Source organism: Martes martes (genome assembly GCF_963455335.1).
Source record: "Martes martes genome assembly, chromosome: 16".
NCBI classification, from domain to species: Eukaryota; Metazoa; Chordata; class Mammalia; order Carnivora; family Mustelidae; genus Martes; species Martes martes.
The window spans coordinates 16,376,739-16,519,174 of record NC_137904.1 but is presented as its reverse complement, the minus strand read 5'-3'; the positions used below and the strand labels follow the sequence as shown (position 1 = coordinate 16,519,174).

The 142,436-nt window shown below is 42.2% G+C and overlaps 5 protein-coding genes across 10 annotated transcripts in view; all 5 read right to left on the bottom strand.

Moving 5' to 3' along the window:
• LOC308357123 (myosin-13) overlaps positions 1–926 on the bottom strand; it is a gene marked incomplete at both ends in the record, with an annotated part of 46,812 nt that extends 45,886 nt beyond the window's left edge. The window contains one exon of the mRNA XM_080826608.1: positions 723–926. Within this exon, the coding sequence (XP_080682734.1) occupies positions 723–926 (204 nt within the window). The remainder of the gene's footprint in view (positions 1–722) is intronic.
• Positions 927–21,647: 20,721 nt separating this feature from the next.
• Positions 21,648–49,504, bottom strand: LOC308357773 (myosin-8-like; the record flags this gene model as incomplete). 2 transcript variants are annotated; one of them, XM_080827542.1, is made up of 38 exons in its annotated part: positions 21,648–21,920; positions 23,189–23,284; positions 23,858–23,962; positions 24,151–24,321; positions 24,412–24,537; positions 25,521–25,724; positions 26,394–26,702; positions 28,032–28,156; positions 28,255–28,420; positions 28,504–28,687; positions 29,786–29,982; positions 30,107–30,225; positions 30,582–30,708; positions 31,130–31,519; positions 31,608–31,698; positions 31,780–31,925; positions 32,006–32,182; positions 32,276–32,518; positions 35,128–35,383; positions 36,834–36,970; positions 37,067–37,190; positions 37,543–37,660; positions 37,743–37,830; positions 39,436–39,503; positions 39,614–39,923; positions 41,192–41,362; positions 42,472–42,621; positions 42,711–42,829; positions 44,018–44,156; positions 44,346–44,449; positions 44,538–44,636; positions 45,508–45,571; positions 45,700–45,792; positions 45,877–45,991; positions 46,088–46,115; positions 48,313–48,469; positions 48,555–48,698; positions 49,295–49,504. In XM_080827542.1, 38 exons carry the CDS (start codon positions 49,502–49,504, stop codon positions 21,771–21,773), a joined length of 5,820 nt encoding a protein of 1,939 aa, XP_080683668.1. In that variant the 3' UTR covers positions 21,648–21,770. The 2 variants fall into 2 exon arrangements, with proteins under 2 accessions (XP_080683668.1, XP_080683669.1); XM_080827543.1 differs by having other exon boundaries at positions 39,605–39,923; positions 49,295–49,480.
• Positions 49,505–73,564: 24,060 nt separating this feature from the next.
• LOC308357774 (myosin-4) lies at positions 73,565–97,882 on the bottom strand (the record flags this gene model as incomplete). Of its 3 annotated transcripts, none has more annotated exons than XM_080827544.1 (38): positions 73,565–73,826; positions 74,827–74,922; positions 75,027–75,131; positions 75,218–75,388; positions 75,479–75,604; positions 77,659–77,862; positions 78,617–78,925; positions 79,583–79,707; positions 79,809–79,974; positions 80,054–80,237; positions 81,751–81,947; positions 82,071–82,189; positions 82,644–82,770; positions 83,996–84,385; positions 84,483–84,573; positions 84,830–84,975; positions 85,201–85,377; positions 85,672–85,914; positions 87,030–87,285; positions 87,413–87,549; positions 87,640–87,763; positions 88,074–88,191; positions 88,281–88,368; positions 88,753–88,823; positions 89,618–89,930; positions 91,427–91,597; positions 91,710–91,859; positions 91,961–92,079; positions 92,665–92,803; positions 94,526–94,629; positions 94,756–94,854; positions 94,999–95,062; positions 95,215–95,307; positions 95,800–95,914; positions 96,007–96,034; positions 96,917–97,073; positions 97,448–97,591; positions 97,679–97,882. In XM_080827544.1, 38 exons carry the CDS (start codon positions 97,880–97,882, stop codon positions 73,674–73,676), a joined length of 5,823 nt encoding a protein of 1,940 aa, XP_080683670.1. In that variant the 3' UTR covers positions 73,565–73,673. The 3 variants fall into 3 exon arrangements, with proteins under 3 accessions (XP_080683670.1, XP_080683671.1, XP_080683672.1); XM_080827545.1 differs by having other exon boundaries at positions 89,621–89,930; XM_080827546.1 differs by having other exon boundaries at positions 89,633–89,930.
• Positions 97,883–110,910: 13,028 nt separating this feature from the next.
• Positions 110,911–136,287, bottom strand: LOC308357772 (myosin-1). Of its 2 annotated transcripts, XM_080827540.1 has the most exons (40): positions 136,084–136,287; positions 135,806–135,836; positions 133,855–134,091; positions 133,620–133,763; positions 133,344–133,500; positions 132,202–132,229; positions 131,352–131,466; positions 131,175–131,267; positions 130,977–131,040; positions 130,205–130,303; positions 130,009–130,112; positions 129,720–129,858; positions 129,422–129,540; positions 129,182–129,331; positions 128,897–129,067; positions 127,805–128,114; positions 127,638–127,708; positions 126,391–126,478; positions 126,191–126,308; positions 125,774–125,897; positions 125,549–125,685; positions 125,201–125,456; positions 122,789–123,031; positions 122,519–122,695; positions 121,557–121,702; positions 121,387–121,477; positions 120,911–121,300; positions 120,186–120,312; positions 118,455–118,573; positions 118,114–118,310; positions 116,654–116,837; positions 116,213–116,378; positions 115,999–116,123; positions 115,277–115,585; positions 114,987–115,190; positions 114,547–114,672; positions 114,286–114,456; positions 113,916–114,020; positions 113,700–113,795; positions 110,911–111,887 (listed from the first exon to the last, which is right to left on the bottom strand). In XM_080827540.1, the coding sequence occupies exons 3-40, from the start codon at positions 134,056–134,058 to the stop codon at positions 111,735–111,737; spliced, it is 5,820 nt and encodes a 1,939-aa protein (XP_080683666.1). In that variant the 5' UTR covers positions 134,059–134,091; positions 135,806–135,836; positions 136,084–136,287; the 3' UTR covers positions 110,911–111,734. The 2 variants fall into 2 exon arrangements, with proteins under 2 accessions (XP_080683666.1, XP_080683667.1); XM_080827541.1 differs by lacking the exon at positions 136,084–136,287 and having other exon boundaries at positions 135,806–136,071.
• A 2,363-nt stretch (positions 136,288–138,650) lies between these two features.
• Positions 138,651–142,436, bottom strand: part of LOC308357770 (myosin-2) — a 26,130-nt gene continuing 22,344 nt past the window's right edge. For both annotated transcript variants that reach the window (XM_080827522.1, XM_080827523.1), the window contains exons 36-40: positions 141,948–142,073; positions 141,687–141,857; positions 141,499–141,603; positions 141,286–141,381; positions 138,651–139,018 (exon numbers count right to left, since the gene is read on the bottom strand). In XM_080827522.1, coding sequence (XP_080683648.1) covers positions 138,866–139,018; positions 141,286–141,381; positions 141,499–141,603; positions 141,687–141,857; positions 141,948–142,073 — 651 coding nt within the window. In that variant the 3' untranslated portion in view covers positions 138,651–138,865. The remainder of the gene's footprint in view (positions 139,019–141,285; positions 141,382–141,498; positions 141,604–141,686; positions 141,858–141,947; positions 142,074–142,436) is intronic.

Below are 142,436 nucleotides of genomic sequence, written 5' to 3'. Positions count from 1 at the left end.
TGGTGAGATCCTCAGTGTGGTACTGTGTAAGGTCCTGAAAATGAGACACAACCATGGGAGGGGATCCAGAGAAGGACTGAAGAAAATTTATTTCCCTCCCAGTGAAAAGAGGCTGACATTAGAGGTTAAGTTCTGTAAACAAACAAGCAATAAAAGAAATATCTGCTTTGTATGCCTGAGTTTGTGAACTGAGAGTCATACCTTCCAGGCATATCTTGATTCCTACACTAGGTGGTAAACTGTGGGAGGGCAGGTGCTGAGATTTGCTTGCATTACAAAGGGATGGACGCTAGATGTGGTGGGTGTCCAGCAAATGTTGAATTGAACGATGCACGGTGATTCTCGACATTAAGCTAGCCATCACTTTCAGTGCTTGATCTGGAAGTCACTTTGCAGCCTAAGGAGGTATATTTGCAGGGCCCACCCAGCAGTGTTCAGCACCAATCTCTCCCTTAAAGGGTCCAAACTCTGCCACCCTCAACTTCCCCTTTCTCCAAAGCAGACATCACAAAAACTCTCAAAGCCCAAGTGGAAAAGTGAAAAAAGTGGAGTGAAGGTGTTTGGAATATGAGCTTTCACTGGTGACTTCGCTAAGGAATAGGTAAGTGTATGTAATGTTCTATCTTCAGATTCTTATGGACCCGCATGGGATTTCTAATATCCCTGTCCAAAGGCGAGTGAGGATGCCCAATTGATTGAGGACATCTGAGATCTATACTTACCCTGTCGTCCAGGGTCTTGACCGTGACTTTGTCATTCTCCCTGCTCTGGATCATACCTTTCACGTACATTTCCTTATCATCCACGGCAAAGCAGGCTTTCTTAGAATCAAATGGGCGGTTTTGTGCCTCGATTCTCTCCTTCTCTGGCTTCCGCAGGTAGGGAGCTGCTTCTCCAAAAATGGCCATTTCTGCATCAGAGCTCATGACTGCAGGGGGCTCTAGGAAGACCACAGAGATGGCTGAGTCTGGAGCTTGCAAAGATTCCTGAATGGGAAGAGCACCACCCTGTTATTTCCATGCAGACAGCGTGCCCAATCAAAAGTTCCTGGGACTCATTTAGGTCCTGGGGAACCCAAAACCAGGGCTGGGGACTTAGATAGGGCAAGTGGGAGTGAGCTAAAGGAGAGACCGTACTCTCAGAAAAACATTTGAGGAGGTATTTTCACCCCTGATTGCTGATTTGGGGCGCTACCTGTTAGTTCAGTCCCACGCATGGAAGGAAGTCTGAACCAACTAGAATGAGCCTAATAAAGGTAAGTCCTGTGAAGAGGGATTTGGGAAATACTCCCTTAATTACACATCATGTTTAAGACCCATGATGTCAGTGTCATCCCCAAATCTTAAGGGCATCTGGAAAGAATTATTGGAATGTTGATAATTCCTAGTAGAAATCTCAGACGGCCCAATGTCACTCTCTCTCCAAGTCACCCCCCTTTTCTTGGGCCCTTCTCTGGTTTCCCCTGCTTAGAAGCCAGAAAAATCCGGTTTTAAAGCTCCAGCGCTGACCTCGGTCAAACCACTTAGCTTCTCTGGGCCCCTGTGTATTTCTTTTCTTTTCTTTTCTTTTTTTTGGGGGGGGGGCCCTGTGTATTTCCACTTAAAATGAGGTAGCAAGTTGAGCTCATTTCTAAGGCCCCTGCATGTGGCGTGGTTCTCAGATTCCTTTTCTGCTTCTGCATCTGATTGTCCAGCGCGCTCTGGATTCTGACCCCTGGACCCCTCCACTTCTTCTCCCCACATGGCTTTCCTTCCCTTGTCCTCCCCTTCCCCTTCCCACTCGTTCTCCTGTAACTGATTATAGAGTGAAGTCACGCACACCTATCCCCATAGCTTTCTTAAGAAAAGTGCATATTTTTTTAATAAGGCTTTTTACGTTTCCCATTAAAAGTCAGAGAATTGAACATTTTATGGTTCTCCCTTGGAAGCCAGACTCCCCAGATCCCCCATTATGAAATCGCCCTCCATTTGGTAACTTGTTTTATTATTCCTTCCCGCTGCTGTGGGGTTTTACTCTTACAGAAAGAGAAGCATCTGCTTCTCTCTGGACATTATTCGGCTCAGTTACATTTTACTTGTACTTTGGCCACTGTTTCTGCTGAACCGTGGTGGTTAGAGTTTTATAGGAGACTGGAAGTCAGTAGTGCTCCCAGAAAGAGGGCCCCTGGCCTGTGGGCATTGTGCTGGTTCAGACTTCATTTGTTCCTGACTAGTGAATCAAGACAAATTTGGGCAGGGGCGCCTGGGTGGCTCAGTCGGTTAAGCGTCTGCCTTTGGCTCAGGTCGTGATTCCTCAGTCTCACGGGAGGAGACCTTGGTGGGTAGCCTGCTTCTCCCTCCCACTTGTGCTCTCTCTTGCCCCCTCTCTCTCTCTCAAATAAATAAAGAAAATATTAAAAAAAAAAAGAATTCATGCACATAGCTTTGCCATTTCCTTACAGTGGTCCCCAGGGTTGTTGTGGCTTAAGTGATCTTTCCAATAGCTGTGTTTTTCCAATTTGTGTTCTCAGAACCCCTTCACACTCTCAAAAATAATTGAGAACCCAGCAAGCTTTGGTTTATGTTGGCCATACCTACTGATATTGATCATATTACAAATTATATTACATGTTAATATACCTAACATTTTTATGAAAATGACTATATTTTGCAAAATGAAAATAAATTAGTAGGAAGAGTAGCATTATTTCTCATTTTTATGACTTTCTTCTTTATTTTTAAAAATAGATTTTATCTATTTATTTGAGAGAGAGAGAGAGAAAGAGTGAGAGAGCATGAGTGGGGGGTGGGATGGGGGCAGGGAGAAGGGGCTCTCCGTGGAGCAGGGAGCCCAATGTGGGGTTCGATCCCAGGACCCCAGGATCATGACCTGATCTGAAGGTGGACGCTTAAATGACTGAACCACCCAGGCGCCCCTTTAGAACTTTCTTTAATGCCTACTGAATAAAAGACAGCTGGATTTTCATGTCTGTTTCTGTATTCAGTCTGTTACAGACAATCTGCCCTTACATAATTATATAATTCAGAAGTAAGTTATATACAGTTTAATAATAAGGAAGTAATTTGGAAGAGGAAAAAGTATTTTCATAGTCTTTTCCTTTTCTTCTTAAACATTTATGTATACATGTATATATGTGTGTGTATGTGTATATATATATTTATTTATTTATTTAAGATTTTATTTATTTATTTGACAGATAGCACAAGCTGGGGGAGCAGCAGGCAGAGAGAGAGGGAGAACCAGGCTCCTTACTGAGCAGGGAACCCAGATTTGGGGCTCCATCCCAGGACCCTGAGATCATGACCCGAGCTGAAGGCAGATGGTTAACCGACAGACCCACCCAGGCGCCCCTCAGTAAAAATTTTTAAATAAAATGAAACTTTTTTCAGGGCCAGTGTATAGCAATGACAATGACTCTAAGTGTGGTTTGGTGCCATGCCTTCATTTGTAATAAGGCAGGAAGTTTTATCTGCCTTTGCTTTTGCATCATCAGGTTAACACAATGAGAAAAGGCAAATGGCATCTAGGTCTTATAATGAAAATTGTTTGGTTCTCATGTTCCTCCTGCGAAGTTCTTAGGGATCTCCAAAGATCTCCTCTTGCAAATGTCTGGATTATGAGGGAATCTTGTCGGGTTGCTGGTTTATGACCGCACATGAGTCAGCCTAACTTAGCATGAAGCATGGTACCCAAAACGTTGGAAAATGGTCCACATTCAAATCATCTGCAACAGAATCTCTGGGGCTGGGACTGGGGAACCCGAGTTTTTCCCAAGGGCCTCAAAACCAGTGATGTGTGGGAATCGCTAGCCTAAGGCACTATTTTGCTTCCCCAAAGCCATGGCATGGTCCCGTTGCTCATACACAAAATGACTTCGGGCAACTATTTCTTAATTTTAATAATGATGTGCTCATTAAATCTATGATTTCATCAAAATCTAATTGTCATCAATTGTAAGAGATATTATTTGAGTTTCAGAAACGAAGGAAAAAATGCATCTGATGACAGTTCTCCTTTCACTGATTACAAGATGCTCTTCAAGTTCAGAGATAAGATTTTGTGAAAAATGGGAAGAAAATGAAAATTGATCAAGTAGGGTAATGTGTGTTGTATCCGTTCAGGCTGGTGGTGTGCAGCAGTGTTTCTCACATTTCAGTGTGCCTACGAGTCCCACTGGGCGTCTTGCTGAAATGCGTGTTGTGATTCAGCAGGTCTGGGGTGGGGTTGAAATTCTGAATACCTAACACATTTCTCAGTGGATGGTCCACATTTTCACAGCAAGCCTACAGAGTGGGGTGACTTTCAAAAACAAATCTAAAGAGGGGCTCCTGGGTGGCTCAGTCGGTTAAGCGTCTGACTCCTGATCTCAGCTCCGGTCTTGATCTCAGGGTCCTAAGTTCAAGCCCTGCGTCGGGCTCCACGCTGGGCGGGGAGCCTACTCCGAAAAGAAAAAAGCACAAAAACAAATCTAAGGGGAAAAAGGAATCAGTGTAAAAGAAAATATTAATTGACAGGACTGGTATTAAATGGGTGCCACAAAACGTGTGATGTAGCATAAGAACAAAGCCCGAAGTTGGGGGGAAACCATAATGGCTCATGGTCATCTCTGAGAAATAAGACCTCTGTCCTGTGGGTTTCAAGTCACGACCAGTTTGGAGGTGCAGCCTTCTCCTTTTGGCCACTACTCTAACCAGGACTCAGAACCCAGTGTCTCCTAATGTTACGACCTAGGTGAGGCACGAGTCATGTCCGCAATATTCCCGCAGAGGAGTTATCCCGCCTATCTGAAGATCTTCACGGACAGACAACTCTTTTCTTTTAGGGCAGTTTTCACAGGCTGAAGATTCTTCTTGCATTAACCTAAAATCTGGCTTCCTGTAACCTCAGGACAATCGATCCTCATTCTGGCTCACCGTAAAGGCAGAAGGAGTTCAGCCCTACTTCCCATGAGACCGCCCTACACCCACGTGTTGGCTGCTCCGTGTTCTCCTTCACTCTGTCTTCTCCATGTGACACAACTTTATCCTCTCCATGCAACACAGCCCCAGCTGTATCTTCATCTGCTTCTTCCGTGACATGCTTCTGAATCTCCTTTACTTTCATGGTGACCCCACTCCTGTTAATCTCTCGAAGTGTGACATCCAAACCACATGTCGCCCTCCAGCAGCCTGTGCCCTCACCTCTCTTGACCCAGGTGTAATGCCTGAGGTGGTGACTGCCTTGGCAGTGCCATCACCCTGCTGACTCATCGCTCACTGTCAAGCCAAACCCCTCAATCGTCTGTCTGCGTGTGGTTGCTAAGTCAAATCTTCTCGCCATATTTTCGCACCTGTGCTCTGGGACCCAACGATAAAACCATCCATTCCTGGCTGGTAAGCTTAGCCTTGTTAGGTCTGATCCAACTCTCTAGGCGTGACTCATGGTGCTCTGGGACTCTACCCTCCCAAAGTCCCCTAATTAGGTCCTTCTCTGTTCCCAAAGCTCGACCTGCTTATATCCCTGCAGAGCTGTGTCCCTTCAACTACCAACTCTGTTCCTGTCTTTTGGGGGCTCCTCCTTGAGACAGCCGTCCCAGCCCACCTAATCTCCGTTTGCCACCTGAGTGTTCCCCCTTTCTCTGCTGCTCTGGACTTTCATCCCTCCCCTGGGAATTTCCCAGCCACTGTATCTTGTCAGCAATCATGGGGTCATGACTCAATCGTACTTTGTTTTCCTGGGTCCTGATTCATCTAGAATGGTCTCTAATAAACACAAAATTTGCAGGACGGGTGACAAGGAATGGGTTTTTTATTATGACCCTGAGTATAGGTTTGAATTGGTCTCTCTTGATTCTCCCAGTGTTATTTGTGAGTAAAGGCACAGGTGGGTGGATTTAGGGGTGTAGACGCAGCTCAAGGAGTAGCAAAGTTAGCCCGTGGATGAAAACTAAGTCATGACAGTATAAACATTAGGTTCTGGGCCAACTGACTATAGTGACCTGGAGCTTGCATGTCAAAAATCTGCATCATATTTTATGCCTCTTTGTATAATAAGCAAATTTGGGGAATGATTATTCTTTTGATAGAACCTCCATATTTTGAAATCTGGCTTTTGGAATACTTAAGTAATTGGTTTCAGTTTCCTCCACTTTCAGCTTCTTATGAATGCGGGAAGAATGAACATCCATAAAACAGTGTTCACTAATTTTAATTATTGCATCCTCCGTCTGGTTGAAATTAACTCTTACCTTCTTGGTTTCCGAAGTGACGTCCTTCAGGAACAAAGTGTCTTCTCGGGGGTTAGTTCAGAAACCAAAAGGAAACAAAAACAAAGACCAGATGAACTACAAGGAATTTAAATAAATATAGAAATTGTGTTTGTTCCAAGTTCTGCTTTTAAATAGGTACACAGTAGTTGTGGCGTGGAATTGCATTTGTCATTTCCCCCCTTTGCTTAAATGATGACTCCTTAAGTGATTGGTTAATTACAACATATGATTAACACTTTCTTTTTTTAAAGTATGTTCTGGGGTGCCTGGGTGTCTCAGTGGGTTAAAGCCTCTGCCTTCGGCTCAGGTCATGATCCCAGGGTCCTGGGATCGAGCCCCGCATCGGGCTCTCTGCTCAGCAGGGAGCCTGCTTCCCCCTCTCTCTGCCTGCCTCTCTGCCTACTTGTGATCTCTGTCTGTCAAATGAATAAATAAAAATCTTTAAAAAAAAAAAAAAGTATGTTCTGTGTGTGCAAAGTGCCACATCAGCTCCCTAAGGAGGTACAGAGAAGAAAAAAGACAGTCTCTACCCTACATGAATGCAAAATTTAGTAAGGGCTAAGAGAAATGCTCAAATTAATCTTCAAACGATGAAGAGTAACACCAGTTCTCTAAGACCCTAAGTGAAATGTTATGGGGACTTAGAGGATGCTTCCGGCTGAGAGTAGGGGGCTGTGAGTGGTCAGGAAAAAAAGAAAGGAGGGAGGGGGAATGATCCAAATTGTAACTCGGATGCTTGGAGTCAGTGGCTGAATTCTTTTAGCAGTAAGAGAAAGTGGTGAATTATATGAAAGGCTCCTTTAAAGGATCTAGGAAGGGCATCCCTTAAATATCCTAAATTCTCCTAGAGAAGATGAAGGTACATAGGGCAGCTGAAAATTCATCTAGGACTAAAACACCTCTGATTGCAGGAGTTTATAACCTACGTGATAATCTCCAGGAGCTGTGAGAGTCAGAAACATTTCAACATCAAATTTAACTTAAAGAGACTTCCTGCTTATTACACAGTACTTTGGTAGTAGAAACAGGGGGGCATGTCATGAAATACCATTTGGACAGGAAGAGACATTTCAACACTTGGCTTACTATTTTGGTTGCCCCTTCCTTCTTTCTCTTATGAGTCTCTGCTAATCTCTAGCTAGCCCCTAAAAGTCTTCCCAAATTTTTCAAGAAAGAACGAATTGGTTACGTATTATATCCTGAATCCTTAGCTCCAAAGAAGTAAGACTTGGACCCAGAATCTCAGTTTCTTAATACCGGCTCTACTAAGAAGCTCTTGTAATTTCTTTGTACTTTGGTTTCTTTTGTAAAATGGGACAGACGGACCAGAAAAAACCTCCAAGATTCCTTTTAGCCCTGTGAATGTATGATGGAAAGCACTCTGGTAGAGATGGGGGCAGAGAGTGAAAATGTCACAAGCCTCCCAATCCTGGAGCCCCTCTGCGACCCCTGCTGGGTCAGACATGACCCAGCCCACAGTCCGCAAAGGATGCCATGGAACACCAGTCTGGAAACCAGCCAATCATGACTAGGCTATGGTACATCCTAGGACGGATCAAATCCTTGGGAGAAATTCTTCCTGTAGTCATCTCCCAGAAATCCTGACATGGGAACAAAATTTTCAGTACCCATAAAAATTTCAAATAATAGTTCAAAGCAATCACAGAAGAGAATATCACAAATTAACAGGGGTTTAGGGACGCCTGGGTGGCTCAGTTGGTTTAACGTCTGCCTTCGGCTCAGGTCACAATCCCAGGGTCCTGGGATGTGGCCCCACGTTGGGTTCCCTGCTCGGCAGGGAGCCTGCTTCTCCCTCTGCCTTTTGCTTTCCCTACTTGTGCTCTCTCCCTCTCTCTGACCAATAAATAAATAAAATCTTTAAAAACAAAACCAAATTAACGTGTTTATTTGCCAACTCCAAGGTAGAACCCTGACCTAAAAAATCGGGGGTGGGGGGAGCTAGCATTATATTCCATTTTATTCTACAAGTCATTATTATTATTATTAATATTTGGTCTCTTAATGGCTTATATTCTTGTCTTTTTACTCCTTGTAAAAGCTTCTTGAAAGGCAATAACCTGTCTTGCCATCTCGTCACCCATCTTGCCCTTAACACCAGCCCTTACACCTAGTAGGTCTTCAATAAAGACTACTGTATGGCCATCCTCCTTGACCAGTAACCTGATCAGATTTAATCACAGCGGCATGGAGCAAACAAGTGGGCACTTGTGGGTACTTACCTTGAGATGCTGCGGCGAAGCAGTTTCAAGAGTGCGGGCCCCCAGCTCTCTTTATACTCCCAAATCTGCCAGCCCAGCACTCTAACTTGGCTATGTTTGGGGGATCACCGTTTACTTGTGAGATGTAAATGCGTCGTAGCCCTGATCTCTCTCTCTCTTGTTAAATTACTTGGATAAATGACCAGCGGAGGCTGCATAATGCCAAGTCAGCTGCGTAGGGATTTTGACGTTGGACACAGATCTTTGAGACTTAGAGAGTCCTAGGGGCTGAGTGCACTGGGGCAGAGTGTGCTGAGAAGGTCAGCGAAGGGCAGGACCACAGGATTATTGTCAAGCAATGGGCGATCGATAGCACGGACTGTAAATCCATCTCAACCATCTAGCATGGATGTGAGGAGGTGTGTGCCTCTTCTCAGAAGTTTCTGGAAAATTTAAGATGGACCATTGAACCCATCCAGTGTTCGTTATTTATTTATTAGTTAAAAAAGTGCACTGTTGAAGGAAAGCTTTCTAAAACGTATTACATACCATCTTGTGTTTTTAAATATGTATCTGCAATAGAATTTAACTTTTTCTGGCTCACTCAGGTGTCTGGGAGATGATGGAATGCAGTCATCTGGGATATTGTTTTTTTTTTGGGGGGGGGGTATGTTTTTCCCTGTGCTGATTTTTTCTAGATTGTTACGGATTGTGCTTATCTTTTAGTTTTTTATTTCTTCACCTCCATGACCAGGCTCTCAGGTGTGGTTAGAATGCTTGCCTCTACCAACCTGAGTCTGCCTTTTCCAATCTAACGGGGAAACAGATTACAAAGGTCATTCCGAGCTAGCTAAAAAGCATCAGGGAGCTCCAAGTGGAGTTCTGGAGTTCTGATGAAAATATATGGTCTTTGTGACAACTTTTGTGGTTGCCTGGGGAATTTTTTTGGTTTCGTTTTGTTTTTTGCTAAAACATAAGTGACGGTCGAATATGTAGGAACCTTCCAGCAGTCGACGCGATACAGAGTGATCTGTTTCCATTGTCTGTGAGCAACGTTTGCTGAATCGAGATTCTAATTCAGTCCTCCTGTGGGTAGTCTCGTGCGTGGGGAACTGCCTAAGGACAGTCCTCATGAGTTGGGATAAAATGGAGGGTAGAGGGGTGCCTGGGTGGGTTAAAGCCTCTGCCTTCGGCTCAGGCCATGATCCCAGGGTTCTGGGATGGAGCCGCACATTGGGCTCTCTGCTCCACGGGGAGCCTGCTTCCTCCTCTCTCTCTCTCTCTGCCTGCCTCTCTGCCTACTTGTGATCTCTGTCTGTCAAGTAAATAAATACAATCTTTAAAAAAAAGAATGGAGGGTAGAGGAGGAACAGACAGGAATAGGACCTCCACGTGGTGTTTTCCGGAGCGGGCTTGACAGAGTGCTGGTTTTGAGGGAAGCTGTGAGGTAAACAGTCCGGGAGTTAACTGAGTTTAGGAAATGTGGCAAACCCTGTAGCCTGCCTCAGAGCTTCGCCACAAATATGCACATATTCAGGGATCAGAGGCTTCTCTCTGTGAAGAAAGAGGAGTATCTTTGGTACCTGGGATCTGGTGGGGGGTGGCCATCTTGGTCTGGGCTTCCGAAAACAAAGGTGGGGGTAGGGGGTGCGGGGGGAGGGGGGGCTGAAGGCTGTAATCCACGTGGAGGGTGTCTCTGTTCCTTAGCAGCATTTGGCTCAGAAGAAAACAGCAGAGCCATCAGGCATAAACACAGCTGCCTTTATTCGAGGGACAGCCTTTTGTCTGTAGCAGATGCTCAGTCAATGTTCCAGTGAATAAATGAATCAAGAGGATTCATGGGGAATCTGTGAGGCGAGAAGAAGGGAAATGAAGTCAGGTTCAATCTGACTTCATCGTCGTGGCTTATGCTCCTTAAGAACTCACCACACGCCAGGCTTGAACCATATTGGCCCACTAAACCTCATCACCGTTCCTTTTGAGAGGTAAGTGGTAATGTTTTTCTACCAACTTTTTCCAGGGAAGGAAATTGGGCTACTGACAATGGAAGTGGCCTCCCTAAGGCTACACAGCTAGGAAAGTGGCAGGAATGGAATTCGAACCTTCTCTGGCTTGAGAGCCACAAGGTCATTGCCCCAGAGGAGCTGATAAGGACATGGGGATGGAGCACGTGGACAGGAAAGTCTAAAGCCACTTTTCCAAGGTCAAGCTAAGTGCCCAAATGAGTGGAATGTGCCGTGGATTAGAGGTAGGTATAGGGCACTTGAAACCCCTCAAGCATGTTGTATAGGCAAAGTCGGATCTTGATCCAGGGATACTGTTTTGGAGGAGGAAGAGATCCGGAGGGGAGTAGGAACGGCGGAGATAATCATGATCTTCTTGTAGTACTTCACACAGCACTTGTGTATGTTTCATTATGTTTAATTTTCTCTGTAAGCCTGAGGGGCTCATAGTATTCATATTCAGATTATTATTATTTCCATTTTCCAAAAGGGGAAACTGAGGCCAAATGGGGGTCAAGTGACTGGTCAAAAGGTCCCACAGCTGGTGGGCAATAGAGTCAGAACTGAAATCCAGGGTTTCTGATTCCAAAGACTTGCTTTCTCCTTTATTCTGTGCTCTCTCTCTCTCTCTCTTTTTTCGAAGCTTTATTTATTTATTTGAGAGAGAGAGAGAGTGAGAGAGCAAGAGAGCATGAGCACAAGTAGGGGAGGGGAGGGAGAGAGAGAATCTCAGGCAGTGGAGCCTGACTTGGGGCTTGATCCTATGACCCTGAGATCATGACCTGAGCCGAAGTCAAGAGTTGGATGCTTAATCGACAGAGCCACCCAGGCACCCCTATTCTGTATCTTGTCTTAAAGAAGAGGGACTATTCCATGGGTGAGAGGAATAGGGAGGAGGTTCTAGGCTTTGGGATCATGGCTTTGAAACAAGACTGCCCTGGGTGTGTTTCAGGAGGGCTGGTCGGGCAAGCCTGGAACAGAGGGTTGGGGTGGGCTCATGGGTAGTGTGGAAGTAGAGACCAGACGAGTGAGCGGGGCTCGTCTGTGAAGAGCTTCCAAGGGCCTGTGAAGGAGTCAGGACATTGTTCTGCGATCCCTGGGGAAACTCCTGAGGTTCTAAGTAGAAAAATGAGCGTATATATATATTTGAAGATGATTCTAGAACTGATGGTAGGGTTTAATGGACAGGGGAGAATGCGGGGAAGCCTAGAACCATTTAGCAACTATTTAAAAAACCTTCTTGTAAAACTTGCTGAAATGATTACACAGGCTAATCAGAGCCCACGGGGCAGGTGGGCAGTTAGAGAATTAGAATTATCCCCTAGATGCCCTTACGGACTCCAATCTGTGTGAAAACTCTTGGCAGCCCTGGAGGGCTGGCTGTCACAGGGGTTGTGCCTTGTTGTCTCTGAGTCCATCAGATTCAAGGAGAAGAATATTATGTGGATCAAAGTGTTTCTGCCTCACTGGTCCATGTAGGCATAGCAAGAAGAGAAAACTTTTAAACCCTGAAGGGGGAAAGACCCCTGTGAGTTGTAGACTTATTTTTTGAGGTCCTAACCCCACATTATATCAATATATTATAATCTACTTGCATTGAATACAAAAAATAATCATGCTGTCAAATGAAGAGGGCCTTGATTCTTTAAGAGAATTGAGATATAAAAGGAAAGAGTAGGGGAACCTGGGTGGCTCAGTCGGTTAAGCGTCTGACTGTTGATTTCAGCTCAGGCCTTGATCTCAGGGTTGTGAGTTCAAGCTCCACATTGGGCTCCATATTGGTTGTGGTGCCTACTTAAAAAAAAAAAATTAATGAGAGGAAAGAGAAAATGCAAGGAAGACCCTGGAGGCACAATCCATAGGACTTTGATGACTGCCGGGTTTGAGGAGGGTGGAGGGACCTTGCCTATCTTTCTTCTGGCCCTCATTTCAGCCTAGGAATCTAGGATTCCAGTCCAGAGGTAATACAGAAAAGGGAAAAGATGAGTTTAGATTTTTGCCATTTTGAGGTTGAGATGACAGGAGGGAGAGACAAGTGTTCAAAGATGAAAGAAGTCAAGGTTGAAGATGTAGGTCTATGGGGATGGGGGCAGTGGCAGGGGGCTGTCACCTGTATGGAGTGACCCTTGAACTCATTAAGGAAGTTGAGCTCCCAGAGGAAGGCTGTATGTTTAGGAGGTGGGAGGAGGGAATGAAGACAGGAAGAGTGGGGAGGAAAGGTTATTCTTTAGATAAGCAAATACCTGAGTGAGGTCTTGTTGGAGCCAAAAGAGCCAATGGGTCCATATTTTACTTCTGCCGTTTATTGACTATGGCAAATCACTTTACCTCTTTTAGCAACGATGTAGATGCAAAAGCTTGCAGATAATTCTGTTTCTGCCCAAGCAATGAGGATGGTGTGGATAATCAAACGAAATATTGTCATCTCTATCTAGACATGGCTGTCTCTGCATGCAGTCTGTTTCCAGCCCATGCCAAACCTTGTGTCTCCATCTGTGTCCTCCTTGGCATAGACCAAAGCATATAATCCGTTACCACCAAAAACCCAAGTGAGCAATGTGGACTTTACTGAAGATATTGTAGTGGAGGCATGGGAGGGTTATATTGCCACCCTAGATTTAAGTATTCAAAGTGTGCATCAGAAATGTCACTCTAGGGATGCCTAGGTGGTTCAGTCAAGCGTCTGCATTTGGCTCAGGTCATGGTCCCAGGGTCCTGGGATGGAGCCCTGCGTTGGGCTCCCTGCTTGGTGGAGAGCCTGCTTCTCCCTCTCCCTGGGCTACTCCCCATGCTTGTGCTCTCTCTTTTTCTCTTTTTCAAAGAAATAACTAAAATCTTAAGAAAAAAAAAAAAAGAAGAGTAATGTCACTCTACAAAGTCCATTTTCCTTCCCACAGATGCTGGCGGTTTATTTGTTTTCTTCCCCGGGGGTGTCTCCGCCTCTGCTGGTACTCAGCTGTTCCTCTGTTCTGAGAGCCTTTTAGCTCTGCCATAGACATGCTTTCCCATCCTCTTCATCTGGTTACTCAACAACATAAATGTCCTTAAATAAAGAAGACCACTTTTGGCCTTCCCAAGTTTGGTGACCACCTACATTTATACTCATATGCTTCTTGGGGGAATCTTATCTTTATCCCACTGCTATCCCCCATAGAGCATAGCTCACACACCACACCGTCCTCCCATCTCTCCCACATCAAAGATGGGCTCCGTGAAGGAGGGCTTTCTCCATTCTTGTTACAAAATCAGTGTGTCAGCTTGAAAGCCAAGGGAGACTTATTATTCGTGTCCAAAGAAGGCAAAGGAGGTGATATTTTCAAGAGAGAGGAACTCACGGAGAGCACTGCCGAGAAGCCAGAGAAAAACAAGACCCAAAAAAGGGCACTGGGTTGGTCAGGGAGGTGATCTTGACATTCATAGCAGCAGGATGGTGGGGGTGGAAGCTTTGAAGGCCAGGGATTAAGGAGTCAGCAGGTGTTAAGGAGGAGGAAAAAGTTTTCCTGGTTTTCCTAGGAGCAAATCTCTCCACCAATCACTACACGAGGTGCAGTCAGAGGAACTGTAAATTTGGATGGTGCAAGAAGGAGAGAGAGAGCAGTAGCAGGGCCAAAGAGAGAGGACGAGGAAACAAGTGTGACGAAGGTCATTCCTCAGAGGGCTACTTGAGAAGAAAGGGCAATTAATTGTGCTGATGGTGGGATCATACCTTACCCCTCACAGCTATGTAAGAGCTTATGTAACAGATGAAATTTCAAAAAGCAGCAGGAAGTTCCTTGGCCAGGAACAGAAATTTCTGGGTGAATGTCGTAAGACAGGTACATTCATGAATGACACTACTGCCTATCTGAATTGCTTGAGCAAAGATTTGGGTGAGAAAATTAGATTCCAGAACCAGAGGGGACCTGGAATATTATCTAATCCAACTCTGACCTTACAGAATCAGAAACTGAGGCTCTGGGCAAAGTACCTAGTTAGCGGTAAAGGTAGAAACAGACACCCCCACCCCATTTCCCTTGCCTTTCTACTCCCAAACCCAAGAGACCTAGGTCAAAACTTTTTTATATGTAACATACACTCTTCTTCAGTGCTGGCATCTATACATGGAAATTTTGCAAAGCACAGTTGATAGGGGATTAACAACAGAATCATTTAAATAGGTTCTCTTTAAATCTCAATGAGGAAAATAAATAAAATCTTTAAAAGGGGGGGGGCACCTGGGTGGCTCAGTCATTAAACATCTGCCTTCAGCTCAGGTCATGATCTCAGGGACCTTGGATTGAGCCCTGCATTGGACTCTCTGTTCAGGGGGAGACTTGCTTCTCCCTCTCCCACTCCCCGTGCTTGTGTTCCTTCTTTTGCTGTTTCTCTCTCTCTGTTAAATAAATAAAAATCTTTAAAAAAAATCTCAACAAGGAGATAGATTGATCAGCTTTACAAGTGGGAAAACTGAAGCTTGGCAAGGTTAAGGGACTAGTCAAACAGCTAGTCAGTGGCAGAGTGGGAACTAGGACAAATATCTCTGTCTCCAAGTCCAGTTTGTCTTTTCAGCACAAGACAGCTGCTTCTGGCTTCGGAAGAGTCTGTAAGACACTAACGCTCTCAGAATTATACACGCTTCTCAGTATTACACACAAGCCAGGCACTCTTCTCTGAAACAACACAGAGAGATTGCGGGGATGGTCTGGGAACACTGTGTTAGATGAAGAAATCCTACCAGCGAGGTCTGTTCAGTAAACTGGAGACTTCCCTGCCTGGCCTCAAAACCTGGATCGGTGCCTGCGAGTGTTAGGGTCTCCTGTCATTTGCCTGTCATTTTTGTCCATTAGTTGTGTTTTGGTTAGTCTGGTTGCTCAAAGCCTCATTAGAATGAGGAAAAGCATGACCACTTACTTTCAATTGTTACTCTCAGGGTCTTAAATGATGTATCTTAAAATGTATACTTTTTTTTTTTTTGGTGGACATAGCCAAAATATGTATTTATATGGTTGAAATCTGCATGTAATGCAAGATTAAGAACTAAGATTAATGTAAGAACTAAGAGCGGACTTTGAGAGTCAGGATAGAGTTTCAAATCCTGACTTCATCATTTAAACTCTGTGAATTTTGGCAAGCTAGTTAACTTTTCTGAGCATGTTCCTTGGGGGTGACAAGAACACATAACTCACGGGGTTCCTGTGGCAGTTGAGTTAATGGGTATTTGGTAGGGTATGCCGTCATGGAAGTAAGGCGATGGTTTGGGAAAGGGAAATGTAGGTAGGGCCATGTCACTGGGACAGCCTGAGATTTAGAAACTCAGAAACTTTCTCTGGAGCTTTCTATCAGTGCCAGAGGGCCCTGGAAGCCAGGAAAAGGTCTTTGTTGTTAATTCATGTCTTTTATGTTGCTATTTGGTGAAGCTTGTCAGCTGACCACAGGCTGACCACTGTCCATCCAGTCCTCCCATCCTACCCACTGCGTTTGGCCAAATTCCTGTTCAGATGGCTCAGAACACTCTCAAGTCAACAGCAACCCCCCCCCCCCAACACATAGTCACACACCACAATAAAACAAAACAAGAAAGATGGAGCCTGGACACTGGAAAGTAGGGTGAGCCACCATCTTAGTTGGCATGGGATCAAAGAGGTTCCTGAGACTTTAAGTTTTAAAATCAATATAACCCAGGTAAGTTCATCACCCTATCTGGAAGGTTTTTGGGGCATGAGGGTGAAGCCCTCAAACCTGGCTCAGAAGGGGCTACATGGGACCAGCTTGAGATCTCCCACCAAGCCAGGAGGGTGACAAAATTCATACCCGGAACTGTTAATTTTGAGGCTATGATGCACAGAACCAGCAACATAGGGGGCATGCACTCATTCAATCGGTTATTCACAGAACATTCATAGAGCATCTACTATGTGCTAGATTTTAGGTGCTGGGGGAACAAAACAGGCAAAGCCTCTACCTTTACGGAGATTCTATTCGAGTGTGTGAAAAAGCAGGTTAAGGATATAGTGGCTGTGTGGGGTCTAAACATTGATCCGGGAAGGTTTCTCTGAAGGGGTGATATCTGAGCAGACACCTGTTGCAGTGAAGGAGCAAACCATGAGAACGTCAAAGGGAGGCTCTATTGCAGGCGGAGGAAACAGAAATAAAGGCTCTGGGAGGTGAGCGTGCCTGTGCAGGAAGGGAAGAAAGGCCAAAAGGGCAGGGGCGAAGGGAGCCAGCCATTGAGGGAATGAAGTGGCAGAGGTGGCCAGGGGCCAGGTGGCTTAGAGCCCTGCAAGCCAAGGTGAGGACTTCGGGTTTTAAACATCAGCTGTTATCATAACGGCAGTTTATTCTTCTTTATTGTGTTCCGAGTGTTGGCCCTATGAGCATCTCTGCTTCATTCTGCCCAACAGAAAAGAATTCGGCTCATGAAAACGCTGTGGCAGGTATTGGGGATAAAAAGCTGGTTTTTAGTTTATAATTTAGTTGGTGGCTGGGGTGGAGGGGATGGAGGGGCCGCCGCTCTGAAAACGTGGGAAAACACACCTACCCTGGGCTCTGAGGGACACGTTGCTCTATTAGAAAGAAACAGTGTTTCCATGCCCAGAGAGGGGAGGGGTCACTTCCGGTGTGCCCCCAGAGCATCATGGGAGGAGTCAGGGGGTGGGGAAAAAAGACCGGAAGTGGCCCGTCGCCACGGTTGGGACCCAGTGGGAGGCGCTGACGAGACTTGGCGGGTAAGTGTGCGTGTGTGTCGGGGTTTGTGAGGCGGGTGGGGTTTGCGCCTTTGCGTCCCCAGGACCTATTCGACCTGTTTGCGCTGGAGGTGACAGAGAATAGCCCCTAGAGGCAGTGTGGCAGGGAGGGGACGGAAGTGGGGCTGGGGAGCGCATTTGAAGGCGGGGCCAGAGGAATGATTCTGGAAACTTCTCGAGCCACCAAATTGCACATGGCGTGTGGGGAAATCGAGCAGAGCCGTGTACTGCGGCGTGCCTCATCCTGTTTGGGTTCCACTCTGTGGGTGCCAGCGGCGTCATTTCTCCGAGTCCTGAGAAAGAGTTAAGGTTCTGTTGCTCAAAGGCACCGCCCTTCCCCCATTCCCATCCGCGCTCTTCACGCCTCCTCTCCTGGCTCGAGACCTTGGGCTTCGAACCTGTGAACCTAGGACCTCCGTCGCCGGAGAGAGCGCCTCGAACCCTAGTTTCTGGGAGAGGGGGTGGGAACACAGCCTGTCCTCCTAGGAAGGCTGGGCTGCTGTAAGCCACGAGAAGCCCTTTCCCGGGGGCTTTCCCCAACGAGGGATTGTTTTTCCTAATTTCTCACCTTCCCCACCGGACAGGCTTTGTTTCTCCTTGTGGGCTCCGGAAGCAGCGTCTTGGTGGCGGCCCTGGGAACCAGGAGGGAGGGATCGGGCTGGCAAATTCCAGCCTTAAGTAAGGTTCTTGCCATCAGCTGCCCACGGCTGGTTCTTGGGCTTCCCACTTAGGAAAATGGGACCCGTGAAGGCCGCCGTGAAGGTGGCCGGGGACACTGGTATGTGTAACACGGGCCCAAACCCCAGCCACGGCCAGGAGGCAGAATTTGGGTTTGCTCCCTGACAGCTGCTGTGTTGGCTCTGGAATGTTAATCCCCGCCCGCCCCGCTGAAAGGTTGCATGAAGGGCAGAGGCTTTTAGCAGGCTGTGCTGATGGGCTCGTCCATCAAATGACCCTCTCCCGCTTCACCTTTCTGCAGTCGGTTATATCCACGTCTTTGATGAGAAGTGGGTGTGAAATGTCCCCGAGGAACGGGTCATTTTTATTTTTTCTTTAAAAAAATAATATATATGTGCCTTTAAAACAATTCCAAAGCCGGAGCTCCTGGCTGGCTCAGTCTTTAGAGCGTGGGACTCCTGGTCCTCAGGGTCGTGAATTCGAGCCTCACCTTGGGTGTAGAGATTGCTTAAATCAGTACACTTAAAAAAATTCTCCTGGGGCGCCTGGGTGGCTCAGTGGGTTAAAGCCTCTGCCTTTGGCTCAGGGTCCTGGGATTGAGCACCACATCAGCTCTCTGCTCAGCAGGGAGCCTGCTTCCTCCTCTCTCTCTGCCTGCCTCTCTGCCTACTTGTGATCTCTATCTGTCAAATAAATAAATAAAATCTTTTTAAAAAATTATCCTAAAAAAATTCTCCACAACTAGTGTTTACGTTATAGAGAGACTGAAACGTAGAATCAAACCGCAAAGGAAAATTTTAAATCTCTCCTAAAATTTTAGCATAGAGTTTATCTAAATTTTGGGGTAAATTCTTTTGCATTCCCCCCACCATGTTTGTAAACATAGACACAACTTTTATTTTTTTAAAAGATTTTATTTATTTGACAGACAAGAGATCACAAACAGGCAGAGAGGCAGGCAGAGAGAGGAAGGGAACCAAGCTCCCCACTGAGCAGAGAGCCCGATGCGGCTGGACCCCAGGACCCTGGGATCATGACCGGAGTGGAAGGCAGAGGCTTTAACCCACTGAGCCACCCAGGCGCCCCTAGACACAACTTTTTAAACCAAGTTTTTAAATCCATACACAGCAGGGATATCAGCCAATAGACAGGATTTTGTGTCCTGCCTTTAAAATTTAAGAGATAATGAAAAGTTTCTTATGGTATTAACCCTTCTTCCACATCATGATTTTTTTTTTAAAGAATTTATTTACTTGGGGGGGGGAGGGAGGGAGGGAGGGAGTGGGAGAGGGGAAGGAAGGGTCAGAGGGACAGAGTGTCTCAGGCAGACAAGTGAGGAACTGGAAATGATAATGACCCAGTACGTGCTCCACAAGAATGAGTTCAGTGTCAAAGGATTAGGAAGGCCCTTAAAAATATTGATGAAGCCATCATACAATTCTGCATAAAAGGACATTCTTGGGGCACCTGGGTGGCTCAGTGGGTTAAGCCTCTGCCTTCAGCTCTGGTCATGATCTCAGGGTCCTGGGATAGAACCCCGAGCCTGGCTTTCTGCTCGGCAGGGGGTTGGCTTCCCCCTCCCCCTCTGCCTGCCTCTCTGCCTGCTTGTGCTCTCTCTCTCTGTCAAATAAATAAATAAAACCTTTTTTTTTTTTTAAAGGGCATTCTTTGTGACTGTATTGTAAAAATTGAAGATAAGGGATGTCACAGCATGTAAGACTGTTTATTACAGTTGGGCTACTGTAAATAATGGTGCAGTGAACATGGGTTGGGAGGGTGTGCATGTATCTTTTCAACTTAGTGTTTTCAATTTTTTTCAGGTAAATACTCAGAAGTGGAATTGCTGGATTGTAGGGTAGTTCTATTTACAAATACTTGAGGAAACTCTGTACTATTTTCCATGGTGGCTGCACCAGTTTGGATTCCCGCTTACCAGTACACGAGGGCTCCCTTTTTTCCCCACATCCTCGCCAACACTCGTTGTTTCTTGCTTGTCCTTCTGTCAGGTATGAGGTGGTGAAATGCTTATTTAAATCTTTTGTCTCTTTAGAAATTGGGTGATCCGTTTTCTTACTGAGTTTTTAGACTTTTTCCAATCTTCTTGATACTAGTCCCTTATCAGGGATGTAACTTGCAAATACTTTCAGTCTGTGGCTTGTCTTTTCATCATCTTTAACAGTGTTTTCAAAGAGTAGCAATTATATTATGATGAAATCCAATTTATCAGTTTTTTCTTCCTTGGCCTTGTGCTTTTTGTGTTGTAGCTAAGAAATCTTTGCCAAAACCAGAGTCACAAAGATTTACTCTCATGTTTACTCCCAGAAGTTTTCGTAATTGGTGTAGTTTTGGTTTTCTCATTGATTAAAAATTTTCTTTAACAAAATTTATTTTATCTATTTTGAATTTTTTTTCATTTTAAAATTTTGTTAGTAATCTTAGATTTGAGATCATGGGCCGTACAGGTTATACTGTAAAGGCTGAAGCTGACAGTGTTGGGACCTGGGGGAGCGTAGATGCTGGAAGAGGGACAGGAGCCCATAAAATACAGTCTTTGCCTAGGTCACTGTTTTTGCTCTACTGACTTCCCTTTTTCTGGAGACCAAACTCCTAACGTTTGCGCGGTACCGTTTCTTTCTTGTTTTATCCTTTGTCCCTCATTTCTTAAGTTTTTTTTTCCCCCTCTGTCTTTCTCTTTGACTTTCTCATTCGCTTGGTCAGAAAGTCCTTGTGTGCTGCCTTCCTAATTCATCTAGTATCCTGCACTCTCATCATTTCCCAAGGCTGTTTTTCCAGTCTGAGCCCCTGTCATTTGTTATCTTTTATTTTACTGTAGGCTCCCAGCTGGTCTCCCAGTTTCCATCTTTGCCGCCTGCAGTCTTTTTCTCAACACAGCAGCCAGAGTAATTTTTTAAAAATGTGTGCTAGTATGTCTTCTCTACTTTAAACTCTCCGCAGCTTTGACATCTCACTGTAAAGACTGTGAAGGCTGTGGAGAGGCCCTCAGACCTTACGTGACTGGGCCCCTGGTTCCTCTCTTATGTTATAACTCTATCTTGCTCGTTCTCCTCCAGCCCCTGAGACATGTCAACTTGCCCCCACCTCAGGGCCTGTGCATTTTCTGTTTTTCCCTCAGCCTGGAAGTATTCTGACCTCGCGTACTCACTTGGCTTATTCTCTTGGTTCCTGCAGGTCTCTGCTCAAATGTCTTTTTTTTTTTTTAAGATTTTAATTATTTGAGAGATAGCGTGCCTGCATGTGCCTGAGCGGGACAGAGGGAGAGGGAGATGCAGACTCCCCACAGGGAGCCCAGCCCTGCTTCTTTATTTCCCATGAGCACTTATCATCTGACATGTTACATGCTTTCTTATTCGTTGGTTGCCTTTCTGCCCTTGTAGAATGTAGGTTTCCAGCGGGCAGGAACTCTCTTTGCTCACTGATATCCCCACAGAGCATAGTACAGTGCCTGGCACAGAGTAGATGCTCAGTAACTACTTGTGGAGTGGATCAATGAAGGGGTCCTGTCTGGAGAAGGAGACTTAGGAAGTGTTTTCCTTAGTGACTTATAACAATCTAGAGACATTTAATAAAATCAAGTCCAGCAAAAGATATTTGTATGTGTGTTTGTGTGTGTGTTGCGGGGGTGTGTTAGGGGTGGGAAAGGCGATGCTGGGTGGTGATGGAGGTACAAAATACTGAATGCTCTGCAAGGCCATATATAGTATTAAAAAACAGGTGAGAACTCTATTTGAGAGTAAATAAGTTTGTAAATGAAAAAAATGAGTATGAGTTTGCTTGAGTTTTTATTTACTCAACATTAAGAGAAAAATGAGCATCATAAGTGGCCCAGAATAGCACATTTTGTGCATTTCTTCAGCCTCTTGGCAGCATCAGGCAGATGTGTTCACTCTGCACTGACTTTCGTGTGGACCTCCCGGCTCTTCGCCCGCAGCTTGTTGACCTGGGACTCGGCAATGTCAGCCCGCTCCTCAGCCTCCTCCAGCTCGTGCTGGAGCTTGCGGAATTTAGCAAGGTTGGTGTTGGATTGTTCCTCCTGAGAGGAAAGATAAAATTGTGAGAATTAGACTTTGTGATTCTCACTGCACTTGTCACCAAATAGGATTATTTCCTCAACTCAGATATGTCCTTCTTATGGCCTGTTTGGCATGTCTGACTTCAAATCTGGACAGAACTTGTCACTTCAGTTGTGTATTTTTTTCACTCTAAAGAATGAAAGAAGAAACACTTTTGAAGTGGAAGGACAGCCTTAGTGTGTCAAAGCCGTATGTCCGTGAAATCCATTTCTGCTGCATGGACCGGGTAGAAAGAAGGAAGAGAGCCATGTGCCCTGACAGAGTTTAGTAAGTAAATGCAAGGTCAAGTTTCAACTTTGAGACAACCTCACTTAGCAATTTTTTGTCATATATTTTGACTCTGGTATACAGAGAAAGGGAAAAAGTGGGAAAAATGGGTCTGAGAAGATGTGTGCATCTGTTGGTTTTACTTATTACCACTTGAGCTCCTCCCTTCCTTCTTCCCTCTCCTAACTTCCTGTCTACTTCCAACCTACCACATTGTGTCTGGAAGAATGGGGAACATCAGGAAAAGTGAGGCTGGAGAATCTTCTAGCATGTTCTTATTTGCTATAGTACATGTGGAGAGATGAGCCCCTGATGATACCGGTCGTGTCAGGAACGAGTCAGCTGGGGTAAAGATTTATGTTTGGCTCTTGAGAACACTTGGTCTTGTTCATTTCTAGAGAGGAGTATTTATCGTGGACTACAGTTGTGATGATGCAGTCTTTGCCGCTATCAAGGTGGGTTATTTGGAACTTTGTTTTATCCCCCCAACTCTTACAAAATGCCCAATAATAAAAATATCTCCTCTTAAAGTCCTATTCTGTAATCAGGATTTGGGGGTAAGTTCATGTTTATAATCTCTCATACAATATGAGTGGTATATTAATTGAATTTAAATTCAAAACAAAACAATTAAAAATATGAGTGGCATATTCTGACTTTGCTTGTTTTCTCATTGACACATTCTTTTTTTTTTTAAATTTTTTAAAAGATTTTTTATTTACCTATTTGACAGAGAGATCACAAGTAGGCAGAGAGGCAGGCAGAGAGAGAGGAGGAAGCAGGCTCCCCGCTGAGCAGAGAGCCTGACGCGGGGCCCGATCCCAGGACGCTGGGACCATGACCCGAGCCGAAGGCAGAGGCTTAAACCACTGAGCCGCCCAGGCGCCCCGACACATTCTCTTAATATACTTTCCACCCCAAAAGTAGTTTTCTTCTCCCTCAAGGGCTTAAAGGTACTCACAGCCTCCTCAGCTTGTCTCTTGTATGATTTCACCTTCGCTTGTAATTTATCTACCAAGTCCTGCAGCCTGAGAACATTCTTGCGGTCTTCCTCAGTCTGGCGGTGTGAAAGAACAGTCTGCATTCAGTACAATGGAATGAGCCACTTACAGGCGATAAAATCATACCACTTTGGTGTGATGGCAGGTGGACCTCGGGTAAACTTGGTCAACCTGCGCCTTCCTCTGTAGTATTAACAGTAGCCATTCTTTCTAAATGTCCACACTGTGCAGGCACTGTGTTAGGGAATTCTGCACATCTTCTCTGAATCTCGCCTCCCTACTCTGAAGAGTACATGCTGTTACTCTCTTTTATAGGGAATGAAACTAAGGTTTAATTGTTAAGCAACTTACCCAAGTTCAAAAATTAAGAGGGGCCAAATTAGGACTAATGTCCTGTTCATCTGGATTTAAAACCTGTATCGTTTTCTCTGATACACAATTTTCTAAAGTCTTCCATGCCTCTCCTAGCTTAGAAAAGGGTCTGAGACAAGCATTTTTATCCTTTGCCCCTTTATTTATATATTGAGTTCAGGTGGATTTGTTTGTGAGCACCACATAAATAGTTAAACAGATTGTCAGTTTCCCTTTGGGCAGGAAGTCTGGATGTTCTAGAAAGTTTTTCCCTTTACCTGGTAGGTGAGTTCCTTTACTCTTCTCTCATGTTTCCGCAAACCTTTAACAGCCTCAGCATTACGTTTCTGCTCATTTTCAACCTCTCCTTCAAGCTCACGTACCTACAACCAAGAAAGATACGTATATAGCCAGTCTTAGGGGATATTAATTAGCTCACAACCTGCTGAAGATATTTTGGCTGAATGCCTTCAGCCTCAGGACAATGATGGGCTTTAATATATAGGGAGAGAGAAAAAGAGAGGGAGTGTCCTTTTCCCCCTCCCAGATTCAGAGAGATTGTGAGACCCACCCTGGCCTCCAGTTTCTGGATCTGCTTCTTCCCGCCCTTCAGGGCCAGCTGCTCAGCCTCGTCCAGACGGTGCTGCAGGTCCTTCACCGTCTGCTCCAAGTTCTTCTTCATGCGCTCCAGGTGGGCGCTGGTGTCCTGCTCCTTCTTCAGCTCCTCGGCCATCATGGCCGCCTATTTAGTAAATGCATTGAGACAATAAGGAAACCTAGTAATGGCAGGTAACACACGTGTGTCAGTAAAACCCATGCTGAGCTTGCTCACATCAGTGATGGCCTTCTTGGCCTTCTCTTCTGCATTGCGTGATTCTTGAATGACTTCTTCCACTTCACTCTGGAGTTGTGAAACGTCATTTTCCAATTTCTTCTTGGTGTTGATCAGGCTGGTGTTCTGTTAAAAGTAATCAATGGAAAGTTGTAAGACTTGCTGTTTGCCAATGTGGGATTTTACAGACGTCTTACTGGTTGGCTTGTGCGGCGGACCTGACAGCAACAGTTTACTCAACTTTAAATATTTGTTCAGTGCAAAATATTAATCATTTGAAAGATTGGAACAGCCCCTCCCACTACCCCACTGTCTATCTAATTTATGCATGAGGACTTTTGAGATTTAAGAATGCCTATATTAATTAATTGCTCTTTCAATTATATTTCAATCAGACATTACTAGTGTTCTATCCTCAAAAGGTTGGAAATAGCAGAAAATAATTGATTTTTTTGTGAGTGCCTGGCATTGGGAGTTTTTCAGTTGGGAAAGGATCTATTCTCTGATAACTTTCATCGTTTGCTCCCTGGGGGAATACTGAGTTAGTCTTAGGAAAATATTTTATTAAAATTTTAACCCAGTGCTTCTCAAAGGGAATCAGCACTGCCTCAGTGTGTATTTGGAAACATTTGGAGGTAGGTGTTTTTGCTTGTTAAAATGACCACCCGATGCTACTGCATTTAATGTCCAGACAAATCAGCAATGCCCTGCAGGAGTCCCGTACAGTAAACACAACAGCACTAAATGCAGAAGGACTCCTGACGAGAAACACTAGGTGGCACATTTTTGGATTCCGGAGTTAACAAATCATCTTTATTCAAGTTTATTCTAAATCATGGTTTTCAAGATCTAAGAGTCAAAACTCTAAAGATTTTTTAAATAAAACTCTCCTTTTAGAGATTAGAAAATCTTAAAAAAGACATATAGGAACACACACCAAAAAATCGCCTATAGTCCCACCATTCCAAGATAACTGCAGTTAATATTTTAGAGCTTATCCCCCATCCTTTTTTATATACATATATTTATAAAAATGGAGCATTTTCCTACTGTAATTCTGATCCATCACTCAAAAGTACACCAGCATTTGCCTGATGTGGAGGTCTTACCTGGGTGTGCAGGAGCTGGACGCGCTCACTGGCATCCAGGAGCTCCTGTTCTGCGATTTTCCTGCTCCTCTCCGTCTGCTCCAGAGTGGCCCGCAGCTCCTCGATCTCGGCCTGCAGCAGGTTGGCTCTGCGCTCCACCATGGCCAGCTGCTCCTTCAGGTCCTCCTGGCCCCTCAGGGCGTCATCCAGGTGCAGCTGGGTGTCCTGTTAAGTTAAAAAAAAAAAAAGCCTTAGATACTCTGAAGGGGATGAGAACATCCCAGGAGGTGAACTGGCAGAATGTACTGGTGCCAAGAGCAGGAAGTGACAGGCCTGTCATTTGAGTGTGAAAATGGTGATGTCACTAGCTTAGGTGAATGAGAATGATCAGGAGACAGAGTCTCATTCTATTTATGCCATTAACTGGTTATTTTTTCATGTGTGAATAACTAATGTCTGTCACTTACAGAGTATTTTCCATATGCTCTCCCTAGTACTTGACATCTGTTATCTCATTTGATTCTCGCAGGAACCCTATGAAGTGGGTAGTTTCATTCTTATTTTGTAGAAGCAGCAGCAGAAGTTCTGAGAGGTTAAATCGTTGGCTTAAAATCAGGCAACTAGTAAGTAACACAACTAAGGCTCAGCCTCAGGCTTATTGGTACCAAAGTCTTGTACTCTCTCCCATCTCAAAGCTTATCTCTGGGCTTCTGTTTGTTCTTTTATATAGCATTTCTGTAAAAATATATTCTGTGCATATTTAGCTGTCTCCATACTGTGATCGGTATAATTTGTTAAAAGAAAAAAAAAACTGGGTTGTTTAGCACAAAGATGTTTTGCTGAATGGAGGACAGGTCACTTCCCTGACTTAGCTGTTGATGTGGACCTGTTTACCTTCAGGATGCCTTGCGTGTTCCTGTAGTTCCTCAAACTCTCTGCAGCCACGCGGTTGGCATGGTTCAGCTGGATTTCCATCTCATTGAGGTCTCCTTCCATCTTCTTCTTGAGCCTGATGGCATCATTCCTGCTCCTGATCTCAGCATCCAGCATGGTCTGCATCGACTCCACAACCCTGATGTGGTTTCTCTTCAGCTGGTCGATTTCCTCATCCTTCTCAGCAATTTTCCTGTCGACCTCAGACTTGACTTGGTTCAACTCCAGCTGGATGCGCAGGATCTTTCCCTCTTCATGTTCAAGAGATGCCTTAGCAAAATAGTGATCAATTAATAATGGAAAATAACTTAAATATTTGGAGTGTATTGCCTTGTGAGCCAAACTTACTACCATCAGTTTTTCTGATTTTACAAAGTACAACACAACAGTTCCCGGAACCTGCTAGGTAAATAATTTATTTTTTATTTACTCAGTCAGATTGTATAGGGCAGCTCTGTAATAACAGTGCTTTGTAAAGTATTAAGTGCTGTGTAAGTATTATTCATATGAGTACTAACAGAACTCACTTTTAAACTCATGTAGGAAAAATGAACCCTCAGTCTGTTTTATACATTAAAATGTTTGTAGAAATTCTCAATTTAAAAACATTTTTCTGATTACAGAATATATGTTCACTGTAGAACATGGGGCAATATATAAAAAAAAGGAAAACTTCCTATTGTGTGCCCTACCCAAAGATGACCATTTTAATATGGGACATATTTTTTAGTTTTCCTACTTATACATATATTTTTACGTGATGAAATTATAGTGTGTATTCACATGTGTCTTTTTTTTTTTTTTTTTTTTTTTTTAAAGATTTTATTTATTTATTTGTCAGAGAGAGAAAGAGCGAGAGAGCACAGGGAGACAGAGTGGCAGGCAGAGTCAGAGGGAGAAGCAGGCTCCCCGCCGAGCAAGGAGCCCGATGCGGGACTCGATCCCAGGACGCTGGGATCATGACCTGAGCCGAAGGCAGCTGCTTAACCAACTGAGCCACCCAGGCGTCCCTTCACATGTGTCTTTGCTTTAAAATTATTGTCCACCATAAATACTTCCCCATATTAATTATATTTAGTGGTTGGATACAGTTGCATCATATGAATGTTCCATAGTTAGCTTCATCTTGCTCTGGGATTGGAAATCTTTGTGCTTAAAGATTTACCTTCATTTAAGAGAATTTTCCTGAGGCAGATTCTTATAGAATTGATGGGTCAGAGTATTACATTTTTTTTTTAAGATTTTTATTTATTTGTCAGAGAGAGAGAGAGAGAGAGAGCACACAAGCAGGCAGAGTGGCAGGCAGAGACAGAGAGAGAAGCAGGCTTCCTGCCAAGCAAGGAGCCCGATGTGGGACTCGATCCCAGGGCCCTGGGATCATGACCTGAGCCGAAGGCAGCGGCTAAACCGACTGAGCCATCCAGGCGTCCCCAGAGTATTACATTTTTAAGGCTTTTGCTGACTGTTGCCAAATCGTCCTTCATAAAGGCTGTACAAATAGTTCATATTCTCCCAAGTGCTGTAATAATGGATCCATCGCCCACTTCGAGTGTTTTCACCCATGTCTTTGATTTTCCCCCTTAGCAGAATAATATGTACCTCTGCTTCCTCTAAGGCAGCCTGAATGTCACATTTCTCTTGTTCCACTTGCTTCTTTATTTTCTCCAGTTCATGGATTTGCTTCCCTCCCTCAGCAATCTGCTCAGTGAGGTCAGAAATCTCCTCTGTGGGTGAACAGACAGGGGAGGAGCGGTCAGAATCATGCAGCATTGCAAGGGTCTTGCCAGGGCTGTTGGAAGTACAGAAGTTCAAGAGCACTCACGCTGCAAGTTCTTGTTCTCTCGCTTGAGGCTTTCGACGTGATCCAGGGATTCCTCGTAGGCATTCTTGACCTTGAACAGCTCAGTGCTGAGCGCTCGGGCCTCCTTCTGGGAGGCCTCAAGTTCAGCCTGAGTTTCCTCATACTTCTGTTTCCACTCCGCCAGGACCTGAAAAGCACCAAATTGTCAGCTTCTGCAAGGAGAAAGGGAGACCAAGTAAACATTGATGAAGTTTAAGCAGGGTGGGCCACCTTGTCGAAGTTCCTCTGCTTCTTGTCCAGGGCGGCGCAGGCCGCGTTGGTTCTCTCCACGTCCAGCATGAGGTCCTCCACCTCATTCTGGAGCCGCTGCTTCGTCTTTTCTAGAGAAGCGCATTTGGCATTCACGGCTTCTACGTGCTCCTCGGCTTCTTGCAGACGCTGGGCCAGCTTCTTCCTGGAACGTTAGCCGGGCAGTTAAGGAGAGTGGTCTGGAACCGGGGCAAGCGATAACATTATAGAAGCAGGCCTGCTTCTATAATGGCAGAGAACATACGGTTATCCAAGCTGTGGCAGCCAGAGCTGCTTTTTGGATCGGTCCTTCATGAAGAGGTCCGAAGTGGCGAGCCCCTGGGTTCAGCCCTTAGAAGCTGCTGCTGGTGCTCCATTGTACGTGTCTTACTACAGGAGTAATTCAGGGTTTTCAGGATTTGCGATTGAGTCTGGTCGCACAAAATGATTATTCAGGACAATTTTATTGATTGATGTATATATCTCATCTCATTCCAAAAAGGATTTGAGGCTAACTAGATATTTTACTGGGCAAAAGTGTACTGAGCATACTCAATTTGCTTTCTGACTTTCCATTTCATTTTATGTACTTTTTCCCTAGAGAAAAATAGATAATTTCTGTTAATATGTATTTGGAGTTCTCACCAGAGAGAGAAATTGATGGATAAATCAGGACAGTTTAAGCAAGGCAAGTTTTCTTTTTTCCTTTTGAATTGCCCACATTCTTAATGCCCACTCCCCATTGAGTGCTAACTCTACATCCTAGCGGCACAGAAAATCCTTTCACCCTGAAGCCCAAGAAGATCTACTTGAAGGTCTTCTGTGGTCTATACACAGACTAAGGGTTTATTTTATTTAGACCAACCCTGGACATTATGTACAGTTTGGTGGCCTCCAGCATGGGTTTGAAGAGCTGTGTCTTCCTACTGCAGTACTGAGGAAGGTGGGCTCTGGAATCAGGATATCTGGTTTTAATCCCAGCTGTACTCTCTATTAATCATGTGCTCTTGGGTTAGTTGGTAACCTCTCACAGCCTGTTTCCTCCTCTGTAACACAGGAATAAAACATGATGCTGCTATGAAAACTAAATGAGCTAATGTGTATATATAGTACTTGACACATAGTGTGCGCTCCGTAAATTTAGCGTCTATTATTACTGTTATGTTACCGTCATCGATATCATCATCATGTTGTTTCTGAGAGTTGCTGGGTTGTGCAGCTAGAAACCATGTCATTTTCCTCCCCCAGTGTTCACAGCACGTACTTGGCCTCCTCCAGCTCCTCCGTGCGCTGGATGGCGTCCGTCTCGTATTTGGTCCTCCACTGGGCCACCTCGCTGTTGGCCTTGGACAGCGCCCTCTGCAGCTCGGCCTTGCCCTCCTGCTCCTCCTCATACTGTTCCCGCAGCAGGTCACAGTCGTGGCGGGAGGACTGCAGGGCGTGGGCCAGGGCGTTCTTGGCCTGCGGGAGGACTAGTTCAGTGACTTGAATGCATTTTTTCAGTGATACATAATTTATATACCCAGACTAGAACCTAAAGGGATGTGCTTCGATTTGCTCAGCGAAGATCTTTGGTAAAACTCACTTTAGTTTCTTCTTCCAGCTGACGTTTCAGCTCCTCGATCTGCTGCGTGGATGCTTGTTTGCTTCTTGAAAGCTGAGAGACTAAAGCATCTTTCTCATCTAATTGTCGGGAATATTCACCTAAGAATAGCAGACGTAAATGAATTGGTTAATGGCATAAAACTAAGCTTAAGCTTTCATATTTGTGTATACATGTACATTTATATACGTATATACATCAAATATGTATTTTATCTGCTTCTAAATATGGGTATAGAACTGGTTGGAACTGGAGGTAAAAAGCAGAAATGCCACAGAAGTGTCACAGGTAAACTATTCTGCCGATTCTCGCTTTGTATTCTTTCTTACTTGCTCAGCACGTTGCACCAGATTGTTTATTTCCTTCTAAAGTGGAAGGGAGTATTGCTGTTTCTCCAGAACCTCTGGAATCACTTTTATCTAGTATATAGTTTCAGGGCCCAGGGGAAGGTCCGCACCTGCTTCTGTCTGCAGACGCGCTCTCTGAGCCGTCAGGTCATTGATCAGCCGCTGCTGCTCCTCTTCCTTGGTCTTAAGTTCACTCACCTGGTCTTCTAGAGCACGACACATCTTTTCAAGGTTCCCCTATGGGATGTGGCAGTGAAAGATGAGTCACTGAGTGCAGTAAGAAAAAGTTAAAACTTGAGTAAAAATATTTTCAAGTATTTTTAGAGTGAATAAATTCAAGCATGAGTAGAAAGTTATGGTGCCAACTTGATGGGACAGGCTAAGATTTCAGCATGGTGAGGGTGGAGTGTCCCTGAAGTAGCCCTTGTTGGAGCCCATTCATTTTCTCCAACAATACTGACACGTGCTTAAAGTGGATTTTGAAATCGTCTTAATAGGTTATAAGGAAATGCTAACAGAAATGAAGTAGAGTGGAATATATTAGAATAGGAAATATTAGATTAGTGCTATAAATTGCCAGTAAGCAATGTTTAGTGACAGAACAAGGAGTATTCTGTCAGGTTATTAATTACCATCAGTTAGAGATGGTTTGGGGTACCTTGGCTTTGGAAATAGCCTCTGCGTTACTGGCGAGGTCATCAATCTCCATCTTCATCTCGCTCTTCTCCTTCTCCAGCTTCTGCTTGACCCTCTGCAGGTTGTCTATCTGCTCCCCAAGCTCGGCCACGCTGTCCGCGTGCTTCTTCCTCAGGGTGGCCGCCGTGGCTTCGTGCTGCAGGGTGGCCTCCTCCAGGTCCCTGCGCATCTTCTGGAACTCGGCCTCGCGCTTCTTGTTCATCTCGACCTGGGCAGAAGTGGCCCCACCGGCTTCCTCCAGGCGCTCGCTGATCTCCTCCAGTTCCCGGGAGAGGTCAGAGCGCTGCTTCTCTGCTTTGGCCCGGGAGGCCCGCTCTGCCTCGATTTCCTCCTCTAGCTCCTCAATGCGGGCCTGGGGGTGACACATCAACATTAACATAAACTCATCTCAGTCTCAGGGTTTTTGGGGTACAGAAAAAAGTGAAGGTGAGATGGTTCACCTGCAGCTCTTTGATCTTCTTCTGTAGTTGAACTTCTACTGCCTGCTCATCTTCAATTTTGCTTAGCAGATTGCTGATTTCAAATTCTTTCCTGTGGACAGAAGACCAAGACATATTACTACTCATGAATTGAAAGATGATATTACATGGAATTTTTTTCTGGAGTTCCTACTTTTTGAGTTTCTCATCAAGTTGCTGCTTGTCATTTTCTATATCCATTGTGGATTCTTGGGCCAATTTTAGGTCTCCCTCCAGTTTCCTCTTTGTTCTTTCTAGATCCATTCGAAGTTTCTTTTCTTGCTCTAGAGACCCTTCAAGCTAATGAGAAAGGAAAATATGTTAAACATTGAAAATGTTTTTTAAAAAATCCTTTAGAGGGATATCAAAAACACACTTACGTCATCCACTTGCTGCTCTAGCTTGGCTTTAGCCTTGGTCAGGGTGTTGACTTTGTCCTCTTCTGCCTGCAGGTCATCCAGGGTCTGCTGGTGGGCCTCTTGGAGAGCTTTCTTCTCCTTGGTCAGCTTTGCGATGGTTTCGTCCAGACCTGCCATCTCTTCTGTGAGGTTTTTCACCTTAAAGAATTAAAAAGAGAAATGATAGCTGTGCTAAAGCATGTTAGTAGGGTGGCAGAATGTCTGTATGGTAGAACAGAATATGACGCATACCTTGTTCTCCGTGGCGTGCTTCTCCTTTTCAACCTTGGCCAGGGTCAGCTCAAGGTCGTCAATGTCTTTCTTGAGCTCTGAACACTCGTCCTCCAATTTCCTCTTCTTGGCCGTTAGCTCGGCGTTGATCTCCTCCTCATCTTCTGCCCTCTCAGTCACCTCCTTGATCTTGGCCTCCAGCTGGATTTTGTTTTTGATCAGTTGCTCACACCTTTCCTCTGCATCAGCCAAGGCATCAGCTTCCTGTGGAGAGATTCATTAAGGTCATTAGAGAGCTTGTTACGATTTTGAACTTGTTCTTTGCACAAAATAGTAGTGTTTGCTGACTTTTGGTGCCTTTTTCAGTATGAATGTATATTAAACTTAATTGAACATTATTACATGGCCTGGGGAAATGGAGCTAATTAAAAGCAAGACTATAGACTTAGAAGCAAATTAATTTGAAAAATGACTGGATTGAAGTGTCTAGGAGAATGATTGGCCATGGGAAGCCTAAGGTCTTGTCTCAGTATTGTCTCCATATGGATGAACGTGGGCAAATTACTTTATTCCTTTATCTTTTGTTTTCTGATATGTAGTTGAGAGGGCGGGAATAAATGATCATTAGGAACGTTTCAGGTGTGATGTTAAAAGTTTTTTTTAAAGAATTTATTTATTTATTTGTCAGAGCACACAAGCATGGGGAGTGGCAGGTAAAAGGAGAAGCAGGCTCCCCACTGAGCACGGAGCCCCACGTGGGATTTGATCCCAGGACCCTGGGGTCATGACTTGAGCCAAAGGCAGATGCTTAACTGACAAAGCCACCCAGGTGCCCCCAAAGATTTTGACTTATGTAAGTTAGATTTGGTTTTGCTCATTCCCTGTTCACCTTAAGAAACTAGTTGTTTGGGGCGCCTGGGTCGCTCAGTGGGTTAAAGCCTCTGCCTTCGGCTCAGGTCATGATCCCAGGGTCCTGGGATCGAGCCCCACATTGGGCTCTCTGCTCAGCAGGAAGCCTGCTTCCTCCTCTCTCTCTGCCTGCCTCTCTGCCTACTTGTGATCTCTGTCTGTCAAATAAATAAATTAAAAAAAAAAAAGAAACTAGTTGTTTGACTGAATTTGAAAAGGAAAAGAAAAAGAACTTAAATAATTTTATGCCTGTGAATACATTTCCATGAACCATTTGTTGATACACTCACAACCTTCCTGATAGTCCACAGCAGTGCTGTAAATGTCCACAGTTTTCATTTGTACTTTAAGGATCACCTGTTAGTCTCAACATGAATTTTAGAATATACAAGAATGTGTAATTTTGAGGCATTACATAGCCCCAAACAGTTTTTATGAGTGACTGAGGAATTCAAATACAAATCAGCTCAGCCTTATTAGATTACTCTTGCCTGGGGAATTTCTTTAACTTCTCACTCAGTGTTTGTTTTGTTCATAGCTTATGTTTTTTAAATGCTTAAATGAATGACAATGGGGACTTCCCAGGGGTCCTTTGCTCTTATTTTTAATAGTGATGCATTTGGTAAGTGTTTATTCACTGACTGATGACAAGAACTGTGAAGAGACGCTAGGCTGAAGCAGCTGTTGGTTTCGTGTCTTGGGAAGATGTAACCTTCATGTAAGTGAAAGTATCAGAAGGGAAAGTTGAAAATAGCTTTAAGATTTTAGGGAAACTATCCTTTTCACAGGTTTTTTCATGACAGTGGTGGGCTTTTGAGCCATGCAAATGGGAGGTTGTGCTTGGCCAGAGTACTGGTCCAGTCTGTCCCCCCCACCCCCAATTACCACTTCTTCCTGAGCTAGTAAACAGAAGCTTTAAGAGCTTGGGATGTCTGTCAGAGGAGGGCTCACAGAGGGAACTTGGCTCTACCTTATACTCTGGTTGCTCAGTTCATGTAACTGCAGGCAGATTTATTGAGCTAAATCTCAGGGGTTAGGGATGGAGAGAAATAAGAATAAGGGGCACCTGCACCCCGGTGTTTATAGTAACAATGTCCACAGTAGCCAAACAGGCAAGAGCTGAGATGTCCATTCGACAGATGAATGGATAAAGAAGATGTGGTTCGTATATACAGTGGGATATTACTCAGCCATCAGAAAGGATGACATCTTACCATTGCCACTGATGTGGTTGGAACTGAAGGGTATTATGCAGAGCGAAATAAGTTAGTCAGAGAAAGACCGTTACCATATGGTTTCACTCATATGTGGAATATAAAAAACAGCATAGAGTATCGTAGGGGAAGGGAGGGAAAACTGAATGGGAAGAAATCAGAGAGGGAGACAAACCATGAGAGACTCTTATGTATAAGAAACAAACTGATGGTTGCTGGAGGGGAGAGGAGTGGAGGCATGGGGTAACTGGGTGAGGGCACGTGATGTGATGATGAGCACTGGTGTTGTATGCAACTGATGAACCAGAAGCTTCTGCTTCTGAAACTAATGAGATACTGTATGTTGGCTACTTGAATTTAAAAAAAGAATAATGGCCTTTTTAAAATTTCAGTACAGTCTCAAACTTGCATCTGGAGAATAGGATGATCCTCATAAGGCTGGGATGAAGCACACCAGGCAAATGGGTAAGCTATCTAACTGCAAGCTGGAGCCTTGCCTTTAAAAGGCTTCCTTCGTGGCTGCTAGTTTTGTGATATTATTGAATGGTCTTTAGTCCTCCCTTTCCCATTTGTAATTCGGAAGTCATTGTGCATATCTTCCTCACAGGACTACTGAAAGGTAAGTGAAACACCTAAAAAAGTAACTTGAGATTTTTCTTTTCCAAGACAAGGCTGTTTGTAAATCTGAAGTAGGTATGCCTTCCAGAAATGCTGCGGTAACATGTTGCATTCAGAATACAGAATACTCACGGACTGAACCTGGAGCTGCAGGTCATTTTTCTCTTTTAAGAGAGTGACCATTTTTTCCTCCAGTTCCTTCCTTTTGGCCTCTGACTTGGCGAGCTCGTCTTTGATTTTCTGAAACTCTTCCTTCATGGTGGCCATCTCCTTCTCGGTCTCTGCACTCTTGAGGAGCGGCTTGATCCTGAAGAAGAGCTTCATCCAGGGCCAGTGCTTGACGTTCATGAAGGCGCGGACGTTGTACTGGATGCAGAAAAGGGCTTCTCTGAAATGATGTAAAAATATCAGCGTCGATCAAGTCACCGGGACCAGTGTTACCGTTGTCAGTTTTTATTTTACTCACAGGTTCCCCTTGTGGTGAGCCCCCAGGTGTCAATGATACAGCAGAGTTCGTGTATGTTCCATGCGGGCTTTATACAGACACAGACACACTCATCGTAGTGCCCAGTGTAACCAGTTTGCTAAAGTGTATGGCTCATATTGAGCAGTTCTGTGTTCTCAAGACCCTTACCACACTAGCAAAGGAGCAGACCGTAGAGCAGGAATAGTCCGCACGTATGAGGAACACATACCAGTTTAAGATCATTTGAAATATTGCAGCATTGGTGATTTGGGAGTGGACGTGGCATTTGTGAGTTGGTTGTGTTGCCAGGCCGTTGGCCTGCAGAGTGAGCTGTGAGATGACACCGGGTGCTGAGATGCCCCGCCTGAGGAGTTTAGGATTTAGCACGTCTTTCTTGAAGCCTTTCCTCTTATTTTGATTACCACTGAATTATCCACTCATAACTTCTGTTAGCTTTTTCAGATAATGTACTGGCTTTTCTCAGATTCTTTCAAATACCTCATTCTTATTTGCTTAATTAGGTTGTTAATATCTATAGGTGATTTAGCATGCATTGAGCACCCAAATTTGTTTTATCTAAGTACAATTTTTAAATAGTAATAAAAGATGTCCCTTCTGCAAACTGTAGCACTAGACTAGCAAGCTTTGCTGTATACCTCTTCAAGCTTATTAAAGTGAAAATTCACTTTCTGTATAGGTCCAAATTATGAGAACCATGACTCTGAGAAGGCAAATACCATGACACAAACCACAATGTAGACACGTGGGAAGGACTTGGGAACACTTACAATACCAGTCCAAGTAAGCAGGGGAGGAGCAAAATGAATGCCAAGTGTGTTGGTGGGGGGCGGGGGGGGGGCAGGGAGTGCATCAGTGCTGGATAGATAGAGCTGGATGAGGCTCACTGGAGAAAGGACAAAGGCAAGTTCTGGATTGGTAAATAAGTACATTAGGACGAAGGGGAAAGGCTGGGGCAAACAGGAAAACAGGAGATAAGCAAATTACTCAGCCTGGCTGGACAAGGCTGTGTGGTTGGAAATGACGGAGGTCCTGGGGAATACAGAGGGCCTTGACAGCCACGCAAGGCAACTGGATTTGTCATGGGGGGCCAGGGGGAGCCACAGACTGAGATAAGCATGTTGGAAACTGTGCTTATTGCACGTTATTCTGGTAGCTCTGTATGAGGTGGATAGACAGGGAGAAGCTGGAGGGAGTACAAGTGTGAGGGCTCAAGAGAAGGCGGATATGTCTTAGCGGTATGTTTTAATCGTGTGAAAGGCATGTATTTGCCACAAAATGAAAGTTAATAAATGAGAAGGGCTGGGTGATAGTCCCATAGGGACTTTACAATGCAGATAATCTGCACTGTTACCTCCTTTGCAACATTTTCTGATACTCGACCCTCATTAGGAATCCCCTGCAGACGGCCTGAGTTCTTGTTATAATCTGGGCCAACTTTTCATCTCTCATTTCTTCCAGAAGACCCAGAAGTCCAGCTTTGAAGAAAACCTGGAAAAAGGGAGAATCCCGAGTCTTCCCCATGGTACAGGAGACACAGAAATAGCAGAAGGGCATGGAGCAGGTAGGAATAAATGACAGATATACCTTGGTATGTCCAAATTTATACTGGGTGTGGTCAATATCAATAGAGGCAAGAAGTTTCTCCGAAGCCTTCTTGCTGTCAATGAACTGTCCTTCTGGAATGGCGCTTGCATTTAAAACTTTGTATCTGTTCAGTCAAACAAAGGAGAGAATGATTAGCGAGGTATGATTATATGGGGAAACCAACTGACCCCAAAAACTTGAGAGAAAAAGTAAAAGAAAATCCAGCTGTCCTTCAGGTGCAGATAGTAACACAGTGTGATTTTTCTGTAGTCTAATGCATGTGTCCTTCCTATTTATAAGAAATACCACCTCTTCGAACTGTCATCCTGTCCTACTGCCAGAAGACTATATTATCTGATTTCTTAATTTTATAGCATTTACTAAGCAGGGCACATGAGATACGATGAACAGAGGACAACAATTAAGATGATAGAATGTTCACAGCATTCAGTGAAATACAATAAAGAGGAACTGGCCTTTGTTTAAAATCCCCATAAAGGATCCTGCTCGGGAACCCCTTCCTGCAGATGCGGATCCCTTCCAGCACCCCGTTGCACCGCAGCTGGTGCAGGACAAGTTCATGCTCCATGGCCCCTGAGAGGAAGAGCACACATGCCTCATTTCATGGTCTAAAGCAAGCACCCTGGAGCTTGTTGGGGTATCAGATGGGTCTTACCTGGAGTCTTGGTTTCGTTGGGGATGATGCAGCGTACAAAGTGGGGGTGAGTGCTCCTCAGGTTGGTCATCAGCTTATTTAGATTTTCCTAGAAAGCCAGATAGAAGGGACTTGATGAGAAAGTTTGATTTCAGATTGCTTTTTTGAAATTATTTGGAGTGAACCTAGACACTCCCTTAACTGTGAGGGATAAGCCTCTGAGATTTCAACTGGTCTGTATTTTTAAGGTCTTCAGGGTTCTAGCCTGCCAGTTAGTCACAAGGCCAAGCGCTGGGAAGAAATGCAGCTCTCCAGGGTATTCATTTACAACAGCTAGGATCTATTCTCTAAACAAACTGCAAATCCCGTAGCCTTGATGCATAGGAATTGCTCTCGCCTGGGAATCAGAAGACAGAATCTGTGGTCTCATTCTGCCACTGATGAGCTGCTTGACTGTAAAATCCCACTTGTCTTTCTGGACCTTAATCGGTAAGGAGTTGAGATTACCTCTAAATCCTCTTCCATCTGTCTCAGTGCTAGTAATTTTCACAGTTGTAGTTGACACTGGGAACCTGAGCTAGCCCTTGTCCCGCCTTTGCCATTCCTTCCTTGAAGTTGTTATTATCCATGGAACCTGTGACTGCTTGTTTGTAATTTTTTTTTTTTTGACGAGTCTAAAATCACGAGACTGTATAGTCTTGCATGGGTGGATCTTGGGTGCCTGGGAATGATCCACAGCCTGAAGCATCTGGGGGATGTTATTTCAAAAATAATGTAATTGCTTATGACTGATGATGATGTCTTACTCAACTATAGAAAACTCACATGTAAATATTTCTCAATATTTCTTAGGTACAGTCTTTGAGAAAGCACAGTTGCTTTTTTCTTCTTTCATATCTCAGTTAACTATTAGGAAACAAAATAAGTACTGTGGGCTTCTCATCTTGAAGACATGTGCAAGAATAAGTTTATGAAGCAAGAGCCTACTTGGTGAGATGAGGAAAATTGGTAGTGAGAAAGAAAAAGAACTGGCCAGTCTTCCTGTTCCAGTCGCGGGTTATAGTCTTCAGTTTTAAAGGGAATGAGATTTAGCCGTACAGATTCTGACAAAGCAGCTGTGGTCCAGACATTTCACACACTTCCCTTTGGAAGAGTCAGTTGTTAAGATACCTGACAAAATCACATTATTCGTGGTAAAATTATTTGTTATTTTAATCTTAAGAGATATTTTCTAGCTTAATCATCCATATAAATCACTAGGCTTGGTTTTAGAGGGTTTTCTGCCATTATAAAAAATTAAATCCACCTCAGAGGACAAAGGTGCATATTGGGGGAAGGATGTGCTAAAGAGCGTGTCTCTGGTTCATTGTCAAAGAGGAACTCAGGAGCGTTCTCGAAGGGCGACATTAGTAGAATAAAGATAACAGCTTTCCTTGGGTACAGCTTTGAAGTTCAGCTATGCTTCTTTAAAAATCAGCCTGATTACATAATATGAAAGCTGCTAAGGCTGTTTCGGCATTACTGAACACATTAGATGATCGTAATGAAGAATAATTGGTAGAGCATCTGGCCGTGTAAGAGAAGTGTTGCTTGGTTCGACCATGATAAGAGTGAGTATTTGAACATTCCACTCTCTCCTGATTTATTCTAAACCCTGTAATTATGATAATTTACAGAAACCGAATAGAGTTTTTGGGTGAAATTTGTACTTTACCCTGAAAAGGGCTGACACGGTCTGGAATGAAGAACCCTTCTTCTTAGCACCTTTCTTTGCGCCACTATCTGAGGTAGAAAGAACAACCCGTCAATTAGAGCAGAATCCTAGAGGCTGGAATGTTATATTGACATTTGGTGGGAATGCGCTTGATTTAGTTTAAGGGCACTGAAAGTACCTGCTTCAGCACTCGAGTAGGTGGAAAAGAGACTGGCCAGAGTCTTCATCGCGGACTTCTGGTACAGCCCAACCACAGTGTCGTTCAGAGGGTCCTTGTTCTTGTCCAGCCAGCCACCAATGTTGTAGTCCACGGTGCCGGCGTAGTGGATCAGAGAGAAGTGGGCCTCGGCCTTGCCCTTGACCACCTTGGGCTTCTGGAAGTTGGCCGACTTGCCCAGGTGCTGGTCATACAGCTTGTTCTTAAAGGAGGTGTCTGTGGCCTTGGGGAACATGCACTCTTCTTCCAGGATGGAGAAGATGCCCAGTGGCTGAATTCAGAAGGGTGGACATTAGTGTCAATGTATCTTTCCCAAAAGATGCAGACGTGGTGGCTGTATCTGATTGAATTATCAGAACTGCCAAATAAATACATATATAAAATAAACCAGGATCATAGACCACAAAGAAATCCTTTCGTTATCATTGGAGTGATTTTCCCACCATTCCTTGTCACATTCAATCCATAGCACACTTTCAGGTAAGAGAATAGCAGAATACAAACTCCAAATGTCAGTCAGTATAGCATGTATGGGCAGTTTGTTAAAATGTTCCGTGTTATCACACTTTCTGCCTATTTAATGAATTAATCTACTGTCACTTTTATTTTGTTATGAAAGAGATTTACTGACTTAGAGTGATATTTACTTTATATGCAGTAATTTAATAATATAAATAATCCAAACCTTATTTAAGACATTTTCTGTATTTAATCCCTTTTGGATTATGGAAAACCGTAAGCACTTAGACTTCTTGACTTCCAAACAGATTATCTTTCATAGAGGTTCTTGCTGAGTTACATGTATGCTAATTTTTATCTAGAAAAAAAATTTATTTATATTGCTGATGTCTTCGATTGCAGTGGAAATAGATTCAGAGCTAGTGAGGTAGTTCTGCTGGTGGAGCAGATCATCTCAGTTGAGTTTTCAGTGGTGCTTTAAAATCAGGTTTGAGTTGCTGTTAGGACAAAACTGGTTAGAACAGAATGAAACTAAACACTCTGATCCTTCTTCTTCTTCTTTTTTTTTTTTTTAAAGATTTTATCTATTTATTTGTCAGAGAGAGAGAGAGCAAGCGCATGGGCAGGCAGAAGTAGAGGAAGAAGCAGGCTTCCAGCTGAGCAAGGAGCCAGATGTGGGACTCGATCCCAGGACCCTGGGTTCATGACCTGAGCTGAAGGCAGACGCTTAACCGCTGAGCCACTCAGGTGTCTGCCGCCACTCTGGTCCTTCATAGGCAGAAGTTGAAAAGAGGGAGGAAGTTCTAAACAAAAATTGTGTTTGTTCTGATATCCGTCTATGTAAGATCATTGTGATACTTTCTAGAATTGCTTCAGACACTTGGGAGAGTTATCCTTGCACTCTGTCTTTCCTTTAGAAGTCAAACAGAGCAGGGTGCTGGAGTAGCTCAGTCAGTTAAGTGTCCCGACTCTTGATTTCAGCTCAGGTTTTGATCTCAGGATTGTAAGTTCAAGCCCCGAGTTGGACTGCACGTTGGGCATGGGGCCTACTTAACAAAACATTAAGAAAGTCAAACAGACCTTCTCGATGAGTTCGATGCAGGCAGCCAGGTCCATCCCGAAGTCGATGAAGGTCCACTCGATGCCCTCCTTCTTGTACTCCTCCTGCTCCAGCACGAACATGTGGTGGTTGAAGAACTGTTGCAGCTTCTCGTTGGTGAAGTTGATGCACAGCTGCTCCAGGCTATTGAACTAAATAAAACAAAATTATCAACATTAAATGGATTTTTTAGCAGTAAAATTCTGAAAAATTCTTTTATTGAAAAACTGAAAAATCCTTTTAGTGAAAAAATATGGAATCTAGTAAAGAAATAAAATTTAAACTAATTGTTGTTCTTTCAGAGGTCCCAAGGAAAAAAAATGATCTCTTTTTTTGACATGAGCCTTTATTGTGAATTCTGGGCATTATTTAAAGGCATAGGTGTCAATTATACAGCAAGACTTCTGGTAGAATTGACATTTTCCCAGCTGTAAGATTGCATAGCAAAAGCATACCTTGAAACTACAACCATGGTCCCATGGGATAATGGTTTAGTTTTAAGGGTGAAGGCAATTTATTGGAAAGACTCACTTTTACCATCCCACTCTCCAATTCAGGATAAAGTTCTCATTTTCACTCTTGTCTGTCACAGAATAAGGGAAGCTTATGCTGCAACCTTTTAGTGGATGTACAAAGTGGAATAATAGGCAAGTTTTTCTCCTCTCCATCTCAGACATCTAGACGCTATTTCTCTTGCTGAGTCTGTTAAAGTAGGGACCTGATGACCTGAAAGGGTCTTTGTACTAATTTAACCCGCCTTTTGCACATGCTGCAGTGGATGCCCTGGAGGTGAAATAGTGCATGTCCGATGAGCTTGGGACAGGAGAGACTATGGCATGTGTGCTTCCTCCTCCACTGGTGATGCCCTGTCTACACATCTGGGCTCTTGTCCTGGCTTTGCCTTAAAGGGCTGTGGGATCTGTAGCAAGCGTTTTCATTTCCCTGCGACTCTTGTTTCTCCACATGTAATTCATAGAAATATTTATTAACCTTTCATGGGTTGTTTGGAAGATTAAATGAGGCATCATTAAATGAGCATCTTAAAGTGCTTAGTGGAGTCCAGAAATACCCTCACTCCTCCACAAATGCCAGTAATGGTTGTCATTATGTTTCTGTTACTGCCTAGCTGTGTGGGAGGTCACTCCTGTCCTGGGTGCTGATGGAGGAAGCAGTGTAGACACCATAAATATACAGGAATGCCTAGTGTATCAGAGCCCACGGCATTTTTCTCTCACTTTTTGTTAATATGAAGACAACTCACATCAAAGATCTCAAAGCCGGCGATGTCCAAGACCCCGATGAAGTACTGCCTGGGCTGCTTGGTGTCCAGCTGCTGGTTGATGCGGGTGACCATCCACAGGAACATCTTCTCGTAGACGGCCTTGGCCAGAGCGCCCACGGCGTTGTACACCTTTGCGGACAGAGTAGTGATTGTTGGCGCTACTGAAGACATGCTATGAGGGCTTGGGGCGGTGTCATTCATTGAGGTCGCACACTCACCTGCTGCACAGTCTGGCCTTTGGTGACGTACTCATTGCCGACCTTGACCCTGGGGTAGCAGAGGGCTTTGAGCAGGTCAGCAGAGTTCAGGTTCTGGAGATAGGCCGCCTTGTCAGCAACTGCAGAGACAAAATTCAAGAAACGTTTAATGGTGGATATCCCCTTTAACCTAATTTTCTATTTTTTTCCAATCCATTTTCTTTATTATTTAAATAAAAAGTTTTGAGTAATTCTGTAGAAGGTCAGATGAGGTTCCCTGTACATCAGAGCACATGCTTGCTAATAAATAGTCAGCTACATTGGTCTTTGGGGATTTATTGCAAGCAGCTTTTGAGAAATTCATCAACAGTTAACATATGTCCAGCGTATATGGCAACACTTTATGTAAGGCAAGAGCCATAGGGCCTGCTCTTAAGGCAGACATATTAGGTGTGGTAGGAGGCAAGAGATAAATACATCTTAATATTTGCTGTTAGGGAGAGATAAAAGTACCAATATTTGGATCCCAATTTCAATTTTGCTCCTCCACGTTTAAATCCACTTTTTCAGTTTCATTATCTGAAGGTGTGGGTATTAAATTTCACTATGTGCCCCCTACGGAGTCTCTTTCTGAAATTCTGCCAAGGACTGTAACGTAAATGCCACAGGTCTGGTACCACAGAAACTGCTGACAAGTTTAGAGGAGGGAGAGATTGTATCAAGCTGGGGGAGGAGGGTTTCAGAAAGGCTTTAAGGAGCAGAAAACTTTAGTTTCCTTGGTAGGTCCTTTATGTTCCGCACATGGAACACATGATTTTTCTTTCTCAGTTCTTTTTTTATCTGACTGCCTAGAGTGCCTGCAGGTTTATATATAGATAGCGCACACATGTGCACAGATACCTAGGGACGTCCTTCGCCCCCAGCTCTGTCGGGCAGATCTTGTCTCCCCAGGCACTAGTGGGCCAGCCAGTGCTGAAGTAGGCTAATATGCCAACTTGTCTCACGTACGTGGCCACCGTTGCCTCAGCAGAGCAGGAGCGCTGTGCCGTCTCTTCCTTTCTCTCATGATCTGGCTCCAGTTGTGCTTTTTAGATATGTCTTTCTAAGCACCTGTTAGGGTTCATTTTAACTTATTTGGGCTGCTTAGAAATGATGAAGCTAGGACACATGAGAGAGGAAAGTGGGGTGGGGGAGGAAAGCGTGCGGTGTGTGTAAATATGTACATGCCCTTCAGAATTTCCTCTGTAACAGAGATGTGAGTTTAGAATAGACTTTTTTTTTTCTGCCATAATCTTTAATTCAGACCCAGAAGGAGGTTCATCTGGTACCTTCGGTGCCATCCGGCTCTGCCTGCTCCTCACGCTGCTTCTGCTTGAACTTCATGTTCCCATAATGCATCACGGCACCCGTGAGCTTGTAGATGGAGACTTTCTCTTCAGGAGTGAAGCCCAGGATGTCAATGGCGCTCTGCCAGGAGAAATGACAGGACGAAGATTAGGGCAGAAGACACTAATTTATTTTGGAGAATTTATACAGTATCGTAGAGTAACCACACCTACAGGGCTGTTCCTGCACTTAATGGAATTTTTTTCAGAGAGAGGGAGAGAGAGAGAGAGAGAGAGAGAGTGTGTGTGTGTGTGTGTGTGTGTGACTTACATCTGTGGCCATCAGCTCTTCTTGGTCATCAATGCTGGGGACCGTGATCTCCCCTTGACTGACGAAGGCATAGTCATATGGGTTGGTGGTGATCAGGAGCATTTCTGGGTACATACAGTTGAGGGTATACATTTTACATTAATTGTTAATAGAACTATTAATGTTTATCTGTGAATTGAAGTTCTTCCTTACCAATCAGATCTGGCTTCTTATTGGAAGTGATCTGATAAAAAATATGATAGCTTCTTTCTGCCTTTAGCTGGAAAGTAACCCTAGACTTTTCTAGAAGATCTGGAAATAGAAATACATATTAAATTAGAAAAAAATCAATACAGCTGAAATATATATTTTTTAGGGGGGGAGAAGGAGAGAGGGAGGGATGAGAGAGAGGTAGGGGGAGGGGCAGAAGGGGAGGAAGTGAGAGAACCTTAAGCAGGCTCCTCACTCAGTGCAGAGCCTGGTGCAGGGCTTCTTGATCTTACGACCCTGAGACATGACCTGAGCCAAAATCAAGAGTTAGACGCTCAACTGACTGAGACACCCCAGTTCCCCAATACTGCTGAAATACCAAATGAACCTCAGTGTCTTTGCTAAAACTGGGGACATTATGTTAGACTTTGTTGAGATTTCTGCCTGATGATTGATCCTCTTGGTGCGCATATAAGAATTCCAAATATATATGACAACTGCACAAGTTTCTCACCATCTCAGAGTAGAGACAGAAACCTGTCTGCTCCAGTAAAAATAAATTTGTAATTTGGGGGACCTGTGACCCCTGGATTATAATCGATCTGTAATATCTTCTCTGTCCTTATGTCTCCTGATACTTTGTGGTGAGCGATTACTTAGGAATACCTGCCAGAGCTCAGATGAAGAGAAGTACTGTAAGCCTAGAGGTGACTCTCAAGAAGCCAGATGTAGCCCTAATGTTTGTCCTGGAAAAAAATATCAGAGTTGCTTCTGTGGCAGGAATTTCAGAATGTGCTCCAGAACCGTCAGTCTGCATTGAGGTTGACGGAGCACACGGTGGGTTTATGGATAAGTCTGGCATTAGCTCATGGGCAACACTGGCAGCAGGCTTGGCACACGCCAAGTGTTCCTGAATACCTTGCACATGAAATCACTCATTTTTCTTTCATATTTTGGTGGTCCTGTTACTCACATGTTTCAATATCTGCAGAAGCCAGCTTCCCTGTAGTACCAAAGTGGATTCGAATGAATTTACCCTTGAAAAGAGAAAGATTTGTATGGAAAAGTTGAAACACACAGAAGGATGCAATTGAAATGATAAATTGGATATGTTTTCTCTGGTGTGGAAGGGCTGAGAAGATCCCTCTGTGACCAGGAGACTTACAAAGCGAGAGGAGTTGTCATTCCTCACGGTCTTGGCGTTGCCAAAGGCCTCCAGTAGGGGGTTGGCGCTGATGATTTGATCTTCAAGGGTGCCCTGCAAAGGCAAGAGTGGTCCTTACTTCTGGAGCTCCAGACTTCCCAAGAGCCCTGAGAGTCTAGAGTCTGGCCGCAGACCCACCTGCATTTTGCCGGAGGTAGGTTCCTCCTTCTTCTTCTCCCCAGTGACTGCAATTGTTGCAAAGTACTGGATGACACGCTTGGTGTTCACAGTCTTCCCTGCACCAGATTCTCCGCTGTCAAACAGAGACCAGAGAAGAGATCAGAACTATTACAGCTCTCGTTGTCTATATCTAAGACAGTCAAAACCAGAGAAGGGAAGAATCACGTACGTGATCAGGATGGACTGGTTCTCACGATCTGTGAAAGAGAAGTCAAGACCATCAGTTAAAAAAGAAAAAAAATTCAATATAAAGATTAATGAGTCAGTTTAGATCAAACACAGCTTGTTCTTTTAACATTTTGAAGATGTCATCTATGATTTTGGTTTTATGGTTAGTCCCCGAAGAGCACTTGGTTCTTGGAGTAAAATTTGTGACAATGACAGGCAGGCTATCATCTGTTTCCTTTTGTATTTTATTTATTTTTAAAGACTTTGTGATCAATTTCAAACATATACCAAGTAGAGACAATAACATAGGGAGCCCCCCATGTTCCCATCATACAGCCATGACAATTATCATCATTTGGCCAATTTTATATCCTCTATACTCCCATCCCATTGTCCCTGGATTACTTTAAAGAAAATCTCAGGCTCCTATAATTTCCTCTATCAATACTTCAGTAAGAATTATAGAATTTGAACTCACGAGGGATCTTACAAATTACCAAGGCCAATTTTTTATTTAACAAACAGATAAAGACGAGGAGACCCACAGAGGAATCAGTGACGTTTTGAATAATAATTACATAGCTCGTTAAGGTCAAAGATATTCAGGTCTTTTGACTTCAACCTTATATATTTTTCTGCTACTTGGCCTCCTCCCAGCTCTTGATATGACTAATTTGAGTGCTGGTAACACTAAATAGGGAAGGGATCTGGAACTGTAAATGTGTTCATTTAATCTTATGTTCCTTTTAATTTCATGTACATTTCTAAATCATAAATCATATTCTAAATCATAAATCATTTCTAAATCACTAGTTATATGACTGATGTTTTGGATTTATACCAATTTTCTGATATGTTAGATCTCCAATTCTATTTGAATGAATTCTCAAACCTAAAAATCTATCAAAGAAATAGATACAAATCTGGATGTTATTTCGATGTGGATGTAGACTTCAGAGAACTTATTCAGAGCAGTAAATGGAGATTTTAGAACATACTCAAATGGATTTTTTTCCAATAGCAGAAAAATTATGAAAGATCCTATCACATCTCATGGGAGCACTGATAAGAAAACAAAGTTATAGTCTCTTTTGGCAAAGCTAAAATAACATGAACCAGGTCAGAGGCCACAGTTTAGCATGGTTTTATATGCAGATCACATTTGCGAGCCATAAGTGATCTTGAACTTGGAGCAGCCCCAAAGTTGGGGAGTGCAGACCTTGGTGTAGGGGTGATGGTGTACAGAGCCGAGGGAGTGCAGCTGCTGAGTATTACAGCCTCTGAAATGAGCCAGCCCGTGGATCATTTCTGGAAGGTAGCTAGCTTCTGCTGACGACGAAAGAACAGTTTCCTGGCATGAAATCCTTGTGGAATTGCTAGCCAAATTATAATGGAAGATTCCTATTTTATTCCTTTCTCTTCTCTCTTCTCCTTTAACACACAGCTCAAAGACAAGTGCAGCAAAACAAACCAAACCCAGAAAAGAACCAAACCCTCTCAGTTTCCAAAACCCTATGGAACAACAGGAAACTCCAGAATTTGGAGTATTTCCAAAGGCAGTACATTTGGTGTGTGAAGATAAAAGGTTTTGATGCTATACTTGGGCCTGTAATGTCTATCAGATCTGTTTGTTTATGCTTTGAGAAGACAGGAATAACAGATTTTGATACGATTTCAAAAAATATTTTCAGAGGAAGAGGTATTTTTGTTTTCTTCCGTTCTAATAGGAAAATCCTTCAGAATCATCGGAAGGAAAGTGGTAGCTCTTTCTTTACACGTGTTCTACCCCAAAGGCTCGCACTATTGGCTGTGTCGTTTAACCATAGAGGTAAGAATGCACAAAACTTTCCAGCTGTAGCTGGCAACTGTTTTCCTTGATTGCTGTGGATGTGCCTATTTTAAAATAATGGATTTGAACTTTTCTCCTGTCGAAATCAGAAATTAAAACCTATGGGAAAGTGGCAGATGCGTTTACAGAGGTCTGCTGATTGTTTCCGCCTGGCTCCTGCTTACTGGCTGGGTTAGCTGGGTGCGTCAGTGAGCTCGGCCAGCTGCCCTTTCCTCTTTCTGAAATGGGGATGACACTATAGCTCTGGGAGTTCCGTGAACACGGTGAAGCCCCATGTGGCTGCGATGTATTATTATAATCAAGGGCTAGACAGAGTCTGTTTGTTAAAGGTTCTCTTTCCGTGTATCTGGACATAAGTAGCTGCGTCACCCACTCACCGGTCAGCATGAACTGGTAGGCGTTGTCCGAGATGGAGAAGATGTGGGGCGGGGCCTCCTGGCGCTTCTTGCCTCGGTAGGCGGCCACCACCTCGGGGTTGTACACTGGTAGCCATTTGTAGGGGTTCACAGTGACACAGAAGAGGCCTGAGTAGGTCTGAGAAAACCAGAAAATGTGACATGTGGATCTTGTCTTTACCCAGAGAGATAGACAGAATAGGGATATGCTGAAGGGCACTCACGTAGATCATCCAGGCTGCGTAACGCTCTTTGAGGTTGTACAGCACTCCAGGCTCGTGCAGGTGGGTCATCATGGCCATGTCCTCGATCTTGTCGTATTTCGGAGGGTTCATGGGGAAGACTTGGTCCTCCCTGACGGTTAGAGTCTGGCAAGTAAAGTGAGAGACCACTTTGTATTAATGGTGGGACACAGAGTTGATTTGTCTGTTTGCTTTGCTTATAAAACTATAATTACCGACACCTTTCATTTATTTAGTATTCTTTAAATAAAGGCATGGAAGTATATTTGTTTGAGAGTCTGATGCTAAGAAAATCTGTCTCCTATGATGAACTAGGATACTACCTTTTTAAAAAGATGGTTTTTCTTCCCACATCCAATCTGGGGGGAAGGAATGGGGAAACTAATACATTATTTAGCTCAGTAAATAACAATACTTCGCTGACAGGAGAAGCTGGCTTCTGTTTCTAAACCCCCAAACTTGGGGTTTAGAGTGGGAAGTGGGGAGTTCAGGGATATGGTGGTGGCTAACTCCAGTATGTCAAAGTCCTGTGGATAGGTGGGAAGGGGGGACCCGAGGTGACTGCTGAGAACGTCCTTAGCCATCCGAATCAGGCATCCATAATGGACCAGGAGGGTGTCTGTGTGGCAGGAGGCTGAGGTCCCCAGCAAGGAGAACTTCACCTTGAATGAGGAGACAGAGGAAGACAGCTGGGAGCGTTTTCTCCCGGTATGTTTACTTACTGCCCCACCTTCTGTCTTCACAGTTACTTTCCCTCCTTCCTTGCTCTGTATGGTGCTCTTCACGTAGGAGGCCTTGGGCTCTGCGACAAACACCGATGTTTTAGCATCGAAGGGTTTGTTTTGGGCCTCGATGCGCTCCTTTTCCGATTTTCGGAGGAAGGGAGCAGCTTCGCCAAAAACCGCCATCTCAGCATCCGAGCTCGCGCTCATGGCTGTGGTTTATTTAGCAGAAGATTCTGTCTTGGGAAAGAAATGGGGCAGAGAGAGAAACAGCAACCGGAAGTTATACCTGTGAGCTAGGATGTGTCATGAAAGAGATGTTGCACCCTCATTGCTTGGGCTGTCAGTGCTCCCCCAGGCTGTCCTTGACCCGTGTCCTCACACAGGCCAATGGACTGGGCAGGCATGAGGTTGTGACTGGAGGGCTTCATTCTTAGTAATTTGCAGATTTCCTTCTGGGATCACGTATCTTGATCCTCAGGGGCCAGGTGCCTATAGTGGAACCCTTGCATGTTTAAATGTCTGCATTGTAACAGTCTCTACAGCTGGTGGATTGTTCTCTAGCAGCTGTCTTTCTTTAATCCCTAGTTTTTCTTCAGCATGGTGTTTGCACCTGCCATAATACTGGGACTGTCATATAGTCAGGAGAGAAGTTTTGTCTTGTGCAGAGCAAGGTTGATATTTTCAAAGCTTCAAAAACTTGCTTTACCATTTTAATTGGCCAATTTTTTTTCCTCTTAAGGCTCGTGTTATTATTTTTTTTTAAGATTTACTTATTTTGGGGAGGGGAGCAGAGGGAGAGAGAGAATCTCAAGCAGACTCCCTGCTGAGCACGGAGCCCAGTGCGGGGCTTGATCTCATCACCCCGAGATCATGACCTGAGCTGAAATCAGGAGTTGGCCGCTTAACCGACTGGGCCACTCAGGTGCCCCAAGGCTTGGGTTATTTTTAATATTTAGTATGTGTTAATATTTAGTATTAAATCTCTCAGTGGGTTGTTAAAAGAACCATATGATAAATTTTTAATACCATGTGGTTTTGTCATTTGGCCTGTTACCAAGAGACTTAGCGTTGCCTAATTCCACAATCTCTTTTGACACTTTCTTTTTTTGCGTGAGAGATGTCAACTGTCAGTTAACAGATCTAACCACAGAGAAATGAGAGCTTCAGCATCAAGGAGGCCCTTCTTCCCACATACATTCCCCAGGCTTCTGTTCTTTCCATCAAAAAAAAGAAGAGAGAAATGTAAGGGTTCATCACATGTAAAGCATTGTCCTTTGATGGATAGATAGGCTTCCGCAGGATTGGCATGTTAGATTGGTTGAGTCTGTCCTTTCCTTTCAGGTGTAAATTACGTGGGGAAGGGCCAGGACCTCTCCTAAATTAGGCATGGTATTTAGCACTCTGTGGGTGTACCACTGGCGACTTTTAAGATGAGCAATAATCAAACTTTCTAAAGAAACAAATAACAATGAATCATCAAAAGTAGCTAAGACATTATGGTTGTCACAAGATGTTTGTCTTTTCATTTTTTAAAAGGATTTTTCCAGGGTGTTTAAAAAGATACCTGTAAGATGGCTAAGGGTTAGTGCTTTGCAGGAGGTCTGTCAGAATTTATTCTGTCCCAGATGGTCCTTCAACCCTGGAACTCAGGCGAGGGGAGAGTGGAGGAGAAGGCGTCCTGGAGCCGCATTTTCCTAGCATGCACAAGCAGTCATTTGGAAGCCCCGGCTGCTCAGGTAAGAGCAGGAATATGGAAATCGTATACAATTAAGAGTTGTTCCCAGCTTCGTTAGCCTGAATGCCCTGTGTCATCAACACGCCCAGAAAGCAGAGGCTTACCTTGGGGGTTCCAGATGAATCGCGGGTTCAGAAGTGGCTGACACTGTAAAGCGACAGGTCTCTTATTAGCGAAGCTCTGACATTCCGGTAAAACAGTGACAGAATTATAATTGCCCTGCTCTAAAGCTCAGCTCTGTGGAGATAAAAATCAGACCGGGGAGGGACAGTTTCATGCCCAGAGGTGGGCCACCGGGTCAGCTCTTCCTGTCCCTGGGGGTCCTTTCAGCCCCAAGGTCCCCATCACTCACCTCTGGTTCTTGGTGGAGATGTGGCAGGCGGGGCCCCCGTGCTTATGTAGGCACGAGTGTGCTGACGCGGCGGCCTCTCGCTTTTGTCAGGGCAGGGCATTTGGCAACATGACCCTCAGCATAATTCGTACTGACATTTGGCATGTTTGGATATAATTAGAAGTATTCATATCATTTTGAGTATGCGAACCAATCTCCTATAAATAATTTGACAGGGACCAATCTGCCGGACGAGAATGCTTTCTAGTATGCTGGGAAGGTGATCTTTGTGCCTGGTGGGGCCTCAGAGTCCGTTCCCATGAGCTATATTCGAGCTGGCAAACTCTTCTACACATACCTGTGGTAACCCAGTGATCTGATTCTCAGCGACACATTGCTGTCGGACCGTATCCTCTTCTCTTTATTTGTTACCACAGGAGGCCTGCACTTCATCCCCCTGGGTCACTTCCAAGCTCACCGTTGGAGTCTGGCCTTGGGCAGCAGTGCCTAGGAGGGAGGAGAGTCTCCTCTGCGCCCTCACCATTGGCCCAGTGTCCACCCCCTCAACACTGAAGAACATTAGTTCAGTACAGAATCGTATGCCTTCATTGCAGGAAAAAACCCACAGTTAAGCAGAGAGAAAAATTGTCTATAATCCCAGTATGCACAGATAAAAGAAGATAAAGATATCTAAGTGGCATCATGCTATATACATGATTATAGTACCTATATGTCTCGTAATCTACTTAAAAATTATATTGAAGGTAATTTTCATATCAGTGATATAATTTGCCCCCTTTTTAAGTAGAGTATTTTATGATTTTTTTAAAATTAAAATCTTTTCTTTTCAGTACGTTGGGGTTTAACTTATATGCAGCAAAAAATTCACTCTTTAGTCGGCAATTGTATGAGGTTTTTTGGTGCTATTTAAAATACTTTTGACCTTGACAGTAAAATTCCTTTTCTCTGTTGCATGGTTCTAGTTTTTACACATGAACGGATTCTTGTAGCCACTGTCACAGACAGGACACAGAACGGTTCCATTTCTATGAATTTTGATAAATATGTGTAGTCCTATAATCTCTTAAATTTGAATTACATGAAAAATTAAAGCCTTGGATGTGAGGCTAGAATTCCCCTTTGATGAATTCACAATGGAGGTAGCTCCCTTCTTTCCAGAGGTGACCAGTTACACCAGTTTGGTGTGTAATATTCCAGACCTTTTCTGTGCCCTTAACTAAGTTATATTTGGGAAAATTTAAATTAATGAAACTGGCCTAAGGAGATTAGCCCACAGAAAATACATAACGAGATGTTTAAAATATGTTAGAGATAGTATCATAGTTTACATATTTACCAACTTGTTTTTTTTCATTCTGTACTCTTTTTTTTTTTTTTAAGATTTTATTTATTTATTTGTCAGAGAGAGTGAGCACAGGCAGACAGAGAGGCAGGCAGAGGCAGAGGGAGAAGCAGGCTCCCTGCTGAGCAAGGAGCCCAATGTGGGACTCGATCCCAGGACTCTGGGATCATGACCCGAGCCGAAGGCAGCCGCTCAACCGAGCCACCCAGGCATCCCATCATTCTGTACTCTTAAGATAATTTTCCATCTTAGTACATAAACCAAAATAAGCAACAATTTAGAACATACACAAAAATAGAGAAAATAGTGTATGAACCCATTGTAGTTGTCATCCAGTATTACTAATTATCAGCTCATAGTGTTGTTTTGTATATACTCCAACCCACTACTCTATCCCCTGGATTATTTTGATATTACTCTTTTAAAAATTTCTATGTAGAATTCTCTTTGTTCTAGATTATAATCATTTCTTTTTTGTACAAATTCCAGAAGTTTTCTCCTGGTCTAATAGTGATCTTAACTTTGTTCTGGCATCTCAGTCTTATGGAAGTTTTTAAATTTTTATGTAGTCAAAGTTACAAATACTTTTCATTTGTATTTTTGCTTTTTTGTGCATATTTTAAAAGAAGGCCTTCTCTAATTCAGGGATTCAGGGTCATAAATATGTTCTTCTGTATTTCCAGTCTAATGCTTTAAAAATAGATAATGACGTTTGTAATCTAGCTGTATTTGTGTAATCTAGCTGAATGTATGTGTGTGTGAATGTAATGTTTCTGAATTCCATATTTTGTACCATTGTTTCTGAGCCAAAAGCACATATGCTTTGATATCTAGTAGGGCACATTATCCCTAATTATTCATTTATTTTAAAGTTGTCTTTGACAATTCTAACATTCTTTTATATACATTTTTAGTGTTTGTTGCTATGGCGAATGGAATTATTTTCCTGATTATCCGTCCTACTTGGTTATTACTGGCATGTGGCACAGAACCTCAGGTCTTTCTGTGGCGGTCGTATGCCACCTTCCTTCATTTCCCAGATGCCTTGCAGCATGGGGCAGCCATGTGACACTGTTTTGGCTAATGAGGAAGTGTGAGCAGGAGTTGCTGGGTGGGACTTCCAGAAAAGGGAGCAGAGTCCACTGGTAACTATCTGTCCCTTTCCCTTCTCACCCCATTTCGGTGGAGAACACAGATGTAATGGTGGAGCTATAGCCTTGAAAGAAAGATCAAGAGAATTTCAGAGACAGTGTTGACATCTGTGAGTTGACTTTTAATATGTGAAGAAGAAAATGAACCACTGATATTAATAAGGCACCATTTATTCAGATTTTCTGTTACATACAAACTCAGTCCTTAACAGATGTGTGGTGTTTCAGAAAGTTGGTTTTACTGGTATCTTTCATTTGACCCCCTTGCAGAGCTGCCTTTATCACTTTTGACAGTTTATGTGATTCTCTTGGGGTTTTGATATAGTAGGCACAAAGAATCACAATTTTGTGTCTTCTTTCTTTTATAACTTTTATGTTATTAATTTTCTTTTTCTAATTGCATTTTCTGAGACACTTAGGACAATGCTGAATAATAACATGGTTACTTATACCCTAGACAAGGTAAATGATCCTTATTTTGTTCCTGACGTTAATTGGGTTGCCTCTGACATTTCAAGTGTGATATTTACTGTATACTTTATATCTAGTTTGCCAGTGATTTTAATCATATACATGAATTAAACTGCTTCATTCCTGGATACTTGATGAAGAGAATTAAAAACATATGCTTATACAAAATTTCATACACAGGTATTCATAGCACCATCATCCATAATAGCCAGAAAAGTGGAAACAATCCAGATGTTCACCAACAGGCAAACGAATAAATGAAATTTGGTCTATCTACATGAGGGAGTATTTTTCAGCCGGGAACGGGAGTCAAATACTGATACATGTTACAGCATGGATGAACCTTGAACCTCAAAAAGATTGTGCTGAAGTGACAGACATAGTGCACTTATATTTGACGATCCCTTACCTATCAAGTGTCAACAACAGGCAAATCCATGGAGACAGAAAGTAGATCAGTGCACCAGAGGAGGATGGTCTGGAGAGGGGAGACTGGGGAGTGACTGTAATGGGATTTCTTTTTGAGGAGACCAAATGTTCTGAAATTAGATAGTGGTTATGATTGTGTAACTTTGTGAATCTACGAAAACCACTGAACTTACATTTAAATGGTGAATTGTGTCTTTAAAAATGCATTGGATTGGGATGCCTGGGTGGGTCAGTTGGTTAAGCGGCTGCCTTCGGCTCAGGTCGTGATCCCAGCGTCCTGGGATCGGGTCCCACATCAGGCTCCTTGCTTGGCAGGGAGCCTGCTTCTCCCTCTGCCTCTGCCTGACACTCTGTCTGCTTGTGCTCACTCTCGCTCCTCCCTCTCTCTCTGACAAATAAATAAAATCTTTAAAAAAAATGCATTGGATTTAACAAAAAATTTTAAAAAATGCATTGGATTTTTCTTCTGCATTTATTGAGATTATTTTTTTCTCCTCAAATTTATAAAGGTAGAGAATTATGTAGGAGATTTTCTCACTTGTACTGCTAAAATTCGTGAAATGAATCCTATAGAAATAACATTGTTTAATTTCCTGCTGATCAAGTATACTAATTTTTTTTTAATGTGGGATTTCTGCATCTGAGTTCATTATGGGACTACGACATGGTTTTCTTTTTTTATGTTGTCCTCTTCTGGTTTTGATATCAGCATCATGCTAGGTCTTGTAAAATAAGTAGCTTCCTCTTTCTATTTTCTGCAGCATTGTGTTTAGAATATGAGTACTCTGTTCTGCAAACATTTGGTAGAATTCCTTCATAGCCTCTTTGGAGAAGGAATGTTTTACTTACTCTTGTAATAGAAGTTTTTTTTTTTTTTTAAGATTTTATTTATTTATTTGACAGGGAGATCACAGGTAGGCAGAGAGGCAGGCAGGCGGGGTTGGGCGTGAAGCAGGCTCCTCACTGAGCAGAGAGCCAGATGCGGGGCTCGATCCCAGAACCTTGAGATCATGACCTGAGCGGAAGGCAGAGGCTTAACCCACTGAGCCACCCAGGCATCCTGATATTTTGACTTTTGTTGTGTCTATCTTTTTATAATTGAAAACCTCCTAAACGATTCCACTGCATTCTTTATTCCTTTTTATTCCTCTTCTACATAGTTTAATTTTTTTTTTTATTCCAAATCGTATTTGCTGAAGTTTTGTCTTTTGTGTTGGTCTTTTAAATTTAGTTTTGCCGAATAACTTTTTTCCCCCTGTTTCTCCTATTTTGTATTTGCTTTTAATCTCATCCATTCCTTTCTTTTATTTCTTTAGGCTTATTTTACTGGTTTGTATTCAACATCTTAAATTGAAAGCTTCATTTATTTTCATTCTTTCATATGATCTTACAGGTTTATTTGTGGTTTTAAATTTTTCTTTGGTAACTACTATGGCTGAATCCATCCCACAGGTTGATAGGTGGTACTCTGCTTGTCCTTCAGTTATAATTACTTTAAAATTTCCATTTCCATTTCAATCCCCAAATTGTCTAAGGTACATTTGGTTTTTAGATTTTCAGATGAATAAATTTAGGCATTGGGGGAAGGGTTCTCTTTTAGCTGTTAATTCTTTTCATTGTGTGTGTGTGTGTGTGTGTGTATGTGTGCTCAGCTTATTTCCTGGTAGACCCAGTAGGAATGAGGGATGTTTTTTGTATGTGTATGTTTCTGTTTCTGTTTGTGTGTGTAAGTAATACGAAAATTCAGATAGCATCCAGGTAAGAATATTATCAGTGCCCCAGAAACCTTTCAGGATCCTCCTCATTATAACTCTGATTTCCCTTACCTAAAGGTAACTGCGATTTTTGCTTTTATGAGAATCATTTCTCTGCTTTTCTGTATAGTTTCATTATTTGTGTATGCATCTGTAAATAATACATACACATTTTCCTGCCTATTTTTGAATTTCTTATAAATACAACTTTATTTATTGTTTAGTATCTCTCTTCTTTTACCTGGCATTCTTGTGTGGTGTTTTTTGCCTCATGAAGTTACATGTAACTGTAGTTTATTTTCTTTACTGTGCAGTATTACATTGTATGATAATACTTTAAAAAAATATTTGTTTATCTGACAGAGAGAGAGAGAGAGAGAGAGCGAGCGCACAAGCAGGGGGAGTGGCAGGCAAAGGGAGAGGGAGAAGCAGGTTCCTTGAAGGGTGGGGGAGTCTGATGTGGGGCTTGATCCCAGGACCCCGGGGTCATGACCTGAGTTGAATGCAACATGCTTAACCAGCTGAGCCACCCAGGTTCTCCTATATGATAATATTCTATTATAGACAAAATTTGGGGTTTTTCCCAATTTTTTGCTGTAGCTTTTTATTTTACTTATTTTTTGCGAGATGAACAGTGACTGTCACTTCTGTAGTCGGAAGTTTTTGTTTATTGTTCTAGAAATAGTTGATACTTCTTTTGTGTTTTGTACATGGGTCAGTTATCCTCCTCTTCTTTAACACCTTTATTCAGGTAGAATTTTATATAATTCCTTAAAAATCACCCAGTTTAAGTATAGTTCGATGGGTTTTAGTAAGTTTATGCAGTTACGCAACATCACCATAACCCAGTTTTATCAGCACTTTCGTCAACTCAGAATGTTCCCTTGTGCCTATTTGCATTCAGGTCCCATTCCAGCCCCAGACTGCAAGCAAACACTTACCTGCTTTCTGTCTCTGGAGTTTTGGCTTTTCTAGAAATTTCCTGTAAATGGAATCGTACAGTGTACCTTCTCTTGTGTAGGCTCCTTTCCCTTGGCCTGTTTTGGACTTCATGCATGTTTATATCAGTAGTTTGATCATTTTTATTGCTGAGTGTGAGCCCCTTGTATAGATGCATGACATCGTGTTCTTCTGTTCAGCAGCTGAAGGACATTTGAACCATTTCCGTTTTTGGTTGTCATGAATAATGCTGTTAATAATGTTCTGTACAAGTCATTGTATGGACATTTGTTTTCATTTCTCTTAGGTAAATAACTAGGAGTTGAATTGCTAGGTGGTGCAACTTTTTAAGAAACTGCCAAATTCTTTTCCACGGTGGCTGTGCATTTTACACTTCCACCAGTAATATGAGGGTTCCAGTTTCTTTACATTCTCACCTACACTTGTGTTGTCCTTTCTTTTTGCTTACGGCCATCCGCCTGAGTGTAATGTGGTATCCCATGTGGTTTTAAATTTTCATTTCCTTAATGAATAATGATTTTGGTTACTCTTTCATGTGCTTATTTGCCATTTATGTATTTTCTTTAGGTGAAGTGTCTATCTAATTCTTTAGCCCAGATAGTCTTTTTTTCTTTTCCCTGCATGGCTCAATTTTTGAGTTTTTGTTGTAGTTGTTGTTATTTGTTTGTTTTTAGGCAGACTCCACACCCATTGTGGAGCCCAGCGTGGGGCTCTAATTCATGCTGGTGAGATCAACACCTGAGCTAAGAGTCAGGCACTTAACTGACTGAGCCATCCAGGTGCCCTAAGAGTGTTTTTAGCCTTTTTTTTTCATTACTCCCCACTGGAGAGAAAAATTAACTGAATTAAATTCATTAATTAAGTTTAATTCTTGCTAAGAAATGAAACACTAGTGCAATAGCATTTTAATTTAAATACATTTAGATTTAATTAATTTCTCCCTAACAAGAGAAATTAAGCAGTAAGATTTTTTTCAGGTAGGGTCGTGCTTGGGAGGGGGAGGGAAGAGGCACAAGTATTATAGCACCTAAGATTTGTTTTGCTTCTCTAAGAACTAATTTTCACTTCTTGAAGAGTGGTAATATTTCTGTTGAAATTGCGTCTCTCAGGGTGGCTGGCTGGCTCATTGGTGGAACATGGGACTTTTGATCTCAGGGTTGTGAGTCTGACTCCATGTTGGGTAAAGAGATTACTTAAAAATAAAATCTTCAGGGGCATCTGGGTGGCTCAGTCATTAAGCATCTGTCTTCGGCCCAGGTCATGATCCTGGAGTCCTGGGATCAAGCCCCACATCGGGCTCCCTGCTCAGCAGGAAGCCTGCTTCTCCCTCTCCCACGCTCCCTGCCTGTGTTCCCTTCCTTGCTGTGTCTCTCTGTTAAATAAATAAATAAAATATTAAAAAATTTTTTTCATAAAAAGAATGTATATATTAGATGATTAAAAATCATTTATAGTTTCTCATTGTTGGCTATAAAATTTAATATTTATTCAACATAGAGGTTGGAAAAGGAAAGTTCCACAGTTAGAGCCTGAGGGGACTGGGGCTGGCACCATTGCCAACTAGATTTTTTTATTGAAATGTACAAAATTTAATATTTATCTTGACAATTGAGGTTGTTATTTGTGTTATTCAGTCATCTATGTTTTTAGTTTTGTTTACTTGGTCTGTGAATTTTCTAGTAGGCCCAAGTTAAACTCCACTACTGTTGTTCTCAGATCTTTCAGATTTTGTTTGTATAATTCAAAGATAGTCTCTAATAACTCCATAGAAATTTGTGATCCTTTAACTTTCTGGTAAATTGTGTCTTTTAAAAATTAAATATAAACCACCCCTGCTGCATTTAGTATTATTTTGCCTTGAATTCTATTTTTTCTAATATTTTGCTATATTTTACTTTTTGGTAGCATATAGATGGGTGATCTTTTCCTATACCTTTATTTTTAACTTCTCTGAGTTATTTTATTTTACATTTAGCTTTTCAAAAACAAGTGGTAGGTACTTTAAAAATCCAATGAGAGCCTTTTTTTAATAGGTAGGTTTTAGAGGCAACAAACTGGCTGGCATGCTTTTTATGATGTGTACAGTGTTTTAAATATCAGTTTAATCAGATGTTATTTTGTTTGATTTTAGGGAAGTCACCTAATCCCTTTAAGCCTCAGTTTGTTTATCTGTCAAAGGAAAATAATGACTTTCTACCATCTCACAGGACTAGTGTGAGTATTCAGTGAAAAATATATGTAGAGCATCTGGAAACACAGAAAGTATTTAAGGAAATATTGGCTACGCTCACTGTGTCTAAAATAGTGTAAAAAATAGGGCTCTATTGCTGTGAGTCGTGGAATATCACTGGAGTCTTAACCAAGGAACTGACATTGTAAGATTTGCATTTTAAACAGCAAGTTAAGGTAGCAGCATGGAAGGTGAATTGGAGGAATGAAGCAGAGATAAAGAAACCACTTAAACAGTTGTACTATTTTGGGAGAGCCGAGAACCTGCTCTAAGCCAGCAGCTCTTGGAAAAGAAGAGAAGGGGATATAGTCAAGAAGTATTTGGGTTGTAGATCAACTGCTTGCTGCTGGTGAAATAGAAATAACTTTAGATGTTCAGGAATCATCTCAAGACAACTAAAATTACACTGAATTGACACTGGATGGTAATATTTCTCACAGAAAGGGAACAGATTTGGAAGTACTACACAAAAGAGAGAAAACTCGATGGAGCCTTACAATTTCAGAGTTCATGGTAAAAGAACAGAAATTTCTGGGAATAATGAGTGAGCTTTCATGAGACAATGAAGTGATAAGCCACCCTATCTGACATTAAACATGTTTTAGGAATATGTTGATTAAAACAGTATAATATTAGTGTAGGTGAAGACGAATAGATCATAGAACATAATATATATAGTCCAAAGACAGGTTCTTGCATGTATGGCAATTTAAAATATGATAAATGTGGTGTTTTAATCACGGGGGGTGGGGGAAGAAGGACTAAGGTGGGGCTGAGATTTATCATTAGCAATGTAATTATGGTAGGTCCTTCCCTGACACCATTTATAAAAATAAGTTCCAGGTGAATTGAAGCTTTAAGCACTAAAACAAAGCCCAATAATGAATGTAGTAGAAGTTGTATACATATCCTTCAAATCAAGAAGAAAGGGAGTATAAGCAAATAGAAAGAGATAGCCAAAAAGATATAAGTGGACAGTTCACGGAAGAGGCAGTACAAATGGCCAATAAACTTGATAACACACTCAACCTCAGGAGTTGCAAGATAAGATAACAGCTGGTATATCTCACCCATCAGCTTGACAAATAAAACAGCTTCTTCATAGCAAATGGTGGTGTTGGAGAGTGGATGCCCTCATACGGCTTGGGTAAGGGTGTAAAATTCCTGGGCAATATGTTGCTTCTTTTGAAATGTGAAATTGCAGCAAATTCCCCTCTTATTCTTTTTTGTGCAGAAGCACAGGGAACTAGGAAGATATGTCAAGGGTTGTATATTTAGCATTTCTTCTAATAACAAAACTTTGGAAACAACTTAAATGTCCATTCGGTTACTTTGTCTGTAATTTAGCTGAGTGGCCACCTGTTAAATGGTGGTGCTCTGATTATGTGGTCAGTGGTTGATACCTGACACTCACTTGAATTTGAGAATAGGATTAGCATAATACATTTTCCACTTGTTTTCTTTGAGATGTAACCCTGGAAATGGAAAACCTTATTTAAAATAACAATGAAGAGTTTTAATGGGCGATATAAATAAGAAAACTGAACTTTTGAGATAGATTTTTGCCGAAGCCTATTTATTTGTATATTCCAACCTTCTCCAGTGTGTAGATATCTCTTAACACAATTGTTGTGTGACAACTCATTTAACTTAGAGTAAAAGCCCTTCCAAGGTCTGGCTCTTATTCCTTGTCCTTGCTTTTCTTGCTAGTATCTGCTTACAATTAAGCCCAGGCCAGCATTAAATTACTCTATCTAATGATCCTTCTGCTCTAAGAGTTCATGTCAGAAGTTAGCTTATAATTCCTAGGATTCCCTTTGCCCTAAGGATTTATGTGTTCTCTCCCTCCAGTGAGGAAAAGCAGCGGAATTACAGTCACTAAAGGAATTTCTGCCTCTCTATACAAAATTCGGTAATTATCTCATCTTTGAACAAAGGAAATCACTCACCTTTCATAGCACTTATACCAAAGAGGAATGTTATAGATTAATCTGTGGGGTTTTTAAAAAAAGATTTTATTTATTTATTTGAGAGAAAGAGCAAGAGAGAGAGAGAGAGAGCGGGCGAGCATGCACAAGCAGGGGAGGGGCAGAGGAAGAGGGAAGAAGCAGGCTTCTGGCTGAGCAGAGAGCCCTGCTTGGGACTCGACCCTCAGACCCTGGGATCATGACCTGAGCCAAAGGCAAACGCTTAACCGACTGAGCCATTCAGGTGCCCCTCATCTCTTTTTTTGCATGTAGTTAATTTAATTTATTGGTGAGTAGTATTTCATTATGAGGGTACAGTGTATTTTGTTCATCTGTTCTTTTGCTGATGGATATTCTTACCTTTTTGTGAATGCATCTTTCATTTCTTCTGGTTAAATTCCTAAGAGTAGAATTGGCAGATCAAAAGGTGTCTGGAAGTGTATTTAATGTATTACAAATGACCAAACAGTTTTTCAAAAATAGTTGAACCATTTTACATTCTCACTAGTAATACATGAGAGATGGGTTGTCTTAGCATCCTTGCCAGCATTTGTCATTGTCCATCTTTATAATTTTAGCCATTCTTATGGATGTCTAGTGGAATTTCTTTATGGTTTTTAAACTGTATCCTCCTGACCAATGATACTGAGCATCTTTTAATGTGGTTATTAGACCTTCACATACCTTCTTGTTGAAAGTGTCTGTCAAATTCCCTTGCCCATTTTTACTGGATTGTTTTGCTTTCCTTATTGTTTTGTATGTGTTCTCATAGATACAATAAAGTTCTTTGTTGGATTTATGTATTGCATATATTTTCTCCCAGCTTGTGATTTGTCTTTTTGTGTTCTCAACAGTATCTTGGTGAGCAGCAGTTTTAATTTTACTTTTGAAGAGGGGATTTTATCATTTTTTTCTCTTTATTTAGTACTTGCGTTCTGTTTAAGAGTTTTTGCACACATCACAAAAATATTTTCCACATTTTTTTAGAGGATTTATAATTTTAGGATTTGCCTATAGGTTTGTTTTCTGTATTGAGTTAATTGCATATTGTATGAGTTATTATTTGTTCATACAGATGTCTAATTGATTATCATTTTTTACAGACTTCCCTTTCTACATTGAATTGCTTTTGCACCTTAGTAAAAAGTCACTTGGTAGTATATATAGTGGATTTATTTTTAAGATCTCTATTCCTCTCTATTCTATTCCAGCAATCTATATTTTTTCTATCCTTATGCTAGTACCACACTGTCTTAATTAGAGTAGCTTTATTTTAAGTTTTTAAAACGATTGAGTAACTCCTTCAACTTTTTACTTCTTTCTCATGCATTTAATATCAGCTTGCCAATTTCTCAAAAAAAAAAAAAAGCCTGATGGCATTTTTATTTATGTTACATTAAATATTTGGATCAATTTGGAGAGAATTGACACACTTAAGATGTTAGGTCTTCTAATCCAAAACAATTGTGTCTCTCTCCCCTTATTTCCATGTATATATATATGTATACACACACACACCCATACACACGCACATGTGTGTATAATTTATTAAGATATCCTACACTTTCTCTCAGCAGTGATTTATAGTTTACAATGTAGAGGTTTAAAAAATTTTTTTTATTAAGTTTATTCCTAGAATATTTTGTGATTTCTTTGATGCTATTGTAAATGTTATTGATTTTTAGAATTTCACTTTCCAATTGTTTGCTGTCAATATAAATATAAAAATAAAACTTATTTTTATATACTGACCTTACAATTTGACACAAGCTCAGTTTACTTCTTGAATTAAGTAGTTTTTTGTAGACTTATTTAAATATTTTATGCAATTTTGTCATCTACATATAAAGACAGTTTTACCTCTTTTTTTTTTTTTCAATCTCTATGTCTTTTTTTTCCTTTTCTTGTCTTATTGCATTAGCTAGGGCCTCCAATATAGTTGGCTAGACATGGTGAAAGTGGTAATCATTTCCTTAGTCCCAATCTTAGGTAGAAAGTCTTTAGTTTCATTGTTAAGCATGGTATTTTAGCTGTGCTGTTTTCTGTAAAGATTTTATTTGAGAAAGAAAGAGAAAGTGTGCATATGCAGAGGGAGGGACAGAGGGAGAGGAAGAAACAGACCCCTTGTTGAGCAGGGAGCCCAGGGCTCCCAGGAAGCTGGGGCCCTGAGATGATGATCTGAGCTGAAGGCAGCTACTTAACCTACTGAGCCACCCAGATGCCCCCTGCTGTTTTTCTAATAGGTGCCTGTTACACAGATTGAGAAAGTCCTCTTTTATTGGTAGTTTGCTGAGATTTTTTAAAATTTATTTTATTTTAGAGAGAGTGCGCATGAGCGGGGCAGGGGGTGTGGGGACAGAGGGGGAGGGAGAAGGAGAATCCTCTAGCAGACTCTGCACTGAGCACAGAGCCAGATGCAGGGCTCAGTCCCAGGACACCGAGATCATGACCTGAGGTGAAATCAAGACTCAGCCACTCAACTGACTGAGATATCCAGTCGCCCTGAGAGTTTTTCTTTTTTAAATTGTGAATGGGTGCTGGATATTGTCAAATCATTTTACTGCATCTAGTGAGATGATCATATAATGTTCACTTTTATTCTGTGACTATAATGAATTACATTGAGTTTTGAATGTTAAACCAACCTAGCTAGGCTGCCCATTATTTTATTCTTTGGCTAGGTAGAGTAGGTGTTTTATGGGGCTTTTTTGTCTATGCCTATTGGTGTTTCTATGTTGTCTGCTTCTTCAGCTCCTAAGTCTGGGGGATATGAGGCAAAAAGAAAACCCAGGGAACTTACCTAGTCCATCTTCTATCCACCATTCAGAATCTTTTGTGTTAGTTTTATATATATAATGTCCAGGGATTTTAGTTGCACTTAGTGGGAGGAAAAAGTAGGTCAACTCCATTTTCCTGGAAACAGAAGTCGTCTTACTGATTTCTTTTTTCTGTCAAATACTGAGAAAAAGGTACTAAAATATCCTTTGCTTTAGGATTTAGTTTTTTGGGTGATAAATGTAAAATGTCTAGCCCAGTGCCTGGCACAGATTAAATTCTTCTTGAATTATTATGTGTCCCACAAATATCTCTTGAGCACTTATTACATGGTGGGCCCGGAGAGGTTTAGCTGAATTTATAAGTGTAAATGCAGGGGTGTAGATTATCATGTGTAATTCCTCTTTGAAAGATTTGGTGATAATGTAGAACTCTGGTTTCCAGAGTGTGGTCCTGGACTAGCCACATTATCATCACCTGGAAACTTGTTAGAAATGCAAATGTTTGGGGCCCAGCCTAGACCTACTGAGTTAGAAGCTCAGGAGGTGGTGCCCCCCAGTTTGTGTTTTAACAAGGCCTCTAGATAGTTCTGATGCATGCTAAATTTGAGAACCCCTGATGTTGAGGCTCACACAATCCCTAGCCTCATAAGGAAGGGTGCCAGGCATCTTGATACCCGGGGTCAGGCCTCCGTTTAGGCAAATGGCTTTTGTAGACGCACTTTTTACATCTCCCCCTTTCCTTCCCTTCAGGCATAGAGATCTCAAGAGATCTCTTTCTTTAGATGCGTTCTCAGCTGATTATTCTGTAATGCTAGCTAGGATGTAGTGGAAATAAGTATATTTACTAGGAATTTAATAGGTTAAATATCTTTCAGAATGCTAAATATTTCATTCTCATAGTGGGAGATTTACAAATAATAGAGAAGGGGAGGTGATGCTTCAGAAGAGAGGGATTTCGAGATTTCTTTTGTTCTTGATATGTTTGGTTATGAATTGAGTTGAGGAAAGAGATTCATGGTATTTTCAAGTATTAGTATGTAAATGGTACTAGTACTTGCTTTCAGTAACCATGGTCTTGAAGTCCTTAGAAGATAAGGAAATAAAGAATCTGGCCTTATTACAGATTCTTTGATTTTATTAGTGTAACGATATCTGGCTGGATACCAAAAATACTAGGGCATGGCCATCTCTGCCTAGTTCCTTACTTGTATGCTTTAAGTATGTTTATCTATAGGTTATCTCAAGGTTGCCCTTTGTGACAGCCCATAGTCTCCTTCCAGTCTCAGTTTCTTCCCATCACAGTAGGTCCTACTGTTACTGTTTGGGAGGAGTCAGACACAAATTCCCTCTTTATCCTAATTCAGAGTTGTTCTCGGAGATAGTCTCCTGCCTACATGCATCCCATTTGGGTCCTTATATCCAGCATCAGTAGGTTATGAACAGTTCCCACATCTCAATGAAAGGAAAGACGAGTATTATAAGCATTTCTGGATTTTCCTGGGTGGCTTTGTTGTGAGAAAGGAAATAAGTCTATAAATCCCCTAATCTGTGAGGACGATGAGGAAGAATATTAATCAGAGTTTCTGTGACTCTGAACCCTTGCTGCTTTAATCAGGGACCCCAGGAAACCCACCCCCCCACATAATGAAATCCACTCCCAACTCTCTATATAAGCAATTATTTAAATAGTTAGGAGACAGAGTAATAAAGCAATTGCCCTGTGCTTTAGAGGTCAATAGGTTAACTCTACAGAGTTTAATTAAAATTTGATAATAAATGCCTGCTCTCGGCAGGATATTTCATTAGTCTTCATCATGGCCTGTGTTAAATATTCCTTATTAATTACTTTTCACCCCTCTTAAATCCTCCTCTCATGAAGCAGGGTTCTCATTACTAATTAGGATTCCCACACTGGGGAAGGAGATTCCTTGAAGCAGCCACCTTGTTAGGAAGGGATATCTACCACCAAAAAAGAATAAGATTTGGGATTCTATGATCTTAATTTTAAAATATCTACAATGAAACCAAATGATAAGCTTTAAAAAAGTATCAAAGAAAAGATCATTCTGGCAATAGCTATGGTATAATCTCAGTTACATTCTTTTTGATATTAATAAGTTAATTCCCTTTCTGATTCCTCCTTAATATAGGTGTGGTACTGAGAAAAATGAGGTTCCTTGGGTTTGGTAAGTAGACTTGTATGTAGAAATTAGGAATTATCTAAGAAGTTCTGTCCCTTTTCTTGGAGGGGTTCAGAGGAAGAGAATTTCTCACAAAAGGAAATAAAACGTATAGTCCCTAGCTACCTGGGAGGTTTGAAGGCCGTGAAACTGGTTTTCTTCTCAGTGCTCTTCCAGTCCTTTCCTTGGACCAGTACTGGAAGCTTGCTTGCGTTCTGCATTCTTGTTCATTGCCATCACTATCACTTCTAATCTGGATCATTTTCATAGCCTCAGTAGTCTGCAGGCTCTGGTCTTTCCTCTCCTGCTCCACCCTCTGGACTACTGCTGGAGATGGGTCAGCATCTCACCAGGTCCATACATATCCTGATTCCTCAGCACCCCACAGGAGGCTATTCCCTTCACAGGCAGGCCTTCCCTTCTGTCTCTGGCCTCATCTGAGGGCCTTGTTTGTGGGGCCTGTGCTCAAACTACTTTGAAATTGCATACTTCTGGGGAAGAGTCAAGATGGCGGAGAAGTAGCAGGCTGAGACGACATCGGGTAGCAGGAGAACAGCTAGATAGCTTGTCTAACCATTACAAACACCTACAAATCCAATGGGAAATCGAAGAGAAGAAGAGCAACAATTCTAGAAACTGAAAATCGATCACTTTCGGAAAGGTAGGACCTGTGGAGAAGTGAATCCAAAGCAACGGGAAGACAGACCGCAGGGGGAGGGGCCGGCTCCCAGCAAGCGGCGGAGCAACGGAGCACAGAATCGGGACTTTTAAAAGTCGGCTCCACGGAGGGACATTGCTCCAGAGGCTAAACCGGGGGGAAGCCCAGGCGGGGTCAGCGTAACCCCAGGTCCCGCGGGGCCACAGAAGGACCGGGGGTGTCTAAGTGCCACAGAGCTCACAGGTATTAGAGCAGGGAAGCCGCCTACAGCGACAAAGCCGAGGAGTGAGCTCTCAGCCCGGGGTTACCTTGTGCCCGTCGCAGGCTGGGTGGGCTCGGAGCGCGGCCGGAGGCCACGGAGATGGAAACGAACGGGCGCTTTTCTCCAAGTGCCAGCAGTTGACTGCTTTCCTCCAGGGGCGACCGCAGGCCAGGGAGGCGGGGCGGTTGGGCGCTTTTTTTCTCTTTGCACTGAGGAGCAGGACCCCAAGCTCTCGGCTCCTCCGGCCAGAGACTGGGCGGCCGCCATCTTCATTCCCGTTCTCCGGACTCTACGGAAAGCGCTCAGGGAACAAAAGCTCCCGAAAGCAAACCTGAGCGGATTACTTAGCCCGGCCCCTGGCAAGGGCGGTGCAATTCCGCCTGCAGCAAAGACACTTGAGAATCACTACAACAGGCCCCTCCCCCAGAAGATCAACCAGAAACCCAGCCAAGACCAACTTCACTCACCAAGAACAGCGGAAATCTAGAGGAGGAGAAAGCAAATCTTATCTGGACAAAATGACAAGGCGGAAAAACTCACCACAAAAAAAAGAACAAGAGGCAGTACCGAAGGCTGGGGACCTAATCAATACGGACATTGGTAATATGACAGATCTAGAGTTCAGAATGACAATTCTCAAGGTTCTAGCCAGGCTCGAGAAAGGCATAGAAGATATTAGAGAAACCCTCTTCGGAGAGATAAAAGCCCTTTCTGGAGAAATAAAAGAACTAAAATCTAACCAAGTTGAAATAAAAAAAGCTATTAATGAGGTGCAATAAAAAATGCAAGCTCTCACTGCTAGGATAAATGAGGCAGAAGAAAGAATTAGTGACATAGAAGACCAAATGACAGAGAATAAAGAAGCTGAGCAAAAGAGAGACAAACAAATACTGGACCACGAGGGGAGAATTCGAGAGATAAGCGACACCATAAGACGACACAACATTAGAATAATTGGGATTCCAGAAGAAGAAGAAAGAGAGAGGGGAGCATAAGGTATATTGGAGACAATTATTGGAGAGAATTTTCCTAATATGGCAAAGGGAACAAACATCAAAATCCAGGAGATGCTAAGAACATCCCTTAAAATCAATAAAAATAGGTCCACACCTCGTCACCTGATAGTAAAATTTACAAGTCTTAGCGACAAAGAGAAAATCCTGAAAGCAGCCCGGGTAAAGAAGTCTGTAACATACAAGGGTAAAAACATTAGATTGGCAGCAGACCTATCCACAGAGACCTGGCAGGCCAGAAAGAACTGGCATGGTATATTCAGAGCACTAAAGGAGAAAAACATGCAGCCAAGAATACTATATCCGGCTAGGCTATCATTGAAAATAGAAGGAGAGATAAAGAGCTTCCAGGACAAACAAAAGCTGAAAGAATTTGCAAACACCAAACCAGCTCTACAGGAAATATTGAAAGGAGTCCTTTAAGCAAAGAGAGACCCTAAAAGTAGTAGATCAGAAAGAAACAGAGACAATATACAGTAACAGTCACCTTACAGACAATACAATGGCAATAAATTCATATCTCTCAATAGTTACCCTGAATGTTAATGGGCTAAATGCCCCAATCAAAAGACACAGGGTATCAGAATGGATAAAAAAACAAAGCCCATCAATATGCTGCCTACAAGAAACTCATTTTAGACCTGAAGACACCTCCAGATTTAAAGTGAGGGGGTGGAAAACAATGTCCCATGCTAATGGACATCAGAAGAAAGCTGGGGTGGCAATCCTTATATCAGATCAATTAGATTTTAAGCCAAAGACTATAATAAGAGATGACGAAGGACACTATATCATACTCAAAGGGTCTGTCCAACAAGAAGATCTAACAATCTTAAATATCTATGCCCCTAACATGGGAGCAGCCAACTATATAAACCAATTAATAACAAAATCAAAGAAATATATCGACAGTAATACAATAATAGCAGGGGACTTTAACACTCCCCTCACTGAAATGGACAGATCATCTAAGCAAAAGAGCAACAAGGAAATAAAGGCCTTAAATGACACACTGGACCAGATGGACATCACAGATATATTCAGAACATTCCATCCCAAAGCAACAGAATATACATTCTTCTCTAGTGCACATGGAACATTCTCCAGAATAGACCACATCCTGGGTCATAAATCAGGTCTCAACTGGTATCAAAAGATTGGGATCATTCCCTGCATATTTACAGACCACAATGCTCTGAAGCTAGAACTCAATCACAAGAGGAAATTTGGAAAGAATGCAAATACATGGAGACTAAACAGCATCCTTCTCAAAAATGAATGGGTCAACCAGGGAATTAAAGAAGAATTGAAAAAATTCATGGAAACAAATGATAATGAAAACACAACAGTTCAAAATCTGTGGGACACAACAAAGGCAGTCCTGAGAGGAAAATATATAGCAGTACAAGCCTTTTTCAAGAAACAAGAAAGGTCTCAAGTACACAACCTAACCCTACACCTAAAGGAGCTGGAGAAAGAACAACAAAGAAAGCCTAAACCCAGCGGGAGAAGAGAAATCATAAAGATCAGAGCAGAAATTAATGAAATAGAAACTAAAAAACCAATAGAACAAATCAACGAAACTAGGAGCTGGTTCTTTGAAAGAATTAATAAGATTGACAAACCCCTGGCCAGACTTATCAAAAAGAAAAGAGAAAGGACGCAAATAAATAAAATCATGAATGAAATAGGAGAGATTACAACCAACACCAAAGAAATACAAACAATTATAAGAACATACTATGAGAAACTCTATGCCAACAAATTCGACAATCTGGAAGAAATGGATACGTTTCTAGAGACATATAAACTACCACAACTGAACCAGGAAGAAATAGAAAGGCTGAACAGACCCATAATCAGTAAGGAGATTGAAAAAGTCGTCAAAAATCTCCAAACAAACAAAAGTCCAGGACCAGATGGCTTTCCAGGGGAATTCTACGAAACATTTAAAGAAGAATTAATTCCTATTCTCCTGAAACTGTTCCAAAAAATAGAAATGGAAGGAAAACTTCCAAACTCATTTTATGAGGCCAGCATCACCTTGATCCCAAAACCAGACAAGGATCCCATCAAAAAAGAGAATTACAGACCAATATCCTTGATGAACACAGATGCGAAAATTCTCACCAAAATGCTGGCCAATAGGATCCAACAGTACATTAAAAGGATTATTCACCACGACCAAGTGGGATTTATTCCAGGGCTGCAAGGTTGGTTCAACATCCGCAAATCCATCAATGTGATACAATACATTAATAAAAGAAAGAATAAGAACCATATGATACTCTCAATAAATGCTGAAAAAGCATTTGACAAAGTGCAGCATCCCTTCCTGATTAAAACTCTTCAAAGTGTAGGGATAGAGGGCACATACCTCAATATTATCAAAGCCATCTATGAAAAACCCACTGCAAATATCATTCTCAATGGAGAAAAACTGAAAGCTTTTCCGCTAAGGTCAGGAACACAGCAGGGATGTCCGTTATCACTACTGCTGTTCAACGTAGTACTAGAAGTCCTATCCTCAGCAATCAGACAACAAAAAGAAATTAAAGGCATCCAAATCGGCAAAGAAGAAGTCAAACTATCACTCTTTGCAGATGATATGATACTATATGTGGAAAACCCAAAAGGCTCCACTCCAAAACTGCTAGAACTTGTACAGGAATTCAGTAAAGTGTCAGGATATAAAGTCAATGCACAGAAATCAGTCGCATTTCTTTACACTAACAACAAGACAGAAGAAAGAGAAATTGAGGAGTCAGTCCCATTTACAATTGCACCCAAAACCATAAGATACCTAGGAATAAATCTAACCAAAGAGGCAAAGAATCTATACTCAGAAAGCTATAAAGTACTCATGAAAGAAATTGAGGAAGACACAAAGAAATGGAAAAATGTTCCATGCTCATGGATTGGAAGAACAAATATTGTGAAAATGTCTATTCTACCCAAAGCAATCTACGCATTTAATGCAATCCCTATCAAAATCCCATCCATTTTTTTCAAAGAAATAGAACAAATAATCCTAAAATTTATATGGAACCAGAAAAGACCTCGAATAGCGAAAGGAATATTGAAAAAGAAAGCCAAAGTCGGTGGCATCACAATTCCAGACTTCAAGCTCTATTACAAAGCTGTCATCATCAAGACAGTATGGTACTGGCATAAAAACAGACATATAGATCAATAGAACAGAATAGAGAGCCCAGAAATAGATGCTCAACTCTATGGTCAACTAATCCTCGACAAAGCAGGAAGGAATGTCCAATGGAAAAAAGACAGCTTCTTCAACAAATGGTGCTGGGAAAATTGGACAGCCACATGCAGAAAAATGAAATTGGACTATTTCCTTACACCACACACGAAAATAGACTCAAAATGGATGAAGGACCTCAATGTGAGAAAGGAATCCATCAAAATCTTTGAGGAGAACGCAGGCAGCAACCTCTTTGACCTCAACCGCAGCAACTTCTTCCTAGGAACATCGCCAAAGGCAACAGAAGCAAGGGAAAAAATGAACTATTGGGATTTCATCAAGATCAAAAGCTTTTGCACAGCAAAGGAAACAGTTAACAAAACCAAAAGACAACTGACAGAATGGGAGAAGATATTTGCAAACGACATATCAGATAAAGGGCTAGTATCCAAAATCTATAAAGAGCTTATCAAACTCAACACCCAGAGAACAAATAATCCAATCAAGAAATGGGCAGAGGACATGAACAGACATTTCTGCAAAGAAGACATCCAGATGGCCAACAGACACATGAAAAAATGCTCCACATCACTCGGCATCAGGGAAATACAAATCAAAACCACAATGAGATACCTCCTCACACCAGTCAGAATGGCGAAAATTAACAAGTCAAGAAATGACAGATGCTGGCGAGGATGCGGAGAGAGGGGAACCCTCCTACACTGTTGGTGGGAATGCAGGCTGGTGCAACCACTCTGGAAAACAGTGTGGAGGTTCCTAAAAAAAACTGAAAATAGAGCTACTCTATGACCCAGCGATTGCACTACTTGGTATATATCCTAAAGATACAAATGTGGTGCTCTGAAGGGGCACGTGCACCCGAATGTTTATAGCAGCAATGTCCACAATAGCCAAACTATGGAAAGAACCTAGATGTCCATCAACAGACGAATGGATAAAGAAGAGGTGGTATATATACACAATGGAATACTATGCAGCCATCAAAAGAAATGAAATCTTGCCATTTGCGATGACATGGATGGAACTAGAGGGTATTATGCTTAGCGAAATATGTCAATCAGAGAAAGACAACTATCATATGATCTCTTTGATATGAGGAAGTGGAGATGCAATGTTGGGGGGTTGGGGGAGGTAGGAAAAGAAAAAATGAAAGAAGATGGGATCAGGAGGGAGACAAACCATAAAAGACTCAATCTCAAAAAACAGACTGAGGGTTGCTGGGGGCAGGGGGGACGGGAGAGGGTGGTGGGGATATGGACATTGGGGAGGGTATGGGCTATGATGAGTGCTGTGAAAGGTGTAAACCTGGCGATTCACAGACCTGTACCCCTGGGGATAAAAATACATTATATGTTTATTAAAATAAATAAATAAATTAAAAAAAAAAGAAATTGCATACTACTTTTCTCTTCTTAGTATGACCAGTTCCATTTCTCTTTCAGCAGGTAAGTGTCTATTCATCTTCTAGGAAATGTTTGAATTGCTGTCTCTCCTGCTAGCTTGAATGGTGTGCATTTCTGTATAGACACACACTTGGTTCTCAATAGAATTGGTTGAATGGATTTCGGGGTGCAATAACCACCTTTGTATTTTCTCAGAGAGCTGAATTTCACTTGCCTTCTGTTAACATTGGTTCACTGACCACACTCATTTTTGTCATCATCATCTGATTGCGCCATTAGGAGCTTCACAAGTGTTGAAAATGAATCAGTTCTCATAGCACTACAGAACTTGTAATTAAAAGAGACATGTATTTTTAGATTGGAAAAATCTCTGCAGATTTTATTGCCTTGATGCTACAGTGACATGCGACAGTGACAAAGAACTTCACATTTTGCACATTTCTTTGGTCAACTTTCAGCATATAATGAATTACTCTTCACTTATGACTTTCGTGTGAACCTCCCGGCTTTTCACCCGCAGCTTGTTGACCTGGGACTCGGCAATGTCAGCCCGTTCCTCAGCCTCCTCCAGCTCATGCTGGATCTTGCGAAACTTGGCAAGGTTGACATTGGATTGTTCCTCCTGAGAAAAGAAATGTATTTCAGAGAATGAGAAAATTCGGCATTTTCTGATTCTTACTGCCTTTGTTACTAGAAGCAGCTACTGGATTTACTTCGTAAATGAGAAAGCAAAGGTTCTGTTATTTGATCACGAACTTATTTGGGGGCAAGGCATCCCACATTGTTGACTCTGAATGAGTGGGCTCATGATGCACCCTGCTCGGTCTCTCTCACTTGAATCCTTCCTGGCCAACTTAAGATGCTGCAGTGACATCAGGGAGATCAGAGTAGCAGGAATCTGAATCTATGAGACAAACTTTAAAAAGTAGGCATGGTGGGTGCCTGGGTGGCTCAGTGGGTTAAGCCTCTGCCTTCGGCTCAGGTCATGATCTCAGGGTCCTGGGATTGAGTCCTATATCGGGCTCTCTGCTTGGCAGGGAGCCTGCTTCCTCCTCTCCCTCTCTGCCTGCCTCTCTGCCTACTTGTGATCTCGCTCTGTCAAATAAAGAAATAAAATCTTAAAAAAAAAAAAGTAGGCATGGTGATAGTATTGGGTGCAGAGAACCTTAAGGAAAGTTTCTGAATTAGTAAGATGAGAAAGGAGCCAAATGAAAAAGAAATATTCTGATGGATTTATTGTGAAGTCATGTAACAGTCATGTAACAGATTTATTGTGAAGTCATCTATCAGACTTCAGAGCCCTCTTTTGTGCAGCCCCTGTGAACACTAGAGATGGCTAGGAGTGGTAGAGTGTTCTAGATAGGGAAGTGGGTTGTAACCAAAAGACATTTCCATACTAACATGTCTGGAAAATTGCTGAAAGAGGTCTCAGAAGAAATGCACTTGCATCTCTAAGGTTCTAGTAATTACTGGTAAAATTTTTTTCATTCCAAATATTCATTTTCATACCTAATTTTATACTCTTTTGCCTTAAAAAAAGGCTCTTAAATTCTATAAACTTCAGGCTCAACAAAACCTGGACCTTCTCCTGAACTTTTCTCTCTCATTATGAAGCTACTCACAGCCTCTTCAGCTTGTCTCTTGTAAGCTTTAACTTTGGTTTGTAATTTGTCCACCAAGTCCTGCAGCCTGAGGACATTCTTGCGATCCTCCTCAGTCTGAAATGAAAGAAGTAGCAAATAGCATTGTTGGTTTGAAAATGTCTCATTACTTTTATTTTCTTGAGAGCAGCAGATCTGAGAAATATGGAAAGGTAGGTCACCTGGTAAGTGAGTTCCTTCACTCTCCTCTCATGCTTGCGAAGACCCTTGATGGCCTCAACATTGCGCTTCTGTTCATTTTCAACCTCATTTTCAAGCTCCCGCACCTGGAAGAGAACAAAGGCTTTTAGCAGTTTGGCTGTAACTAGCTGTATGAGCAGGTTGGGAATTGAATGAAGTGCTGGGGACCCACCCTGGCCTCCAGTTTCTGGATCTGCTTCTTCCCGCCCTTCAGGGCCAGCTGCTCAGCCTCGTCCAGACGGTGCTGCAGGTCCTTCACCGTTTGCTCCAAGTTCTTCTTCATGCGCTCCAGGTGGGCACTGGTGTCCTGCTCCTTCTTCAGCTCCTCGGCCATCATGGCTGCCTGATGAGTAGTAAAACAAAATCAGTCGAGGGAGCTGAGTTAGCACATCAGGATTCATATGTGGCCATTATAGCATTGCCCTCTGCTCACATCAGTGATGGCCTTCTTGGCCTTCTCCTCTGCGTTGCGGGCTTCCTGGACAATGTCCTCCATCTCTCCCTGGATCTGGGAAATGTCTGTCTCTAGCTTCTTCTTGGTGTTGATCAAGCTTGTGTTCTGTTTCAAATTAATAAAAAAAGAAAAGAAAGCACATTTAATGACATTCTGTTTACATTGTCATTTTGACTAGTGTATATAGGCAAAAATTCTTGATCTAGGAAAAATTCAGAATAAACACCAAATCAGAAGTTGACTCTAAGTTAAACCTTCTCTTCTTTTTATCCTTACTTCTGTTAATGAACATTTTCTGAAATTCTTCCAGGTAAAATGTGATTTTATTTTTATTTTTTTAAAAGATTTTTTAAAAAATTTATTTATTTGACAGAGATCACAAGCAGGCAGAGAGGCAGGCAGAGAGAGAGGAAGGGAAGCAGGCCTCCCGCCAAGCAGAGAGCCCGATGCGGGGCTCGATCCCAGGACCCTGAGATCATAACCTGAGCTGAAGGCAGAGTCTTAACCCACTAAGCCACCCAGGTGCCCCTAAAATGTGATTTTTGATACCAATGATGTTCGACTATTACCAGTGGCTGCTTATAAGCATGAAGCACAACCCTAACCCAAGAAAATATTTAAAGTGTGGTATCACCACATAGCTCATGGAAAATAGATTATTAATTTGTAGTTGTTCATTCATGTTTGGTTGGCTTTATATTTAAAGGGCATAAGTAGCATTGTTATCAGTACAAAAATGAACCAAGAATCTGTTGTTTTGGAAAGTTGATAGTATTTGAAATATTTAGTCGATTCAGGATACTAAAAATGAGTAAGAAAGATGTGTTTTCATATGAATTTAAAATTATTTGTAGTTTAACATTTCCATGATGGCTATTTCCTTATAATTTTTAAAAAGTATGCACACATGGTGTGGAACACTGGGTGGGGTGTATGAACAATGACTTCTGGAACACTGAAAAGAAATTTAAAAAATAAATAAAATTTAAAAAAATATAATAATACATGTTTATTGTAAAAAAAAATAGAATATACGAGTCAGCGAAACAAGAGGTAAGGAATGCTTATTGTACTCTCCCTACTCAGAGATAACCACTGATAACACTTTGTTTATCCTTCTGGATGTTTCCTATGTATTTTTAACAAAAGAAAGAGATCATATTTTATATACTATTTTTTTAAGATTTTATTTATTTGTTTGACAGAGACAGAGCATGAGAGGGGAAGAGGTCAGAGGGAGAAGCAGACTCCCCGCAGAGCTGGGAGCCCGATGCGGGACTTGATCCCAGGACTCTGGGATCATGACCTGAGCCGAAGGCGGTTGCTAAACCAACTGAGCCATGCAGGCGTCCTATTTACTATTTTTAAGTTGCTCTTTTCATGTCTTGTGAAATCTTTTCATGGCAATAAATGCATACTAAATGGCTGCTTACTAGCCTTGTGAGGATAATATACCGCCATTTATTTAGCTCATCTGTTATAAACAACAAGGGCTGAGTAGCAGTGATGATGGCCTCTGTGAATTTGAACTGAAGAGTTTCCTTCACATAGTTAGCTTCATGTGTATACAGGATACACAAGAATAACTTGGTGGCTTATCCTTTTTCCTCTGTTTTATTTGCTTATCTATTTGTAGCTTAGAGTTGCAAAGACAGGGTGGCCACTAATGTCGTATATATGGTTATTAGTAGATGGCCTTCTGTGCTTTTTTTTTTTTTAAAGATTTTATTTATTTATTTGGCACAGAGAGAGAGGGAGAACAAGCATAAGCTGGGGGAGCAGCGGGCAGGAGAGAAGCAGGCTCCCCACTGAGCAAGGAGCCCGATGTGATGTGGGGCTTGATCCCAGAACCCCGAGATCATGACCTGAGCCAAAAGGAGCCGCTTAACTGACTGAGCCACCCAGGTGCCCCTGCCTTCTGTGGTTTTTAACAAAAGTTTCTAGAACTCTAAATTTTTTTCAAATCAACATGATGATCCCAGGCCATAAATATACCCGTGAACTGGTCAGGCCCAGTATGTCTTAGTAATACCGTTTTCCAGAAATTCAGAAGGGACTCTTGCCAAGGTTTCTTTACTCCTTCCTTTATAAACAAGCTTATCCCTTCATATCTTCAATGGCAGGGTGTACATTTGCTCAACCAGAGTCCTGAACCTCACCTGGGTGTGCAGGAGTTGCACACGCTCACTGGCATCCAGAAGCTCTTGCTCTGCCACCTTCCTGCTCCTCTCAGTCTGCTCCAAGGTTGCCCGCAGCTCCTCGATCTCCGCCTGCAGCAGGTTGGCTCTGCGCTCCACCATGGCCAGCTGCTCTTTAAGGTCATCTTGGCCTCTGATGGCATCGTCCAAATGTAGCTGAGTGTCCTATACAGAAAGAGGCAAAGACGCTTACTTGTGCTTCCATTAAAGTGAGTACAAATTGGATCATGTACACACTTTGTTCTCAGTAACTTAGAGTATGATTAGAGATGGAAAATTTGAAAGTCCCTTTATTTATTTATTTTTAAGGTTTTTAAGTTTATTTCACAGAGAGAGAGCACAAGTAGGGGGAGAAGCAGGCAGAAGAAGAGAGGGAGAAGCAGGCTCCCTGACGAGCAAGGAACCCGATGCGGGGCTCGATCCCAGGACCCTGGGATCGTGACTGGAGCTGAAGGCAGAGGCTTAACCCACTGACCCACCCAGGAGCCCCAGCAAGTCTGTTTAATGACAAATTCTTTGTAGTCTAGGGTAGCAGGTCTACTCAAAAGAACAGGATGTTATATTTTAGAATAACCACGGCTAAAGTTACAAAATATTAGAGCAGGAAAGCATCCTCAGAGATGAGCTAGTCTAATGATGTTGTTTTATGTATATTAAACAAGTATAGAAATGTATATTTAAAAATACACGTGTATATATTTATATACATTATGCAGATGGAGTTCGTATAAATGATTTGTGGAGTGTCTTCTCTTCAGTTGACAAAGTGAACTTTGTCTTAGACTTTCCAAATGTAAGCTGTTCTTTAGCTGTGTATGTGAAATTTTCAACTGATTACCATATTATTTAGATTTATGGCATGTAAGTCACACAGTTACACCCAGACTGCATGACACTATGTGTGTTTATCCCAGTGTACCTTGAGTATTCCTTGTGTGTTTCTTAGATTCCTTATTGCCTCTGCAGCCTGGCGGTTGGCATGGTTCAGCTGGATTTCCATCTCATTGAGGTCTCCCTCCATCTTCTTCTTGAGCCTGATGGCATCATTCCTGCTCCTGATCTCCGCATCCAGGGTGCTCTGCATCGACTCCACAACCCTGATGTGGTTTCTCTTCAGCTGATCGATTTCTTCATCTTTTTCAGCAATTTTCCGGTCAACCTCAGATTTCACCTGGTTTAACTCAAGCTGGATGCGAAGGATTTTGCCCTCTTCATGCTCAAGAGATCCCTTTTTAAGAAGCAACATTTAGGTTACTCTTGGCTCGCAACCCTCACAGGTCTTCCCTGCTATGATCAGAACCTGGCCCCTGTACTTGGAAGGCAGGGAGAAGACCGAAGAAAGAGGCGGGCCACTCCAGCATGGTGGTGGCAGCTTAATAAGAGGAAGGGAACTTACGTGAGAGGCTCGTCTTGGGTGGTGGGATCCCCGGATCCACCCACCAAATTTTTAAAAGTATACAAAGAGGCTTTCAATAGATTTAGTCACATATACTGTGCAGGTGTTCTCAACACCAAACCACTGTCTCAAGACTATGTCTTTAGAGCAGCCTCTGGGAGTGGAGAAGGCAGGTGGAACCCACATTCCTAGGATAGGGGGACATTCAGCCGTCATGTCTTTCTGGTGGTGATTTCCTCCTTGCTACCTAAAGAGCTGCTGTTTGTTTTGCACAGTATGATGGTTTCTTGAAGAAGGCATTAAGAAAACCACAAACTTTCATGCATCTTAATTTAGCCTGTTTGTTCTGCATTCCCAAGACACAATTCAGTATTTCTCACTGAATTACGTGAGTTATCCCCTGCAGCTCTGCAACGTGGTAATTGCTCTCAGTTGCTATGAATTTTTCCGTTTATTTATAATGCATAAGTGAGCAAATGGAACGTGTACCTCGGCTTCCTCCAGAGCAGCCTGAAGCTCACTCTTCTCTTGATCTATTTGTTTCTTCACTTTCTCCAGTTCATGGATATGCTTTCCCCCTTCTGCAATCTGCTCCGTCAGGTCTGAAATCTCCTCTGTAGGTTAATAATAAAATACCACATTGAATTGAGAAAAACGAAAACTTGAAAAGATGTCTCCCCACCGTTTTTAAAGTAGAATGGTTACAAAGACTCACGCTGTAAGTTCTTGTTCTCTCGCTTGAGGGTTTCAAGGTGATCCAGGGATTCCTCACAGGCATTCTTGACCTTGAACAGCTCAGTGCTGAGCGCACGGGTCTCCTTCTGGGAGGCTTCAAGTTCAGCCTGAGTTTCTTCGTACTTTTGCTTCCACTCTGCCAGGACCTGGAAGTACATCAGAACTAAGCCTCTGTAATCAAGAATCAGACCTCTTTCCCTCAGGCAGCTGGTCATCGTGGGCCACCTTGTCAAAGTTCCTCTGCTTCTTGTCCAGGGCAGCGCAGGCTGCGTTAGATCTCTCCACGTCCAGCATGAGGTCCTCCACTTCATTCTGGAGCCGCTGTTTCGTCTTCTCTAGAGAAGCACATTTGGAATTCACAGCCTCCACATGTTCCTCAGCATCCTGCAGACGCTGGGCCAGCTTCTTCCTGAAATGTTGGCCAGTGTGAGTGACCAGAAGCGGATTCAGGGATGCCACAGTGAACTTTATAAAGCTGCTGACTAGGAAAGCATATTTTCCCCAAAAGTCTTTGCTCCTCTGTCCGCAAATTGTTAAGGTTTTCTAAAATGTCTTATCACTACCCATTTTGTCTCTGTAGTTTTCCCTAGTGAATTCTTAATCTTTATGTCAGGGGTGGTTAAACATATCCATGAGACCTTTTTGTATGCTTGGTGGTGGTGTCTGCATGCACGAGAGAGACAGAGAGAGAATGAATGAGCCTCTTTGATTATCCAGCTGTGGAAACCACCATCTTGTCCTTATAGACCAGTGCGTGTCCACTGGAGAATGGACCAGGGCTACAGCCCTCCCTGCATCAGCTGAGTGAGCCATGTGAGGACATGACCACTGTGAACTGGAGGCCTGTCATCAAAGCATGCTGGCACTGGATAGTGGCATTAAGCATTTTTTAACATGGTCCTCTTCATAAATGAAGCTGTGGCCCAAAGTGATGTGTACGAGGTCATATGATTGATTATGGTTAATCAATCACTGACTCTCTGGGTCTGATGCCCCAGACAGCAAATGTTATTCCAGAATTATATTTCCCAAATACCTTCCAAAGTCGTACTGCTTCCTTCACCAGCTCACACTTATCTGGAGTGTTCCCTCTGCAAATGCTCACCAAACCCCTTTGTTCTGTTTAATTCTAGCAACTGCTGAGATAAATGCAATTTAGAGAAGCTTCCTTCACTGGGAACATAATGATTATTTCCCTTCCGTGTGTCACTCCCATGAGTTTTAGTCCATAAGAAGCGTGTGTAATTAAGTGAATCAGTTTATTGATACTGGTTGTTAGTTAAATGACAGAGTGTGATAGTCTTATTCTGGACTTCTAGATAGGGATAAACTGATTATTGTTAATTATAACATTCATAATAATGTACCAGATAGTCTCACTGTCTCCATTTTTCCTTATATTGAAGGAAATTAATTCTACTTAATCCATAAAGTGTATGTTGATAATTTTTAATTCATTCTGGTGGAAAGAAATTTAAGATATTTTTGTAGTAGACCAAAATGCAGGGAGAGCTGTGGTCTTGGCTCATTCTTCAGTGGACACATGACTGGTCTGTAAGGAGAAGATGGTATGGTGGTTTCCGCCACTGTAAAAACAGATAGGCTGAAATTTTCCTCCTTTTTTTTTTTTAAGGATTTTTAAAATTTATTTTTTATTTGACAGGCAGAGATCACAAGTAGGCAGAGAGGCAGGCAGAGAGAGGAGGAAGTAGGCTCCCTGCTGAGCAGAGAGCCCAATGCGGGGCTTGATCCCAAGACCCTGAGATCACAACCTGAGCTGAAGGCAGAAGCCTTAACCCACTGAGCTACCCAGGTGCCCCTCTTCCTATCTTTATGCCTGAAATATTCTTTTTTTTTTTTTAATACTTTTCCTTCACTGCCTTTAAACTTTTCTTTCTGCGTCCATCATTAAGAGCCCATACTTGGCCTCCTCCAGTTCTTCCGTGCGCTGGATGGCGTCCGTTTCATATTTGGTCCTCCACTGGGCGACCTCACTGTTGGCCTTGGACATTGCCCTTTGCAGCTCAGCCTTGGCCTCCTGTTCCTCCTCATACTGTTCCCGCAGCAGGTCACAGTCATGGCGGGCTGATTGTAGGGCGTGGGCCAAGGCGTTCTTGGCCTGGACCAACCAAAAATTGTGCATTGTACATTTATGTTCTGGTCACTGATATTCTGTAAGTGAAGTTCAATAGCATGTCACACTGCAAAGTTCAAGTGACTGAAAGTCTCAGAGAATTCTCACCTTAAACTCCTCTTCCAGCTGCCTCTTTAATTCCTCAATCTGTTGTGTAAATGCTTGTTTGCCTCTCGACAGCTGAGACACCAGAGCTTCTTTCTCATCTAGCTGTCGTGAAAATTCACCTGTGAAAGACAAAACGTGAATGGTTTAGTTCTGTCGTCTAGGTGAAGACTAAAGAATGTGGTAATATTATAACTCTCTTACTCCATGATGAAAAGAATAACTCAAAAATTTTGATGTGGTGGAGAAGGTTATTTCTTGCTTTTGCAAAACTGTGAGCTTTGATATTTTAGGATTTTCTTTCCCTCCCTCCCTCCCTCCCTTCCTTCCCTCCTTCTTTCCGAGTAATGCTGAGGCAGCAAAAATCTCCTCAGCCCAGGAAGCTTAATTTTCTTCCATTATAGCTTATAAGCATCCTTTTTACTGTCTCTCAATAAAAAGAAGAAGGAATGACAAATGATGATAAATGGGTGTGTGTCGTTTAAGAAATGATGGGTGTTCAAGAGGTGTCCACAAGTGGAGGCTCGCTTTTCTTTTTTTTGGCTCTCTGCATGCTGGCCGTGTGTGCCCACTGACCTGATTCTGTGTGTAAACGAGCCTTCTGGGCTGACAGCTCATTGATGAGGCGTTGCTGCTCCTCTTCCTTCGTTTTGACTTCACTAAGCTGGTCCTCCAGGGTGCGGCACATTTTCTCGAGGTTTCCCTGTGGTGGAAAGTAGAAAACAGAGAAAGATGATACACTTTTATTTGTAAGTCTGAATTTGGAGATAACTACTTGTGGAAAGGAGCTGAGTTGTATTTACTTCTCTAGCCACTCCAAAGCCCTGCACAGTGCCTTGGAAGTAGAGACCCATAATTTGGGTTACATAAATAAATGGTTATGAAAACCAGATTATTGTCTTTGGAAAACATGAACATCATTTAAATTCTGCATCATGTGGAGTATGGTTTTTAGAGAATTCTTTTCTGAAATTACATTTTTTCATGGTTATAGTGACAAAAGATAACATGATTTCTACAAATCCGATAGGAAGACCAAAATGATTCATTTCAATATAGTGATGCCTAGTAGGCATAACAGGAATAATTTTAAAGTGAGATAACATTATAGCAGCAATGTCCACAATAGCCAGACTATGGAAGGAGCCCAGATGTCCATCGACAAATGAATAGGTAAAGACGATGTACACACAATGGAATACTACTCCACCATCAATAAAATAGAAATCTTGCCATTTGCAGTAATGTGGATGGAACCTAGAGGGTATTATGCTAGGTGAAATAAGTCAATCAGAAAAAGACAATTACCATATGATCTCACTCCTGTGTGGAATTTAATAACAAAACAGGATCATGGGGGAAGGGATGAAAAAATAAAAGATGAAATCGGAGAGGGAGACAAGCCATAAGAATCTCTTAATCATAGGAAACAAACAGGGTTGCTGGAGGGGAGTGGGTTGGAGGGATGGGGTAACTGGGTGACGGGTATTAACGAGGGCATGTGTTATAATGAGTGCTGGATATCATATGCATCTGATGAATCACTGAACTCTACCTCTGAAACTAATAATACGTTATATATTAATTGAACTTAAATTAAAAAAATAAAATGAGGTAACATTTAAAGTTTGTGTAGTTAGATCTATTCATCTGTAGACTCTAATTTTGTTTTTTTTTTTTAAAGATTTTATTTATTTACTTGACAGACAGAGATCACAAGTAGGCAGAGAGGCAGGCAGAGAGAGAGAGGAGAAAGCAGGCTCTCCATGGAGCAGAGAGCCCGATGTGGGGCTTGATCCCAGGACCCTGGGATCATGACCTGAGCTGAAGGCAGAGGCTTTAACCCACTGAGCCACCCAGGCGCCCCAAGTAGACTCTAATTTTGAATCATTGCAAATAGAATGAAAAGGGTACAAGTTCACACAAACCTTGGCTTTGGAGACAGTCTCCATGTTACTGGCGAGGTCATCGATCTCCATCTTCATCTCGCTCTTCTCCTTCTCCAGCTTCTGCTTCACCCTCTGCAGGTTGTCTATCTGCTCCCCGAGCTCGGCCACGCTGTCCGCGTGCTTCTTCCTCAGGGTGGCCGCCGTGGCTTCGTGCTGCAGGGTGGCCTCCTCCAGGTCCCGGCGCATCTTCTGGAACTCGGCCTCGCGCTTCTTGTTCATCTCGATCTGCGCAGAAGTGGCCCCGCCGGCTTCCTCCAGGCGCTCGCTGATCTCCTCCAGTTCCCGGGAGAGGTCAGAGCGCTGCTTCTCTGCTTTGGCCCGGGAGGCCCGCTCTGCCTCGATTTCCTCCTCCAGCTCCTCAGTGCGGGCCTGGGGGTGACACATCAGTGTGAATGCCGACTCATGACCGTTTTGATTCCTGGAATGCACAGAAGAGGTGTGGCGGGGGGGGGGGGGTCCGACTCACCTGTAACTCCTTGATCTTCTTCTGTAGCTGCATCACAAGGGCCTGCTCGTCTTCAATCTTGCTTTGCAGATTGCTCATTTCAAACTCTTTCCTGTTGGAGGAGCAACACGTAAGCTCTCCATCAGTTCTCTTACCAGTGTTCTTTCCCATGTACGGTGGAATGTCTTTATACTGCCGTGTTGAGGACGTGAGTAGTACATGTTTTTACAAGTCAATAACATACCATTTTCATTAAATAAAAAAGTGAAAGATGTTATTTTTTGGTTATGTACTCTGAAGTAATAATTTTAGAGATCTTTAAAACATTTATTTCACCTGAATTGACAGATAACAAGCAGGTTACTCACTTTTTGAGTTTCTCGTCGAGTTGCTGCTTGTCATTTTCTACATCCATTGTGGATTCTTGGGCCAACTTTAGGTCTCCCTCCATTTTCCTTTTGGCTCTTTCTAGCTCCATGCGGAGTTTCTTTTCTTGTTCCAGAGATCCTTCAAGCTAAATGTATACTGGATTTTATTTATTTCAGTCCTAAGGCATTGAGCCATATGTGACTAGCCATCAAAGATACACAGGAGAATTTTAAAAAATACACCAAATAGCATGGAAATTTTAATTATTGTTTTCAAAGCCACAATGAAAGACTTATGAGCATTATTGACAGTTGCACGTTGTAACTGTTTATTTTATATTGAGAGGAAATACTGTGTTTTTCACACTTACGTCATCCACTTGCTGTTCTAGCTTGGTTTTAGCCTTGGTTAGGGTGTTGACTTTGTCCTCTTCTGCCTGAAGGTCATCCAGGGTCTGCTGGTGGGCCTCTTGGAGGGCTTTCTTCTCCTTGGTCAGCTTTGCAATGATTTCGTCCAGACCTGCCATCTCTTCCGTGAGGTTTTTCACCTTAGATTTGAAAAGATTTTAGAAATGTTAATGACATCTGTCATCTTGATGAAAAAGAAGCATAGGACAGTGTGGGCCTGAGATGGAAAATGGAGATAAGTGAAGCCAGGTCTCCTTCACTGAAAAGTATGGGGGATAAAGGTTAAGGTAAATAGAAATGGTGAAGACTAAAGAGACATAAATATGACAGCACTTTTCTTTCATATTCAATAACTTTAGGATTAAACTTTTAATTAAAATACTTCAGTAACAAGCTAGCACTTATAAAGAGTCTAAAATGGATCACGATTGTACCTTGTTCTCCGTGGCGTGCTTCTCCTTTTCAACCTTGGCCAGGGTCAGCTCAAGGTCGTCAATGTCTTTCTTGAGCTCTGAACACTCGTCCTCCAGTTTCCTCTTCTTGGCCGTCAGCTCAGCATTGATCTCCTCCTCATCCTCTGCCCTCTCAGTTAGCTCCTTGATCTTGGCCTCCAGCTGGATTTTGGTTTTAATCAGCTGGTCACATCTTTCCTCTGCATCAGCCAAGCCATCTGCTTCCTAACGGAAGAAATGAAACAATTTCATTTGTCTAAGCTATATCTGCAAACACACTGTAATTTATTAAAAGGTGGATGCTTCAGGGCACCTGGGTGGCTCAGTCATTAAGCATCTGCCTTCGGCTCAGGTCATGATCCTGGGCTCCTGGGCTTGAGCCCCGAATCGGGATCCCTGCTCAGTGGGAAGCCTGCTTCTCCCTCTCTCACTCCCCCTGATTGTGTTCCCTCTCTCATTGTTTCTCTCTCTATCAAGTAAATTTAAAATACAATAAAATAAAAAATAAAAGGTGGTACTTCAGTGACTCAATCAATTTGGTCAACACACTTGCCAACTTTTAACAGTCAACTGGACAAAATGTTAGTAATTTTAATGTGCTAATTATAACAACAGATTTTCTCCAGCTATCCATGTGTGGAAGGTCAGATTAGGGAAACTAGCCTTTTGGCAAGATCTGCACCTGTACTACTTTGGAAAGGTTGCTTATTAATTTTAGGACTCTGTTTCCTCACATTCGAAGGGGTTGGTTAATTTAGCCTTTTCCCTGACCTTGGAAGAAAAACATAACTTCTATTTATGCACACAAATATTCACTAAGGGAAAGACAGTCTCATCTAACAGAAGGATCTATAAAGGAAGGAAAATGTCCATAGACATCTTTGTGTTTTTTTTTAAAGAATTTTATTTATTTATTTGACAGAGGTCACAAGTAGGCAGAGAGGCAGGCAGACAGAGAGAGAGGAGGAAACAGGCTCCCCACTGAGCAGAGAGCCCGATGCGGGACTTGATCCCAGGACCCTGAGATAATGACCCGAGCCGAAGGCAGAGGCTTAACCCACTGAGCCACCCAGGCGCCCCCATAGACATCTTTGTGACTATGCTCACCAATGACCATGCCGCATATGAATGTGGATATGAACATACACAGCATAATTGGTGACTTCGCACCTATTGTTTTTTAGGTCTGAGTCTTTGTGTTCTTGAATGACAAATAATAATAGTACATGTTTTAGTGGAAACCATTCATTCAGAAACCTTAAGCTAAAACCTTTTCATAGCCACTCTTACAAGGTCTGGAGGATAAGAAAGGGCTGAGCTGTGCAGTGGATGACACTCACAGATTGAACTTGGAGCTGCAGGTCATTTTTCTCTTGCATCAGAGCTACCATCTTCTCTTCAAGCTCTTTCCTTTTCGCTTCTGACTTCGCCAGCTCTTCCTTGGTCTTCTCAAACTCTTCCTTCATGTTGGCCATCTCCTTTTCTGTCTCTGCACTCTTGAGGAGCGGCTTGATCTTGAAGAACAGGTTCATCCAGGGCCAGTGCTTGACGTTCATGAAGGCGCGGACGTTGTACTGGATGCAGAAGATGGACTCTCTGTAGGAAAGAACAAAGACGCAAATAAGGAACAATGTGGACAACGACCATCACTTAAAAAAGTAATGACTACATCAGATTCAACCATGAAAATGTGGAGAATGGGGACTTGGACTTGTTCCCTCACCTCCTCTCCATCATCTTCTTGAATTCCACCCTCATCAGGTACCCTCTGCACACAGCTTGGATGCGTGTGATGAGTTGAGCCAGCTTTTCATCTCGCATCTCCTCTAGAGTTCCCAACAGGCCAGCTTTAAAGAAAACCTTGCCAAGGAACAAGTTAAATATGTTATTTCCACTCATGAGAAAGTCCAAAGGTGATGAAATTACGGTAGAGATTTAGGTTGATGGTACCTTGGTATGACCGAATTTGTACTGGGTGTGGTCGATGTCAATAGACCCTAGGAGTTTCTCAGAAGCCTTCTTACTGTCAATAAACTGACCCTCTGGGATAGCACTTGCGTTTAGAATCTTGTATCTATCAGAATACAAAGATATAAAAACATGGCCTTCCTTTTTACCGGAACTGTTAGTAGCTATCATTGAAAAAACGATAGACTGAGTTTTAGAGAAAAAAAATTCCATTAAAACAATCCAGCAGTGCTTTAGGTGAACCTTGGGAAAATATATGTAAAAAGTTATGATAATAAGAAAGCAAGCCATCGTTCTTCTATCATCACCTTTCAAATACATTTCAGTTTTCAAGGAAAAGTTAAAAGATGTTTGAACTGTGTGGAGATACTCCTCTAGGCTAGCACGTTGAAAGGGGGGAGTAATGAGACACAAACCTCTGTTTGAAGTCTGCATAAAGGATCCTGCTTGGGAACCCCTTCCTGCAGATGCGGATCCCTTCCAGCACCCCGTTACACCGCAGCTGGTGTAGGACAAGTTCATGCTCCATGGCCCCTGGGGGGGAAAAAAAAGACATGTTTTCTATGTGACAATCTAATGAGAAGTCACACTGGAATCTTACTTGGATATCATAAATGTCTTACCAGGAGTTTTAGTTTCATTGGGAATGAGACAGCGTACAAAGTGGGGGTGAGTGCTCCTCAAGTTGGTCATCAGCTTGTTTAAATTCTCCTGCAAACCACATGAAAAGATTTGAAGTCATTTTTTTATTGCATGAGAGTCCCTGTCAATGATCTGTAGTGAAGTGCCCCATTTCCCGAATAAAGTAAATTTAACTGACTACAGGGGCTGCTTTTAAGAGAGAGTTTGATTTCATGTGAAATGTTTTCCACTCTAGATTTTTAGATTTGGAGTTTTAAGGGTAACCGGTTCATTTATTGTAAAGTTTGAACCCACATTATGGGTTTTCTTCTTGTTAAATTTTTCCTAACACATTTTTCATTTTCCTTTGTACAACACTGCTTTTTTTTAGTTTCGTCAAAGTTTTTTTTAAAAGTTACAATAATTTAATTTTGTTTCAGAAGTAGTCTTTTGGCATTCACGAATATACTGTACCCTGAAAAGGGCTGACACTGTCTGGAAAGAAGAACCCTTCTTCTTGGCACCTTTTTTTCCACTGCCACTTTCTGAAAAATAAAATAGAAAAATTAAAACTATTTGCAGCAACTTTAGAAGCACTATCCACAGGTATGAGGACTGCCAAAATTCCTTCTGAAATTTAAATTTGCACTTGTTCACTTGTATCATTCCTGTTTTTTCTTTCTGTATCTTTCTGCCGACTATAGATTAGGAAAATAGAAGCATTGGCTCACATTATAGGTATTCAGGAAAACAACAACAGTAAAAGAACTGGATGAAAAGGGTAGATGTGGGGGAGGGATGGCACTCTTCTCCTCCAAATCAGCAAATTATGTCCCGTGAAAGAAGTGCCCAGGAGACAGAGTAGTACTGTCCCCTTAGTGCACACGGTCCCAAAGAACCTAGTTGCATGCTTGCTATCAGGTCAGTGGGCCTCTACTAACCTGCAGGAAAGTCCTGCTTTCTATTTGCTTGTGCTTCTGTACTGTTATGTGCACATCTGGTCTTAGGGGACTTAGGAGAACAGAACTTCCAATTCCTCAAGCACTAGTGCCTTGACAAAGGATTTCCTTATCTCCAGATTAGCTGGATCCTCAAAGGAACAGATATTATTAAAATAGTAAAAATGAGCTCTATGATCTTGAGCAAGTCACTTAACCTCTGAATCTGTGTTTCCTCATTGGTGAAATGAGGCCATGGACAAAAGGATCCATAGTGTCAGCTTCAGCTCTGAAAGCTTATAATCATAAGACTGTAGCATACTAATTAAATACACTTCCTTTCATTAAGTCTATATTGGCCAGTATTTTAACTCTGGGAACATACTAATGATATTAAGAATGACCTGCTTCAGCACTTTGTCCCCCAGCAAAGAGGAAAGCCAGAGTCTTCATGCCAGACTTCTGGTACAGCCCGACCACGGTCTCGTTCAGGGGGTCCTTGTTCTTGTCCAGCCAGCCGGCGATGTTGTAGTCCACGGTGCCGGCATAGTGGACCAGAGAGAAGTGGGCCTCGGCCTTGCCTTTGGCAGGCTTGGGCTTCTGGAAGTTGTTGGACTTCCCCAGGTGCTGCTCATAGAGCTTGTTCTTGAAGGAGGTGTCTGTGGCCTTGGGGAACATGCACTCCTCTTCCAGGATGGAGAAGATGCCCATGGGCTGACAGTAGGAAAAAAGAGATGATAATAATGAGTTCCTCAGAAAAATATGCTCCAATAGTTTATGTACCTAGTGGAAACCTGAAAATGTTCCAGAAGAATGGATGATAAGATATTAAATAAGCACGATCTTTCTTTATTGCCTCTTCTCTGCTACTGCAGTCATGTACCATGGACATATGGGAAATATGTTTGCTAGAAAGACTCAGTTAAAAAAAAAAAAAGAAACCCATCTGTACCATTTGGCAAACTTTATGTTCAGAGTATAAAATTAAATTCCAAAACTACCATTTCAAAGCTGAATTCTTTATCCTGTAAATGTATAGATCTAAATACTTTCTTACCTCCTGACAATGTAGCTTCCTCACCTCAAATCTAGACATGACAAAAGTATGAAGAGAAAAATTATGGATAATGATTAAAAATTATCCATTCCCAGGATGAAAGAGCTTCTCTTGTTGTGTCATTAGAACTCTTTGTACTCTGAGCCATTTCCCCCCACGGTGGAGTTAAGTGATGATAATTTGGTTTTGCTTTGTAAGCAGATTGCCTCCTTTCAATTGCAAGTTTGATAGGAAAGACTGATAGAAAATCCAACGTTGATGATTTTGCTTCAGTCACAAATTGTCTCAAAACTATTTCGATGTTCCAGGAACTGAGTGCCATGTCGTTTTCATGAATAGCAGAGATAGTATGTTACCAAATTAAAATTATTTTCTTCAGATTGGGTAGACCTAGTCTGATGTGATACTCTCATCTTTCTTATTTTTATGAATTTTGGCACAAGTGTCTGCAGTTTCCATAGAAGGCACTTGTGTTTGCTTTTCCTTTCCCCCTGCTTAGGGTAGTGTTCATCTATAACCATATACTTTATTGGCATTCACAGTTACGGGATGAGTTCCCAATATGCATTTGAAAATCTTTAATGATTGCTTGATGAATTTTAACATATTCAACACTAACAGAATTATTGTCCCACTTCCTTGATAAAGGAGAATTCAGGGTTCGTTTTCCAGGGAAGATTGTAGAGAGGTCTGGTATTTATTCAGTAGTTATCAGAGTCTTAATGCCTGCAACAACTGAAGAGCTACCCTTCCAACCTGGAAGACATCTTGACACATTCTGCCTTGATCTCCATGAAGGATGATCTGTGCACGACACACTGTCATGGAATTGCCAGGATCAATGGCAGTGCTCAGAGGACTAGCTGCAGTTTCATTCCTTACTTCTGTGCACGTGAGGGAGAGTGAAGTTCTAAGAGGGAGAAACGTGCATCCCTGTGTCTGTGTATGCGTTTGTAAGCACTGCAGCCATTTTTCTATGAGAAGCTATTCCAGAGTACCAACACATCACTTGTGACACACCAGACAACACATCAGATTGTGAGCCTGTCATCAAACACCACTGCTTGTTCTCTGAGAACTGGGATTGCAACTAAGCATATGGAGGCGGACAATTTGTGTTTCATGTCCTGAAGGCTTGAAAAGTCAAACAGACCTTCTCGATGAGCTCGATGCAGGCAGCCAGGTCCATCCCGAAGTCAATGAACTCCCACTCGATGCCCTCCTTCTTGTACTCCTCCTGCTCCAGCACGAACATGTGGTGGTTGAAGAACTGTTGCAGCTTCTCGTTGGTGAAGTTGATGCACAGCTGCTCCAGGCTGTTGAACTGGGTGTTGCAAAGAGCAAGAGTTTGAGTGAGTCTGGAAAATCCAGTGGGGACTCCGCAAAGAAGACACAAAGTGGAAAGGCCTTAAGAGGCATTTATTCGAACAACTCACGTCAAAGATCTCAAAGCCGGCGATGTCCAAGACCCCGATGAAGTACTGCCTGGGCTGTTTGGTGTCCAGCTGCTGGTTGATGCGGGTGACCATCCACAGGAACATCTTCTCGTAGACAGACTTGGCCAGAGCGCCCACCGAGTTGTACACCTTCAAGAACAGTGGTAGTTTGACTTTTCGAATTGAACACAGTGATGAAGCCTTGGGTCTCCTGTGGCTCAAAAAAATCCTGGGGGTTAAATCATGCTTACCTGCTGCACAGTCTGGCCTTTGGTGACGTACTCGTTGCCAACCTTGACCCTGGGGTAGCAGAGGGCTTTGAGCAGGTCAGCAGAGTTCAGGCTCTGGAGATAGGCCGCCTTGTCAGCAACTGCATGAATGAGGTGAGAACAGTGAAACTGAACATAGCGTACACAATTTAAGGTGGGAAGGGTAATGACAAAGAAAAAAAAGTTTTGCTTGAAAAGGAATATGTGTGAATGTGACAAAACCATTTGTCACACTAATTTTAGTCTTTTTTTTTTTTTTTGAGAGGATAATTTGGAACTTAGGGAATCGATGCTCTATATGATACTTAAAATATAGCTAAAGTAGACCATAGATAAAAATAATTTGAAAAAGTCTAACCTAGAGGAGGAGTGATAGGAAAATTCCGGTGTTTTTTTTTTTTTTTTTCTTACAGTGCGTGTGGGCATGTAAATTATTGACTGGAATAAAAAAGGTTTTAATCAGATCGTAAATACTAGCTTACAGTAAGTCAGCGAAAATTGGAATGGGCAGAAATTACACCTCCATAAATCTTCACAGTCGTTTAAAATATGCAGTGTGTCATTTCTGTCCTCTAATACTTCTCCCCACCATCGGATGGGTCAAGAAAGTGAAAGCCTGGTCCCTGCCCTTGAGGACCTGATGGTGTCAGTTCAGTCAGCTGAAAGATGTGAACAGGGAGTGGTACCTTCGGTGCCGTCCGGCTCAGCCTGCTCCTCCCGCTGCTTCTGCTTGAACTTCATGTTCCCATAATGCATCACGGCACCTGTGAGCTTGTAGATGGCCACCTTTTCATCAGTGCTGAAACCTAGGATGTCCACAGCACTCTGTGGAAAGATTTGAATTTAAATCTGCTTCCACTTACCACCATGGCGGACACCCTCAGGACACTGGGCCCTCCCTCCCCTGCCTTCTTATGATATCTTGACTAACACTTTGGTGTTTTCAAAAGGTAGTCCTGTTCTTCAGCTCTTTATTCCACAAAGCAGCACCGGTAAGTATGTGTCGGTTTCCCATTGAGTCCTGTGGGCAGTGAAGATCTTATGTGACCTGTCCACACTCACCCAAGACTCGAGCCTTGGCTTTGGATGCCAAGGTTGACACTTCCTATTTCTCCACATTAGCCGGGCCTTGCGCCACAGGTTTCTCATCTCATGGCTTTCCTTTGCTTCACAAATCTGTTTGCCCCTTTTCCTCCTATGTTGTCCAACCCTAATGCTAGCCTGCCTCCCCGAATGCGATGGATGCCATTGGAAAAAGAGTAAGAGGGGAAGAGCAGTGGCCCTTGAGTTCTTCCCTCTCTGATATCAGGTCACAGCTCAGCTGGCCATGAGATGCCTGACAGTGAACTTCACCTGATCGTTACTCATGCAGGGAAGAGACACTTGTGAAAAGAACTTCTTTTATTGAAATTATTGTTGTGTATTTTTTCTCTACTAGATTTTGATCACTTTCTTAGTTGCCCATGCTAGGCTTTGCAAAAGCTCACGCGGTGGAGGCAGGCATCAGACAAGGCAGGGGGCGTTTACCTATGTAACTTTCTCTAGATTATTTACCCTCAGTTCAGCTCATCGACTCAAGCTATTTAAAATGCTCAGAGATTAATAAAGTCTCGGAACAAGATTATGATGCTTTTTTAAAAAAATCTCCAATACTAGGGCTTATTTCTCAACTCTCTAACTCTTTTGGACTTATCAATAATAATGAGGTAAAGCTGGTAAAAGCTGATATTTATGAGATGAAGGCACACAAATAGTTTATAGACTTTTTGAAAATAGTGTTTGAGGAGAAGAAGTGTTTTTGTAAGCAGCTCTTAATCCTATATTGGGAATGTTAGGATATTCCCGTTGGTATTAAATTTAGGAATAATCAAAGATGGTTGACTATTCAGAAATGGAAAAGAAAACTTGAAATATGTATAAACTATATGTATAAAGAAAATAAGCCAAAGAGTAATGATCCTTAAAAAAAAAAAAAAAAAGAATCTGTAGTTCCAAAAATAAAAGTAAAGGATCATGGAGGCCAAAAAGAGAATTTTTGAGGTTAGAGAATCCATTTCTTCAAACACTGCAGAGATGGGGGAGGGGAATACTATTAGCCCCAGAGTGACAATTGAAACAAAATTTGTGCTTACATCTGACTATAGAGGAACTGTGGAAATCATCATGTTCTGCTATAAAAATCCTAGAAGTATCATATGTCTTTTTCCCCAGGTTATTGAATATAGGGTCTGACAAAAAATAAGAGAAACATCACTATTGGAGTACAAAAATTGACCCAGAGGACCTATGGGGTGGGGGTGGGGAAAGAGCAAACTAGCCAAGGAATGCCTAAGACTTAAGATTTATGACAGACATACTGAGTTTTCTGATACCTAGCGTGGAAGGTGGGCATTGAAATACCCTGTAATTTTATTCCAAGAGTAAGGAAGCCTGAAAAGCAATATTGCCTATTTATTGTCTTTCTGCTAATGCTGTTGACTGTATAGAGGGGAGTGTTGTATAGTGCAAAATGAATTTACTTCTTCCTGTTCTGTACCTGTTACTTACATCTGTGGCTAGAAGCTCTTCCTGGTCATCAATGCTGGGCACTGTAATTTCACCTTGACTGACAAAAGCAAAGTCATATGGGTTGGTGGTGATCAGAAGCATTTCTGTACACATGAAAAAGAACAAGTATAGACAGAATTACTTTGGTCATCAAAAACACTTTAGAGGGACTTTCAGAAAAAGAGGCTTTTGTTCTTCCTTGGTAGAAAAAAATCATGGATACTTCTTACCAATAAGTTCTGGTTTCTTGTTGGACATGATTTGATAAAATATGTGGTAGCTTCTTTCAGCCTTTAGCTGGAAAGTAACACGGGACTTCTCCAGGAGATCTAGAAAGTCAGATTGAGCGCATTTAAGAGAAAAGGCCACAATGGAAAATTAAGCATTTGAGAAGTTGACACAATATAGATAACACTATTTTCACTATATAACCCCCCCAAAATATTTTTAATCACTAGTGTTCATTAACTTACATGTTTCAATATCTGCAGAAGCCAGTTTGCCTGTTGCACCAAAATGGATCCTGATAAATTTACCCTTAAAAAGGCAAAGGAAGACTTCTTTTTACATACTCAAAGGCAGACAAATATTTTCTTCGTTATGGACCAAGTGGATGGGAAAGATGCTGATACCACATGCACAGAAACGTCTGTGCTGGTCCTCACAGGAAAAGGAGGACCAAGACTTACAAAGCGAGAGGAGTTGTCATTCCTCACGGTCTTGGCGTTGCCAAAAGCCTCCAGTAGGGGGTTGGCGCTGATGATTTGATCTTCAAGGGTCCCCTTAAGAGAAATGAGTAAGACAGATAAGGAGACCCTGGAAAAGGTGAAATAACTTTCCATCAACTTCCTCCCCCTGCGACCTTCCCCTTCACAATATTCTGTAACTTTGGGGTAAGGCTGCTTGGCTTTCTCTTTCTTCGTTTCTTTCTTAACACATTTCTTCTTTTAAATTTAAGATTTTTTACTTGAGAAAGAAGGAGTTTTTGAGTAGGGGTTTCTAAAGTGAGTAGACAGAAGACAAACAGAAGGAAGGGTGACATGGCCTTGAGTTCTGTATTGCTCAGGCTCCTTTTTTCCCCTCGTAATAAATGGTTTGGAGAACTTCTGTCTGTTGCCTCTCATAGGCAACACATCTCAGTCTCACAGTCCATCCAAGAGTTCTCTTCCAAATTTTGGCATCACTTGCAGTTGGTTGCTATGGCTCTGAGGTACCTTGGCCAAATTTTTAGAAGCTTAGGATTTCTTCTGTCCTGGGATGAATATCATACCCACCTGCATTTTGCCAGGAGTAGATTCCTCTTTTTTCTTCTCTCCAGTAATTGCAATTGTTGCAAAGTACTGGATGACACGCTTGGTGTTCACGGTCTTCCCTGCACCAGATTCTCCGCTGTCGAGTCCACACAGAGGAAAAGTCAGAATCTAAGTAACCACTGCAGTCATCAAAAATTCAGCAGAAAGAAAGGCATGAAATCTACATACGTAATCAGGATTGACTGGTTCTCACGATCTGTGAAAGAAATCGGAGATAATGTTGAAAAATATACTTAGCACATACGTTTTATAAACTCAGAGTTGTCTTTTAAAGCTCCTCCCCCCGCACAAACTATATCTATTGTTAGTTTGCTTTTTTCACAATATTCTTTTTAAAATAAGTGGCAAAAGATGTGCGAATTAGTCCATGTGTTATACTCCTGTTACCTTTAGTGTGATAGAATATGTAATGAATGCACTATTTCACTGTACTACCCATGGGAATGACTTACCAATATCAGATGAATACTAGTTCCATGTTCCATTTTGTCACTTGGTTCATAGTTCAAAATCATGTTATTAGTGTCCGATCCAAAGTTTTGTGTAGTAATTGGGATAACTTGTACTGTAAGCTTTCAAAACTTACTTTTTAGGAGAGGTGATATATTAGCTATAATTAAAATACATAGTTCATTCCTTAATTTGGATTAATTTTGATCTGGAATTAGCATTATAGCATAGAACTCTAAACAAAATTCTCTCTACTTTTGAAACTGATCCATTTTATTCTTTTTTAAAAAATATTTTATTTATTTTAGAGAAAGAGCATGCATGGTGGGTGGGTGGGAGGCTTGATCCCAAGACCCCGAGATCACAATCTGAGTCAGAACCAAGAGTCAGACACCCAACAGACTGAGCCATCCAGGTGCCCTGGTCCCTTTTATTTTAAATATATTTCCCTAATTTTATTATATTACACTATTAATCGTATTAGAATACTATCATTATACTGTTATTATTACTAATATGTTTGTGCTGAGCATTTTATTCTCCAGGCACTGCCTCTGTGTTTTCTGTGTTATCACTCTACATGTACTTTATGAATAGCTCTGCAGACTGTAATTATGGACTCACTGACCCGTCAGCATGAACTGGTAGGCGTTGTCTGAGATGGAGAAGATGTGGGGCGGGGCCTCCTGGCGCTTCTTGCCTCGGTAGGCGGCCACCACCTCGGGGTTGTACACCGGTAGCCACTTGTAGGGGTTCACGGTGACGCAGAAGAGGCCCGAGTAGGTCTGTGGGAAATGACAAGGTTGCTTTGTCTGCAGTCACCTCATTAATCCGCCTTGGAAATACTGCTTTATGTGCCAAGTGAGAGGGACCCAAGTACCGTGTCTGTTCTCCTAGGGCTTAGGGGTCTCATTCCCTGGCTGCCTCCCACCCCCAGGTGCTCTACACAGTACGATTACTTCTGCTTGCACATGGATTCCGCACTAAGCACATGGCTTTCTGCATGCACAGTGTCAAGTGCATCAGAATTCACAATACTAACCCAACGATTAGTCTTGAAATTGTAGTAGCCAAATTGGAAAGTAGTCTTGAATTGGTTTTGGCTAACAGTTCATGGACTTAAGTTAGTGAAAAGTAAAAAGAAAAAAGGGACGCTCACGTAGATCATCCAGGCTGCGTAACGCTCTTTGAGGTTGTACAGCACGGCAGGCTCGTGCAGGTGGGTCATCATGGCCATGTCCTCGATCTTGTCGTATTTGGGAGGGTTCATGGAGAAGACTTGATCTTCCTTAACTGTGACAGTCTGTTAAGAAAAGAAGGAGCCGGTGGATGTCAACTAGGTAGCAGAAAGGATCAGTTATGTCTTACTACCCCTCTTTGTGTTACTTACAGTCCCCGCATCGGTCTTCACAGTCACCTTCCCCCCTTCCCTGCTCTGCACGGTACTTTTCACATAGGACTCCTTAGTGTCCACCACAAAGACAGAATTCTTGGCATCAAAGGGCCTATTCTGGGCCTCAATGCGCTCCTTTTCAGACTTTCGGAGGTATGGAGCCGCCTCCCCAAAAACGGCCATCTCAGCGTCGGAACTCATGGCTGGGGCTTATTGGCGGCAGCACAGCACCGGAGTACCTGGAGAACAGAGACAGAGCAGGACAGTGACCCAGGGTGAGGGTGGACATTGTCCTGTTGGTTTCACACTCCTGTGCCTCATTGGCCTGGCCCGTTTCCTCAGCGCTGCCTGTAGGGATCACACCTATGTCTTGTGCAAAGGTGCTGAGAGATTGGATCAAGGATTTCAAAGCCTTATGTTGGGAACTTAATTCTTGTGATGTTGTAAGGCTCTGTTCCATCCTCTGTGCTGTGAGCCTTTGGAGACACGTATGAAGGAGAGTGTGTTGCAGTCATCAGCGTTCGGGATGCCCCAAGTGTGCTTAGAATCTTTTCTTTTTCTACTTGCTTTGCTTTTGCTTTTTCTACTCCCCCTACCCACTTTTTTTTTTTTTTTGACATTGCAGTGATACAAAGAAATGCAAAATAACTGTTTACAATGGCTTTACAACCTGAACCTATTTTAAAAACTCAGATATTTAGTAAAATTTTTCTCCTGGCCCCAATTATTAAAATCACATGGATAAATTGGATGCAAGTATTATTAAAATTGGATGGATGAAAGATACCTTTGTTCATTCAGGACGCAGTCCAGATTGAAAACACATAATAAGCATAAATAAACCCCTAGTTTAGGCGCAAATTGTTTAGGTATCACATAATAAAGGAAATAGTAAATGCAACAAAAGTTGAAAATCCAACAAATGATTTGTCCTAAGTCAAAATTAAGTCTCATTTATTCTCAAATTGTATGCAAGTAGTATTATCAAAACAAAAGATAACTTTAAAAGGTTCCTGGAGAAAAACATTTGGATGAAAAACATAACATATCATATGTTTATATATTTTTAGTTTATAATAATTTGTTTTTAGTTGGATTTCAGGATAACGGTTGTTTTTACCTGGTTTGTATGATTTCAGACCTTTCTCTCTCTCTCTTTCTTCCTCCTTTTTAAAAAAAGTTTCAGTTCTCTAAATATCTCTTCTGAAGTTAGTAGCCATTATAAAATTTCAAGCCAAAATGAACTTTAACATTTTTTCCCACTGACACATGAATTACGAGATGGCAGAGAATTTCTCTGATGGCAAGGACAGGACGAATGACAAGTGATAGAAGCTGACTTATGTGGAGGGAAGAGGGCTGGATTGCATTAAACTTCCTCTCGATTGTTAGATATGGAATTTGCTACATATTCTGTCTCTAAAATCAAACTAATTCATACCTATGAAAACCTCTTGATGATACAGTGCAATTTAGAAATACTTCCAGGGGACAGATATTGAATATTTAACCTTAGGGTTTTTTCTTCAAAAGAAAAATCTTATCCTGCTAATGTTATATTTTCTTTCTGTGTTTTTACACAAGGTCATTTTGCATTAACAACACACTACTGTGGAGAGATTACTGTAATGCAGTGCATTCACCAAACACAGAAAGGATGCCCTCCTTCCCCCCTTATCTGAGATCATTGGTTTCCCCAGCTGTGGGTCACAAGCCCCCAGGGATTCTTAGGGTTGTTGCAGGGGTTCCTGAATCTACTTGCTTCAAGTTTGAGCAAGCAAACAGTATGTTTTCTGTTAAGAAGTCTGAATCACTATAGCTTCTTATTAAATATAAACTAGGAATTTATCAAAAGTGTAGTAGGTTTTCATCATTATGTGTATTTTGAACAGAATACTTAAAGTATAAGTCCCAACATAAGGAGATGGGGAGGAGGTCTGTTGAAGCTTTTGATTGTATGGAGGAGTAGTCAGAAGCCACGGTGTGAGGTTGTAGATGTAAGAGCTGCAGGGACCTTACCCATCACCTAGAAGGCAGCCTCCTCATTTCACCCGTAAGGAAACTAAGGGCCAGAAAGGTGAAGGGTCATGCAGTGTCACAGAATTGAAAGTGGTGGGGCTGGGACGTGAACCCTGCTCTACCAAATCCAGGTTCAGTGTTGATTCCACTGCAAGATCTGGAAGGCCACCTGGCTTCCCTCAGGTAGCCAGAGTCCTTGGAAAGCCTGGATTATGTTGACTGCCCAGTCAGCACATTGTTGATTTTATCAGACGGTCTCTGTAATGCATCTTCACTGGTCAAGCTGGACTAGCAACTCACACTCAATATTGCATTGAAATTGCTGTATTTCTGAAGCGCTAACAACACGTGGAAGAGATGAGTCGTTAAATTTTGTGTGGTTAAATGGTCTGAAAAGTCAATATTTCACGAGAAGCCATTTTTAAAGAACAGCTCCTCCTTGTATTACCCTATTCCCATTACTAGCCCAGGAAATAAGATGGTAGTTTTTAAAGACTTAGCAGTAGAGATCCCTTTGTTCTTTAGAGTGTAGTAATAAATCCCTCTTACCTCTTGTGTTACCAGGTGAGGAAGGTGGCGGGCCCAAAGCAGACAACTACTGCTGAAAGAGAAAAGACGAGAATGCAGATTCTTCTTTCCATTTAGTTGCAAAATCCTAGTTAACTATATCATGCACTATATCATCCTTAGGAATGATGAAAAGAAAAATTGAAATTTGGGAAATAGAGGCCTTTCCCTTAAGTTGAATGATCATTATCAGCAGGACTGTAGAGCTGGCCAAGAGTTCATCAGGTATACATACCTTGAAGAATTTTGAGGAAGGACAGGACGAGGCATGTGGACTCCCCTTTTATAGAGACCGTTGTGCAAGCGCAGCGGCCACCTCAGCTGTCCTAGCTGGAACCTGCTTGGCAGAACCTTTTTTGGCAAATCTCTTTGCACAATATTCACTGACTGTGGCTGTGAATGGATATAATTAGAAATATTTCTTGTCACCTATAAATAATTTGACAGAGGATAATCTAGGGTTCTTTATAGGCATTTGATAGGGGATGTGGATTCAGGGCCTCTAAGGCTGTTTCGCCGGCTTTACTGTTACATCATTCGCCACAGAATCCAAAGCCAGGTTCCCACTTACTGACCTGCTTGTAAATTGGGTCTGACAGTACGAGCCAGACTCAGGAGTCAGGACTAATTGATGTGTTAGCACTCAAAGCCATTACGGAGCTGGGATGAATTTTAGATCTGACACTATGATTGGAAGCAGCAAGTTATGGATATTAAGGCAGAAAATTCCTCGTCAGGGTCCAGATTTTACAAACACTGGCAGTAGATTCTTCTAAAGCCTGAAAAGCTAAACATGCTGGAGAAAGCGCGTTGTCAGGGTAGGCAGTGGTGGTGACCAGTGGGGGAGTCGGAAGGGATTTAGAACAGATACAAACACTTGTTTTGCTAAAGGACTTGCCATGGATATCTCCAGCTCATTTCTGTTCACTGAGGGGACCCCAGGATGCTGTGTGATGCTTCATGCATGTTTCCACTGCATAATGGAAGGAGACCCAGACATGCATTTCTAGTTCATGGGCACATCCCCATGACTAGCTGTAGCTCTAATGAGGTGGGTACTACGTACTTTTACTTAAGGTGGGAGGAAGGCTGTGGTTTCCACAGAACTGTTGTGGGTGGAGAACATGAGTGGGCATCACCTGTGCCCATGATGCCTGCCAGTTGGGTTTTGGTGGCTTCACCACCTACACAGCTGTTGCTGAATATGACGGGAAATCTGTTGACTCTAAATGTGTCCCAAAGTCCTGATGTGGTATTTTTTACTATCATCTGCCAGCTTAAATTACTGATTAATATGATCACTTTTTGTATGCATCCTATGGACTTAGAATTTTCTCTTTAACACATTAACAGATTGAATCTTTTATACTTTTTTGCTTCTTTTGATACAATACTATGGAATAGGCAGACATTATTTTTTTCCATCTCTGTGGAAATGACTCTCGGAAGCTTAGTGATTTATGCAAAAGGCTGGGCTCTAAGTCAGAAAGAGGAAAGGTCTGATTATACTCTATGTTAAGATTTTCATAACTCATTTTTTTTACTTCTTTTGGAACCTGATATCTAAATTAGAGACAGAATATTATCAAACACATGCACTACTTTTAGAACTGAAAGATAAAACACTATGGTTAAGACCCAGACACACAGGCTAATTCACACAGCAGTAGCTAGTGAGGACCACACCTGGAACTCAGAGCTTTTTGCAGAGCCTGACTGATCATCCAGATCTTGAAAGCTCTAAAACGGAGCATAAGTGTTCTGGTGGAGACTGGCACGGACCACCAGGAGTGGGTCAGAGAACCTTGCAGAGCTTGGACAAGGACAGAGAGCAGCAGTGCTGAATGAGGGAAGGGCATTTCTCTTACCTCTGCTTCTCTAGGGACTGCCTGGATAGGACCTATAGGGAAACAGCACTGAACATTCTTGTATTTGTGCGGTTCTTTATGATTTGGATGCTGTATTTATGCAGTCTGGGTAAAAGCTTCTCTCTAGCTTTTCCCCCCATTATCCTTGCAGATTTGGAAATATAGGCTTTAGTGATCTTGCATTTCTTTATCTACTAAAAACATAAATTCAGTAAAAACCTGATGTTCCCTTTACCTTATTGAGTTGAATGAATTAAATTAGGCTGTACAAATAATCTTTAGTATAACAAGCCTTTATAAGTAATGGATGTATTATAGATTATTACTATTGGAGATTACAGATAATCACTTCATTCATACATATATATATAAATGGACACATATATACATACATATACATGTGTGTGTACATATATATCATATACATAAAATGCTTAAAACAGTGTCACCAGGGGCTGATGAGACAGACATTTTGTAATTACAGGTACGGTCACAAGGGTATGCTGACACTTCTCCTGAATATACACTGGCTGTCAAAATGGTAGTAAGGGCTACAAAGAGACAATGGTTAGAAAATGTTGGTGAACAAGATTATTTTTCTTGTTGTTATGTTTTTAAAATTTTTTAAAAGTAGGCTCCATGCTCAGTGCGGAGCCCACCATGGGGCTGGATCTCATGACGTTGAGAGTTGAGATCAAGAGCCGGACACTTAACCAGCGAACACCCAGATGTCCCTGTTGTTATGTTTTTATTAGATAAATTTAGTTGAAAAAGTATAGCTGGGGGCGCCTGGGTGGCTCAGTGGGTTAAGCCTCTGCCTTCGGCTCAGGTCATGATCTCAGGATTCTGGGATCGAGCCCCGCATCGGGCTCTCTGCTCGGCAGGGAGCCTGCTTCCTCCTCTCTCTCTCTGCCTGCCTCTCTGCCTACTTGTGATCTCGCTCTGTCAAATAAATAAATAAAATCTTTTTTTTTTTTTTAAAGATTTTATTTATTTACCTGACAGACAGAGTCTGCCCCGGGTCATCACTTTTGAAAAGAAGTTGCACATTCATTTTAAGTCAGTTGCTTAATACATTCTGCAGAATTCTCATTCCAGTGTGGGCATAGTCACTCACTCACTTTTCTAGTCTATACATACTTATTAAATGTCCACTGTGTGTCAGCCACTGTCATAACTCCTCCAAAGTGGCGAAGACCACGCCCTAATGGCAGTTTCAGTTAATGGGGGTGGACGTATATGCAAACCAACATGTGATATGCCAGATGAAACTACATGCTTCAAAGAACAATGAAGCTGAGTAAGAGAGAGTAAGAGAGAGAGCATTGTAGCAAGGTGGGTGGTCTCATAAAAAGGTGATATTTGAGTAGAAGCTTGAGGGAAGTGAAGGAGCAAGAATTGTGGATATCTGAAAGAGTATTTCCGAGAGTGAGAACAGAGTGTAAAGACCTTGAGCCTGGAGTCCCCCTAAAGTGTTGAAGGATTAGTAAAGACGCCTGCAACAGGAGCAAAATGGACAAAGGGGAGAGCGGCAGGAGGTGAGGTAGGAGGGTCAGTTAATGTAGGAGCTTGTGGGACAATGCAGGGACTTTGGTTTTTAATCTGAATGGGATGGAGAACCAGAGGAGAATTTTAGGAAGGGAAGAAATGTCATCAGACTGAAGATTTAAAAGAACCACTCTGGGTTCCTGTGTTGAATATAGATTGTAGGACAGCAAGGGGAGGCCAGACAGAGGCAGCAGGCTACTGCAACAGTGTAGGTAGAATATAATGGTGGCTTGGGCCATGTTCCAGTTAGTGTTGCCAACATAAGATATTCCCCAGACATAATGGCTTAAAACAACCATCTTACTATGCCCATTGGTTTTGACGGTCAAGAATATAGATTCTGAAAGGGACATAGCAGTCTCTGTTCTGCAAAACCTGGGTCATCTGAGAATAAAGCCTGGGGGTGAGTCAACAGCTAGGAGGCAAGTGTTTTGTTTCATAATAAATGTCAGATGAAAAAAAAAAAGAATTATTGGGAAGGGTAGCTAATAAATGAAGTAGTATCTGGAGGCAGACATGGGGTCAAGGGAAGATTTGTTAAAAGAAGGAAAGACTAAGCATATTTGTGTTTGTGAGAAGGAGTCTGGAGAGTTAAGACAAATTGATGACTCAAGAGAAGGAGGGGATTATTGTGGGAGACAAGGCAGGAGAGACTGGAGTCCAGAGGCCAAGAGGCAGATTTAGACTCTGAGGGGGGCATGGAAACTGCATATATTAGGAAAGAAGACAGAGTGAGGGCAAGTTGCAAGTTAGGTGATAGAGTTGACATTGGAAAGATGAAGGAGTTCCTTTTTGGTTCTGTTTTCTCAGTGAAGTATGAGGTGAAGTCATTGGCTGAGAGTGAGGGCAGGAGACGTAGCAGGTGTACCAAGAGGAGGTGTGAAGTGTTTCTTTTGGAGAGCGAGAGGCTTGGCCGGAAGTATTGAGTTCAAGTCAGACAGTTAAAGTTAGACCAGTTTAACAGATCTGTTTTTCTCCTGCAAGTTCAGTTGCTTGGATGTGGCCATAGAAAAGCCAAGTTGAATCCAGGTGAGAATTTGTCCAGCAAGAGAAATATAGGGCCAGGGTCGGAGGAGTTAAGAATCTTTCAAGTGAGTTATTATGATACTGGGCCATGAGATTTAAGCTTGGACAAGGAAGAAAATGAGAGAACATATCAGAACAATGAAAAAGTAATGGCTAATGGATAGGAGGTCTTGATGATGTGAAAGAATTGCAGGCATGGAATATCTAGAGCAGGTGAGCTGGAAGAAGAGGAGGTATTAGAGGAGGTATTAGAAACCCTGCTAGGTTGACGTGTCACTACTTTATGCATATGGTTGCATTGGATTTGCTAGTGTCTTATTAGGGAACTTTGCATTTATGTTCATAAGAGACATTAGTCTGAAGTTTTCCTTTGTTGTAATGTCTTTATCTGTTTTTGATATTAGGGTCATTCTGGCCTCATAGAGTAAGTTAGAAAATTTTCCCTGTGCTTTTTTTCTTGAAGACATTGTGGAGAATTGATGTTATTTCTTCTTAAATTTTTGGTAGAATTCACCAGCAAAATTATCTGGACCTGGTACTTTCTTTTTTGGAAGCTTATTAATTATTGATTAGTTTCTTTAATAGATGTAGGCCTGTTCAGATTATCTTTTTCTCCTTATATGCCTTGGTTATTGGTGCAGAGACTGAATGGGATGCTTGAGGTTGTGATTTTTGTGAAAATCTTGATCATGGCAAGGTCAGTGATGACTATATGCTCAGTTACCTCAAACTACTTTCCAGAGGTGATTTTCTCTATATACAAGTATATAATACATATAGTGGTACTCATTCATTTAATTGGTATTTATCGGGAAGACATACAAGATTTTAAGAAAAGAAATCCCTGCCCTCTTGGACTTGACATTCTGATGGAAGGGGGTGGTGGAGACAATGAATTCCTAGGAAAAAAGTTAAAGATATATTTCTTATTCTATATGATGTGCTACGGGAAGTTAAAGTTAGAGTCTTGAGGTAGTAATTATTGTAGTTAGGGGGCCACATTTGGGTTGGCAAGCAGGATAGGCTTCTTTGAACCGAGACTTGAATAATGCAAAAGAATGACCTCTGCAGACCTCTGAGTGAGAAACATTCTAAGCAAGGAAAATTGTGGGGAGGTGAGTGAAGGAAAAATAGGTCTGTATTTTGAGTACCTACCAAGAGCCTTGTGTATATTCTAAGTATTTGATTTACACTGTTTCATTTTATCCTCATGCAAACCTAAAGAGTAGAAAATGTTAGTACTGCTGAATACTGAAAAGGAATTGGGCCACAGTCTGGTTACATAAATTGCCCTGGATCACAGAGCTGGTGTGGTAGAGCAAAGACTCAGCTCAGGCAGGGCAGCCTCAGCGGCCATCACCCAGCTCCTAGCTGTACAGCCTCCAGCTCCCCTTCCAACTCAGAGGCTCTGTGTTTATCTAATGTTGTTACTGACACAGTAAAAGCTATGCCAGAAGTAAACAGCTAACAGAATAATAAATGAGAGACCTCCCACCAAATGACTCACATTTTGTGAAAGCTGCCTTTTATGAGGGCAGCATGTGGTGTTACGGTGTCCTGTTGTTGGGCGCGCCATAATGCTTGCCCACCAGAAGCTAGCATACAGAAAACCAGAATGCCACAGACTACCCCATGACGCATAGAACCGTGTGAAGTACATGCTGCTAAAAAGACAGAGATATGTAGAGACTTACATTTTCTTTGCTACAAGATATAGGTGGAACCTTGAAAATGTTCTTTAGAGATTCTGTCTTGGTAGCATATCAGTAATCTGTCCCTACTCACAGGCAGCAGCTTTGCTCACTCATCCCCTGCCCCCTCTAGCTGTCTACACCTTTCACTTGAATAGAGTGAATAGAGAAGCGTCTCCTAGGTGTTATAATTAACTCAGAGGCACATAGATTCCCAGAGAAGCAGGTCTACGTGGGAAAATAATGGGGAGACAGAATCATTCAGCTCTTTCTAGTTATTCTATTTTATTCTTTAGGGCCTTCCTGGTTCCTGGGGGTTGGTATGTGGTTGTCTGGCTCATTCTTACTTTCTCCTCGAGTTGGTATCTGATATTTCACCTCTTAGGTGTGAGAAGTCATGTGCCTTCCCCACTACTCGGGAAACAATTAATATTTGAGAATGTAATGTCCCCTGTATTGATGAAAATAAATCAGTGGACAAATTTAACTTAAATATTTTAAAATTCTTTCTCCTTCTGAGTTCCAGTTAGACAACAAGACATAGTTTTAAGATTTTTTGTTTCTGGTCAAGTCTTAGGTATGGTGCTAAATTCCCTTTATTTTAGCAAAGAAGTTCCAATAAATTGCTGCTGTCCATGTCGACAGTTGGTATCTTCTACGGAATTGGAAGTGGAGGTAAGAAGAGAATATATTACATTCCTGAGTGGCAGGATATCGAGGAGAGGTAAAGAGGCACTTGTGTAGGGGAAATGGGAGTAAAGGTTTTAGTATTCCTGTGCTGGTTGTTGGAGGATATTTTGCATTTCTGTAAAGGTCACTGTGTGTTTTGAAGGTGTTGAAAGTAAGAGAAAAAATTACAAAATTTTTTTTCTTAAATACATGTTGTAGATGGGGACAGTTCAGAATAAAGTTGAATAAATATAACTATTTTTCTCTAAACAAGTAAAACGGACTAAGCACTCTAAAATCTGGACTTTCCTTGAGTACCAGGAGAGGTCAGACAGGACACATTAACCAAGAAGGAGGCATGAACAGGATAGAATATCTGAATAGAGGAGCTAAAACAAGATACAGGAATTGAAGGGGAGAGACAGGGAAGCATGCAATAAAGGTGAGGAGGGGGAGAAGATGGGATGCAAAAACTGAGTGGGAAAGATAAGACACAAAGGAATCATGGAGTAGGAGAAGGTACAGGTGAATGCTCTAGAGAGATTCTCCCTCCTGCTCGGGAAGGCTGCTTGGAGCCAGTGCCCTTGAAGGATGAGGAGGGTGGACTCACAAAGAAGAGGAAAGGGTACTGTGGTCAGAGGCAGCAGGAGCAAGGAAAACATGACAGTGATATTAAAATACAGGAGGGGGTGTCCTAGAACATACAAGAATAGACACTTTGATGCCGAAAGAAGGCATGAAAAGGAGCCATGTGTGAGCAAAGACTTGAGGAGTGGGTAAACATTTGCCAGATGGGGAAGGGTTGGAAGGCACACAGACAGTAAATCCAAAGGTTCGGAAGCATTCATTCATTTATACTTCAGAATGTAGTAATTGAGCATGTACTCTATTCAAGGCCCAATGCCAAGTGGAGGGATATTAGGGATGAATGAGTAAGATCCCAAACCTGTACTTCATGTAGCTTACATTTTAATGAGGGAGAAAGACATTATTTGCAGTTTTATAAGTGGTAAGTAAAGAGAACATATAACAGGAAAATAGGACCTATTCCGGAGGGCCCAGGTCTTTTTCTTAAAGTAGTGCAATTAGCTAGTCTAAGTATAGAGATGAGAAGTGAGAGAATCCTTGAAGTCGAGGCAGCAATAGTGCTAAGTCTGTGATGTGCGAAGGCTCACAGTACGTTCCTGGAACTGAAGGGAGGTCATGAGGCTGAGACACACACAGGGAGGAAGAGAGTATCACAAGATGGAGCTTACAAGGTGGGCAAGAGCCGTCTTTAGGGTTTTAGTCTCTATGCTAAGAGCAAAGAGGGTGGTTTTGAGCTGGACAGTGACATGATTAGTTCATTATTTTTAGAAAGATTTCTCTGGCTGCAGTTTAGATTCTATTAGAATGGGTTAGACTCAGGATGGAAGAGTAGAGTGTGGGAGTCCAGGCAGTAGACAATGGCCATTTGGGTGGGGGATATGGCAGAAGAGACAGAGAAGTTGATGGTATTGAAAGGTATTTAGGAGTAGTAAAGAAAAAAAGCATGATGAATGATTGGTTATGGGAGAGTGAGGACAGGTCAGTTTCAAGGCTTGATTTTCTGAGTATTTAGCTTGAGCAACTAAATGATCACTGTTGCCATCCACTGTGATGAGGAACAGTATAGGAATGTAAGAGAAGCTTAAGGATTAGGGACTACAGTCATGGATTAATTTTGACCATGTTGGGTTTTGAATTTCTGTTAGTAGGAACATCAAGCTTGGAGCTCAGAGGAGAGAACTGAAGTTGGGATATAAATTTAGAGCTCATAGGTTATGGATGAAACCAAGGGAGTTGATGAGATCCTCCAAGGAGGAAATGTCAACAGAGGGGAGAAGGGATCTACAATGGAGATGTGGGCCCCATTGCACTGAGCTCACAGAAACACGTGATGGTTAGGCAGAGGCAGGTGAGCTGATGGAGGAGAAAGAGAAAGAGCCTGGAGAGCCTCAGTTGTGATGAATACCAAAGCAGGTCTGAGTTTTGGAAATCAAGGAAAGAGAACATTTCCACCTAGAGAGAATGGTCAGATGTATAACATGCAGTTGAAAGGTCAAGTTGATTAAAGATTGGGAAGTGTCCATTTGATCAGCAATGAAGAGGTCACTGAGGATCACAGACCCATTTAGATGGAGTGGAGGGGACAAAAGCCAGATTGGAGTGAGTTGAGGAGTAAATAGATGGGAGGTGAGGAGATGAAGACAGTGTGTATATGCAATACTTCCAAGAGATTTTGTTGCAGAGGAAAATGGAGAAGTGAGAAAGGAACTAGAAGAAAGAAATAGGGTCAAGAGACAGTTTTAAAAAAGGATGCAGTAGAGTGGGAGATATTGGGGATAAAGTGGGAGAAAAGGGGTCCACTGTATAACCGTTCTAAGAAGGGAGGGGATGATACTTAAAACTGGGCTGAGGAGGTGGCCCTGAAATTAAATTGGAGGAGCTCCTCTGCATTGGAAGGATAAATATGGCTTGGCAGCAGGAATAGGAGGCCATTTCCATCTGGTGGCATCTAGTTTTTCTTTTAAGCAGGATAGGAGGTGATCTTCTAGGGCCAAAAAGCAGTGAATCGAGATTTGAGGAGAGCAGAGAAGATATGAAATAGAAATAGAGAGAGTGAGCAAGTTGACTGCATAACTCCAGCACCAAAGGCCCAGTGGGGCTTGTGGTTGGGAATTTATAGTGGTACCATCTTCTTGCAAGTGTGGAGTAGTGAAATGTTGGGTTTGTTCAGGTTATTTCTTTCTACTCAAGTGTGACAGGGGACAGGAGATGGCAAAGAAGCTTAGAGTGGTGTGAAGAGAGTGGACAAAAAGATAGATTATGAATTTTTGTTTCCTTGGGAGGGAAGTAGGGGCTAATGAATATGGAAGAAATAAAAGGTCAGAGTATTGGAGGTCCCATATTGTTAAATAAGAAAAGCCAGAAGATCAGAAAGGAGTTGCTTGACTTGGTGAGTGAATGTGAGTAGTTTGGGGATTTTCCAGAAGGAGGCAATGAACAAAGTGGAGGGGAGGAGAAAGCACCAGGGGACTGGAGTCAGTATATTGGAGGCATCATCCATATGGACATTGACATCTCCCAGGAATGTCATAAGAGTTGGGTGGATAGAGAAGAGGAGCCAGAATCGTAATGAAGGAGGTCAGTGGAGGACAGCAGTAGGTATGGGGAATAGCAGAAGAGCATGAATCTCAGAGAAGAAGAGCTTTCTACAAGAGGATAAGCAGCAGAACTTAAGTTCTGAAAGGCCTGTGAGAGGAGTCACCTCTCAGGAGAGCTTCCTGGGAAGTGCTGTGATTTAAGGAGCGAAAGATTTCAGTGTAAAGCGCAGGTCCAGATGTCAAGTTAGAATAAACAGTTGTCTCCAAGGATCCACAGAATACAAGTGGAGGCACCTAACAGCCCACGGGGATCTTCCCCAGGATCCGAGGTCTGGATGAGGGCAGCTAGATAATTTAACCCACCAGATAGTACCATTTAAAACATGGAGTCTTATATTGTTCTTTTGAAATAGGTGTATGATTCCTGTAAGATCTTTGTTACCTTGCTAGCTGACAAGATACTTGCTATATTACCTGCTCCCCATCTATTAAAAATGAGGTAAGCAGGAGGCCCGGGCTACTCTCAGCCATGTTGCTCTGAAGTAGTGATACCAGTTATAATCAGGATGGTGGTTTGCTGCAGTTCTGTAGAAAGGCACAGTGTCACAGTCCAGAGACCAAATAATGAGAGTAGGGAACTGACGGGAAACAATTAATTGGCCTTCCACTGCTGTGAACAAGACTGGGAGAAAGCCTTGTAAGAGTCACAGAACTTTCCAGAGAGAGCATAGATACTGCCAGTGTATTCATTCTTAACTCCCTCCTGTTTCCTGTTCTTATGTGACGGCAAGGGAGGATGCCCAGGAAAACCACTTAAACCTATTGCAGGGAACAAAACACTAAAAATCTCTTACATTGAAAAAGAACTAGAAAATCCGCAGAATGTATTTCCCTCTCAAGGGATCCTAATCCTGACTTAATAGTTGATATATTCATAGTGGAGAGTTTGCATTTGGAGCATTTTTGAGTGTCCAATCCAAATATTTTACAGTTTCATTTATCTTATGTAGGTAATTACTGTTTTATTTTTACTCAATCTTGAGATTAAAATAAATTACTTCACTAACAGAAATCAGCCTTTTCTGATAACTAGCTGGTGTTTTGCCCAGGGAGATTTATCATATGCTATGTTCTATTTGCCTCATGCCCACTTCTAGGCCTCATCTGCTCCCCACAGGGACAAGTGTGGCTGAGGGCATTCACTATCAGAGATTGGCCTGGCTGCTCCTATCATGTTTTTTCTTGGTGATTAAATCCTGCTCCATAAGATAAAAGCCAAAAATCTTTCTTTCTTTCTCTCTCTTTTTCTCCCTCCCTCCTTTTCACCTTTCCTCCTTCTCTCCCTCCTTCCCTCTCTTTCTTTCTTTCTTTCTTTTCTTGATGCAGAAAAACATTAATTGACACAGTTGGGCAGGGAAAGAGTCTCACAAGTTATTTGCGGATAAATTTTTTATCTGCAAAAAAACAATGTAGAAAACAGAGTGACAAAGATGTTCACATTTTGTGCATTTCCTTGGTCACTGTTTAGCATTTCGTTGAATTACTCTTCACTTATGATTTTCGTGTGGACCTCCCGGCTCTTCACCCGCAGCTTGTTGACCTGGGACTCGGCAATGTCAGCCCGTTCCTCAGCCTCCTCCAGCTCGTGCTGGAGCTTGCGGAATTTAGCAAGGTTGACATTGGATTGTTCCTCCTGAGAATGAATGGAGAGGCATTTAGGAGGGAAAAGAGTTAAGAATTTCTAATTTCTTAGGTCAGTTGGTCTCAAATTTCTTTTTACTTAAAAATGCTTCACTCTAGTAAACCTTAAAAAAAAAAAAAAAACTAGACAAAAGCACTTAAAAAATTTTTTTTTGTATTAACTCCTCTCATGCTTCTTGAACTCATGGATAGGAAGGAGGGACAGGTGACATTTGCTATCAACATTCCTAAAAGTTCTCCTTTTTAACATGTAAGCATCTTAGAGCTACTACTAAATATGTCAGGTTTCCAACCTCTTCTTCCCACTCCCCCCCGCCAGAGTTTGGTGAATGAACCAAACCTTCTAAAACACAAAACAAAACCTTTAAAAAAAAAACCTATATTATATCAAGCTATTAGCCTTGAATATTAATTATTGCCCCTTGAGTATTTGAGTGTAAATTATTGCCACTTAATGCAATTTAGAAATGAAACAAAATTTCTTTCTCAGAATACTCTTCAGTAGTCTCTGATGATGTTCGAACAGATAAGCAGTGAATTTGGGAAGGTCGGTTTGGGTTTAGTCTTTAGTAATTGTTCTTTTTTAAAAGGCTCATTGACAACAGTTCAAAATATGGCATTCAAATTCAGAAATTAATAAAACTTAGGATTACTAAATAGTAGAGTGTGAATAAAACCTCAGATCTTCCTGTTACAGATGAGAGAAATAGGGGTTAGAGACACATTAAGTCTCTCTCTGTCTGTCCCCCTTATGCCCTGCTTCCCACCCCAGACCTTAGAGGTCAGCCAAATCATGAAAACCACTAATGAACAGAGGAACTAATTTGTGATGAGTAGGTATATATAACCATACTTACATATTTAGAAAATTTGTATTTATTATTTTAAATAAATCATAGGTTGGGGAAATGAGATAAGGTGGAGTGCCAAGAACCTATTGGTCTGAACATGAGCAAGACAGTCTGAGCTCCAGACTTAACTGTTCACTTGTCACCTTCACTTATGTATATGTTGGCATTTCAAAGAGTGTTTCCGTAACAGAATTCCTGTTTCTTTCTTGCCCTGTGAATCTGTCCCTCCCTTACTTCCCCATTGTAGCCTTTGTTGCACCATCCAACTGGTTTCTCAAACTGTGAACTTGATGAAGTACCCCTGATTTTGTTTCTGTCACCTCCCAGGGCAACCAGTTAGCACATCCTATAGTTTCTCCCTCCAGAATGTATCCTGAATCTCTCCCCTCTTCTCTATCTGCTTCACTACTGCCCTCAGGCAAGCCATGGGCCTACCTGAAAAGCTTCCTAGAATGTCATTCTATACCTACCTTTGTTATTGGGCAGTCTATTCTCCACAATGTGTCCAGAATATTCTTTTTAAAAAGTATAAACCAGGGCATGACTGAGTAATTTAGAACCCTCCTGTGGCTTCCTAGTGTCTCATTGTACTTAGAATGTGATCTAGACTTCTTACCAAGACCTAGAAGACCCTGTGATCTGCCTCTTCTTTTGCTTCTCAGCCCCTTCTCTACTGCTCTGTCTGTGCTTCTTTCTGCTTCTTGAACCAGACTCTTGTCCTCTCAAGAGCATTGTGTTGCTCTTCTCCTTTCCTAGAAGTGTTCCCTGGCTCATCAAGTGGTTGGTTTCTTCTCATTCTTCAGAACATTGTTGACCCTTTTCCTTTGATCCTTCCTCATTGTATCCTTCTTTCCTCTCCTTTCATTCCCCTAACTAAGCTGGCTTGGCCATACTGAAGTCTGGGGCTCCGGTTGGAGGAATTGCATGGTGACTCCAGGGGGTTCAGAACTCACCGCTTCCTCAGCTTGTCTCTTGTAAGCTTTCACCTTCGCTTGCAGTTTATCCACCAGATCTTGGAGTCTGAGCACATTCTTGCGGTCTTCCTCAGTCTGAAATAATATTTTGGAGAGTGGGTCTCTTGAAAGTGCAAATACCATGAACATTTTGTACGTTAGCTTTTTGAGCCCTTGGAGACTAGGGTGAAAACCTAGACAGGCCATTTTCTTTACCTGGTAAGTGAGTTCCTTCACTCTCCTCTCATGTTTGCGTAGACTCTTGACAGTTTCAACATTGCGCTTCTGTTCACTTTCAACTTCTCCTTCAAGTTCACGGACCTGCAAGAAGATAGGTATTTTAAAAAACATTTACAGTGATCCATTCCCTCAGTGGATTTCTGCTTCTTCAAATGACTTGCAGTGCTTCCTTTACTCTGCTTTATATGTATTTTGATGCCCTAGTCTAGTTGTACCCTTAAAAGCTCTTGGGCAGAAAGGAACATTTCTATTCATTCTGTATGTCCCAATCATTCAGCAGTATAAGGTACTCAAAATCAAGAACTGGATTGAAATGAGGTGGGAAATATGCTATCAGAAGACCCACCCTGGCCTCCAGTTTCTGGATCTGCTTCTTCCCGCCCTTCAGGGCCAGCTGCTCAGCCTCGTCCAGACGGTGCTGCAGGTCCTTCACCGTCTGCTCCAAGTTCTTCTTCATGCGCTCCAGGTGGGCACTGGTGTCCTGCTCCTTCTTCAGCTCCTCGGCCATCATGGCTGCCTGATGAGTAGTAAGACAAAACCAGTTGAGAGAGCTGAACGAGCACATCAGGATTCAGATTTGACCACCACCGTGCTCCCCTCTGCTCACATCAGTGATGGCCTTCTTGGCCTTCTCCTCTGCGTTGCGGGCTTCCTGGACAATGTCCTCCATCTCTCCCTGGATCTGGGAAATGTCTGTCTCTAGCTTCTTCTTGGTGTTGATCAAGCTCGTGTTCTGGTTAAAATATCAAATTTAGAAATATTTAGTACATGAGAGAAAAGTTAAGATGCCAGATTTTTAATGAACTCACAAACTAGTTAATTAAGTAATTAGTATCCTTCCTTGTTTCATGAATTATCTGAGATGACACTATGTTTTTAATGTGACTGGATGTCACAGTATAGATATTGTTAACCCACAAATATTATTAAGTATTTTAAATTTCATCATACATGAAACATTATGGATGCATTTTTCGGTAATGCCAAGATATGAGCAGGAATTTCGTTTTCATTCCTTTGTATTTTTCACTATTGTGTTATACTCACCTGGGTGTGCAAGAGCTGGACACGCTCACTGGCATCCAGGAGCTCCTGTTCTGCCATTTTCCTGCTCCTCTCCGTCTGCTCCAGAGTGGCCCGCAGCTCCTCGATCTCGGCCTGCAGCAGGTTGGCTCTGCGCTCCACCATGGCCAGCTGTTCCTTCAGGTCCTCCTGGCCCCGCAGGGCATCATCCAGGTGGATCTGGGTGTCCTGTGGGATGAACGATCACTGAGACACCTCATTCTTGGGGCTGCAGTCACCCGAGCCATTTGGGGCCATCTTTTGAACGCACTTACTTTGAGGATGCCTTGGGTGTTCCTGTAGTTCCTCAGGGCCTCTGCAGCCATGCGGTTGGCATGGTTCAGCTGGATTTCCATCTCATTGAGGTCTCCCTCCATCTTCTTCTTGAGCCTGATGGCATCATTCCTGCTCCTGATCTCAGCATCCAGGGTGCTCTGCATCGACTCCACAACCCTGATGTGGTTTCTCTTCAGCTGGTCGATTTCCTCATCCTTCTCAGCAATTTTCCTGTCGACCTCAGACTTGACTTGGTTCAACTCCAGCTGGATGCGCAGGATCTTTCCCTCTTCATGTTCAAGAGATGCCTTTAATGACAGCAAGGGGTGACATTAGCAGGGAATGGGAGTTTACAGTATTCTAGAAATCGGAATTAGTTCTTGCTCTTGTGCTGCCATAACACATATTTATTCTGTTGTTCTGGAAATTTCTATAATGAGTTGTTGGTTTTATATATTTTTGTCTCCCCAGCTAGATAATACCCTTGAGGGCAGGGGGCAGGGACCTTAACTTATTCATCTTAGTTTTTTTCAGTGTCTAGCACAGTTCCTGACATACAGGTGTGTTATTTGCTTGCATTGTTGATTCTCCATCCTCATGCGGAGTACACAGAGTCAGAATTACTTTTTTTCCTCTTAATTCAAGAATTTCATCAATTCTTGCATGCGATGGACTCTAATTCCTCTTGTAATTGTTTTAGAATGTACAATAAATTGTCTACCTCTGCCTCCTCTAAAGCGGCCTGAAGTTCACACTTTTCTTGTTCCACTTGTTTCTTTATCTTCTCCAGTTCATGGATACGTTTCCCTCCTTCTGCAATCTGCTCCGTGAGGTCAGAAATCTCCTCTGTTGGTGAATAAAAATATAAAAGTTGGTTCAGTGAGGGAAAACATTTTTTCAAATCTTTTGTTAAAGAAAAGGTGAGATGTACTCACGTTGTAAATTCTTATTTTCCCGCTTCAAGGTTTCAAGTTGGTCTAAAGATTCTTCATAAGCATTCTTAATCTTGAACAACTCTGTGCTAAGGGAGCGGGACTCCTTTTGGGAAGCTTCAAGTTCAGCATGAGTTTCTTCATACTTCTGTTTCCATTCTGCCAGGATCTGAGGGGCAAAGAATGATTCACAAATTTAATGGATAAAGTTGATGGGATGAGGGCACCATGTATTCTGGCACTTGTCAGAGTTGAGGTGATCTGGGACTGTCAAATCATTATGAGAACAGTAGAAACCATAGGCGTTGTTCCCCTCCACTGCCTCCTGTGGAGTAGGAGCTACTGAGAACAGCCCTCACGTGGTCTTAATAATGTACACTGAGAGTAACGGGCTGGCTTCCATCCTGTATTGAATACTGAGCCAGAGGCTAATATATGAGTTACCTTGTCGAAGTTCCTCTGCTTTTTGTCCAGGGCAGCGCAGGCCGCGTTGGTTCTCTCCACATCAATCATGAGGTCCTCCACCTCATTCTGGAGCCGCTGCTTCGTCTTCTCAAGGGAAGCGCATTTGGCGTTCACGGCTTCTACGTGCTCCTCGGCATCCTGTAGACGCTGAGCCAGCTTCTTTCTAAAAAGTGAAATAAAGACAAGAGAAGTGAATGGCCATTAGTAGAATTGGATGTTTCAAAGTAGGTACAAAAGAGTGATTTCCACAGCCAGACACCTAATACTTTGGTTTTCCAGCTTGTTTTGTAGGGCCAGTTCTGTGTTAACTCATTCTTACTCTCCTATGAACCAAATACTGAAAACAGTCTAAATTTCAACACTGCCGTACTTCATACTCTTGCTTTAAGGCTGTCTGTGATCAGCCCAAGCAACATTTTCCCCATCAAGGTGGCTGGTTTACTTCTCCTCTATAGAATAATAACATCTGCCTTGAATTACTGTTATTTATGTCTTACCTCCACTGAATTTTCATCTCCAGAGGGTAAAGTGTGTATGTTGCTCATCTTTGTTTTCTTCTGGCTGTCACACATTTTAAATGCTCAAATGTTGGGTGAATTGAATTTAAATGAATGAATTTGACCTCAAATCAAATATACTTGATTTTGGCTAATTGTGTCCCTTATTTTTCTTGGCTTTTTGGTAATCATTTAATAAAAATAAACTTTTCCAAATCAATATCAATTTTGTTTTGTGAGCTCCACTCAGATGCTCTTCTAAGGCATCCAGCCACCATGATTCCAACTACATAGTTGTACATGGGTCACAGGATAAACAACTAGATCTCTCCTGAAACTTATGTTGAATGAGTAGGTTTCTTCTTGTCCAGATTCTCTGTCTTTACAGTTCAATCTTGAACTGTTTGATTGCACTGAATATTTGGTCCCTTATGAAATGATGTGTTTCCTTTCTTATTGCAGAACTTTTTTTTTTTTAAGTCTTTAACAATATATGTCTTTGTTCCCCTACCAATAGCCATGTTTTTACATCTCAGAAGGAGGAGCTGTGTTCTGAGGCCTAATTTTTTTTTTTCCCTTACATGCCCAACACCTTGAACTGATTTTCCCATTAATGGCTGAGAGGGAGGAAGGGCACAGGGGAGTATAGTTAACACTTACTCTGTCTACACCTTTGTGGATAGAAAGATGTCAAAAGTTCCCCTTTTTAAAAGCAGTCCTTCAGGTTCTTCTTGCCTTGTTTGGTTTCTTTTTTCTGCCTTCTAGCTTAATTTCTTTTCCTGCCTGCCTAGAATGTTTGTCTTGCTTTGGTTTATCATGCATGTTTTTTCCTTGGTTTTTCAAATTTGTTTTGGGAGCAATAGACATTTTCCCATACAGTGCTTATGGCAGATATGCTTTGTTAACAGAGATATTTTCATTTCAGCTAAGTCTGGGACATACTTGGCCTCTTCCAGCTCCTCTGTGCGCTGGATGGCATCTGTCTCGTATTTGGTCCTCCACTGGGCCACCTCACTGTTGGCCTTGGACATTGCCCTTTGCAGCTCGGCCTTGCCCTCCTGCTCCTCTTCATACTGTTCCCGCAGCAGGTCACAGTCGTGGCGGGCTGATTGCAGGGCATGGGCCAGAGCACTCTTGGCCTGAGAACATAGAGATCAGAGACCTAATTTGATATCTTTAAAGTGACATTTAGTCCCTAGGCTCCTATAAGCCATCAGAAGACAATCTATAGAAGTAAGAGAAATAAAACCTGAAAAATAAGGATAGTGACAAGTAGGGCTTACTTTTATCTCTTCTTCAAGCTGCCTTTTCAGTTCCTCGATCTGTTGTGTAAATGCTTGTTTGCCTCTTGAGAGCTGAGAAACTAACGAGTCCTTTTCATCTAGCTGGCGTGAATATTCACCTGTTAAGACCAAGATGGAGAAAACTCAACCTCACTTTGGAAATCAGCTCTGGATTAAAAACTGGAGCAGGGAAAGGGACCTGAGTTTGAAATACATTGGAGAGCATAGATTACAGCAAGCCACAAAGCTCCACTTCAGTTCTGATGAGCAAATCTATGTAAAAATGAGAAGTATGGAAAGCTTGGAGGCTGATTTCATACTTAGGAGCAACTCAAGATATTTTGAAAGATATATAAGATTATATATCACAGGGGAGCCTGGGTGGCTCAGTTCGTTAAGAGGCTGCCTTCACCTCGGGTCATGATTCCAGGGTCCTGAGATCCAGCTGCTCATCAGGCTCTCTGCTCAGCAGGGAGCCTGCTTCTCCTTCTCCCTCTATCTAGCACTCTGACTACTTATGCCCTCTCTGTCTGTCAAATAAATAAATCTTTAAAAGAAGATTATTTATCACAGTAGAAATTGGTCAAGAAGCATGTAACAAGAGATGTTAATATTTAATAAGAATCACAACTTTCTTTTTTTTCCATGCCACTAAGTTAAAGAAGGAACTTAGAAAAGAGTCTACAAGGAGGATTTTGATACTTTGAGAATACAGACTTTTTAAAAAAAGATTTTATATATTTATTTGACACAGAGAGAGAGAGAGAGACAGCAAGAGAGGGAACACAAACAGGGGGAGAGGAAGAGGGAGAAGCAGGCTCTCCGCAGAGGAGGGGGCCTGACATGGGGCTCAATCCCAGGACCCTGGGACCATGACCAAAGCCTAAGGAAGATGCTTTAATGACTGAACCACCCAGGTGGCCTGAGAATACAGTTTTTTTTTTTTTAATGAAGTTTACTAACTACCTGTGTAACAATAATAAAAGCCTGACTTTGAACTTTGTCCTAGGAAGAACAATATTTGAATGCATGTGAAAGAGTAAAGTGGTTCTTCAACACTTTGACCTGCCTATCACTTTAGTAGTCCAGATGACCCATAAAATAATTTCCATCTTATTACCTCTCACTTGGGGAGGTGGAAATTTGGTAAAGGTTGGTTTGATTAGGGGACAGAGGAAATGCAGAGACTCTCCAATTTGGATAGTCAAAACTCTACAAACATCACTTAAGGCTCTTGGGCTGGGTTATAGTACTGAATTTCTCTGCGTGACTGTGGGAGCTAGCAGCATTTGGCCAGACTTCAGGAAGAAAAGAGGAGTAAGCATTCCTGGACAGTCACTTCATCACTGCCATCGCCTGTCATCTTTAATATGTGGATTACATTACACAGACTGTTGAGGGTAATAAAGTAATAAATAACTTGTGTAAGCATTTTGAAAAGTGCAAATAAATACTGTGAAGCTATACTTTTAATTTGATAACTTGATGAAAGTCAAATGTGCTTTAAAATGTGTAGAAACAGAAGAGCCTGGATCTCTTTAATGAAAGTCAAGATTATAACAAAAAAGAAAGCAATCTATGACAGTGGTCAGTGATTTGTTCATAGTGGTGGTGACAGGTGTCTCCCAGGAGGGTAATATGTGATCTCAATAAGTCAGTGCAGAGTTTTCCAGTGAATTAAGCATCCAAAGGAAATTTGTCATTCAAGGTCAACACTGATAAATGGCCCACCTGATTCTGTCTGCAGACGCGCTCTCTGAGCTGTCAGGTCGTTGATCAGCCGCTGCTGCTCCTCTTCCTTGGTCTTAAGTTCACTCACCTGGTCTTCTAGAGTGCGACACATCTTTTCAAGATTCCCCTGCATTCAGAAGGTGGTAGAAAGCTTCTCAAGCAAGCATTTGGACCACAGGAATTTTTCATAATCTGAGCACTCCACAGGGGCTGTGGGCCCTGTGATAATACACTATCTTTACAAACACACACTATAGAGGCCTAAGATTATGAAGGAAAGAGTAACAAGTGACATAGTCCAAACATGCCACCAGTGAACTGCTTTGTGAATTCAAGTCTGTACTCAACTCCTTTGTCTCTGATGGGAGAATAATGATACTTGATTTAATTCTGGGCAGATTTTTTGAGGAGCAATTTATGTATTTGTGCTGAAGGGGAAAAACAGAAACCCTATCAAGGTGAGGTGTTTTTAAAATCCCAGAATGTATAGTCCAATGGTATATTTTTTATTTGGAAGAGCTTAACTTTCCACCCTACTGTTCTTTGGGTGTGGCTGTTCTCACAACAAAGATTGAGAGCTTGGCCTATCACACCCAAGTACCCTTGCTCCCGCCTGTCTCCTGCTTGCACTGTCTGTAGTCTCCTGCCAGTTACTAAGGATTCCTGAGCCTCTCTCTCACACCTGTCTCACAGAAATCTCTTTAAGACTTAAACCATGATTGCACCTTGGCTTTGGAGACAGTCTCCATGTTACTGGCGAGGTCATCGATCTCCATCTTCATCTCGCTCTTCTCCTTCTCCAGCTTCTGCTTCACCCTCTGCAGGTTGTCTATCTGCTCCCCGAGCTCGGCCACACTGTCTGCGTGCTTCTTCCTCAGGGTGGCTGCCGTGGCTTCGTGCTGCAGGGTGGCCTCCTCCAGGTCCCGGCGCATCTTCTGGAACTCAGCCTCGCGCTTCTTGTTCATCTCGATCTGTGCAGAAGTGGCCCCGCCGGCTTCCTCCAGGCGCTCGCTGATCTCCTCCAGTTCCCGGGAGAGGTCAGAGCGCTGCTTCTCTGCTTTGGCCCGGGAGGCCCGCTCTGCCTCGATTTCCTCCTCCAGCTCCTCGATGCGGGCCTGGGGGTGACACATCAGTGTGAATGCCGACTCATGACAGTTTTGATTTCTGGAACGCACAGAAGGAGTTGGGGGGTCCGACTCACCTGTAACTCCTTGATCTTCTTCTGTAGCTGCATCGCAAGGGCCTGCTCGTCTTCAATCTTGCTTTGCAGATTGCTCATTTCAAACTCTTTCCTGTTGGAGGAGCATTTTATGTCAGTCACAGATATAATAATAATAATTTCCCACTGAAAGGTTTGTCCTGTTTGCTTACTTTTTGAGTTTCTCATCGAGTTGCTGCTTATCATTTTCGACATCCATTGTGGATTCTTGAGCCAATTTTAGGTCTCCCTCTAGTTTCCTCTTTGCTCTTTCTAGATCCATTCGGATTTTCTTTTCTTGTTCCAAGGATCCTTCAAGCTAAAAGTTAATAATGCATGAATACAGTTCCTGGAATGTTACCACCTTTCATCGAGGGTTGGCCTTGTAAACATTTGACTCCTGTCTAATCCACAGCTTATTTTTGATTTTTCTATTCATAAGACTAATTTGTTTCATCCATTCCATTCCCTTTGCTGAGGAGTCATCATTGAGAAGGTGAACCATACCTCATTACCATATGATTACAGTAAACTGCTAGGGAAATGCCATCCCTTCGGAATCCCCCCACTGGAACCCACTGTTATTAGTGTTTCACCATACCTGTAGACACTGCAGCAATGTTTCTAAACCATGACTTCTTCCAGGTCCTCCCTTACTCACATATTTACAGTGGGTTCTCTACTCGCTATAAGATCACATTTAACCCTGAATTCATCTTGCTCATTCCTTATTTGGAATCCCCTTCCTCACTGTGAGGGAAAACCTTCTAGATATTTACTACTACTTTGCTCTTGCTCTGCTCGCCACTTAGAGCACTGTCTCTGTTTCTTTCTGGCCATTTGCTTTTTGATCCCAACCAAAACCCATTTTGTTTGTACAGCTTTTCCTGGTAAACAGAATAACCTTCCTTTCCCCTATTTCTTTTTACCCATACTGTCTGTTACCTACAACATTCTTTATTAATTTTTTTGACTCCATGGGTGTCCATCCTAGACCTTGAATCAGGGATAATGTTCTACGCTACTTATTCATTGGAAGCTCTTGAAAAGTACTCATTCCATCATTAGAATGTAAACTCAGGCTGAGTTTGTTACTAAATAAAAAAATTATGTTTTTACATGATGTTAGGCTTACATCATCTACTTGTTGTTCAAGCTTGATTTTAGCCTTGGTCAGGGTGTTGACTTTGTCCTCTTCTGCCTGCAGGTCATCCAGGGTCTGCTGGTGGGCCTCTTGGAGGGCCTTCTTCTCCTTGGTCAGCTTTGCGATGGTTTCGTCCAGACCTGCCATCTCTTCTGTGAGGTTTTTCACCTTAAAAAATTAAAAAGAGAAATGGTAGCTGTGCTAAAGCATGTTAGTAGGGTGGCAGAACGTCTGTATGGTAGAAGGAAATATAACTCATACCTTGTTCTCTGTGGCGTGCTTCTCCTTTTCAACCTTGGCCAGGGTCAGCTCAAGGTCGTCAATGTCTTTCTTGAGCTCTGAACACTCATCCTCCAGTTTTCTTTTCTTGGCCGTCAGCTCAGCGTTGATCTCCTCCTCATCCTCTGCTCTCTCAGTCACCTCTTTGATCTTGGCCTCCAGCTGGATTTTGGTTTTGATCAGCTGGTCACATCTTTCCTCTGCATCAGCCAAGCTATCTGCTTCCTGAAAAGGGATAATAGACACTTTCAGATTTTAGTTCTCTGGACATTTTCAGATTTTATTAACATTTTGAAGCCAAACAAGTAAATTGTGTTTTAAACCCTTGAGTTAATTTTTATAAGTTTTCCATCATCTAGGAGATATTTATTGGGCACTTATTATGACACTGCAGATTTTTTTTTAAAAGAATTTAAGTCAGGGTTCCTGGTGAAATTAGGATACACTTCTATTTGCTAATGACGAGGTTCAGGACATACTGTCCCTAAATACGGCAGCTTGGCATATTGCGTGCCATAAACTGAAGGCGTTTGAGAAAATGGCTAAAGTAGGAAGCCTATTCTGACCTCCTCCACTCATCCTTCTTCCCTGAAACATGTGAAAAGTACCTTCCTGTACTAGGAAGGAAAGGAAACAAGACATTCTTATCACCAGAGATGGGAACTGGGGGCCAAGAAGGCTGCATAAACAATCCTTGTTAAACTAACATTTATCTTCTTTAGTTACTTCTTCACCATTTACTACCCTGAGCCCAAACCCCTTTGTCTCGTCAGTTCTTTACAAATCTATCATTTGTTTAAAGGATATACAAGCTTCCTGCTCTGCTTACTTCTTTGGGTCTTCAGTCTCTTGTAAAGACTCATATATACGTGTAAAAATCAACATATATACATGCTTCTCTCCTGTTGATCGGTTTTTAAATATTCAGACCCACCCAGGGACCTTATTAAGAGGGTCCAGGAAAACTTTTTCCTCCCCTGCATTTAACACATTTAATGTGTTGGTATATAATTTCAGATTAGTCACCTTTCTTTATCTAATATTTATTTCCAGGAAAGCTTAGTATATGAAAACAAAATGATTGGGTATCCAGTGGATTGCCCAGAGGGAGGGGTAATACCAAGAAAGTGTCTTAAAGGGAAGATGTCCTACAGAGTAACTGGGAATTACAGGGAACACATGGAAGAAATAAGGGGAACTGAATATGTTCAAAGGTGGTGCATAGAGAAGTAGCGAGCATGTTTCTCATGAGAAGGAATACGGGTTGGAATAGAAACTCTGTAGAAGCAGGAACCATGTCTCCTTCAAGTTGTATCCCTATTACTTGGAATGTCCTCATGTATTTATTAAATGTGGAGAGTTGAGAGAATGGTGCTGAAAAGTGGTCATCCTATTCTCGAAGGAGAAGAGTATGCTCAGACCAAACTTAGATATGCCCTATGGTGGCTAACCGTAGATATGATCTAACCTTAGATATGCTCTATGGTAGCTAACTGGCTCTCCAAGGTGTGGTGAACCTCTCCTCAATTTAGAAAACCCTGTTGTACATGAACTACAGGGAAAGACACAATGCCAACCTAGGTATATACAGATAGTTCATTTTTCTTTAAATTTTCCAGTTGAGTGTCCCAAGTGTAAATACCCAACTGGACCAGTGTCAATTTGCTTCTGAATTCAGAGGACTACAGGGTCACTCTCAGGGCTTATATTGTTGGTCTTAGTAGCAAACTGACAGTCTCTTGTCATTCGAATCACAAAAGTGGGTTAGACAGTTGTGTTTGATCAAATATTTCTTCCCAATCTTCTGGATGTTTATTGGGACATTGGAACAAGAATATCAACCCATATCAACCCATATGAGAGTATCTCATGCTTTGCCTAAAAACTGACTCACTCTGTAGAAAGTATTGCCATTATCCTTGCAATGACTCTATTCTTTCAGGTACTGGAGAGTTTCTAAAGACAGAGTTGAGAGGGAAGTTGCCAGTTGGTTTCATATTGTTTTCAAGTTGATCCATTTCCATCACAATGTCTCCTCCCTCCCCACTGTAAATATTGTTTTTCTTTTCCCTGGTCTTATGTGCTTTTTTCAGTAGGGAGAGTCTAATGGAGCAAAGGTCACCTCACTTTTTGCTCATATTTTGCTAGGAAAAACATTAGGGGGAAAAGGGAAGTGCTTTTTTTTTTTTTTTCTTTTTTCCTTTTCGACAGCAGGGGATCCTACCACAGTGCCTGGTAGTAATGTTCTGTCTGGGATTGTGTAGAACTTCTAAGGAATTGTGAATTTGGAAAGATTGATAGTCCCTTAGTGAGGTGGAATCTAGACCTTTCTCCAGCAACTGTTGAGCCAAAATGTTAGCATCTGATTGCAAGAAATGGACTCTTGATACTCACAGCTTGGACCTGGAGCTGCAGGTCATTTTTCTCTTGCATGAGAGCAACCATTTTCTCCTCCAGCTCTTTCCTTTTGGCCTCAGCCTTTGCAAGGCTTTCCTTGGTCTTCTCAAACTCTTCCTTCATGTTGGCCATCTCCTTTTCTGTTTCTGCGCTCTTGAGGAGCGGCTTGATCTTGAAATACAGCTTCATCCAGGGCCAGTGCTTGACGTTCATGAAAGCACGGACGTTGTACTGGATGCAGAAGATGGACTCTCTGTGACAGAAGCAGAAGTGCTCAGAGTCAGGTTCCAACAGGAAGTAGAGTTAGAAGGGCCAAGGGGACTTGTAGAGTATCTCTGTTAATACCTTCTCTCCACCATCTTCTGGTACTCCACTCTTGCCAAGAACCCTCTGCACCTGGCCTGGGTTCTAGTAATCAGCTGGGCCAGCTTCTCATCTCGCATCTCCTCTAGGAGCCCCAGAAGACCAGCTTTGAAAAAGACCTATGCGTGGGAGGAGTTGCTGATCAGACACTATACAGAAACTTCACAGGGACAAGAATAGCACCAGGTAGGCTTTAGAGACCATTACCTTGGTGTGACCAAATTTATACTGGGTGTGGTCAATGTCGATGGACCCAAGAAGCTTCTCAGAAGCCTTCTTGCTGTCAATGAACTGTCCTTCAGGGATAGCACTTGCATTTAATACCTTGTATCTGTTTAGGCCAAGAAAATAAATGATAGAGCTGTTGTCATCAACAAGACATCTTCTTGCCTTACTATAGAAACGATGTAGACTCTGGGTAGTCTAGCAAACATAAACAAGAAATCATATCCATGTCTTCATTCTCTGTGTATCAGAGGGTGTCAAATTTTGGGCTGTCAATACAGAGTCTGCCAAATGTGTTTCTCTTTTCTTCAATTATAATAGAAAGTATAAAGGATTTTTATATTGAAACAATTAAAATAAAAGAACCTCTTAAGATAATTTGCAGTGAGAGAGTCTGACCTCTGTTTGAAGTCTGCGTAAAGGATCCTGCTTGGGAACCCCTTCCTGCAGATGCGGATCCCTTCCAGCACCCCGTTACACCGCAGCTGGTGCAGGACAAGTTCATGCTCCATGGCCCCTAAGAGGAAGAGCACACATGCCTCATTTCATGGTCTAAAGCAAGCATCCTGGAGCTTGTTCAGGCAACATGTGGGTCTTACCTGGAGTCTTGGTTTCGTTGGGGATGATGCAGCGTACAAAGTGGGGGTGAGTGCTCCTCAGGTTGGTCATCAGCTTATTCAAATTCTCCTGTGGAATTTATGAATATTTGATTGTAAAAAGCACTGTTTCCGTACATTCATATTCACAGACATAATCATTGTGACATCTGTGATATTGGCTCAGTTCTAATAGTATCTAATTAAAGGATCCAATAATATCTAATTCAGACACTATCTGAATAGTATCCAGATTTGAAAATGAGGAGTTGGAATTTCCACATTCTCAAAATGTCCTTCTTTTTCCTGTTTTCGTGCATGATAAACATATTTTCCTGTTAGTCATTGAAGTAGTCACTGCTGCTGAATTTCCTACCGTGTGTTGTAGCTTGAGTATGATATTCTAAATGCAGGGAAATATTCTACCCAGACTCTCCGGTCTAGCTGTGTGATTGAGCTTTACAAATAATTCAGTGTCTTCTTCCAAATCTCTAATTTCTTTCTTTACCTATTTTCAATTGTATCTGCTTCTCTGTCACATTCTTATTCCTTATTCTAATTACAGAACTGTGTCCTCCTGCTCATTCCACAGAACATGGCCTTTTAGTGCCTCACTCTGGGAATTGGCAGAACACCAACAGCCATGTTACTGGGTATGAGAAGAAGTCTTCCAACTTGTGGAAATCCTGGTTTTTCAGAATAACTAAAGCTTTTGTTATTACAGATGGGATTGTCCTAAGAAAGGTAAATTTTCCTTCAAGAGCTATTTCTTATCGCATCTGGTTTTTTAATTCCTTTGTTTAGAATCATTCTCCAGTTCCCAGCAGGGATCTTCTGTCATCAGCTTTCAAAGTCCACTCACTTCAGTTCTGAGCCAGTATACACCTGGGCACATACATCATTTGGAGGCTCTCACAGCCTCCAGCAAGTCTCACGTTTTGCCTAGTCCTATCCCAGCAGAACCTTTTAAATGTCAATGACCTTATTTCCTGGCCCCCCAATTTAATTTTACCATCTGATGCTGACTTGTTCAATTTACTCTCATCCCTCTTGACACCTTGTCTCCTATATACTGACATGTCTCTTCCAAACAACCCCAAAGTCTCTAAACTGCTCTACCACCACCCACTGACTTGTCTCTAGAGTCATGTCCAGTTCTGGAATCCTTTCAAGATTACTTCCCTTTCCCCACAAATACAGTAAAATTTAAGCCCCTGAATCTAATAAGACATAGCAAAGGCATTTTGTACCCTGAAGAGAGCAGACACGGTCTGGAAAGAAGAACCCTTCTTCTTGCCACCTTTCTTGCCGCCGCCAGACTCTAAGGGGGGTAGAGAGAGCACAAGCAATCATTGCACAGGCTTCCTTAGTGTGTGTTTGACACATTAAATAAAGGATGACTTCTACTGGAATTTACCTGCTTCAGCAGCTGCTGCCCCGGAGAAGAGGAAAGCCAGAGTCTTCATTGCAGACTTCTGGTACAGCCCGACCACGGTCTCGTTCAGGGGGTCCTTGTTCTTGTCCAGCCAGCCAGCAATGTTGTAGTCCACGGTGCCAGCGTAGTGGACCAGAGAGAAGTGGGCCTCAACCTTGCCTTTGGCAGGCTTGGGCTTCTGGAAGTTGTTGGACTTGCCCAGGTGCTGCTCATAGAGCTTGTTCTTGAAGGAGGTGTCTGTGGCCTTGGGGAACATGCACTCCTCTTCCAGGATGGAGAAGATGCCCATGGGCTGAAAAGATGAAAAGAAACAAATACCTTTCAATTTTGTCTGCTTGTAGAAATAATATGTGACATCTTGATCCTATTTGAGTAAATTCATCCTTTAATTTCTTACAATTAATGAAAACTCTTCCCTTGGTTCATAAGTCATTATATTTGCAAATATTTTTGGAGTGCCTATTGAGATCCAAGTTCTGTGTTGGGCTCTGGGATGTGGTGGTGAGGGAGAGGAACAAAGGCCATACTCTCCTGGAGTTTATGTCTTGCCCCACGGCTCCACAGCCGCATTTTTCCAAGTGTGACTTGAAGACTGGTTGGATCAGAAACCCTTGGTGAAAATGCATATTCTAAGGATCCATTCCACACTTCCTGAAGAGTTTTCCCAGGGGTGAGATTAGGGAATTCTGCAGTTTTAGTAAGCACTTGTGATGAGTCTCAACCTAAAGTTTGAAAGCCTCTGCTTTAAGTATTAGAACATTTCAGTTCGAAGAATTAGAACATTTCAGTTGCCAGTAAAAATGAATCTAAGGATGACAAAGGGAAAATGAGTGAAAAATACTCTTTATAGTACGCTTTTATAGGGAAAGGTGGTTTTAAATATAAGGTCTTGCATTGCCAACTGTCGGGAAATGGAGAGTTCTGGTTGCTAGAGAAAATATTGACTCTCCTTTTACCAGAATATCTCCCTCAGAATTAGCAAAAGAAGGACTTTTCCTGTATTTATTTATGAGTTGAAGTCTTCTAAGATTTTTCTCAGTGGTATAATCTGTGACCTGAAAAAAGGAAGCGAACCTTCTCGATGAGCTCAATGCAGGCAGCCAGGTCCATCCCAAAGTCAATGAACTCCCACTCGATGCCTTCCTTCTTGTACTCCTCCTGCTCCAGCACGAACATGTGGTGGTTGAAGAACTGTTGCAGCTTCTCATTGGTGAAGTTGATGCACAGCTGCTCCAGGCTGTTGAACTGGGTGTTGCAAAGAGCAAGAGTTGGAGTGAGTCTGGAAAATCCAGTGGGGACTCCGCAAAGAAGAAACAAAATGGAAGGGCCTTAAAAAGGCCATTTATTCAAACAACTCACGTCAAAGATCTCAAAGCCGGCGATGTCCAAGACCCCGATGAAGTACTGCCTGGGCTGCTTGGTGTCCAGCTGCTGGTTGATGCGGGTGACCATCCACAGGAACATCTTCTCGTAGACGGCCTTGGCCAGAGCGCCCACGGCATTGTACACCTTTGTGGACAGGGTAGTGATTGTTGGCGCTACTGAAGACATGTTGTGAAGGCCTGGGATGGGTGTCATTCATTGAGGTCACACACTCACCTGCTGCACAGTCTGGCCTTTGGTGACGTACTCGTTGCCGACCTTGACCCTGGGGTAGCAGAGGGCTTTGAGTAGGTCAGCAGAGTTCAGGCTCTGGAGATAGGCCGCCTTGTCAGCAACTGCAGAGACAAAATTCAGGCACCCTGTGTGACCTACTGTAGGTCCCACAATTCATGGGGGCAGAGTGATGAGTGAACCATTCTATAGAAAATCTGTATGGGGGTGAATTTGCATACGTTCATCAGAAGCTCAACTATAAAGAAGACATGAATTTGGAATGATCTTTTTTGTGTATTACCTTCAGTGCCATCTGGCTCAGCCTGCTCCTCACGCTGCTTCTGCTTGAACTTCATGTTCCCATAATGCATCACCGCACCTGTGAGCTTGTAGATGGAGACTCTTTCATCAGAGGTGAAGCCCAGGATGTCAATAGCACTCTGCCAGGAAAGATGAGAGGACAAATGTTAGGGCAGAAGACATTAACTTATTCAGGAGAATTTATACCTTATCCTTAACCACACCTATAGATGAGTGTTATTGTCATTTCATACATAATGGATTTTAAAAAAACTGTATATGTGACTTACATCCGTGGCCATCAGCTCTTCCTGGTCATCAATGCTGGGGACTGTGATCTCCCCTTGACTGACGAAGGCATAGTCATATGGGTTGGTGGTGATCAGGAGCATTTCTGGGTACATAGAATTCAGGGTATATGTTTTCCATCAGAAGTTGTTAATAAAATGATTAACTTCTAGCTTATAAATCTAAGCTCCTTCTTACCAATTAGGTCTGGCTTCTTGTTAGACATGATTTGATAGAAAATGTGGTAGCTTCTTTCCGCCTTCAGCTGGAAAGTAACTCTAGACTTCTCCAGAAGATCTGCAATGAAAAGTAGACGCTGGTCAAGAGGAAAAATTGCAAAGTTGCTGAAGTGATTTTGGAATTTGGGATAATTAACTAAAAAATCTCCCTGGCCTGTTGTGATTTCATCTGAGTGTTGTGCCTCTACAACATAGGCTACATATTGTGCCTCTACAAACACTATCACAGGTGCTCTTACCACCTCCCGAAAGAGACTAAAGCATGCCTGGCCCAAGACATAGACATTTCTCATGCAGAAGATCATTGACATTTGGGATATAATTGATTCTGGAGAACCCCTCCCTCCTCAGGGTCTTTTCTCACTTTGTAATAGAGGGACCACTGAGAGCAACATTTATCAAGCCTCCGGCTAGGAAGAAATCACCTATTCTCAACTTGAAGGCAACTCATTTACCCCAGTGTTAGTGTTTTCTTAGAGAAAATTGAAATCTGTTCTGAGGCTGGAATATCTCAGACAAGCCCCATGGCTCCTGGCAGTTCCTATAGAGTCATTAGTTCATGACTGGGATAAAGCACACTGTGGGCTATGGATAGGACTGGCATTAACTACGGGCATGTTTGGCAGCAGACTGGTGTTTCACAGGCCCTGAGCTCAGCGGGAGCTGCAAAATGTTCCTCCAGACCATCATTTGTCATTTGCGGATTCTGTTTAGGAGGTCCTGTTACTCACATGTTTCAATATCAGCAGAAGCCAGTTTTCCTGTGGTACCAAAGTGGATCCTGATGAATTTACCCTTGCAAATAAAAATGATGATGTTATATACAAAACTTGAAGCACTCAAGAAAAATGAGATGGAAATGATAATTCAAACATGCTTTCTCTGGCATGGAAGGGCTGAGAAGATTCCTCTGTGACCAGGAGACTTACAAAGCGAGAGGAGTTGTCATTCCTCACGGTCTTGGCATTGCCAAAGGCCTCCAGTAGGGGGTTTGCACTGATGATTTGATCTTCAAGGGTCCCCTGCAAAGGCAAGAGCGGTCCTTACCTCCCGGGCTCCAGACTTCCTGAGAGCCCTGAGAGTCTGGAGTCTGATGCCATGCCTACCTGCATTTTGCCAGAGGTAGGTTCCTCCTTCTTCTTGTCCCCAGTGACTGCAATTGTTGCAAAGTACTGGATGACACGCTTGGTGTTCACAGTCTTCCCTGCACCAGATTCTCCGCTGTCAAACAGAGACCAAACATACGTGAGGAACTAAGCTGTGTGACAAATGAAAGAACCTCCATCATCAACATTTACTATCTTATGCACCCATCTTTATATGTCTTTGTCAGTTTCTCCCCACTCTTTCTCTTCAGCCTACTATAGTTCATATTATTTCAGTTGCTTTGCACTGACAAGAAGTAGGGGAATTCATTCATTAATCACCTAACACATAATTCTTAAAAAATGTGCCAGTCTCTTTTCCAGGTGTTGTGGCCTGGGCTTGGGGTCCAAGAGGCAGCCACCCAATGGCTATGTGGAAAATGAAACCATAAAAAACAACACATGTAGTTCCTCAGTTTCCTTAGACAAAAGACATGGCTCAAGTGAAGTCTTTGAAGTAGGCCTTAAACATTGAGCCACTGGGAACATTCCCAAACGGCTCAGTGTTCAGATGGCTGTATGTTGTTCACTGCCGTCTATCAGGTCCTAGCCATGCACAGAGAAAGGGTTTATAACCCCTACTCTTAGGAAAGTTCTGGGCAGCTTTTGAGACTGGACTAGCAAATGACAAAGTTTAAGCCATTGTTATTTTACATTCTGATGCAGTCTAAACCCTACAACACAGCACAGACTGTATCCCATTCCAGGCTGAACAGCATTGCTTCAGCATGAGCACTAACTAATTTGTTTTAGTTTGGCATTCACCCCATGCGAATAAAATACCAATACATCCCAGAATAGTAATACATACGTGATTAAGATGGACTGATTCTCCCGATCTAGGAGAAAAAGAGTGGACAATCAGCATCATACCAGTTACGCAAACAGAACTTTCTATAGGGAAACACCTGGGGCGTTGAATATAAATACTGTGTCATTTTAAATGGAGTTTTGAAATATATTACTGTAAAGTTGTATATGATATTATTCTTAAACCTCTTAAGTTGAAGAGAAACATAAAATGTTGTTATATCTGAAATTCCTTAAGTCCTCATAGTTAAGTGTGTCCTTCCGGTTTAAAAGAAAGAGCAGTACTTTCCAAAGCCAGACATACTCTCTAGTTGTCTGCTGTGGATTTCAGAAGCATACTCTCTGCTGATTCATGCATAAAGGAGTAAAAAATGCAGAATATATGAAGGATTTGGACAGTAGTTCAATAGGTTTAAATAGTGCTCATCAAGCCAAAGTTGAGATTTGGTTTCTAAATGAGTCAGTTGGTTTCACAGAGTGGGGGGAAAAGAAAAAGTATTGTAGGGTCATAGCCCGTAACCCGAACTCTGATCAGTCCTGTCAAAAGTGTGCTATCAGGGCAAAGAAAGATCAGGTGAGGAGAGTGCCTCAGTCAGAACAAAAATACTTTTAAGGGGGCAGAAAACAACTTCTGTTTCTGTGCATGTAGCCCCCAAACACCATCTTCATTCAATTCAATTCATTCATTCATTCAAGAGGCTGTCTTCTGTGGGATGGTCTCTGATGATGTTAGAGGTGACAGTACTCCTGAAAGCATCAGAGTGGTAGTCAACAAGGAACTTGAGCACAGAAGGATTGAACGTGTATTTTTCATTTCCATTCAGACAATATGATTCCACAGTTACTTAATCTTAACTATTGTTACTTAAATCTATACCATAAATTATGTATTTCTGCGGAGAATACAAGCAAGTTAAGTTTCAAAGGATAGAGCAGAGGCGTGGCCTGGTAAAATCATGGAGGTGGGGTCTGGAGAGCTCGGTTTTAGTTCCAGCTCTGACAGCATGTCCCTCTCTGTGCTTCAGTTAACTCTTCTGTACAACCAGGGGCTTAGATTAGATTATCTCTGAAGATCTGTTTAGCTGTCACTGTGTGACTCTAGGTGGTTAAATAATTTGTATGAGAAACACTTGAGCCACTGACCCGTCAGCATGAACTGGTAGGCGTTGTCAGAGATGGAGAAGATGTGGGGCGGGGCCTCCTGGCGCTTCTTGCCTCGGTAGGCTGTCACCACCTCTGCATTGTACACCGGCAGCCACTTGTAGGGGTTCACGGTGACACAGAAGAGGCCTGAGTAAGTCTACACCAAAAATGAGAGAAAAAAAAAAGGAGTATAATCATCTCATGGGGACCTTAATAATCTATTTTTCAAAACTGTTAACCAACTGTCTGAGCAGAAGGCCATGAGAATGAACTCACGTAGATCATCCAGGCTGCATAACGCTCTTTGAGGTTGTACAGCACGGCGGGCTCGTGCAGGTGGGTCATCATGGCCATGTCCTCGATCTTGTCGTACTTGGGAGGGTTCATGGGGTAGACTTGATCATCTTTCACTGTCAGAGTCTGGCAAACGGGGATGATAACGGTTCAGGTCAGTCGAGAGACCAAACACAAGAACCGATAGAACGGGGCCAGCTCCAGGGGCTCCACTCACCGCTCCAGCTTCGGTCTTCACTGTCACTTTCCCTCCTTCTCTGCTCTGGATGGTCCCTTTCACAAAGGATTCCTTGGGCTCCGCCACAAAGACAGATGTCTTGGCATCAAAGGGCCTATTCTGGGCCTCAATGCGCTCCTTTTCAGACTTCCGGAGGTACGGAGCCGCCTCCCCGAAAATGGCCATTTCCTGGTCTGAACTCATGGCTGCTGAACTCAGCCCAGTCAAAGACCCTGCCTGGGAGGGAAAGAAAAGATATTCTGGAAATTCAGATATTCGATGTCACATTTAGAAAAAGAAAACATTTTTGAATCACTGAGGAACTGAGCACTTAGCGTCGTGTGAAGTATGACCTCCGTGGCTTGGCTGGAGATGAAATGTCAGCGTTCGTGTTCTGTGCCAAAGCTGATAGGTACTTAATCGAACATTTGCAAAGAGACTGTGGTTTCTGGCTCACCTGCCATATGATATTTTAGCTGTGTTCTCTGTTGTATTTGGTATGCATGTTAATTTCTATATGCAGGCTGTGATTAGCTTATACAGAGCACGAAGATGATGGCAGGTGTCCTCTGGCTCTTTCATTGAGAGCTCTTATCTTCCAGATGGATTATAAGCACCCTGCAGGCGGGGAGCACCTCTCTTTCAAGGCATCCTTCGTGCCTCTTAGGATACATACTGAATACAGGGAAGGGCTCAAAGCTGGCTTTGTGAATTAAAAGTACGATAGGTTTATGTTGTGAAAATTCCGGGAACTATTTTGTATGTAGTGAAAATCTTTTTATTATAGATTTGGATTCATTATAGATTTACAAAGGCTACCTGATAAAGGAAAGCAGAACTGTAGGGAGCTTTGCTTTACATTGTTTTGTTAAAAAAAAAAAAATTCTGGGGCGCCTGGGTGGCTCGGTGAGTTAAGCCTCTGCCTTCAGCTCTGGTCATGATCTCAGGGTCCTGGGATCGAGCCCCACATCGGGTTCTCTGCTCAGCGGGGAGCCTGCTTCCCCCTCTTTCTCTGCCTTCCTCTCTGCCTACTTGTGATCTCTCTGTCAAACAAATAAAATCTTTAAAAAAATAAATTCTATTTTACATCAGTTTCTCTTGTTTCCACACTTCTGACAAATTTGGCTTTTTCAGTTGTCCTTAATATTTTTAAAAGACTTATAAAATATTATTATGTTTTCCTTATTACTGAGATTCTCATAAAAATTTCACAAAACTTTCTTTTCAGGATCTTTCCATCTCTTACCACTTTAATATTCATTAATCCTGTCAATAATGATCAGAGGTAATTTGTTTTATAATAATAAAGATATTCTTTCCAGAAAAACTCAAAGCATTTGTGTAAACTTTTCTACATTTTCCCAAACTGCGGTGATTTGGATAACACAAAAATGCTTTGTGTTGCTAAAAATGCTCATAATCATTTTTCAGAGCATTTAATTTTTTTTTCCATTTTATAGACTGTGAAACGACATGAGGATTGAAGCTACTTTTCCAAGGTGCAAGGACTCAATTCATCCAGACAGCATCTCAGGTTTTGGTTTTGGTTTTTGGTTTTTGGTTGTTTTTTTTTTTTTTTTTTTTTTTTTTTACAATATATGGTGCTGAGGAAAATCTATAATATAGGAAATTTATATTTTCTCTATAACTAACACCAAAATGTTGTATTGCATGTCATGTTATTTAAAAGACAGACCGCAATGCTAAAAATAGGAAAAAAAATTGTATATAAAACTCAAAATTCTAAGAAAGCATTTTCAGGTATTGCAGAGGATATAACTTAATGAGAACAAGTTTCTAAAATCCCTCTCAGAATTCTTCAAGGGAAACATGATCAACCATGAAATGAAAATGCTTTCATTTTATAGCCCCCTGAGCACTCTCCAACCTCTGTGGAAGATTTCTTGCACCCTGTGAAGAATGAGGGGAAAAAAAAAAATCAGTACCTTACCTTAGAAATGCAACCTGGAAGTGGGTCAGAACTGTAAGAAAAAGAGCAAATTTCTTCTGGTTAGACTCTAACCATTCCCAATAATAGCGCAATTCCTACGTGAGAATCGGGAAATGAGTGGGAACACTCAAACAGCTAATTAAAATTGCTACGGAGTAAGTTGGAGCCTGTCTGGAAGGGCTGCCAGGTCTGGTGGGGGCCAGGACGTGGGGCAGGGCTGCGGGCTGCCAGAGAGCCCTTGCCGTCCTCAGACAGACCCTGTCCTCACACACACTCACCTTGAAGCTTTATGAGGAAAGACAAGTCCCACCCATTCCAAGGGTCCTTTTATAGGGTCAAATATGGAAAACACGTAGCCTCCTCCTCTTTCTTAAAACGTATTTGGCAAAACATGTTTTTGGCAATGAAGGTCTCCAAGCATAATTCCCCTCATATTAAAGATGTTTGGATATAATTAGAAGTATTTCCTCTCACATTTGGTTAAGTATATGAATCAATCTCCTATAAATAATTCGAGAGGTTAGCCACATGAAAGCGATCTGGCTGGAATAATGTAAGGTGGTGTTTCAGAGAGGGCTACGTTCCGTAGTCCCTGCACTTTTGTTGCCGCCGCTGTTCTGTTTTGCCCAGTCGCCTGCCTGTGAAGTCTTTACAACTGCCCGCACAATTGCGGATACTAGACTGGGAAGGGAAGTCGCTTCTCTCTACCAGAGTGTCAGAAAAAGATTGTCCGTTCCTCCCCGGAAGGCATGAGTTTTGAGGGGTGGGGGGGAACGGTGCAATGTACTGTGCTTTGTTGAGGGTGCTTAGAAATGTGATATTAAAACTTGCTTCGTAAAGAGCAGCCACACACAGCTGCTTGTGTTGTCTCTGGTCAACTGCCCCCCCCACCATTCATTGTCAGATCAGACCACTCCCACCTCAGGCAAGCTCCCCACTGCTTAGCCTTGCCAAGCTTAGAGGTCCTGCTTCTCTCCGGTTTGAAAAAATGCAAGTTGCTTGTGAAATCCTGTTTCCTCTTTGAAACTCAGGATAGGAAGATATTAGAAAACAGAGCATTTCTCTGTCTAAATACGCAGCACCCAGAGCTTCTCCATCAGCTGCCCGTGGCATACATTTCTCACTTTGCTTACCAATGGCACCTGAATGTTGTTTTCTATTCTAACTTTTAATTTTTTAAAAAACGATTTGTTTCATTATCTCTTGTCTTGGGTCTCTCTATGTCAGCCTTGTCTGTCTGCGACGGAGACCAAATTTTCTTCCTATCCCGTTTTGCGACAGTTCCTGTATTATTATACATACATTTGAATCGATTTAATGAAATAGATAGCCATAGGAAAGCAGATATCTGGAGATACTGGGTGTAGTGGCCACGTGATATATTACTGCCTGGAAGGGACTATCTAACCCATATTCCTCATTTGACTATGAAAACAGCTGCGATCCAAAGAATAGAAGACAGTGATCACAAATCACACAGCAGCCTAGACCCCGGGCCCCTGATTCGCACGCAGCCCAGCATGCTTGCTGCTACCAGTCTTCTACCTGGAGTAGATTAAAGCCATCAGGAAGGGTCTTTCAGGAGACCTGCGTCTGATGGGATCCTTCCTAGCCAACCCTCAACCTGCTTTCTGACCACAGGTATAGCATTTTACTTTCTTACAATCCATGTTGTTTGCCCCCGCCAATCCATTTTCTTTAGCAGCTATCTGAAAAACAGGGGCAACGCTTCTTGGGAACAGAGGACGTTTTCATAATGTTCTCAGTAGGATTTGATAGGCATTTTAAGATCTTCTTTTGACCTGTGCTGGATGGGCTTTGTAGTAAGCTTGTTATAAGATGTTGTTTTTTGCTTATTACTGCCAAGTTATGAGGCACTTGAGCATTTACAGTGATGTGGAACAAAGGGAAAGAGGGGCCAAGCAGGGAGAACGGTGATCCCACACTCTTCCCTGGGCTTGGGACAATGGGAATTCTAAGTACCTGCTAAGCTGCTCCCACATGTCTGATGTAAGCCATTCTCCCACAGTGCAATTTAAACTCGTACACTCTTGCTTCTCATCAGGTGGGTAGTTACCACTTAGCTTTTCCTTTATGCTGTCCGGGAAGGTTATACCTTGGGCTATGCATCTCAGTGGAATCCAGATTAGAAAATCTTGATCATCTAGGAAAACGTCTCCGAGTAATTCAGATTGCTGCCATTTCCGGGTTTTGCACCACAGTCATACTGATGGTTATGTGTGTTGAATTTACACCCAAATTATCTATTTCAGGACTCGTATCTTATGGATACTCCTGATAATTTATTTTGGCCTTTCACATGATTATGAAGGCAGCCATCAAGTCTGGAAACATAGGCTAATAGCTTATTGATAATACATTATAGTATATAGAATAATATTCTCTTGGCCCCAGACTTGAGAGCCACCTTGTAGCTTTCGTAGGGAGAAAGGTCACATCTCACTCATGTCATACCCATTACCTGGTGTGCATTCTCTGACTATATGGTGTATGGGTATTCATGATGAAAATCTTTATGGGTTATTAATAATACTTTGGATTTGTGTTCTTGATAACATCAAGGAGAAGTAATGATACAGTGTAGTCTGAGTCCCCTATTTGAGAATATAGCCAGTACAATTTTTTGCATAGACCTGGAAAATTAAGTACATGTCAGAGGGGATCAGGAGCTTTCTAGGATCCTATTATATCCTGGTATTAAGGAAAGGTTAGAAAGAAAAGGTGACTTCCAGATTTCTTCCAGAATGGGCTTCCCTGACAGGTGACAGTTTTATAGTCGTGAAGTATTCCTGTAGACTTAAAATAAAAGTGAATGCTGCTTCTTAGTGGCCGGTTGAGTGTAATTGTTTGATAGCCTTATGATTATTCTAGCTTTGACACCACTTTAAGAAACACCAGTCTAAGGAAGTTGTTTGCAAAATACCCTGTGCTCTTTATTTCCTTGTAGTAGGGTAGAATGGACAATAATTACAGAGGGAGATGACCAAAGACTTCACATTTTGTGCATTTCTTCAGTCAGCCCATAGCATCCGGACATGATCACTCTTCACTTATGACTTTCGTGTGGACCTCCCGGCTCTTCACCCGCAGCTTGTTGACCTGGGACTCGGCAATGTCAGCCCGTTCCTCGGCCTCCTCCAGCTCGTGCTGGAGCTTGCGGAATTTAGCAAGATTCGTGTTGGATTGTTCCTCCTGAGAATAAAAATGGGATTGTAAGGAATCCATACTGTGCATCTTTCTAGACTATGGGCTTAAGGGAAGAAAGGACTTGGTATCTGTGGAGAACTTAAAATACCGAGCAGGGGACATTGTTGTCTTAGCACCTCCCGGATTTTGGTTATCATTGAAGTGAACATTATGATTTATTTGGGGCTTGGTGTCCCATAAATAATTGCATATCTATTTTTGGAACAAAAACCTATTAAATGATATGTACCACAAGTAAAGCAAGAAAAAATATAAGAGCAGAGAAGGCAAGAGTACAGGGCACCTGGAGGACTCAGTTGGTTAAACGTCTGCCTTCCGCTCAGGTCATGATCCCAGGGTCCTGGGATCAAGTCCCACACTGGGCTCCCTGCTCAGTGGGGAGTCTTCTTCTCCCTCTGCCCTTCCCCCCTGCTTGTGATCTCGCTCTCTCAAATAAATAAATAAAATCTTTTTTAAAAAAAGACAAGAGTACTGAAGTCTTTCTTCTTGTTAATGCTTGCTATAAAATGACTGTGGGCTCAAAGCAGATATTCTATATCATATTAAGGATGAATTTCTTAAAGGTCTCTTTAAATCGAAGTAAATTTGGAATTTTGTATATCATTTTGGAACATTTCAAAACAATCATTTTTCTCCTGTTTTGGATGTAATGATTCTACTGACAGATTCCCTAATATTAAGTAACCCTTACATTGAAGGAATTAACCTGTTCAATCACTGATGACAATTCTCTTAATAAAGGGTTTCAGAGACTTGGTTGTTTATCTTTGCTGAAATTACACTCATGAGCAAAACTGCCTTTAGTTCCATCCTCCGCCTCGCCCCCCCATTCTCTCTTGGACACGTTTTGGTATGAGGGTTACATGAGCTTCTTAAAATGATTTGGAAAGCTTGCCATCTTTTCCCATGCTCTGGAATGGCTTACATAGCTCAGGGATTATCTGTTACTTGAAATTTTGAAAGACCTATCTGGACCTCAGTCCATTTTCAGAAGTAATTCTCAAGTTATTCAGCCAACTTAGTAATTCAAGACCTCCTATAAAAAATAATCAATCTCAAAGATTTCACCTTTGTTGACAGATTTATATTTTACAGTAAAAACTAATTTTCTACTTGTAGTTTGTCCCCTTTCCCTTCTTTTCTTTTCTTTTTTCTTTCCTTTTCATTCCTTTCCTTTTCTCTTTCTTTCCTTATCTCTACACCCAACGTGGGGCTTGAACTCATGACACTAAGCTTAAGAGTCACACCCCTGGGGCCCCTGGATGCTTTAGTCAGTTAAGTGTCTGACTCTTGGTTTTGGCTCAGGCCATGATCTCAGGGTCATGGGACTGGGCTCCCACACTCAGCATGGAGTCTGCTAGAGATTCATTTCCTTTCCCTCTCCTTCTGTTCCTTCCCCTGCTCGTGCTTTCTCTCTCTCTTTTCCAAATAAGTAAAATCTTAAAAAAAAAAAAAAAAAAGTCACATGCTCTTCTGACTGAGACTGCCCAGCACTCCTTTTTCATTTCTCTTGTGAGTTTGTATTTTTTTCTCCTTTTCCTGCCCAGCACTCCTTTCTCATTTCTATTGTGAATTTGTATTTTTTCTCCTTTTCCTTGATGAAGTGTATTTATTTTATTAACTCCCCAGAAATTTTCAGATATTACTAAAATTATATTAGAAAATAAGATACTCTCATTTATCAATTCCTATGTTTATCTTTAACAGTACTTCTTTCACTATTATTTTTAATTTCTTTATTAAAAAATTTTGATTCATAAAGCAATGAATGGTCCTCCAAGGACAGCTTTGACTACATTCTTCAGGTTTGTAAAAGTGGCATCTTCCTTGAAATTTTATTTATAACTAATAATTATTCAGTAGTTTTTTTCCTTTCCAATTTAACCCAAAAATTATTTAGGAAAGTTAGTTTTTTAATATTTAACCATTTGGGAATTTGTGTTTATATTTTCTAACCACTTTACAATTTTATCACACTATGGCTAGAGAATGTAGCCTTCATAATTTCTGCTTTGAAATTTTTTGAGGTTTCTTTGTGTATTGAAAATGTACTTTAAAGTCAAGCTATTAATATTATAAATAATAAGCAATAAGTACAAAAATTGTACAAATGTGCAAATGTTTTTAAGAAGTACAGTCTTCTAAAAAGCAAATGGCTTATTCACTACAAAGAGTGGTAAATCTAATTATTTGTTCATTAGCTTTTCTTAACAAGGGATTTCTCTCTTCCCTTCCATGTTAAGGATACTTACAGCCTCCTCAGCTTGTCTCTTGTAAGACTTCACTTTGGCCTGAAGTTTATCTACCAAATCCTGAAGTCTGAGAATATTTTTCCGATCTTCTTCCGTCTGAAAGATAATGAAAACCACAGGGTGTCACTTCAAAAGCGCTTGACTGTTGTTTCATTGTATGAGTGTTTCACATATGTATGGGGAGCACTTAGCTGATCAAAACCATTGCCATACCTGGTAAGTGAGTTCCTTCACTCTTCTCTCGTGTTTGCGCAGACCTTTCACAGCTTCCACATTACGCTTTTGCTCACTCTCAACCTCTCCTTCCAGCTCACGCACCTGAAAATAAGTAGACTCTTAAGAACTTTGAACTAATAAGACACTGGGAGGAAATGGAAGTAGACAGAGATTGAGAGACCCACCCTGGCCTCCAGTTTCTGGATCTGCTTCTTCCCGCCCTTCAGGGCCAGCTGCTCAGCCTCGTCCAGACGGTGCTGCAGGTCCTTCACCGTCTGCTCCATGTTCTTTTTCATGCGCTCCAGGTGGGCGCTGGTGTCCTGCTCCTTCTTCAGCTCCTCGGCCATCATGGCTGCCTGATGAGTAGTAAGACAAAATCAGTCGAGAGAGCTGAGCTAGCACATCAGGATTCAAATGTGGCCATTATAGCATTGCCCTCTGCTTACATCAGTGATGGCCTTCTTGGCCTTCTCCTCTGCGTTGCGGGCTTCCTGGACAATGTCCTCCATTTCTCCTTGCATTTGGGATATATCTGTCTCCAGCTTCTTCTTGGTGTTGATCAGGCTGGTATTCTGTTTAAAAATAAAACAAAAATTTAAAAATAAATTACAATTTTAAAAATTGTATTTAAAATTTAAAATTTAAATTGTATTTAAAATTTAAAATTTTTAAAAAAAAATTACAATTTTTTATCACATTACCAAAGTACTCATAGTACTCAAAGTACTATTTTTAAAAATAATTTCAGATAAAAGTTTACAAGTCTGATGCCCTTTGATATTAGTTTGTTATATAGTACTATTTGATAATGTAGTAAATAAAATAGAAATGTTACAGAATATTCAGCATCTTCAAGTACAGTCCATAATTAGACCAAATAGCTCTATAATTTCATAACTGCTATTTATCAATGAGACTGTTCACAGGGTCAGAAT

Bases quoted from the DNA above. Each gene is read 5' to 3' on its own strand.
- LOC308357772 (XM_080827540.1), bottom strand. From the start codon at position 134,058: ATGAGTTCAGACCAGGAAATGGCCATTTTCGGGGAGGCGGCTCCGTAC. The intron at 131,268-131,351 runs GTAGGCATGGCA...TTGCCTTTGCAG, and splicing joins CTACCTCTGGCAAAATGCAG to GGGACCCTTGAAGATCAAAT. The intron at 115,191-115,276 runs GTAAGTGCGTTC...TTCATCCCACAG, and splicing joins ACACCCAAGGCATCCTCAAA to GACACCCAGATCCACCTGGA.